Here is a 144,179-nt window from a genome sequence, read left to right on the forward strand (position 1 = left end):
ATAAATACCTCTTTAACCGAATGTATTTCAGAAGGCAAACAACACTTTATTTAAAGGGTGTTTTTCAAAAAATGTTCCGATATCGAATTTCACCAGATCTGGCAGATAAGCATGGTCGCGCGATAAATGATAAAGCATCAGGCCGTCACTATAGCACTATTTGTGTGATGAGCACAGATATTTGTTCTTGAGTCATGGATGTTTTCTATGTATATAAGTATGTATTTACCTATTTTAAGTATGTTTATCGTCGCTTAGCACCCATAGTACAAGCTTTGCTTAGTTTGGGGCTAAGTTGATCTGTGTAAGGTATCCCCAATATTTATTTATTTATTTATTTGTATGTCCGATAGTGACGACCTGGGGCCCGTTTCTCGAAAGGTACAAGCCTTGTATTACAAGTGCGCGAACTGTCAAATCGTATGGGTTGTCATGGAAACACACTTGTAATACAAGGCTTGTACCTTTCGAGAAACGGGCCACTGATGTTTTATCACCATGCTTGCCTGCCTGGACGTGTTTGGGCTCATTCTTCTCAGAATCACGAGCTGATTCGATCCCGACGATAAAAAAAGGTTTTGCCCAGCAGTGGGACGGTCTAGGCTCATCCATACTAATATTATAAATGGGAAAGTGTTTGTCCGTTTGTTTGTCCGTCCTTCACGGCAAAACGGAGCGACGAATTGTCGTGATTTTTTAAGTGGAGATAGTTGAAGGGATAAAGAGTGACATGGGCTACTTTTTGTCTCTTTCTAACGCGAGCGAAGCCGCGGGCAAAAGCTAGTATATAAATAAAATAAAATAAAAATCGATGTGAAGCAGAAGGAGGGGCCTTTTTGTATGGAAAGTCAAGATTATAGATGTGTTGGAGGCTAAATGTATTTAAATTTATTGAATCTCGTAGCGATTGGTTCACTTGTTAAAATTATACACTGCTTTGTTTGATGCATTTAAGTTTGGTTCCTTACTACGTAATACTCAAAAAGACAAAATCATGAATTGTGTATGATACAGAAGATTTTTCTAAAAATATGCTAGTTTTATTAAGCTGAGGATGTCATTCTACTTCAGGAGAAAACTCAGAATAAATAAAATATCAAAATTACATACAATTAAAAGTCACAATTATCTTATCTGTGGTTGTGCCCGCAAAGGGACCTCAAGTTTTACCAACCCTAATCATAGCTACGTGGCATAGCAATGCGAGCCATCGCCCGGTCGGTCGGGAGTATCCTGCCACTGATATAGGGTTGATTTAATTTGACCTGTGGAAAGGCTTTACTTAGTACAAACTGCAAAATCAGAGAAAAGTACCACCGTAAACCGTAAATGTAAAAATTCTCCCAGAAAACTTTTGTTGTATTTCCGTAAATTTGGCTGATTTGTGTTCAAAATGTAAATAGTTAGTATATAAAACTAGTTGTATGTGTATGATCAGAACGAAGAGAATAAATATTTGTTTATTGAAATATTTTGTTGGTTTTACTGATATTATCCACTTTAGTATAAATACGAAGACGTAGCTTTTTTCTTTAGGTAAACTTCAAATAATTAACTCTTAACTTTTATCTTGTTTTCAAATCTAATCAAGATCCTAGAATATTGGTAAAACAAGTAAATATAAAAATGAGGGAATCTAATAGTCAATAAAAATATTGTAATTTGTTTAAAACATTTAATTATAAATTAATATATAAAAGCATACAAGACATTACAATAACTTAAGCTAGGAAATGCACGAATTGGTACGTTCCTTATTGCTTCCTTATCTATATAAAATTTCATTCTGTAATACTATATTACTTGCACTTTCAAAATCGTCAATACATTGACGATTCAGTACTCAAATCTCGATTTCAAATCTAGGAAAAATACAGAAGTAACCTAACATTACGTTAGAATTCAAACATTTAAAAATGTAGTTTTATAAGTAAAATCTCTCATTGGTCAGTCGAGACGCTATTTTGATTTGCAAAGCCAATCAGCGACTGCGATACTAGCGCCGCAGTGTTACCAACTTCGCAAAATACTTGACGATTGAGTTAGTTCTTTCATTGGTCCGCGTTGGACTAAATGCGACTTAGCCTCTATTCGTTGGACATATAAAAAGTAAAGTATTTCGAGCGAGGATAGGTTTGATTCGTTTATAAGCTCTGTTTCCATGATTAGTAAATCATAAATATTTCATAGACAAACCGACAAAATAGTTCGAAATAGCCGCACTGATCATGGAGACAAGGCTTATCCTAAATACTAACTAAGAGTTTAATTGTGCTCGTCCTGAGCCAACTCCTCAAGGTCTTCCTGGTCGAACTCAGTGTCATCCTCCGCCGTCGCCTCCTGGTACTGCTGGTACTCCGACACCAGGTCGTTGACGTTGCTCTCAGCCTCATTGAACTCCATCTCGTCCATGCCCTCGCCGGTGTACCAATGCAAGAAAGCCTTGCGCCTGAACATAGCCGTGAACTGCTCCGAGATGCGCTTGAACAGCTCTTGAATCGCTGTCGTGTTACCGATGAAAGTGGAAGACATCTTCACGCCCTTGGGAGGAATATCACACACGGCCGTCTTCACGTTGTTAGGGATCCATTCCACGAAGAAGCTGCTGTTCTTATTCTGAATCGACAGCATCTGCTCGTCGACTTCCTTCATGGACATGCGACCGCGGAAGATGGCGGCCACGGTGAGGTAGCGGCCGTGGCGCGGGTCGCACGCCGCCATCATGTTCTTGGCGTCGAACATCTGCTGCGTCAGCTCGGGCACGGTCAGCGCGCGGTACTGCTGGCTGCCGCGGGACGTGAGCGGCGCGAACCCAGGCATGAAGAAGTGCAGACGCGGGAACGGCACCATATTTACCGCCAGCTTCCTGAGATCAGCGTTCAACTGTCCGGGGAATCTGAGACACGTCGTGACTCCAGACATTGTTAAAGACACTAGATGGTTCAAGTCTCCGTATGTAGGGTTGGGTACTTTAAGGGTTCTGTAGCAGATGTCGTAAAGTGCTTCGTTATCGATGCAATAAGTTTCATCTGTGTTTTCGACAAGTTGGTGAATGGAGAGGACGGCGTTATAGGGTTCTACGACAGTGTCTGAGACTTTAGGGGACGGTACGACGGAGTATGTGTTCATGATTCTGTCGGGGTACTCCTCTCTGATTTTGGAGATGAGGAGGGTGCCCATGCCGGAGCCGGTGCCGCCGCCGAGCGAGTGCGTGAGCTGGAAGCCCTGGAGACAGTCGCAGTTCTCGCACTCCTTGCGCACGACGTCTAGCACCGCGTCGACGAGCTCGGCGCCCTCGGTGTAGTGGCCCTTGGCCCAGTTGTTGCCGGCGCCCGACTGGCCGAAGACGAAGTTGTCGGGGCGGAACAGCTGGCCGTACGCGCCGGAGCGCACGGCGTCCATGGTGCCGGGCTCCAGGTCGAGCAGGATGGCGCGGGGGACGTACTTCCCGCCGTTCTCCGCGCACGCAACTGTGGAACAAACAACATTTTGAGGTTAGTATATTTTATTCTTATAGTTGAGTAGATGTTCTAATGATCATTCTGCATTTTCTGCAATTGCCCGTAGATTATTTTTGGGTTGGTTAGACTTGCGCTATACCTTACTAAGTCCAGGGGGCCGATTTTTGAGTCTCACTGTCACTAAAATACCGGTTGAAAACGGTGAATTGCCTATTATTTTCAGTGCCAATTTTCTGAATTCGAACGCCGTGAGACTCAAAATCGCCCCCCCACAGGCAGGCAATTATGGTCGCGCGATAAATGATAAAACATCTGGCCGTCCCTATCGCACTTACTAATAGTGCGATAGGGACGGCCTGATATTTTATCATCTATCGCGCGACCATGCTACCCGTGCAGTTGTATATATAGCTTTTGCCTGCGGTTTCGCTCGCGTTAGAAAGAGACAAAAAGTAGCCTATGCCACTCTCCATCCCTTCAACTATCTCCACCTAAAAATCACGTCAATTCGTCGCTCCGTTTTGCCGTGAAAGACGGACAAACAAACAGACACACACACTTTCCCATTTATAATATTTAGTAAGTATGGATTCTTAGTGAATTCTGAGTTCTACTTGATCTGAAACTTCTAAAACCTGTTTACACACAGTACTGTCTACTGACAGAGAAGAATCTACTAGGAACTTACTACTAAACAAAAGATGTACCTACTTCCCAAATTTTAAAACAAAACCTAGTACCTTTTGGTACCTAACATACATACATACAATCACGCCTGCATCCCATAAAGGGGCAGGCAGAACACATGAAACTACTAAAGCTTCAGTGCCACTCTTGGCAAATAAGGGGTTGAAAGAAAACGAAACTGTGACATTGCAGTGACAGGCCTCTCGCCTACGCCACAATTTAACCCATATCCCACAGTCGCCTTCTACGACACCCACGGGAAGAAAGGGGGTGGTGAAATTCTTAACCCATCACCACACAGGCAACATACACTTATTTTATTACCATCTCGTATTTCTAGCAAGATTTATCCATACCTAAAAGGAGACGCGTCTAATCATCACAAACGATTTTATGGCATTTTAACTGCTCTGACGAAACAGGGATTTAACCTCTTTTTAAATTAACCTAATTACCGTCTGGCCAACAAGTCCAACAACCCAGGAAACCCTCATTCTAGCTTTACGGCGATGAACTAGGCCGTGTAATTTAAAATGGTAATTATTAAGTATTTATGTATGTTTATGCGTTTACCCCGGTTCGAGAATAGGAGAGGGTTAGCGGGAGATATGTATTAGATAATTCTTAAGACCTATTAAATGTTTACATAATAATAATATAATTATGTAACTATCTTTCTATACACAGAAGTAGTAGTTACAATATAACACTATTGACACTAATTAAGTATTCACTTTCGGTCACCGGTCTGGCTCAGATTGTAGTGACCCTGCCTGCTAAGCCGCGGTTCAAATCCCGGTAAGGGCATTTATTTGTGTGATGAGCACAGATGTTCCTGAGTCATGGATGTTTTCTGTGTATATAAGTATGTATTTATCTATTTAAGTATGTATATCGTCGCTTAGCACTCATAGTACAAGCTTTGCTTAGTTTGAGGCTAAGTTGATCTGTGTAAGGTGTCCCCAATATTTATTTTTATTTTATTTATTTACTTATAAACTGAAATAGATACCATACACTAAAGAAAAAGCGATCAAGCCCACTGTTTGCAAAACCGGGAATCGAACCCGAGCCTCCAGTATTCACTTGTTAATCATGGCCTTAAATTATAGTTGTTATTTGTATAACGTACTTATTACATCATCATGAGGGGATACCGAAATCTAAGGGGTCCTTTTTTAATGTTAAATAACAGCCATAAATAATGAATCTAGAAAGCCAAGGAAATTCAATTCTATGAATTTTCAACAATTTTCCTCAATTTAAATACTGTTTAGGACAGTGGTGGGCACAGTAAGGCCCGGCCCTCCATCGGTCCTTCAAAATAGAGTGTGATATGGCCAGGCTCTGTAGTAAGAATGAATTTTAGGTGTAAAACTGGCCCTCCACTAAAATTCCTCCGGATTTTGGCCCACAAAACCATGTTCATCAGATAGGAAAACCACATTCTAGGTATAAAGTGAACGCAATAAGAAGCGATCTCTTTCAACAACCATTGCCGGAGACTTCTTATTCGACAGACAAGACGCCAGTAGGTCCGGGGTCATCGCCCTATAGTCTGGCAAGGGTAATTAAAGCAATTGGACAATTGTTCCGGGTTAGTCTGAGCTAGACTCGCAATTACTTGGCGGAGACGTGCAATTTGTGGGGAGGGTAGGTAATTGGAGTTATGGATTCTTTGCTGCGAGACCTGAATAGAGATTAGTAAGGGAGGCAGTACATAGTTCGGGATAATTGTCATGTTTCGATATGGGTATGTATGTATGTATGTACCTACAATACTAGCAAGTATAGATATTGCCTCCAAGCCCGGTCTTTAGAGATAAATAAAATAGGATTTTATATAGGTAGGATCTGCAGGCATAGCACACTTTTAAGTAGTTTGCTAAACATTATTGCATCGGTGCGTCCCTATCGCACTTACAAATAGTGCGAAAAGGATAGCCTGTATGACTGTATATCACTTATCACGCGACCGTGCTTGCCTTCCTGATGTTTCTAAAGGCCGTTCCAGATGCGATGACCAGATCTTCAGGAAAAGAATTGGCATTTAAAGCGCCTGATTTGATCAGACATTTCAACCAGATCAGATTACCAAGAAACTGCCATGCTTAAGCCAGTCCAGACTTTCTTCTGAGCTGGCAACTTGTCCAACTTTCTATAAAGAAGTATTAGTATGGTGGAAGGCTATAAGTCATATAGTAAGTCCAACGCGATGGTCGGACCAAATTAGCAAATCGCTTTCCGTCAAGGTCCATGATGCCTTAGAAGTCGCAAGGGACCGAAAGGCCTGGAAATCGGACATTCGGGGGCCATGAGATCCACGTTAGTGTGTTTTCACATTATCCGATCCGATATCGGAAGTCGGACCGATATCCCATACATTACAGGCGCCATCTTGGATTTTTTCTATTGAAATCCTTCCGACATCCGATATCAGATCGGATAATGTGAAAACGGCCTTAGGAGGTCACGACCCTCAGCATTGAGGAGAGCGAAGCGAGGAGGAGGATTGTATGTAATATTACGTACCAGAGGCCTCATTGTAGTAGACTGAGATCCGTTCAAGCTGCAGGTCGCTGGTTCCTTTGTAGACTCCCTGGGTGTCGATGCCGTGCTCTTCCGAAATGATCTCCCAGAACTGAGGACAAGACGGAATTTGGTTGATAAAACTGTTACATAAGCATTATACATATACGAATATTACGAATACATAGGCTCACGCCCGTGTGCCCAGTCCAGTTCCCAAAATGGGTAGGCAGACCACATAAAGCTGTCCATTTTTCAGTGCCCACCCTCCCCTCCATTTTATATGGAATTTGACAGTTGACAGCCCACTACCCCTAAGTGATTGGTGCAAGTGGGCCTTAGCAATTTAGGGTTTTGAGACTTTTGAGAGAAAACAAATTTTGATAAATACGATTTTTATGTTTCCTAGAATTCCGTAGAGTGACTAAAAATAATGTATACACTACAGACACGTCAATGCGCGCATTTTTATCAATAATTATAACAAAAATCGAAAACTATATGGCACATGAAGTATCCGGTCTTCCCTAATGGAAAACTAAATTTAATAGAAATAACGTTCCTAAGATTTTTGTTTATTATATTACACACAAAACTTCTGTCTACGCGCCTTTTAGTGTAGTTTCGCCATGTCTGTCCGTCCGTCCGCGGATAACCTCAGTGACCGTCAGCACCAGAAAGCTGAAATTTGGTACCAATATGTATGTCAATCACGCCGACAAAGTGGTAAAATAAAAAGTGGAAGAAATGTTTTCTCCCCCCCACACGTAAAGTGGGGACTGATTTATTTTTTTTCATTTCAACCCAAACGTCTGATATATTGTTGGATAGGTATTTAAAAATGAATAAGGGTTTTACTTAGTAAAAATAATTGTGTGTCACTATCATTTGAACCATAATGTGTAAAAAATATGAAAAAAATCACTAGAGTAAAACTTTATAAAGACTTTCTAGGAAAATTGTTTTTAGGTTTGAACCGTTTTTGAAAAAATACGGAAAAAACGGAACCCTACCATACACAGAGCGTGGCCCGACACGCTTTTGGCCGGTTTTATTGAAAAGTAAACGCTATTGTACGAATTGGCCGTTATTTTTTATCGTCTCTATTATGATCTTTGATCCCGACAACATGTGTGGTGTGATATTTAGCGAAGGGGAACTTGCGACATGTCCCAACATGTTTCACAGAGGGTAGAGTTATTTTTAACGAGATAACAATACAAATAGAGAAATATCTTCATGTTATATCAATGAGTCATAGGGCATAAAGTCCAGCAGTTCTCAAAAAGTTTGTACAAAAATTAAGCGAAAAGGTAAATTTGTTTTTTTTATTCCTATTTTTTACCAAGATTTTTTTGATGAATTGAGATTTTAGTAAGTTTTATTTCATCATTAAGGTTCGCTAGTATCTATATTTTCTTAATTATAACAATTATCCTGTATATGTATATCCTACGAAAGTCGACTTATAATGTTGGTAATAAAATAGGATCAATTAAAATTTGCTGACGTGGTTAATATGTACAAACTTTTTAAGAACTGCTGCATACCGGTTACAATAAATTGATTTTGGACTGGGAGTACCTAATGATATTTTCGGATGTGTTGACGACAGATTATTTAAATTGAAATATGTAAATACACAATTGCTTGTTGTTAACTTGCCTAAATCAAGGGTGAACAGGCATCTTCTGGGCGAGCTCACTCCATCGTAGGCCACGTCTTTGCCTTTGGCTAGTCTGTCGCCAAGAGTAACCCCATTTATAATAATTAAAAAAAAGTGGTGACAGTAGACAGTAGATCTCATCAAGTGTTATCGTAGCAATAACCATAAATAACTATCGGGAAGTTTGTAGCGGCCTGAATTATTATTGATTACTTTAACAAGGATTTTAGGGCGGAGGTGAACGACTTCCGAATTAGTTTTAAGAATTTGGGTTTAATATTTATATGTTTTGATGTAGGGTAGGGAACAAATGAAATTATTTTATTAAATATTTTTTGATTTGTTTTTTTTTAAGTAGTAACACTACCATATATAAATTATAAACTAAAAGCGATCAAGCCCACTGGTGGCGAAGCCGGGAATCGAACCCGGGTCTCCAGCTATCGCGGCTGACGTGTTCGACTGCTACACCACCCCGACCGCCGGGCGCTTCGCTTCTTCTTTAGTGTATGGTATCTATTTCAGTTTGTAATATATGTTTTGTTTTATGCGATAGGAGGTACCTACTCGTAAATGAGCAGACAGTTCGCCTGATAGTAAGCGATCACTGCCGCTTATGGACACCCGAAAGACCAGAAGGGTTGGAGGTGCGTTGCCGGCGTTTAAGGAGGTTGACGAGAACTAGGTACCCAATCTCAATGCTTAAGCCAATTCTAGGGAATATATTTGTCAAGTAGACTCCAGCCTTTAGGTATTCTAACGTCATCTGTGTCTGTCTGTTTTTTATAGATGCTTCGACCTAAATTGCACAAATATTACATGATGTCGGTCAGCCATTTAAAAATCGATGGTGCACCGTAGGTTTCGTATGTCTAACAGGCTTCCACGAACTGCCGTGGTAGCCCTAACTGCTAAGGTTGTCAACTTGTCAAGTTACAAAATTGACATTTCGCTAAAATGAAAACATAATTATTATCTTATACCTACACTAGGCTTGTATTTCGGTAATTTGCCGTAAAAATCGATCATGCACCGGGTTTCGTGTCAGTTTAACTTAACAAGCTTCCGCGAACCCGTGGGGCTAACCCTAGCTGCAGGGTTGTCACTTGTCGGACTTCGCTTCCAGGAAATTATAAATTGCGGGGCTTAATGGACATTGGACATAGCGGTAAAAGCTAAAATACATCCTTACTTTACAGCCTGTATGGAGTGTACTGTGTAGGTATTACAAGCGTACATTGCTTAGGGTAAACAGCGTTTAAAACAAAGATTATTTATACATAGGATTTACATACTTCATACTAAGAATGGTACCGCGATATTTTAGCGCCACCTATTAAATACTATTATAACTACACTGATGATCCCTACAATTTTTTTTAATGTGTATTGACGTGATATCATGATTTTAAAATAAAGAAATGTGTCATTTGTTCTTATAAAAAATAAGAATATGATTTTGGGCACTTTCAGGCTGCGAAACAGCGCCATCTAGTTTTAAGTCTAAAAGGCCCATACATTTCAGGGGTACGCTTTTTTGTGTGGGCTTTGTCAGTCCAGTAGGTATTAAATCGTTCTTGGTTTAAAAATTGAAAATACACAACTAGAGTAAGTACTGAAAGAGAATTTAAGTCATAATTTGTATATCAATAATTTTATTTTCTCCTCACTAGCTCGGAAACACGTGTTTTGTCCTTTAATACCAGCGGGTAAAAACGCATTTTATCCACTAGTGGGTAAAGTAATTTGACCTTGAATAAAGTCAAATTAACTGCTTTAAAATTGATAAAAGTAGGTGAATCTAGTAATAAAGATGATTTACCACCTGTGGAACTACTGGAAGCAGTGATAAACGCATTTTTTGCGTTGTAGTTTCCTCGCTATAGTGAGGGGAAAAGTTTTGTGTTACACTCGGGTGCAAATGTATTTTACTTCTCGTGTGTTAAAAAACTCGCAAGTTCAGGATTCTATTCTCGAACCACTCGCTTCGCTCGTGGTTCAACTATAGAATCCTTTCTCTTGCTCGTTTTTCAATTCCACACTCGGCGTTAAAATACAACTTTGCCCCCTTGTATAACAAATAACTATTAAGTCATAATTTGTATATCAATAATTTTATTTTTATCACTGCTTCCAGTAGTTCCACAGGTGGTAAATTATCTTTATTATTAGATTCACCTACTTTTATCAATTTTAAAGCAGTTAATTTGACTTTATTCAAGGTCAAATTACTTTACCCACTAGTGGATAAAATGCGTTTTTACCCGCTGGTATTAAAGGACAAAACACGTGTTTCCGAGCTAGTGAGGAGAAAATAACTATTACTTTAGTATTACACTATTACGGCAGTAACTTACTGTTGCACACTATTTCTACAAAAGTAGGTACATAAATATGTGGAGTGTATGGGCACCTTTACTGCGTTTTCACATTATCCGATCCGATATCGGAAGTATGATGGATTTAAAAGGCGAAAATCAAAGATTGCGCCTTTTATATACGGGATATCGCCATATCAGTTCTGGCGTTCTGGGTCTACATCAGGCAGGCAATCATGGTCGCGCGATAAATGATATAACATCAGGCCGTCCCTCTCGCACTATTTGTAAGTTCGATAGGGACGGCCTGATGTTTTATCATTTATCGCGCGACCATACTTCCACCACCAACCAATTACCAATTGTAAGTTTCTGTTTGGTCCAATGGTTGACTGGTAGAGAATGCCTTAAGGCATTAAGTTCGCCATTTGTACTTTATGTTGTGCAATAAAGGTTAAATAAATAAATACTTGGCTGCCAGATATCGGTTAGGATAATGTGAAAGCGCACTTAGGAGCAACAAGACGCAGGTACCAGGTACCATAGACCAAATAATCCATACTAATATTATAAATGGGAAAGTGTGTGTGTCTGTTTGTTTGTCCGGCTTTCACGGCAAAACGGAGCGACGAATTGACGTGATTTTTTAAGTGGAGATAGTTGAAGGGATGGAGAGTGACATAGGCTACTTTTTGTCTCTTTATAACGCGAGCGAGAAAACGCTAGTTTCAGATAAAATGTTCAGTCCACAGTGTGCTTAATGCCAAAGATTGCCAACGTATTTCCGGAACTAGAAAAAAAAATGGAAAGTCCATAGAAAAACAATGTAAACAGATGCCAGTGTTTATTGTCTCTTACAACATTTTACTTTCGCGCCTTTTTCTAATGATATAAGGCGCATTAGGGTAATTCCGAATTACAAAAATGCTCGGGTAATTCCGAAAGGGGAATCTTGATATGATGGAAATAATGGTGAATTTATGCGACTTTCGGAATCACCCTAATGCACCTTACTTGTTTGACAGACTATACATACATATACAGTTTAAGTGCTACAACAGGCTTAGCAGAGAAATTTAAATTGAAGCCCGTATAGATCAATGAGCACCAATGCTGACTTATTGTCAATCGATTATGTTCACAAGTCGTTTGCCTCCATACATGGAGCGTTGACCCTTATTTTGATGACTTAATAAACAATAGAATTTAGTTGTCTGTAATTTTTTATGTAATAAATGTAGTTTTAGTGACTAAGTGTTCCAGGCACAGTCCCTAGAAGAAATCGGGAAATGATCAAATGGTTACAGTATCTATTAGCCAAACCATCATAGACTGTAAGTTGCTAATTAATAAGTATATTTTTATTAAAAACAATTAAAGTCTGATGCTAATAAGTAGGTAATTACCTAATTTATAAAGCAATATGATATTCATTACAAATTATTAAGTAGGTACTATAGCCTGTCAACCATATTTTGGCAGTAGCAATGTACATCAAACTAAAGTATGGTATCCCTATGAAACGAACAAAAACCAGCAATGTACGTCAAACAGCCACAGATTTTTTTTTTCAAGGGGCTCCCTTCTTCCTTACGAATTAGATAATGTATTAAAAAGGGACGGATATGTGCTAGTCATTTCTCTTTTTGGTAGGTTGGAGATATCCACAGATAAGATACAAATGACACGCGAATTTCCACCGATTTTCAAAACTTATTAGTGTTGCTAGCCCGCGATTTTTCAAATTTGCCGCCTTTTTCTAGTGACAAGATTTGGTTGACGGTCTATAATAATTAAACCACATTCCTCAAGTCATCTGTAGTACAGTTACGCACAGACCGAGGCATTGGCATCGTAATTCTGCCAATCGGCTTAAAAATAATTGGAACGCGAATAATCAAAACGAATCACGTTCAAATTTCAAAATACAGTTACGAAAATATAATCGCAGTTGTTATATTAATCTTTGCAGATTAAAATTATACCGCTCCGTTGCAATGCGTAAATTAGTTTTTGCAATTCCGAGTAGGTACCTACTATACTTATTTCGCGAGGATAAGTAGAGAAAGTAGGAAAAGTGATCAATTTCATCTCGATTTACAAAAAGTCTATGGTCTCTCGCGTCACGTCGCAGACAGCGACGAATCAATCGATGGAGAAAGCCTTTCAATTTCGTTGTCATAATCTGTGACAGGCGGACAATAAGGAGAGTGTGAAATTGCCTTAATGCCTACGTACTGCCAACTTACGCCGCGTCTTGCGTGAGCGACGAACCCGCGACAGCGATGCGATGCGATGCGATGCGACGAAATCAAACCTTCTATCTCTATGGACTTGTCTTAGGTGGGCGACGGAACGCGACGGCGATGCGACGCGACGAACTAGCGATGAACATGCGAATGTTAAGCGACGCGATGCGACGCGATGCGATCAAACCGCTGTGTTCATATGGGAGTGTCTTGCGTAAGCGACGGCCCGCGACGGCCCGCGACGGCGATGCGACGCGATGCGATGGCGATGGGCGCGCGATCAAGCTATTTGATTTTTAGAAGCAAATTCAATACGTAGAGAGGTCGGACTAGAGAAATAACGATTGATTACTAGTCTCACATTTCATTCTTTATATTTTCTTATAATAAAAATTCAAAATATTCTAATTAACATAAGTTGACCAAAGGAGTAATGTGCCTAAAAAGTAAGGAAATTACAACTTTTGTAACTTGTATTGACAGCCTTTGATTATGTGCACGGTGATACGAGATTGTCTGCGTAAAATATTAAAATTTAAGTGTGAACTAAAAATATGAAACACTAGTGCGATGACCTTACGATATATGTACTAGCACTTGACTTTGGTGAATAGGATCACAAAATTAACTAGTTATTACAACGGGCTCGTAGCCTAGCGGTTTCGACGTCTGGACGCCGCGCCAGCGGTGTGAGTTCGAACCTCGGCTGAGGCGTGCTTTTGCAGTTTTATTTTTGTTTCTTTTATAAGTATTTTCTATTATTTGATTGTTTACTTTTTTCTTTCTGTAAGAATCTTCATTCTTATTTTTATTTTATTTTTAATAACTCCTGCTTTTATACTAACAAGGAAAGGTACCCATACAAAAAAAATATAATTAGATTACTCTTTAAGGGGCGTTCATTGTAATTCCTGCGATTCCTGCATTTATTGTAACTCTTAAATAATAATATTATCCTAAACCAGAACTTCTTGTTGCCATATAAAAAAAAATACATATAAGACATACCTTTGTGTCGATAGATATTTTTCAGTACAGATGGTGTTTTTTTTACGCACTAGTGCGAGAAGTGGTTCATTATATGCCAGGTCGAAACTTCGGAGGCTCATCTGTACTGAAAAACGTCGTACGATACACGTGCGAAAAGGAAATTCGTAACTCGTGTCGATTTAAAACACTCCCTTCGGTCGTGTTTTAATTTATCGCCACTCGTTTCGAACTTCCTTTTTTACGCACTTGTATCGTAATGTACTATTTTAAAGCACATAAAATTCGAATAAAATACACTGCTGACACGGGCCCGCTCACTGCTCAGGCCCCGTAGCCGAATGGCATTTCTCCGACGCCAAACGAAAGCGATACGCCGCTGGCTCTGTCGCGCCAATACGCAAGCGCGATAGAGATAGATATCTACTAGCGCTTCGTTTCGTGAGCGTTTCGTGAGCGATTGTGCCATTCGGCTAGCCACCCAGTTCAGTCTAGAGATGTGCCAAACCGAAAATATCGCAAACCGGGCTGAACGGTTTGATTTTCTACGTAAACCGGTTTCAACCCGGTTTGACCAAACCGAGTTGCTACGACGGTCCTTAGCGTATTAATGTAGCGGTTAGGTTTGGCCCGTGTGAAGCGATTCGTCAAAATTGAACACGAATCAAGTCGGTCGGGTTGAGTCGAGTCAAGTTATGCCCGAAACACATGATATATACGTGTGTTTTTTTATTTATTTAAAATTAAAGTTGTGTTTGAACGAGCTAAACTGAAACTAAATTAATGCAAATAAATATATTTCATTTCATCAAAATATTCGTAACGGAGACAGAATTCACAGAATATCGGTAAGGGCGGCAACGGCAGAATAGCGGGAGCATTTAATTACAGTTGTAAACTGTTATATTTCCCCATTTATTATTAGGAAAAAGAGCACCATCTGTTATAATTGATTTCAAACCAAAGCGAGCACGGTCGGGCGGACCGGTGGGAGTGTGTTTCAGATTCTGGCCGTGGCGCCACTTCCGCGCGAAAGTACAGCTATCCTGCTTGCACTCGCTGGCTTGCAGTTCCGATACCGATATTGCCGGTTTCGTTATCAACATTTTCGAGTTGAGTCATGTGTGAGGGGACCGATCGGTACGTTCGTTCGGCTGCGTTCCGTCTGCTCGTTGGAACCGGTTTGGTGAACTGTCAAACCGAGTCGGGCCGAGTTGAGCCTAACTCGGTTTGAACCGGGTTGACACATCTCTAGTTCAGTCTGCGCCCAGCGCTCATAGACAGTGGACCTACGTTCGATAGTCCGGCGCACCGTGCTCTCGTAAGCGTAAGCAGCTAGATAGTTCTGAGAAGTACTGTATAGGTACTGCGACTAAACAAATCTTGATCCTGTTGGTGGCAAACAGGCATACGGTCCGCCTGATTTTTACACATGCAATTTTATCCAAGAAATTTTACTTGAAATCTGATGAGAGTTTGAATTATTATTATATTTCGGGACCAGGGGACCGATTTTTGAGTCTCACGCGTTCGAATTCAGAAAATTGTCACTGAAAATACTAAGCAATTCACTGTTTTCAACCGGTATTTTAGTGACAAATCCCATATGTGAGATTCAAAAACCGGCCCCCAGGATGAGGTTCTGGTTTTCATGGTGGAGTCAGGATATGGTCAACAAAACTGCTATTTTACTCATAATAACTCCACTATGTTTGGGCTTATTACATTTGGGCTGATGAGCAGCGTCGATCTCGATGATGTCCAAGGTCACATGATCGAGTCAGGAAATGAATAACAGAACTGCTATTCTACTTATCGTAACTCGACCATGTTTGATCTCATTAGCCGGGCCAATAACACATGTAATTTTATGCACACAGCTCAGCTCTTTGAAACTGTTTATTTTAAGTTACTTACAATTAGTAGGTACCATATAATAATAATATATTCTTATCTCTTGTAAACTTTACAAAAAAGTTAACACATGAAACCAAAAGAATTGTTACTAGCAATTAAATTCAAAACTATCAAGATCATTCTTGCCTGTGTGTTGCATTACCGGTGGCTCGCGTACCGAGCACCAACGCCATCTATCAATGGCTATTTCACGAAATTGATGAACGCTCTAAGGAATAAGGGCTCTTAGTGTAGTGGTTATGCCAGTCGACACTAGATGGCAGCATTAAAAAACACTGGGTTACACTGTATGACATTTTTTCATTTCAACATTAAGTAAATAGCATTCCTTATAAGTAAATAGTATACGTTAATTCGTCGCTCAGTTTTGCCGTGAAGGACGGACAAATAAATAGACACACACACACTTTCCCGTTTATAATATTAGTATGGATTAAAATAAACATTAAGTTAATAAAAACAAAATGCAGTATTATTGTGTGCTACTTAAAACTTTCCTTGTTAGTATAAAACCCGGAGTTCTTAAAAAAAATAAGAAAGTAGAATCTTAGAGAAAGAAATAAGCAGGTAAACAAAATCAAATAATCCATACTGATTAAACTGGAAAGTGTGTGTGTGTCTGTTTGTTTGTCCGTCTTTCAAGAGAAGCCGCGGGCAAAAGCTAGTAGAACATAAAAGAAAAAAGTAAATAAAAATGCAAAAAGATTGCGTGAGCCGAGATTCGAACTCACGACACTCATGGCGCAAACGATTCCACCTAGAAGTCAAACCCGCTAGACCATTTGCACATTGTGAAAGACGGCGAATCTTGTGATTCTAATCACCAAAATGCTAGTGCCGAAGTTTCGCGCGATGGATACGCGATGACCTTGAGCCATCGCCGTCGCATCGCGTCGCATCGCGTCGCGTCGCGTCGCGTCGCCCGTCGCTCACGCAAGACGGAGCGTTAGAGAATCGATTTTTATTTCTTGAACAATGTAATTGTTAAAGAATGTAAATGGCCGTTATTAATGTAAATAGCTTCGCTTATTTGTGTTGGCGCTTGATTAAATATTTGTGAAGACCGTCTCCAACTACTTTAGAGAACTCCCGTTGTTTCAAATTTAGAACACCGCTGCGTTTCGAAATACGCGGCTATTTTACATAATTTCTTTTATTTCCCTTTCCTTCGTCCGCTGCGCCGCTGCAATTTGAAAATAGAAGCGACATTTTTTTTCTTATTGCATCGCGTGGTGGCCGTTGACATCCAGTGCGTCTTATTTTCGGCCAGTGCGGAGGGTATCCAGATATGGAATTGGACACTTGACACGATCGGATTTCTGTATCCTCAAGGATTAGCTCGCAGAGGATACAATCTGTCAACGACTCTGTGCTTGACGTAGGAATCCGTTAGTTTATGAAATTAAAATTACCGCCAGAAGCCGATGATGGAATAGAAACATGCGTTCTCAGAATAGAATAAGTAAACATTGACGTTGGTACTTAAAGGGAATAATAGTTTTTAGATTTCTTGTATATTTGAAGACTATATCAATGTTTTAAAAATATTATGACAGGGCAAGAGGTTTATTTTAAAACGTCAAGCCATAACATACGGCAAGAGATGTTGAAACAAGGACTGGTAGTGTAAACAGGCGCCGAGCACTTACGAGAGTGAAAAGGTTTAAAAAGAAACGGAAACGGGTGTTCCGTTTCTTCAATGTAGACTAACACAAGACGTAGTAATCCAATAGGCCTAACAAGCACTCTAAAGCGATTGTATGTATTGAAAGCAAAGAGGATTGAGTATTACGGAGTTACATATGTCTTTGATTGAAAGTACCTAATAGGTACATTGCGGTATTTGGACCAATTGAACTTGTTGCTCTTATATATAGTCAGCAAAATCTAAAATTGCCATGCAATATCTGTAGAAGTCACATATATCAACATACAAACACATAGTGGAAAATATATTGCACATGTTACATAAATAGGCAATAATTTAATTTAAGTGCCTATTAAGTGTTATAATTTCATACAGGTGTAAAAATAAGTACTTCTTATGTAGCATAAGCGATTAGGTCATAATATTTTATGACATAAATGATAATTATACGATAATTTTATACACATCGACCTAGACTCACAATAAACTCTACAAAGTGTATGCTGTAGGTCAAGTCAAGTCAAGTCTAAGTACAGTCAACCAATTGGAACCCTAGGCCACTAAAACCATGTCAAAATGACAAGCAGTAAGAGATTTCTTACAATAGTGACGTTATATATCAATATAACGTCACTATTACATAGTTCTACAGTGGCAATGTTCTAAGTAGGTACTGGGACTGCAGTCAACCAATTGGAACCCTAGGCTATAATGTTATATGTATTACAGTGTGTGACAGGGATAGCGCAACGGCATTGACATTAAACATAGAAATAAATAAGAGAGGAGACTAGACCATTAAGGGCCACTTGCACCAACGAAAATGGAGGGTTAACCCACCATTTTATATGGAAATTGACAGATGAGAGCCAACTAACCCTGAGTTAAGTGGTTGGTGCACGTGGGCCTTAGACCCCTTTGACCTAACGACCGATGATCAAGATAGCTTAAAAAACCGGCCAAGAGCGTGTCGGGCCACGCTCAGTGTAGGATTCCGTAGTTTTCCGTATTTTTCTCAAAAACTACTGAACCTATCAAGTTCAAAATAATTTTCCTAGAAAGTCTTTATAAAGTTCTACTTTTGTGATTTTTTTCATATTTTTTAAACATATGGTTCAAAAGTTAGAGGGGGAGGGGGGCCTTTTTTCCTTTAGGAGTGATTATTTCCAAAAATATTAATATTATCAAAAAACGATCTTAGTAAACCCTTATTCATTTTTAAATACCTATCCAACAATATATCACACGTTGGGGTTGGAATGAAAAAAAATATCAGCCCCCACTTTACATGTAGGGGGAGGTACCCTAATAAAACATTTTTTCCATTTTTTATTTTTGCACTTTGTTGGCGTGATTGATATACATATTGGTACCAAAGTTCAGCTTTCTAGTGCTAACGGTTACTGAGATTATCCGCGGACGGACGGACGGACGGACAGACAGACATGGCGAAACTATAAGGGTTCCTAGTTGACTACGGAACCCTAAAAACTCTATCAATTTGACAAAGTGTCAAAAGACTATAAAGTTAAAAGATAAGTGGAAAACAGAACAACACAAGAAATGTCATATCAATCAGAATCGTAAACTTTGTTTATGCACTCTTACATAAAGTGCATGCTTTCGACATATCCCTTAATACCAGCAGTAAACGTTATTCGCTGGCTTGTTTGAACAGGGCTCGTAAAAGGAAGTACCGACAGTAAAAATAATTTACACTAGCTTTAAATTACCTACTGACAAAGTGCTTCTTTGAACTGTGAGAGATTGTTGGCTTCCTGATAGAAAGTGAAATAATTTGTTGGTAGTGGCTTTGAAGCGGTATGTAGTTGTACCTATTTACCTACTATAAGTATACCTAATGCACTTTAACTTTTTTACCTACGCATCAGTTTTATAAGTTCAAATCTCGAGTGCCTAATTTCAATTTAGTTTATTTCGCACATATAAAATAAAAGTATGGAAACGGATTACATCGCGTATAATGAATTTATGATTCATCCCGACGTTTCGAACACTTTACAGCATTCCTGGTCAACGGGTGACTGAGGAAAAATTACAATGTGCAAAAGCTACCCACATTCAAGAAATATTAATGAACCATGACCAGAAATAATATAGATTATTAAGGCAGATTCACACACTGTTAATAAAGCTAGTTATACAATATTCAAAAAAATTGCAATTACTAGGTTATAAAACTAATAGCAGGGGGAAATTAGCTAAAATTACGGCATAATTAATGGAAGGTTTTTTTAAATTGAAATATGTACGTTATAGACCGAAGTTATATTTCATCAACCCTCCCCACTCCTCCCTCCTCTGCGTCACCCCTCTACCCTCCCTTAAAGTGCCGAAAATGCGGTTTTTCTCGATTTCTGACAAAACTGTTGAAGATACAGAAAAGGCGCGTAGGAACGAAGTAATCCTTAATAAATTTACTACAAATCATTCATTAACACTTTGGTTCTAGCACTTATAGTTTACGCGTGATCCGTCACGAAAGTTGGTCCTTTGCTGCAATCTTCTTTAGTGAATGTTAAGTTTTCGCCCAAAATGCATACGAAATCGTCGAAATTTGTTTGATATAACTAAAATATTGTAACTCATGACTAAAATAAAATTAAGGGGGAAAAATCACTACCATGGGTGGAATTTCCAATATGTCTTGGAATTCCAGTAATTATTTAAGACGTAATATTTTCACGGTAGTAGTCGCTAGGAGTACCAGTGATCTATATAGTGTATCTATGACTGGGGATGAGCTTTTGGTAGCTATTGGTAGAGCCCTGGAGTATCAATCCAGTAGCCGTGAGTTCAAGTCCCACCCATGGTAGTGATTTTTCCCCCTGAAATTCATTTTCAGTTTATAATATTTTAGTAATATCAAACAGATTTCGTAAGCAATTTGGGAGAAAACTTAACATTCACTAAAGAAAATTGCAGTAAAGGACCAACTTTCGTGATGGATCACGCGAAACCTATAAGTGCTAGAACCAAAGTGTCAATGAACGATTTGTAGTAAATTTATCAAGGATTACTTTTTTCCTACACGCTTTTTCTGTATCTACAACGGTTTTGTCAGAAATCGCGAAAAACCGCATTTTCGGCTATTTAAGGGGGGGAAGAGGGGTGACGCAGAGGGGGGAGGGATTGGGAGGGTTGATGAAAAATAACTTCGGCCTGTAATGTACATATCCCAATCAAAAAAAATCTTCCATTAATTATGCCAACATTTTCATACATAACTTTCCAGAAGCAACAGACTATAAGCTAAGTTAACAGTAAACACCAAGACACTTACACCGAGTTTGTCTGACCTAAGCTACCGTTTGAAATAATCTGAACGGATTAATGTGAGGAAAACATAATGTTGTTGGTTGACAATTTGTCATCGCAGCTGCCACGCAACTGCATTTGGTATCTATTTTAACGCCCATAATACTTATTACTTATTGTATGGAAAAAGTTCTATGGTGATAAAACTTTTAACACGCTAGCGAAATTGTTGATGTTTAAATTTTTTAAGTTAAATAAATTAGCAACCACTAATCTTTTATAACACCGAATATATACCATAGTGTATTTTAATGACTTATTTAACCCGAAGACAGGAAAATGCATTAAAAGAGTCATCGCACTGCAAAAACTTGCAGAAGTACCGACTCGAGTTGCTACCGGCTAAAGCTATGCTCACACTATCCGAAATAGCTTTCCTCGGGCCTCGGTTTTAAATTATGGTAGTTAAAATAATAGATATTTAATTAATTTTATCTATAATCTATAAGTACCTTTAGTAGGGCAAACACGTTAGCCAGTAAAATTAACAAATTTTGTAAGGAAACCTACAGGGTAATTTTTTTTCACTAGAAAAATCGCGAAATTTAAAATTTCCTGTGGAACGATAAATTAGCCTTTTATTTCTAGTGACGGAAACACCTTGACAGACTATATTTCTCCTGACGGAAATGGCTTTGACAGCCATTTTTTTTACTAAACTAAAGTCATAATTCACATTCAGCCAGGTTCGGTGGCGGTGTCGAATCGTGTGGACGCGCTCTAACGTCTGTCAGATCAGCAATTACGTCCGGTCGTCGACCCGGCCGCCATGAAAAATAACCGATTTTGAAATTAGAATGACGTGTTCGTTGCAGGTTTGGCGCATAATCGGCATTGTCAGTTAGGGTTCCGTGGTATATGAAGAAACCAGTATATTTCTACAATGTATAATTGTCAAAAAAAGCTGACAAAACTTTGTAGGTATTGTAACGGAAAACACTTTAAACTTTTTTTTGTTTATTTACATTTTCGCGAGTATTTATAACAACAAAAACAATTCGATAAACGTATAAAAGTTTATTAAGTGAATATTCAGACAGAGCTAAGCGAAAACGTTTAGGTTCAATCTAGAAATTAGCCAAACATGGCTGCTATTGTGAAATTGACTCAATTACCTCATCACATTAACCATTTTGGCAAATGGGTTCATGCCGTGACACTGTCTCAGACATGTTAAGTCACGAATGGTCAAAGTTCATCATGTAGCTATTCTATTTGGACTTCCTTAAATAACAAAAAATAAAAAAACTTGTATGATAAGTCTTTCAAGTCCAAATTTTGAACTGTCTAGCTGTCTGTTCGGGCTACCTAATGATTCTCCGACAATTTTTTAGCCGATTATTGATTCGCCGACAACGATTCGCCGAATGCCATTTAACCGAATAATCAAACTATCGCTGTCACTTTTGGTCGAATAACGTTACGTAGAATCTTGGTTCGCATACAGTTCAGTTCGCTTCTGTGCAAATTATCCGAACTATTATTGGACATTTTTCATTTAGCAAAGTAATATGTTCGTTTAGGCCACGTTTAGTCGAATAACGTTTCACATTTTATACATTGTTAAAATATTTTCGGACGAATAAATTATCGCTGTTGTAAAAAAATTACGCACTTAATAGACACTTTTTTTCTTACGTTACATACATACATATAATCACGCCTGTAGCCCATAAAGGGGTAGCTAGCATTAACTACTAAGTTTCAGTGCCACTCTTGGCAAAAAGTAGTTGAAAGAAGTCCAGATTGTGACATTGCAGTGGCAACGCCACAATTTAACCCATACCCCACACCCACAGTCGACTTCTACGACACCCACGGGAAGAAATGGGGGGGGGGGGGGGTCTTAAAGAATGTATAAAGTGAAATTCTTTTCGTTGCGGGAATAATTTACATATACTGGCAACATTATGTTCTTGAAAAAATTCTATGAGTTGAAAACAACAATACATAATTTACTACAATTAATCCTTAGAATCAGAACATGATGAGTAATATAAATAAGTAAATGAAATAAATGTGAATTAATCTTATAAACGATCTAACAACCAGATTTTTGAATCCGCAGAACACTTTGTACGCAAATTCCAGGCTCCAGTCAACTCACAAAAAAAAAATGATCACTCGACCTATTGTGTTTCGACCAATTTTATGTCGGCCAATTTTTACAATTACTAAATGATTATTCGTCGAAAAGTAAATCGGCGTATCAAATTTCTGCCTACCGACTCCGTTTACGAACGAATATTATGCGAAATGAGAATCTTCCAATCGTTATTCGGCCAAAACAGACGTCGGCGAATCGTTGTCGGCGTAACGAAAATCGGCGTATTTTATTTCGGAATATCAATCGGGCACCGTCTGTTCGGCCTACAGCCGTACCGCATAGACATAAATATTATTATCTCTAACGCTGAAAAAAGGTGATAAAATAAAATAGTGAAAGAGAAAACTCTGTCAGTTTTTATTGACAAAGACATAAATGTCAGTAAATATACCAAATATCAAATAAAATCGTCCATAACTTCCGGGCAGTTTAGTTTGGACAGTTTGGAGCGCTGCCAAAACCAGTATAGATACACACCCATATAAAAATCGTTTAATACTCTTTTATAAGACATTTACATTAATCGCTACCGTCCATAATTCATTTTATAGTCTGCTGTTGTATATTTAATAAATATTCATATATGTATTCATAAAATTAAAAAATTTACATTTGTATTTACGTAACTCAGGGCGTAAGAATATTGCAAACTCGAGTCTTTATCAATTTAACTTACTCTCGTTAGCGGTATTCATCTTCCACCCATTGCACAATGTTTATTGATAGATCGCAACGTTTGAAGATCCCCTTATTATAACTAAGCCACATTTACACGATTGTAGGATTCGTATCATTCATTCGTTCAAATCGTTCACCCCTTTGGCGCCGTACATATTTGGACAAGTCACTGATGCATAAAAAAATAAAAACTGTAATGTCTCTAATGGCCGCTGTACACACATGGCCAACAGTTCCACCAACCCCCTTGGCCATGTGTGTAGAGGGCTACTTGGCCGTAAGTTTGCAGTTGGCGCTTGCGCTTGCCGGCCAACCGATTCGTGTCGGTTTTTTGTCCACACATCAAAGGATCTTGGCGCCAATGGCCAACTGCGTTTACACGTTGGCGCTTCATTCAGTTGGTCGTCAGCCGTCAGAGAGGACAGTAGTGATATATTTACGAAAATAATAAGTTTATCTATGCCAATAATAGTGTAGATTTTAGGAAATAAAATAACCTTGCAAATGTTTAATGTATTTCCTAAAAAAGATAAATGTTCTTATCAGAATATTCAAAAAATTGTTAATATTGCAAATAATTTAATTTTACTACGGGGTTATTATTTTTTAATATTTTTTTTCTGACAACGTCTATGACCAAGAATTTCCTAGATTTTTTCATTACACGTCCATCTTTCATGAAGAGCCAATGCCAAGTGATTGGTTCGCCAATGATCTTGGCCAAGGGGTTTCACAAAGGGCTGGTGGAACCGTTGGCCATGTGTGTACAGGGGCCATAATGAATACCTACTTGTCCGCGGTAATCAATTTTCAGAAATATTTATGGCCGCTGTACACACATGGCCAACAGTTCCACCAACCCCCTTGGCCATGTGTGTAGAGGGCTACTTGGCCGTAAGTTTGCAGTTGGCGCTTGCGCTTGCCGGCCAACCGATTCGTGTCGGTTTTTTGTCCACACATCAAAGGATCTTGGCGCCAATGGCCAACTGCGTTTACACGTTGGCGCTTCATTCAGTTGGTCGTCAGCCGTCAGAGAGGACAGTAGTGATATATTTACGAAAATAATAAGTTTATCTATGCCAATAATAGTGTAGATTTTAGGAAATAAAATAACCTTGCAAATGTTTAATGTATTTCCTAAAAAAGATAAATGTTCTTATCAGAGTATTCAAAAAATTGTTAATATTGCAAATAATTTAATTTTACTACGGGGTTATTATTTTTTAATACTTTTTTTCTGACAACGTCTATGACCAAGAATTTCCTAGATTTTTTCATTACACGTCCATCTTTCATGAAGTGCCAATGCCAAGTGATTGGTTCGCCAATGTGTAAACAGCGGCTCTTATCTTGGCCAAGGGGTTTCACAAAGGGCTGGTGGAACCGTTGGCCATGTGTGTACAGGGGCCATTAGATATTAGTATGACTAAGTTTGTGTACAATACAATATTGTTCACAGTCTTCTAGGAAAGCAATCACGAGAGCCAGACAGTGAATCAAGGGAAATGGATTAAAAACATGATTCATTTTAGAAACTATTTGTCTCTACGTTTACTATTATTCATCCAGTTTATTTTTACAATTTCAGACTTAATTGACTGATGGCATTTTATAAAATCTTAAATCTTGAAATAATAAAATTATATTTGTTGGATTTAATATAATAGTTATGTTAATTATTTTATTTATACATAATAGGTATTATTTTATTTATTAAAAAAATATTACCAGTCTTTCCATGATATTTACTGCGTATGTCGACTATTTTTATTTTAATATTAGAAATGCAAAGTAAATCAAAATATTTTTGCGTGCGCCGCCATTCTCATTATCAACCCATGCATTAAATTCAATAGAACATAATATTCTGCCTATCAACAATACTGGCTTCAGGTACGATAGGACTCTTTATTATACTGTGCTTCAGGCCCAAAACGTCTCACTTTCTTTGTCAAGAACAAGTGTAAAAATCCTTCAACGGCCAGGAAATGTTCTTTATTCAAATTTTTAAAAGTGACAACGGAATTTACTTGGCAACAGACATGAGTCTATTTGGTTTTAAGAAGCCAAAGACCGTGGCAATGAATAATCAAGATTCGGTCTCGTGCATTGGCCGTGAAATGCCTTGCATTGATGATGAAAGGTCTTAAGTGCGTTTTAAACGGGTATATCATGTTGCAGTTTGTAAGTAAGGTGTAGTTGCACGATGACTGCACAACGTTCTCTTGCGATAAATGTTTGGTACGGGTTCTACTTGTTTGATATACTTAGGTACTCGTTGCAAATACCTATAGTAAGTTTAGATTATTATTAGGTACACTTTTTGATTAAAGAGCATGTTTTAATTAGTACAATTTACATAAACCATCTGTACTGAAAAATATGTAGCTAAAGTAACCAATGTTAAAAACTACCCTGTTCGTCGTTGTCAAAAATCCGAAGAGTTCATCAGAAAATTAAGAGAACCATTGAAATTATACTGTAACAGAATCTTTAAGGCCTTTTAGCAATATTAATTATGTGCAATATAAGGAAAACAAAACAATAGTTACCTGACTAAAGGATGACAAAGGTTCGAAGCAAAGCAGCGCCCAGTGCCGACTGAGCAGCTACAGGAAACCTAAATACATCGGTTTGGGCGAAACAGGCTGAGGAAATACAGCCACTTACGGCAATCGATTGGTTTTGAATGTCACGTACAATTGAAGGTACTAACTCGACTGTGTTGGGCTTTACAAGACTGAACTGCCCAGAACGGGCCAGAACTCATAAATCAATGATCGGTTGAAGAGGGAAGTACCTTGATTACTTAAAAAAATGGATTAAATCCTTGTTGACAGTAGGCACCTAACTACATATTAGACGGATCTAGTTGACAGTAAAAACAGTTATATTTTAATATATTTTTTGTATCTGTTGATTTTATCTCCATAATTGGTGGTATGTACATATACATAACAACCTCACAAAATTAACTGAGTACGAGTCCAAACATTGTAGGTACAATTGACAGTACTAAACCATTCTACATTTTGATATGTTTGGTATAAAATTAGATATTACTCTTTGCGCACACACTGTACTCACGCACATTACAAACGTAGGTACTGATTGTACTGAATATGTTCTTCAACAAACAAAACAAGACAATTTACCTAATTATGCTCTTTCGGCTGTTTAAAACCAAATCCGTGAAACCTCCAAGCCATCTCTGGCAGCCGTAACTCCTAATAAAGTGTCATGACGTTTGAATCTAGATTTCGCGCCAAACGTACAATTAGCGTCAAATGGCCGAAAAAGGACGACAATTGCAAATGGCCGGACGTTCTGACAATGGACGAGGCGGCGCGTACGCATGCCGAATGGAGATTAGGGTGAATCACGCACGAGGAAAGTTATTTGCTTGCTACACAAAGAACGTCTGGTCTGGTGTATGGTTAAAAAGAAGAGTAAAAAATTCACGCAAGAAATGAAAATGCCAAAAAATATTAATAATAATGGTATTGAATGGCTTCATAATGCATTAGGACTAAGTTTTAGTTTAGACTTGGTCTTAATTTCATAGTGAAGCAGTGTAATAGAAGATAACAATTACCGTCACTTGGTCATCATTTGATGAACTATAAGTTAGGTACTAATACAGACTTCAGAGTTATTAGTGAAAAGGTTTTTATTTGGTATTTATTTGGTGTCAGACAAATAAACGGATTCCATTCTAATATTTCAAATAAGTACCTACAGAATATAGTCATTTGCAATTCTGCATGCTACCAAAGGCATCAGTATGCAAAGTTGCATAGCTCACAATTCAGAGCAGAACGGAAAAAGACATTAATCTAATCGTACGGAAACACATAATAAAACAACTATTGATAAAAAAAATAGAAAATTACATCAATTACTAGTATACAGAGTGTAACAAAAATAGTGGTGATCCCTTTAAGGGCGTATTCAGTATCGTATTCTCATCAGGAAAAAGTAGAAGAAAATTTTTTTTTCGCGAAAAAATTTTTACCTTTGTATGGCGATTCGGCCGATTCTCGCGGCCCGGCCCATACAAAAATGAAAATTTTTTTCGCGAAAAAAAATTTTTCTTCTACTTTTTCCTGATCAGAATACGATACTGAATACGCCCTTAAACGGATCACCACCATTTTTGTTACACTCTGTAGATAAGATATGAATAGTGTATGAAATGAGTGTGTTTATAGTGAACGAATGATTACAACTGTCGAATGATAAGGTGAATAACTTCGGTAAACAACAGAGGTATCTATTTATTTATTATGACATGACTTACAATGTTACAATAGTGTAGGACTACAATATTGACTTTAAATATTGTATTAATTTTATAAAATAAACAATTTTAAAACAATAAGATTCAGCCGTGACAGTTTGTTATGGTTTTCCTTCCGTTATTCCGTTGTCTTTCATTTGATTTCCTTTAAATTAAAACTATAATAAGTTTTATTTTATAGGTAGATTTAGTTTAGTTATAGTTTAATTTAAATGTTCATAGTTCAGTTTTTTTGTTTAATATGTATTTTTAAGATAATTAATAATTATATAAGTGTTTTAATAAATTTAGGTATTATACGTGTAATAATCGTAGACGATAACTATAATACTGTACTGACTTATTTCATGCTAAGTATAAAACACTATGTTGACATTTGGTTTTTTATATCAGGAATTAATAAAGCTATTAAAGAACATAAACACGTGTAGGTATATGACCATAGCGTAGATAGACAATAGATTTATGGTAAACCTCCCAATTATTCCATTCATACGCTTTCCGCATACATAACTCACCGTAACCAAACTTCACACGTGTAATAAAAATTAAAAAAAAATAACTGCACGAGCGAGTCCCATTCGTTCAGTTCATTCATTACCGATTGTAATCGCGTATGGATTCCATATTTGAAAGTGTTCTGATGATAAAGTAACGGTCACTAACGGTCGGGTGACCACTTTTCTGTAATAATGGCCAGTAGTACCTAATGACAAGTAGAATTATTATCGTTAGGAACAATACAAAGATGTGCGTGCGCGCGGATAAATCTGGTACTAGCGTTAGTGTATAGAAATCTGAAGCTGGTTAGCGACACTAGCGCCGCTTTTGGTGGTATAGATAGAATTGTATTAGTACAATGCTGGAGAGGCAATTAGATATGAAATTATAGACGGCGGTGTCAGTTACAGATGTTCTGTCTCGGACACCAACAACGTGGCCACCACGAGATGTTAAATACTGTTCCTGATCCTGACATCATTATTTGTATCAATTCAAGACATGATCAAACTGCATATCTGTTTTTTAATGACAAAGATTTTATTTTTAGGTATTTTATTTTTATCTAAGTAAATGTACGTCGGTATGTAAGGATTCAATAACAAGTAATCAATTTTATTAAATAAACACAGTTACTGATATGTACAATCGTAAATTTAAAAAAAAATCAAATATCCATACTAATCCATACTTCCATACTAATATTATAAATGGGAAAGTGTGTGTGTGTGTTTGTTTGTCCGTCTTTCACGGCAAAACGGAGCGACGAATTGACGTGATTTTTTAAGTGGAGGTAGTTGAAGAGATGGAAAGTGACATAGGCTACTTTTTATCACGCGAGCGAAGCCGCGGGCAAAAGCTAGTAGGCTTATAAAAAAAGAAAGTATATTATTCGTACTTTTAAAAATATTTTAAATATATTTATAACAATTTTGAGTATTGTCATTTCACTCGAATCTTTTATCAGCTACATATTAGGTTATTCTCAAAAAATGCAGCCGAATTTTACAGCAAAAAAAACATTACATATACTTCAATGAAACAAAGGTAAATTTTCACTTTCACCAGAATCAGAGCATTATTAGGCCTGGTCGGTTAGGTTAGAGTGGTTATCGGTTACTTAACGAATTCTTAAACATCACCAAATTACCTTTTAATTCTCATCTGATTATGTTAAACAGTCTAAAACGATGCCAATTAGCAGTGTTATCATTATCACTTTGTTTCACAACTGTTATAGGTCAATAACCTCGTAGTTTTAATGATAGTTGTTCAAGGGAAAGTTGATGGTAATATTTTATGGCTTTTAAGATAATTCGTTTTATGAAGAAAACCGGCCAAGTGCGAGTCGGGCTCGCGCACAAAGGGTTCCGTAGCAGCAAATATAATAAACCAATAACTTAACCAAAATTACAGTTAAATCAACCTATCTCAAAAACTATAAGAGATACTTTGATCAAACCAAAAATCGTTGAAAGAGTTAATTAGCATGCATCACCTCTATTTTTTTTAGAATTTTATACCCCGTAGTTATAAAAATAGAGGGGGGGGGACATACTTTTTACGACTTTGAGAGCTGATATCTCAAAAACCGTTCACTTTAAGAAAAATGTTTTTTAGAAAACTTTATATCATTTTAAAAGACCTTTCCATTGATACCCCACACGGGTATGTACATCGAAAAAAAAATTTTCATCCCTCAGTTACATGTATGGGGGGCCCCACCCCCAATTCTTTTTTTTACTATTTAGTGTCATAATTTTGTAGCGGTTCATACAACACATATTCCCATCAAATTTCATCACTGTAGTACTTATAGTTTCCGAGTAAATCGGCTGTGACAGACGGACAGACGGACAGACGGACATGACGAAACTATAAGGGTTCCGTTTTTGCCATTTTGGCTACGGAACCCTAAAAAGCAAGTCGTAAAAGCAAGTAGTAGTAATATAGTTGTTAATTATGAATGTAGGTAAGTAATACATTATTAATTTAAAAAAATTTTGAATGTATCATATTAATAAGTAACCTGTCGCGATAGGTAATGCTATTATATATTTTTGTTTGTTAATTGTTATATCAATACACAGGTTTATGTCATTGCAATATTCATGTACCTAACCTAGTGATAGCATTAATTTAATGATAACCATTGAATTTATGTTATCTTAATCTTGGTATTAATATTTAAAAATGTAAACCCCAGACATATCTCACAAATCCTAAGTCAAAATCACTAATTTATACATTTCGCCTACCAACTGAAATTAGCGTGTACCTATTAAAATCATAGATTATTCTAGTTAGTTGTTATCGAAATATTCAAAATGACCAAATTTTACAACATACTGAAATATGCAAAGTAGGCTGGACCCGAGATTGACACACACAACCTGCTTTTTGCAACAATCATCAATTTTGAAGAGATTCTTTAACAATATTTTTTTTTTAACAGATTCTCTAGCTAAATGGCCAATAGCGACTTAAAATTGGGCATAATCCAGCGTATCTAGGCTAGGCTGGGGACTGGCATGTTAGAAAGCATATCGCCGTGCTCCAATAAAAGGTGAAAAAGCGGACGATCACGACCGTTACACTTAGGTACTGGGCGGAAAAGCATAGACAAGTTTTTTGAGCTAGCAATTTCCTTTTCGTTTGGACAGGATGAGATGACCTCAACTTTTTACTGTGCTTTTTATAAGATTATTATTATAATATTAATTACCTAGACAGCAATGTGTTTTAAGAACTATGATCAATCACGGTATTCACGGTTCATGAATCAGTTTATGAAAAATCATAACTTTTACCGTACCTTATTATTATTATGTATTTTAATTAGAGACCACAGCTCTAAGACAGCTGTAATTACTGTCTGTGGTCTTTGATAGATAGAAAACTGTATAAGATTATAGGTAAGTATACTGAATTCAGGTGCAATAACAACATACGTTGTTGTTGTTGCATATAAATATTGCATATAAATGTTACATGTAAGCGAATAATAAGTAATAACTCGTAGTTATACATAGATCTAAAGTACGTATGGTGTGTATGTGTACCTACTTAAATAATTTAGTCTTATAAGGCGTAGCGGAGTAGCCATGAACTTGACTGTATGACTAAAGGGGTCACCGAGGGTGAAACGAACAGATGTCCTCACAGTCTCAATGTTAATATTGTTAATAAGTACCAAGTTTTCATAAGGATAAATTATAAAATGAAATAAATTATTATTTCTACCCAGCTGTAGTTATCAACTATATAACCAATTATGTCCTCATTCCAGTTGGTATAATTATATGATATCTTTCAGGAAAGTAAGCTTATAAACCGCGCATAGTTGCTAGATTTTAAAATTGTAACTGTATCTGCTCTGCAGCGAGTGGTATAATAACAATTAATTTTTAACGGCTTTAAATTTTATGTAGCATGACTGAAACGTATTATTTTTTTGCATTGTAGATTTTTAATAGAAATTATAAACAGGAAGGTTACATTGTTAATCCTTATTCTGTATATATTAGATGGTTTTCAATACCTATTTCAAAATAATAACATGATGAACCCAATAACATGAGATGTGTCATTGCCGTCATTAGTTGCAGTATAAGTTACTGGAACATTGACTGACAGTTTAAGGAAGTGTTTGCAACCGCAGAAATTAAACAATACACTGGAAAAACAACGGGTATTCCATGATAGGTAACTGTAAATTAAGACCAGGCCCCGTAGCCGAATGGCATTTCTCCGACGCCAAACGAAAGCGATACGCCGCTGGCTCTGTCGCGCCAATACGCAAGCGCGATAGAGATAGATATCTACTAGCGCTTCGTTTCGTGAGCGTTTCGTGAGCGATTGTGCCATTCGGCTAGCCACCCTGATTTAGACGGCGTGCGAACTCGTATGCGATTTTAGTTACATTGCGGGATGTTGAGGGTACACACAATTTTGCACAGTAATCAAATACCGCAATGTAATAAAACTCGTATGCGAGTTCTCGTACCGTCTAAATGGGCCCTAAAACAGTCTCGATTACCTACCGGAAAGGCGGAAACCCAGGCTATTATACCGTATACTCTACTGTGACAATATTTTTAATTCCCATTGAGCTTTATTGTTGAATTACTCATTACTCGAACAAAAAATTATAATATGTTTAATAGTTAAGCACATGAAATATTTATAAAACAAAAGAAAAACAATTGACCTTCAAAAAACACTTTAAAACTCGAGCACACGTTTCGAACGCAACTGTCAAAATTCAAATTCGTTCCAAAATCAAATTTAAAAACTCACTTTTGCTCCGATCTGGTTCCCACACTGGCCGGCCTGAACATGCACAATTTCCCTCATGTTTATTTTTTAATTTGTTTTTTTAATCGGTTTGTCAAGATGCGGCCAGTGTGCGCTCCCTCAGCGACTGAACCGAACTGAACGAGCGGAATGAACGAAAGGAACGGGAAGGGTGAGTGTGTGGCCGGCTTATCTAAATGCCTTAATTTAACGTTAAATAAAATTTTCCCACGTTTTATGCGGTAATATTATTGAATTGTAAAGTAAAGAAGTAGTACTGAGTACCTACTGATTTAGCGTATTATAATTAGGTAGGTATATAATTAAATGCTGTAGTGCAATCAGCCATGTTAATATAACATTTTTCAAACATTTAGTTACTAATCTATTTGAATTTAAATAAGTAGTTATTAAATTGATATGGTTATTCTTAGGCAGGTAAATTGACATTGCTTTAAGACTTTATATTTTATAAAAATGTATCATCATAGCAATTTTGTAGGTTAGGTACCTATTGTTTAATTTAAAAAACACATTTTAGAAAAAGATAGTAAGTAGATGTAAAAACAGATTTTTCTTCAATCGCTAAAGTGCATACCTATACCTACTTATCTACTAAGTACCTATACCAGGGGGCCGATTTTTGAGTCTCACTGTCACTAAAATACCGGTTGAAAACGGTGACTTGCCTATTATTTTCAGTGACAATTTTCTGAATTCGAACGCGTGAGACTCAAAAATCGGCCCGCAGCTCTAGAAATAGGGGCATTCATAGGCTACGATAACCGCTTCCCGTTAACTCCCGTATAAAGAGTATTTTCTAGTAAATTCCCAACTATAGCATGGCAACACCGATGAATCATCAAGTTCAAGTGACAAAGGCACCATTAATTGGTAAACAGTGCAATTATCTGACGTCCAGCTCCAGCCACACTCGAGCCCTGGTTTATAGATATATCTGTGCAAAGAGAGGCCTAGAAGGAAATAATACACCAGAACTTTTATAAAGTAAATAAAATAGATATTATATTATAATAGGCCCAAGTAACATTTTAGTGCTATAATTTTGGTTTTCGACGCCAAAAGCTACTATAGATGTCGTATAAAGGTTTTCGGCGTGACCGCCTGTCGTATAAAAGCCTCCAGTAACACCTTTTAGCTCTATAAGCTTATACCGCTAAAAGGTGTTATTAGGAAGTGATGTAAACGTTTATATCGCCATTTTATAGAGCCGCTATAGGCCTGGTCTATAACAGGATCAAATATGACTACTATAGATCTATATTATTGTATAATAGTGTTAGGAATCACTGCTATGCAATCAATTTGCGCTATTAAGGTTCCCGACAAGCCGCTATAGTTGTTGCGTTATACAGCTAAAAGGTGTTATTAGGAAGTGATGTAAACGTTTATATCACCATTTTATAGAGCCGCTATAGGCCTGGTCTATAACAGGATCAAATATGACTACTATAGATCTATATTATTGTATAATAGTGTTAGGAATCACTGCTATGCAATCAATTTGCGCTATTAAGGTTCCCGACAAGCCGCTATAGTTGTTGCGTTATACAGCTAAAAGGTGTTATTAGGAAGTGATGTAAACGTTTATATCACCATTTTATAGAGCCGCTATAGGCCTGGTCTATAACAGGATCAAATATGACTACTATAGAACAATATTATTATATAATGGTGTTAGAAATCACTGTTATGCAATCAATTTGCGCTATTAAGGTTCCCGACAAGCCGCTATAGTTGTTGCGTTATACAGCTAAAAGGTGTTATTAGGAAGTGATGTAAACGTTTATATCACCATTTTATAGAGCCGCTATAGGCCTGGTGTATAACAGGATCAAATATGACTACTATATAACAATATTATTATATAATGGTGTTAGAAATCACTGTTATGCAATCAATTTGCGCTATTAAGGTTCCCGACAAGCCGCTATAGTTGTTGCGTTATACAGCTAAAAGGTGTTATTAGGAAGCGATGTAAACGTTTATATCACCATTTTATAGAGCCGCTATAGGCCTGGTGTATAACAGGATCAAATATGACTACTATAGAACAATATTGTTATATAATGGTGTTAGAAATCACTGTTATGCAATCAATTAGCGCTATTAAGGTTCCCGACAAGCCGCTATAGTTGTTGTGTTATACAGCTAAAAGGTGTTATTAGGAAGTGATGTAAACGTTTATATCACCATTTTATAGAGCTGCTATAGGCCTGGTCTATAACAGGATCAAATAACCTACTTAAGAACAATATTATTGTATAATAGTGTTAGGAATCACTGTTATGCTATCAATTTGCGCTATTAAGGTTCCCAACAAGCCACTTATAGTATTTTTAGTAGTCGTATTTTAACAGAAATTAAAACCTAACTATACCACTATTTTGGGATATAGTGGCTTTGGAAAACACTGCTACAGTATTTAACACTGTAGTAGTGATATGAATACCATTATAGAGCTATTTTGCTGTATAATGAAGTTTTCAGGATACGTTTATATAGCTTTGAAAAGCGTTAATAGTCGTTTTCTAATGCCTTTTATACCTCATCGCCGTATACGTCACAATGACTCTTTTATATCACAGAACTGTGGAATAATGGTTTCGGTATCTCTTTTAAAACACAATAGCGTTATAGCTGAGTTTACTATATGTTTTATAAAAAAAAAACTGTTTAGAAGATCTTTCTATAGTAAAACATTGAAAACAAGTATTGTTTTCTATATAAAGAACTTGTAAGTTAAACTGGATCATAGTTAAAGTCTCATGCAACCCTAATTGAATCCACAATGGCGGGCTTATGGCAGTGAATGCGTATGATAAGTGACATAGTCGAACTATAAAAGCGTATATTTTACTTCTTGGATCCATAGTAGAAACTATGGTGCCAATAATTTTATTGTATTAAATTATATTTATTTATTTTATTCAAAACAGGTATAAATCGAGGGCGCACTTAAAATACTCCATTAAACTAATATTCTTTTAACGGTAAAATTTCCATCGCATACCTTTTTGCAGTAATGATGGAATAATACGAAATCCAAGTTATTTTGATTGACACTAAACTTCACAAGTTCACACGCCACTTTTCATAAAGTTCCTCGTTTAGAACAGTTTTTGTTAAATATTACACACATTAAATTATTTTAGAAATTTCATTCATTCGCATTAAAAGGGACGGCAACTGCTATTACAGAACAAAAAACCTGTATAATGGAATCTCAAATGCTACTATAGCATAAATTGATACTATAATAGCGTTACTGTGTCCTCTATGTCAACAAATTAGCACAATAGTCATCATCACATCACCATTATAGACCTTAAACGTCACGGATGATACTGCTATAGCCCTATTATATCATTAAATGGCTGCATAATTGCGCCAAATCGGCTCTACAGTACCAATATAGACTATTTATAGGACCATTTAATGTGATTTAATTTGGTGCTCTCGACCACTATAGGACCAGAAATTGTTACTTGGGGGTAACTATAGTTAAATAAAATTTTAAGTTATCTCATATTGTCTTTGCCCAACAGTGAGACACTAAAACCAATAGGCAGGTAAATAAAACATAATCTAGATATAGGGCATAGGTATACATTAGGTAATATAATCTTACGACCGGTCTGGCCTAGCGCGCAGTGACCTGCCTGCTACGCCGCGGTCCCGGGTTCGAATCACGGTAAGGGCATTTATTTGTGTGATGAGCACAGATATTTGTTCCTGAGTCATGGATGTTTCTATGTATATAAGTATTTGTGTATTATATATATCGTTGTCTGAGTACCTGCAACACAAGCCTTCTTGAGCTTACCGTGGGACTCAGTCAATCTGTGTAAGAATAATGTCCTATAATATTTATTATTTAATATTATTTATTTATGTTATTCATTTATGTTATATTTCAGGAAACATGACATGTTGTACAAATTTTTATTACAAACGTGCTAGGTGCTATTAATTTCCCACCTAGCAGTCATAAAATGTCATAATCATAACAAACCTAACATACCAACATGTAATTAATCTAAAAATTCGAATGTGTCAAGTTGAGCACACAATACAATACAAATTAGATCAGAATACTTATTTCTTTTCCACCACAAATCACTTGACTGTCCATTTTTTATTCAGCGGTCAGTGCCACAATCACTTACCCTACTCGCGCCATAATTATCCCAAAACTGGGGTAAAGTCCCCGTTCGGTGACCGACGTAACCTCAAATGACCGACAAGTCATACCCTCGATGTTGGAAGCATTAAAAAATCATTATTACTACAAAGTATTGTATAGTATCCACCCAGATAATACTTAAAAAATGTCCCTATGTACCTATTTGAGGGGCTGAGGGGTGCCCCCAAAATTTAAATCCACCTTGTACATTTTGGCATAATATTCGCGTTTATGCATACCTATGCACCTATCATCATCCTCCTCCTTGCGTTGTCCCGGCATTTGCCACGGCTCATGGGAGCCTGGGGCCCGCTTTGACAACTAATCCCAAGATATGGCGTATGCACTAGTTTTTACGAAAGCGACTGCCATCTGACCTTCCAACCCGAAGGGTAACTAGGCCTTATTGGAATTATTCCGGTTTCCTCACGATGTTTTCCTTCACCGAATAGCGACTGGCAAATATCAAATGACATTTCGCACATAAGTTCAGAAAACTCATTGGTACGAGCCGGGGTTCGAACCCGCGACCTCCGGATCGAAAGTCGCACGCTCTTACCGCTAGGCCACCAGCGCATACGCACCTATATATTTTAAGAACTCGTACATTGAATATGTTCTAAGTATACCTATAGTGAATATTATAGTGCCAATATTGCTTCTTATTGAGCAAATCAAAACAAAGAATATCGATTCTACAGACTAATTCCTACTAAACTACAGATTCTATCGATTCTGACCCACGCATCAGAGAGTTAATTAAAACTTACAAAAAGACAAAGATGTATGTATGTGTGTCTGTCTGTGTGAGCTAACCTTGACCGGGAGTAAGTGCATCGAAAATATCACACATTTCGTATTCTCAGCCGCACTTAAGCCTTATACTCGGTCTCTCGAGGATTGGCTCACTTTCTAGAGAAAATGGATGAAAGTTTTAACCCTTTAGTTGATAGCGGGAATATATTTTTCTATCATAATTATAATGACTCTTTAAAAGGGTTCGAAATTTTATGACTTGAAAGAAAAGTGTGAGTAGATTCGATAACCGCATATAATGAACATTCCCTTTCTTAATTAGCGTGAAGTTGTTATGACCATTTCATGATCGGTTTTATGGGCCACAGCACAGAATATATAATAGTACAAGTACAGAAGGCCCACTGCTTTGATGTTCACGAAATGCCGCCTTTTAAATGCCTACAAAATTCTAACAAAGAAACGAGCCGCACGTGCGCAGCGTCGGACGATAGGGTTGCCTATGGATTAAAACGAATTAATACTCAGATGAAATGTTATGCTATTATATTCCAGTCTTGGGTACTTTCTAGGTATATATACAGTATTTATATATTTTTGTTCAAGTCCCAACATCACAAGCCTTATTGAACTTTTCCGTGGGACTTAATCAATAGTAGATCTGTGTAAGATTGTACTATTTTATTCATGATGTCTATTTAACTAAGCACCATTAGTCATTCATACGCGGACATCGCATAAAAAACTTTAAAAAAATCTCGCGACGTAAAGTAACAATAGAAAGTGCGAACGTGCGTTCCGTGAGAACGCGCGCCACCCCTGATTAGGCCGCGAACTCGCGGCCGCCAGCATGTACTTGTAGCGCGGCGATAGAATCGCGGAGTGAGCCGCCCCTGGCCACAGCGAGGATCAAGGTCATCAAGGAATCAAATCGCTAGTGTAATTGCTTGCAATAAGTAAACATTGATCTAAAGAAATAAAACAAACCTCAGTTCTCATTTGATTCGTGCCTACGCCAAATCTTGGGATTAGTTGTCAAAGCGGACCCCAGGCTAAAGACCACCTACCACAGAAAGAGTCACAGAGGAGTTTTAAGTAGTGCCATTAACCAATACAATGCGACGAGACTTCAGCAAACACCGTTAGCAGACGGCACGCGAGCAAAAAGTTCCCCAACTCGACGTTATCGCGGCTGTCATGTTGCGAGAGTCGAGTTCTCGTAGTTAGGTCATTCCAAATATTATCCGACAATAATACTTATATTTTCGTCCCTAAGAAGCGCACTATTAGTAGGTAAATATGTTCATCCATAAAAAGGCATCAAGAAAATGAGAATACTTACAATAGTTACAAAGAGTTAGTGTAGAAAACATAGTGATTCAATGCTCTTTGGAGCTCAACAAACATAAAAGTTAATCACGGTCTACATTCTGATCAATATAAGTAAGTCTAATCCAGAGAATATGCCTGAAATTTTCGAACTTCGTGGTTCGAGGTTTTCAAGGTGCCTAGACAAGAAGTGCTTAAAGTCTAGACAGCCAATGCCTATAATATCTTATCATAGGTATCTCTATGTATCTCTTTCGTATTTGTGTGACAGAGCTAGTTGTGTTTCGTTCGCCATTTTGTGAGTTTGGCTAAGCCGGCTGGTTTATCCGAGCGATCAACTCGTCATCCGGAAGCGATTATAATTACACGCCTGTCGCGATCGACGAGAAGATAGGTACAAGACAAGATACAAAGGTCTTTGTCCAGACACTATACTTACCACCAACATGACAGGAATTTTCTTTATGGGTCATACGTATCTTATTGGACGCTCTTGATCGAGGGACGTATTTTGCCAAGGCTCATGGGAGCCTGGGGTCCGCTTTGACTACTAATCCCAAGATTTGGCGTAGGCACTAGTTCTTACGAAAGCGACTGCCATCTGACCTGACCCCGAAGGGTAAACTAGACCTTATTGGAATTAGTCCGGTTTCCTCACGATGTTTTCCTTCACCGAAAAGCGACTGGCAAATATCAAATGACATTTCGCACATAAATGCTGAAAAACTCATTGGTGCGAGCCGGGGTTCGAACCCGCGACCTCCGGAACGAAAGTCGCACGTACTTACCGGGCTAATAAACTTGTCATGCTGCAATTAAATATGAAGCTCTCATAGGTATATCTCGGAGATTGGGGTAGCTTCGGAAATCACAAACTGTCTGCATGATCGCAATCTCCTGGCAGTCCTGACGCTTCAAATTAATCATAGATCTCATTCTACGAAACAAAGACTTGCCTTAGCATAAAGAATGCCCCAGAAAGTTTCACAGTTTAAATTCCACAGAAAAAACAGTTAACAGCAGATCACTCAGCGTGCAGATAAAGTTATCTTAATCTTTGTTTACGACGCGAAACACTCAGGCGGACGGACAAAATGGCATTCCAGACAATATTGATTTGAAAACGAGAAAGTTTATCACTTATCACTGAGAGGTTTGGAAAAAAATCTCCAATACAGCTCTGTGGGAACGCTGCGGTGAGACTCCGATCAACCAGCAGATCAAACGCCGCAAATGGAACTGGATTGGCCATACGCTCCGAAGGGACCCCGACCACATACCGAGGCAAGCCCTAGACTGGAATCCCCAAGGAAAGCGAAGACGTGCCCGCCCTAAGCAGTCCTGGCGGCGGACGATCACTGCAGAAGCGAAGGCGATAGGGATGACCTGGAGCGAAGTAAAGCGCGAAGCTCAAAACCGCTCGGGATGGCGACGCACTGTGGATGCCCTCTGCCCCATCTAGGGAACACAGGACATTAAGTCAAGTAAGTCAAGACTGAGAGGTTTGGCGCTGAGAGTGCTGAGTGCTGAGTAGTTTACCTGCTCTTTATTAACCTGCCTCTACCTGCCTCCTGGGGGAAAGGAAAAGTGGGCAGTCTGGAAAGCTCTCAAAAGACTCAGGACGGGAGTGGGTCCGGTCATGAGGGATTGGGCGACATGGGGACATAGCCAGCAGCGGCTGGTCCATACAAGCCGATTCCCACCGGCTTGCCTAAAATTGATTACTAGTAAAGTAAGTACCTAATGTTTAGGTAGGTTTCTTTTTGCTCAATCTTGCCTAGCAGAAATTTTCACCAGCCGCCACTGGGACATACTCTGCGATTGTGGCGTCCCCCAAACAACAACACATATGAGACAGTGTCCCCGGTGCTCAACAACGTGTACTGAAGAAGATCTCTTAAGGGCGACCCCTCTAGGGCTTCAAGTGGCTAAGCATTGGCAAACCAAAATTTAGTTTTACTTGATCCCTTTACACGAAGAAGAAGTTTACATTACTTACCTTTTGAAAGTACAGTCAACCGGGGTAAATGGGATGCCTGGGGCGAATAGGGACAAAATTGAAAATGTGATTATTCCTTTTAAATCTAAGCAAACTCCTATTATATTCAAATGTTAAACATTTACACGCCTATGGAAGAAGCTATAAGACCTAATAAGTTGTTATCAATTACCATATTCTAGCAAATAATTTATTTTTCCCCTCACTAGCTCGGAAACACGTGTTTTGTCCTTTAATACCAGCGGGTAAAAACGCATTTTATCCACTAGTGGGTAAAGTAATTTGACCTTGAATAAAGTCAAATTAACTACTTTAAAATTGATAAAAGTAGGTGAATCTAGTAATAAAGATGATTTACCACCTGTGGAACTACTGGAAGCAGTGATAAACGCATTTTTTTGCGTTGTAGTTTCCTCGCTATAGTGAGGGGAAAAGTTTTGTAGTACACTCGGGTGCAAATGTATTTTACTTCTCGTGTGTTAAAAAACTCGCAAGTTCAGGATTCTATTCTCGAACCACTCGCTTCGCTCGTGGTTCAACTATAGAATCCTTTCACTTGCTCGTTTTTCAATTCCACACTCGGCGTTAAAATACAACTTTGCCCCCTTGTATAACAAATAACTATAAGTATTTAATCGTATGGCTATAAACTGGTAAATATTATCAACTTAAGTTAAGAATTACAATTTTATATCTAGCTTAATCTTAGTCCAGAGAAAGGCCTGTGTATTTCCTCTTTGGCCAGTCATGAATTACGCCAGCAAATAATTGGTAGGTATGAAAGTTTAGGGCACCAAATAAAATCGTGGGTTAGGCAATTGATAATTATGAATATTGTAATTAATAGACTATATTCAGAATGCTCTAATATGTAAAAGCAATGGAAAAGATGCAGGAAAATAAACTTAGTAAATAAATATCGAAATTCCTATCTTCCTAGAACTGTGGGTTCTGTGGCATCTCACCTGGAAGTAGCGAGGTGTGGATGGATGTCGGCGCCGGAGTCAATGACTCGTGGCGGCGTGCCAACTCCGCCTTGCCTATGCGCTGTGCAGTTTTACTATACTTTGGCAAATCCACGTTGGCAAAAAAGTCGCTCTGATTAAAAAATAATAATTGGAAACCTAAAAGCTATAAGTAAACATGTGAAGATTTACTTCACAATGAAAAAGCGAAATGTAGGTGTGAATGTTAATCCTCCTATATAAAATTTGAACTTCGCGCCCATTTCGCGCCCTTTTGGAGTGACTAACTTGTTCGACCGTCTATGACTTCGTACTTCGTACCTTTGAAGCTTTAATCCACATTGTAAATCAAACAAACCAAAAATCTGCGATTTAGCGCTGCGGGCCAATTTTTGAGTCTCACGCGTTCGAATTCAGAAAATTGTCACTGAAAATAATAGGCAAGTCATCGTTTTCAACCGGTGTTTTAGTGAAAGTGAGATTCAAAAATCGGCCCCCTGAACTGGGGTTTTAAATGTTTTAAAGTGTCGAAGTCCGAAGATCTTCTTCACATCTTTTTAGTTTACTGAGCCAATTTCAATGTAAATACATAGGTACTTATGTAAACAAATAATAAAATTTACGTAAATTTTCCGCATTCCAAATCAAACTAGAACAACCTTCACCTTCGGTTAATTTAATTGCATGTAAATAGATATAAATACAATTCCATCCATCTTATGAGATAACACAATAATATAACCGGTACATTCGATAGAATATATTAATATGTTTACATTGCTGATTCATTGAGAGACTTCCAGACTGGTTGGATGTTTGTTACTCTCTTGTCCTTGTTTGGGTTTTAAACTTAAAAAGTAAAAACTTGCGGCCATTTTGAAAAGTTCGCGCGTTTTGTTTGTGGTGTTGTTTTTTTTTTGGTGAGCTGAGACGAAGGTAATGTAACTAGACGAGTGGAAGGTTTCTCGATAAAAGTGAATTTACTTCTCATGCTGTGCATATTGCATATATTTCTTGTTTATGAGTTCGTATTTTGGGAAGCCCTTACGCCAGCCCAAGGAAGCCCTTGCGTGGGCGACGGTCGCGCGATGGTCGCGCGACGGCGATGCGACGCATACGAAATCAAACCTTATCGATATGTAAGTAGACGATGCGATGAGACGCGACGGGGACGGTCTCGCGACCGTCGCCCACGCAAGACTAGAAACTAACGTAGGTAAGTGAGATGCGTGGAATCAAAAGTTTACCTAATATTTCTCACATTCGCATTTATAAAAGTAAAAGTGAGAAGCTATTGATCACAGTTGTCATTGCCAGTCATCGACAAGACTCAGAAAGAGTCGTGGTGTCTTGTCTGACCGAAACTAAATTTTTACCTAACCGAAAATTTTGGTCTTGCCCCAGTTACCAGTCATGCTTGTGACCGATATCACTGCCAAATATCGAATAAGTAGGTACTTACTTACCTTAGTAGCTCACTACCAAAAAGTTTATTCGTAGTCCATAAAACCTTATGGCTAATAAGTACCTAGCTTAGTGAGCAATCCGCTTGACATGCTGCTGGATAGCAGTGGGTACCTATAAAAATCTGGCAAAAAAATTGTATGTAAGTCCAGTAGCATTATTAGTAAATAGTAAGTTGATAATAGTTATGCATAATATTTACTTATTTATTGATAACAGTTTTTCCTCTTATTATTTCTAACTAAAGCACTACCTAATGGTATCAACTGTAAGTACCTACCTATCTTAACAGTCAATATTTACCTAAAGCTTTTTAATTCTCGGGCCGATTTTGGAATTTCGTATGTTTCTTCCAAAAATATATGTACCTACTATTATCATTCCACTGAAAGAGCGATAGAGTTGCGACTTTGCGTTGCGTACGGTCAACTGGGGTGAATATAAAACGCAGGGGCTACTTTGAAAATTTAGTTTTAAAGTCATACTGTAAGTAAATTCGGGATTTTCTATGGTACATTTACAAGAGTATTTATTGATCTAACTAGTTATATGAACAGTTTCAGTAAATAATGAATAATGTTAATTTTAAAGCCGTTCAAAGACCATCAAAGTAACCCCAAAATTTCCTAAAGTCACCCCGGTTGACGGTATCGCTAACGGAGCGGAGCGCTAGCGATTGGCCACTTGTCTAAGCGCCCTAGCCTGACCACGAAACTCCTTGTTTTCATTGTGCAATCATGGAATCTTTTATCACGACGAGTCTCATTATAATTCGGGCCTTTCTCGAATAAACGTGCCATAAACACGTAGAAATAAATTCCGTAAATGAATAAATTAATTAAAGAAACGATAAACAACTCGTTGCTATATAAATGCCAGTGCTATTAAATAGTTCAATAGTTCTTTATTTTTGCATAAGTACCATATAAATTAACCAATATTCAAATTATGCAGTGCATTTCATGTTTTAATTAAATAATACACTAATTTTTACAAAAACAAAAACCATGCGGATCTGCAATGTCATTGAGCGACCTGTCTTTAACCTTCTTAATTTGGTCGTGTAATGTCACGTAGATTTTGTTTAGCTTTATTTAAATAGGTAGGTACCTAAGTGCGTTTTCACATTATCCGATCCAATATCAGATGTCGGACAGATATCCCATACATTACGGGCGCCATCTTGGATTTTTTCTATTGAAATCCTTTCGACATCCGATATCGGATCGGATAATGTGAAAACGGCCTAAAGATACAGACCAATATACAAGTATTATTTAATCTACAGGATTTACATATTACTTCATACTAAGAATCGTACCTCGATTTTTTAGCGCCACCTGTCAAATACTATCATAACTAAACTGATAACAATTTTTTTTTTTTTCAAAATTAGTATTTACGTGATATCATGATTTTAAAATAAAGAAATACTTATGTCATTTGTTCTTATAAAAAATAAAACCATTCAAAAATATTTGAGGAAAATATGATTTTGGCCACTTTCAGGCTGCGAAACAGCGCCATCTAGTTTTAAGCCTAAAAGGCCCATACATTTCAGGGGTACACTTTTTTGTAATGGGCTTTGTCAGTAAAAATACAAGGTTTTTTAAACAGTGTAAACCTAAACAAACTGGTGCATTATCATTGCACAGCCATTAATGCCATTATACTTCAGTTCAAATACTTACGCCGTGGCTGGGCGTGGGCGTGGGCGACGGTCGCGCGATGGTCGCGCGACGGCGATGCGACGCATACGAAATCAAACCTTATCGATATGGAAGTAGACGATGCGATGAGACGCGGCGGCGACGGTCGCGCGACCGTCGCCCACGCAAGACACGGCGTTAACGGCATCTTTTTTTTCAGATGTGGTCTCTTGAGCAGCTAGCAGTGAAACTGTTCGACGCTGGTGCAGTGCGTTTAGGCGACATCGAGGCCAAGGAGGGCCGACGGACACCCATCTATTTCGACTTGAGGATCATAGTGTCACACCCTACCATCATGGTAACATCATCTTTTGCTTATCTTAGTCCTTGGGCCCTTTATAATCCAAATCCCTTGGATTGTTTCCATAGAAATCCTTCCGACATCCGATATCGGATCGGATAATGTGAAAACGGACTAATTCGGAAGGGACTGTAAAGTAGGGCTGACGGACATAAAAGCTACTGTCCTTTTAAATGGTGTCATGATGAAATGTGCAGTATAGGAAGTAAACAACATTTCGTAGGTATGACAAACGTTTCCTGTGCCAATAAAAAACTTCCTATTTGTCCTAAAATAACCCCAGGTCTCAAAGATTCTGATTGGCCAGAACCAGAACTCTTATAACATCGAATTGTTAGTACAAGAGGTCATCATAAACTAGTTCATCGAGAAATACCTATTCATAAGTAGGTGATACCGTCATGTCTTCCTTCTCAATATCCGAGAGCAAAAAACGTTAAAATAAACTAGATTTTGCAGCAGAATCGTTGCCAAATTACGCAAATAAGACCTGAATCTATTGGCTAGGTATTTCGTTCTAAATGAGTTTTATTGGGTTTTTGCCCGATGCCCGTTAGTGTTTTTTATGGATCCCCGAGCGTCTGAAACGTAATCGTAACGTAAACGTAAGTGTATTGATTATCTTTAGCAACTTTGGTCTCATAATTTTAGTTCTCAGTTTAGTGCTAATTATGTTAAAATTTCCATCCTAAATAAGTTTCCGCATCTTCGACTTTCTGATAAAATGGAAATCACATTTCGAAATCTTGTGAATTAATCTTGTTTAAAAGTCCCATGGAGACGATACAGAGTTACAGACCATTAGTTACATGCAGACTGGCCAACTGACACAAAAGATTAGATCGTCACAACTTGGTCACAACAATTCAACCACTTTCAGCCACTCTCCGTTGTTTAAAAAAAAAAGCTGCGTTCTAAAATAGCAAGCAACATCAAGATGCGTTCAAAATAAAATAGTTATCCTCAAACAAACTTAAATTTTACGGCAGTTTAGCTACAATATTTTAATACTGGACTTTGTTATAACGGATTAAGTTTCAAACCAAAATAATTTTAGATATTCGAAATGTTTTATAATTTTATTATAAGTTGGTATTGTGTAAGAATTTGTACGTTTCCCGCCGCCGTCTATTCGCATCGAATGCAGACGACAAAATGATCTGCAGCAGTTGCAGCCGAAATAGTTCTTTAAAAGTTTTAGGAATTCCTTCCGCGTTGCTATTAAAGTAAAAGCACAGTATAATAAAGAGTATTATCATACAGTATGGCCACTCCCGCTCCCCGCTGAAAGTGCCGCCCACCCCCTCTCGGTTACCTCACAGTTACCGCCTGTCAAAAACGCGAACAGTCGACCTGTCATATGTCACTCATACAAGCATAGTACGCGTTCACCTACACGAGCTTAGACTGTGTGCTAGGAACGCGCCTCTTTCATATATTTAATCGCCAGTGGCCGAGGTGTGGTAAAAGTATGATATTTGTATTCGTCAGTCGAGTGTGCATATTGAAATCAATTTAACATAAAATATAATACATCCTTATAAACCAAAAATACCACGGCATGTTAATAAAATAAATGGTCCAGTTTTAACGAAGGGCTTTAGTTGACCTACTTGCTGCCTTGAATTTCAAGGCTTTTAAACGAAATCAATCAATCGATGTATAATTTGACTGGTAAACTCTGTAGTTTATGTAGGTTATCCTAGTATACCTACCTACCTATCCTATCAGAGACAAATTCATATAAGGACTGTAAAGACTGTTAATCTCTACTACTTAAAAGATAATAAGGACTTCCCATCAGTTTCTTATTGTGGTAGGTAGTAAAGTAGTGTTCAACTGGCACCTTTTTGGTACGGAACTTGTATATGTAGCGATAATATTTTTGTAAACCAGCAGCGACATCTTTTAAAATAGCTCACACCCACATTTTTAACTTTCCTTTCCCTACACAGATGGCGGTAGCAATACATCTCCAAAACCTGGCAGCCGAAATAAATCACGACATCCTATGCGGGGTGCCATACGCCGCCCTCCCGATCACCGCTGTCATGGCCGTCAATTCTGGAACACCCATGATCATGAAAAGAAAGGAAACTAAACTCTACGCCACCAGGAAAATCCTCGAAGGGATCTTCCAACCGAAACAAAAATGTCTCGTTATAGAAGACGTAGTGACATCTGGCGGCAGTTTACTAGAAACTGTAAGCACGCTACGCACCGAGGGCTTGAGCGTCACCGACGCCGTAGTGGTTCTCGACCGCGAACAAGGTGGCGCTGCTGTGCTGAACACGAATGGCGTCACTGCTCACTCGCTTTTCACAATGAGCGAGTTAGTGAAAATTCTCAAAGACGCCGGGCGCATAACAGATGAAACTGTAGAAATGGTGTCCGATCATATAAAAGTATGTCAGTTCGGTATTGGCGATAATTTAGAAATAGCTGAGCGCGTTTAGGCCATTTATCATTAGTAAATTCTCTAACATACGATACAACACAGCCGGCAGATATAATGGCACGACTTCGTATCGATTTTCCTACATCACCTATAAGCACGTAGATGTTCGTACGTGACAGAATATATAATACATATTATTGTTTGTGAATCAAGTTCAACAGCCGGCCTGTTAGTTTTGGAGGCGGACGGCTTTACTATATCGGGTGGGAGGATGAATAACTTGGGTGAATCACACCGATGCGATGAGTAGGTCTATCCGCGCCTATTTCTAACTTTTATCAAGCTTTATAAGGATTTCACATTTAAAAGCTTTCATATGAAATTTATCTACTTATAACATTCAAAGTGTCTAGTCTAGCTACATTTAAATTATACCTCTTGGCGGACTGGGCCCGGCGGCCAAAAAGTTTAAAATAGTACATTACGATACAAGTGCGTAAAAAAGAAAGTTCGGAACGAGTGGCGATAAATTAAAACACGACCGAAGGGAGTGTTTTAAATCGACACAAGTTACGAATTTCCTTTTCGCTCGTGTATCGTACGACGTTTTTCAGTACAGATGAGCCTCCAAAGTTTCGACCTAGCATATAATGAACCACTTCTCGCACTAGTGCGTAAAAAAAACACCATCTGTACTGAAAAATATATATCAATCAGTTCTATCAATGAACCAAATCCAGCATCTATTCTAGTCATACCTAAAGGATACCTAAATACTTCATGTGCAATAAAATAAATGCTGAGAAAGCTCAGGAACTCTTGAACAAGTATTTTGTTACTTGGTTTAGAATTTGTATAGATACTTCGATAAAATACAGACTGCTATAATTCATATGGGAATACAAGTTGCCTATTTATCGGCCCTACGATAATGAAGAGTATATCAAAGTCCAAGTACCTAGGATAATGTACTGTTAATCCTAAAGTAATTAACTAGCGCGGGCCGGCTAGCTATTGTACTAGTTACGTGATATGTGGCCTGTCAGACTCCCGTTATCTAGCCAAGGAAATGTGGGACCCGGTGCCCATGCAAATGCATTCGATATGCATACCAGTCGGCTAGCTTTTACTTAGGTACCCTAGATTTTACTGCACTGACACTTTCTTTTACATAGAAAATTAGGGACTTCGTAAGTTGGCGTGACGCCAAATCTTGGATTATGTTGAGACATCAATAATATCATAATCAGGTACTTATCTACATGTAATACAGGATACAGGTAAGGTATCATTGTCATATCTAGCGGACATAAAGGTGTATCCGTAATATGAGTAAGCTTGAGAAGTACGATTTGTCCTTGCTTTATTTTATTTAGCTACCTACTCGATAGGAACTAATATAATCAATGTCAACAAAATAGAATTGACTAAATAAATCTACGATCGTACCTAAATGTATGTCTAAATTATGAACTTGTTCAAGACTTGGCATCTTTGTTTAAATAAAACCATGAAATAAATTCAATGTATTTTTATTATTCACCAGCTGGAATATAATAATTAAAAACTTTGATCGACTTCGAAAAATTGTACGACAATTAGCTTTTTAGTAAAAAAGCCAATAAAAATCACACTGGTTACAAAACAAAGAATTAATAATTAACTTAGGTATTAAAAACTCAAGTTCAGCCTTATCAAAAAGATCTTTTCCTTTCGTGTCGCGTATTCAGCACCATACGATGGTAGGGAAGGGGCCACGTCATTTCGGAAACTGTTTATTCGATAATAAACATTAGAGAGAGCCGCCCTTCGGCAAGGAAAACAACCGGGAATGTAACCGCTATTCATACATCGCAACATCAATGTGTACTCCCTAGAGGTGGGGAACTAAAATGTCAAAAATATTGTAAAAAAAGTACTCAGTAAAAATACTATCGAAGCAAAAAAATGCAGTCATCACGCGACGCGGTTCGCGGGAGACGGGACTGGGTAGTGTGAGTAGAGGGACTTGGGACGAGAGTCGAGAGGACGCCTAGTTGTCCTCGATCTCCTGCTCCTGCTCCTCGTCGAACTCGGCGTCCTCGTCGGCGGTGGCCTCCTGGTACTGCTGGTACTCCGACACCAGGTCGTTCATGTTGCTCTCCGCCTCTGTGAACTCCATCTCGTCCATGCCCTCGCCGGTGTACCAATGCAAGAAAGCCTTGCGCCTGAACATAGCCGTGAACTGCTCCGAGATGCGCTTGAACAGCTCCTGGATGGCGGTGGAGTTGCCGATGAAGGTGGCGGCCATCTTGAGACCGCGGGGAGGGATGTCGCACACGGCGGTCTTCACGTTGTTGGGGATCCATTCCACGAAGTAGGATGAGTTCTTGTTCTGGATGTTGAGCATCTGCTCGTCGACTTCCTTCATTGACATGCGACCGCGGAAGATGGCGGCCACGGTGAGGTAGCGGCCGTGGCGCGGGTCGCACGCCGCCATCATGTTCTTGGCGTCGAACATCTGCTGCGTCAGCTCGGGCACGGTCAGCGCGCGGTACTGCTGGCTGCCGCGGGACGTGAGCGGCGCGAACCCGGGCATGAAGAAGTGCAGACGCGGGAAGGGAACCATGTTCACGGCCAGTTTGCGAAGGTCGGCGTTCAGTTGACCGGGGAACCGCAGACACGTGGTGACGCCGGACATGGTGAGCGACACGAGGTGGTTAAGGTCGCCGTACGTGGGGGTGGACAGTTTGAGCGTGCGGAAGCAGATGTCGTAGAGAGCCTCGTTGTCAATGCAGTAGGTTTCGTCTGTGTTTTCGACTAGCTGGTGGACTGAGAGTGTGGCATTGTAAGGTTCTACTACTGTATCTGACACCTTGGGCGAAGGTACAACTGAGTATGTGTTCATTATTCTGTCGGGGTACTCTTCTCTGATTTTTGAAATGAGGAGTGTGCCCATACCGGATCCGGTGCCGCCGCCGAGCGAGTGTGTGAGCTGGAAACCTTGGAGGCAGTCGCAGGATTCTGATTCTTTTCGTACGACATCTAAAACTGAATCTACGAGCTCGGCGCCCTCAGTGTAGTGACCCTTAGCCCAGTTGTTGCCGGCGCCAGACTGTCCGAACACGAAGTTGTCGGGGCGGAAGATCTGTCCGAAAGGTCCAGAGCGGACGGAGTCCATGGTGCCGGGCTCCAAGTCCACCAGGATGGCGCGGGGACGTACTTGCCGCCGGAGGCTTCATTGTAGTAAACGTTGATGCGCTCCAACTGCAGGTCTGAGTCGCCATGGTAGGCGCCAGTGGGGTCGATGCCGTGCTCGTCTGAGATGATCTCCCAGAACTGTAACAAAAGAAACAAAAGGTCAGTAAAATTCGATTGACAAATTCAGTGCGTGTTTTGTTTACCAGAAAGTAGAGATAACCGCAGACTGGTACCTACGGTGCGTGTGGGCTCGGATGAGTCACCGGTCGCCTAGGCAACTACGCTCGAAACAAACGAAAAGCCTGTCCCCATTAGCATATTTCCGAGGGCGTAATACTTTTGCGTAACATTATCGATCCTACAGATGCATTACATTAGCCGTATAAGGTTCAATGTAAACGGTATGAATCAGTAGTTGCGCAAATTGCTGCAAAAAACTGGCCATAAGCGCGATGACCGCCCACTTTCGTGGCTTTATGTAACGGCACCATATAAGTGGAGAGCGCGGAGCAAGTTTCTTATTTTGGAGCTTCGCCTTGTCAGTCTGTCAAGCTGTAAATCAGAGGGCGCCGGGTCGCGGCGCCGGCTCCGCTCAGTGGGACGAAATAAGCATAAGTTACTCTCCATACTGCACTGTACAATACTCTCACATTAACATGAAATTGCGCGCAGATGTTATCTCTCGCCTTTCTACTGGACCGTGAGCGCGAGTGCTTCTTGCGATAAGATCAGCATTATTAATAAAGAGTATGATCGATCAGATAGTGAAGAATGATTTGTTCGTGAACGGAATGCAGGCAAAACAAATAGGTCTATTGTTCATTCAATATACCGAACTGTACGATGACACATCTAATCAAATTAGGCATGAAAGAATAGAAGGGGCTTATTTAGGGACAATTTAATTAATGCGTTACCTAGAATAGTCAAGACTAAAATAAGTTAGCAGCTAAATAGAATAGCTTGTGAAGCTTTAATTCAAACTTCTATGAAATTGTTTTACATCCGTGGAAGTGTTAACTCTAGTGGCTTAATTAACATAGCTAAGATTAACGGGTTATTGTATTCTAACGACTTCCTGTTGATTTAACTCAAATATCACACATGTTAGAAGTATTTCCTAAAAATATACGGATTCTTAAGGCAAACATGTGATATCGATCTGGCAACACGCCAATGTGCTGGAAAAAATACTTTTTTCCGGGATATTGGAGTTTGGCGAGTTGGACGGTAGTCAAGTTTTTACGCATTTTCCTAAATAATTTATAATAAGTTATTGTTATTATAGCTAACTTTACGGCAAAACTTTACCGCTTTGCTTTCAGTCAATTTATTTTCCTTGCGTTATGAGCTTATGAGTTATGGCCATGGGCAAATACAATTTATTTTCAGTTCTAATCTACTTGATGCATTTTGGATAATCCAGTGGAAATGTCGAAACGAAAATTATAAATACTGAATTGAAAACTTTTTACACTAGCTGACAAGAACTTTTATGCATGTTAATAAAAAATATATACAAATAACGAATACCTACCGATTATTTCTTTCATAACAAAAAGTTTATCCAATACACAGTACCAATACCTAACTACTTAAGACCTCAGTGTAGCTTTTAATAGATACTAAGAAACGCCATCAAGTCCCTGCATGGAAAGCTTTCTCTAACAAGTTTCTAGGCACGAAGTTAGCAACTAAAGTTACATTTTACTGCCCACTCGACTCATTGTACATTTTCTAGTGGAGCTCATTGTTTTCCACTCGAGCAGACTAATTGGCGATTTTTATCCAATTAAGGCGGAGATTAAACTAGATTTGGTACGTAGGCGTTACTAGGTAAGGAACGTGACTACGTGTTGGCAATGCTTACTTGTAATAACTAAGTACTGTCTTTAGCTGAGCAGTGATGATTTTTCAATTTATTAATTAATTTATTTATTATGAAACAAACATCGTAAAACTAGTGCCTACGCCAAATCTTGGGATTAGTTCCGTCAAAGCAGACCCCAGGCTCCCACGAGCCGTGACAAATGCCGGGATAACAAGGAGGATGATTATGAAACAATCCTGCAAAAAATTATGGTTACAACAATAATCAAGACCAACAACAGTATCCAGCTATCCAGTTCAAAACAATTTACTTGATTATAATTTAAGTGAAATAATTAACAGACCTAACAGATTGATCTCTTTTTACAATTTTGTAATGAATGTCTAGTAAGTTTGAGAAAATACTAACTGCACTTGCTTGTTAGTAAATAAGCTGTTACATTGCTGTATTTTTTAGAAACATCCTTTGACTTCAAATATCTTGTATTATTGTGAATGTGATGATCATATTGATCATATTCCTCGATATATTTAGTTTAGGAATGTATTATACATACTAATAATGTCAATACCTAACCTAGTCCTAATCCGGTCTGAAAAATAAAACCGGTGTTGTTAAACATAAGGTTGACTTCCCCATCCCGATTACCCTTCTCTGTGTAGGTAATTAACATGTTTAGCTACTTGTGGTTTTCCTATTATGTTTCTATTTCCAAGAAGAAGCTTATGGCGATTGCAACGTCGCTTTACACTTAAAGAATTCAATTTCAATACATGATGAAAAGTTCTCATAACATTGAATGATATGATAACTATTATTATTACATTATCTACTCGTACGAACTAGAAGGCCTATCTACCTCCTGCCGTGCCGTTCCTAAAAAGAGCAGACTTTTAATACATTTTTCCCCTCACTAATCGGAAACACGTGTTTTGTCCTTTAATAACAGCGGGTAAAAACGCATTTTATCCACTAGTGGGTAAAGTAATTTGACCTTGAATAAAGTCAAATTAACTACTTTAAAATTAATTAAAGTAGGTGAATCTAGTAATAAAGATGATTTACCACCTGTGGAACTATACTGGAAGCAGTGATAAACGCATTTTTTGTGTTGTAGTTTCCTCGCTATAGTGAGGGGAAAAGTTTTGTGTTACACTCGGGTGCAAATGTATTTTAATTCTCGTGTGTTAAAAAACTCGCCAGTTCAGGATTCTATTCTCGAACCACTCGCTTCGCTCGTGGTTCAACTATAGAATCCTTTCCCTTGCTCGTTTTTCAATTCCACACTCGGCGTTAAAATACAACTTTGCACCCTTGTAAAACAAATAACTATTAATTTTGCCCGAGCCGCACAATTTTAAAGTACAGTTCCGACAGAACCTAGTATTTTACTATCGCTATTTTGGCCATTGCACCCATAAAATGAAACCTTTGTTTGTCGTAAACTGTTTCCGCGCTATTTTAACACGCGGAAGTTCGTCGACCCCTGCACGAGAATTCATTTCGTTAGCTCTTCCTCGTTTTAACTACGATATTATGCAAATTTCGTTAATTGGTAACATTTTTTTCGCTGAAATTAGTGCGCTTTGTAAGCAATTAAATTGTCTGCATTTTCATACCGATCAATGACATTTTGTGAAGTGTGTATGTGTATACAATACATAATATATTATACTGTACGTGCGTACCTAAGTAGGTACTAAGTTTCGGTAAGTAGCCACCATAGCCATGTACTAATGGGAAATTAACAAAAAGGTTATTTTATTGTCAACGTTTTTTTACTTTACCTACAATTTTAATAATATCAGCATTCGATACCTACTTAGGTAAAAAACATCACATTGTGGCAAAAAATAAGTAAGGCTAGATTACCTAACCAATAAGCAGATACTCTTCTAATAAAGTACCTACCTAAACAATATCACAAAAGACTTGTACCAATTCTGATAAGAAATAACAATAACTAATAGCTGAAATTAAACACCATGCCTGCCGCATCTGTCGTAACGGTTTTTTCTCTAGGTACAATTAAAATTCGAACGTTACGAACGGCGGCCTGTGATTGGTCGTCCCTTATCTACGGGACGCCTAAATAACCTTGAGGGGTTCATAACAAGCGCGTGCCCTTTTAACGGATTTTTCGTGGCGGGAAACGGGGGATTATGGACTTAAGATACGCTCCAAATATAAATATTACAGAGCAATAAATTATTAAAGTTATCTTTAGAACTCGATTCATGCAATATCTCTAGATAACGATTTATTGGTGTACTCGAAACAAACATTTGATATGCACTATTGATAAGATGGGTACCGAAAAGCCGGCCGGTCACGTAAGCGAAATTTCTCGGAAATTGATCTCCGAATCAGAATGGCGAAGCGAGACACGTGGAAGGCCTAGTAACCGCTACTTTGAGACCGATCGATAGAGGTGTGGTAGGTATAATATCAAATCCGACGAAATCACGCTAAGTCGAATTCTAAAGTGCACTAAACGTGGCATTTAAGACATTAGATAGCTTCAAGTTATAATTTGTAAGAAATTATTACTGTCACTCGTGCATTACACGACCACACCCACTCTCGTACGAGAGAAATCATTTAAGTATTAATTTACCAACAATTACGACAAAATTAACGCCCCAGCAGCCAACAAGAATGATGTCATTTTCTCTTGTGGCCAATTTCACGTACCGGTCACAAAATGCCGGCCGGAGGTTCGAAATCTAAATGACTTTTATCCGTTAATCGTAACAAAAGAATGTGTTATTTACCTTAGCGCCGATCTGGTTGCCGCACTGTCCAGCTTGAATGTGCACGATTTCCCTCATTTTGTTGAATGTGAACTATTAAATTACTTAACACTATAATATTTTTTGCTCCGCACGCACCACGTACTTTCGTGGTAGCTAGTTGAAGAATACGCCGAAATTCGTTTCGCGCAAGCAATGTAGCGGAGCGGTAGCCCTAGTGATGTGGACACACGATTCGGTATCGATAAAAAATGACGCAATGCGACACACCTACATAGGTTTTATTTACCTTGATGCTCTTTTACTTCTTTTAATTTTAGGAATTCCACTAAAGTGTTGGTAATTTAACATTTTTAAACCTTATTACCTTTTATAAGCTAAATTAACAAGGGAATAGTCAATGAGATGTCTTATTTATTTAAGAATGTAATTCCGTTGTTCTGTTCCTACTAATTAAAAAAAAAAATAGTTTATTGATACAGTGAAACTTATGATTAGACATGTTATATTACAATATTACTTAATTAAAACATGATTCACTATCTGTCGTTTTGTCGATATCGATAAGATGTACCTTTTCGTTTTGTCGCACAATTTATTTTCCAAAGTTATTCGAGATTTTTTAGTGCTTAATAATCAATGTTGCATAACAACAACATTCTAGGTAAGTTGTAAGAGACGGTATTATCTATAAAATGCTAAGTAGAAAGTACGGGAGTTTGGTCGCGGTGGGTGGAAGTGGGTGGCTGTGGGTGGCGAAAATGTTAAAAAAATATATATCTGTCCTTCTTCTGTACTGCACATCTGTACTTCTGAATCACGCAATATAATTTTAAATGTGTCACGCAATATAAAACATGTGGGTAAGTACATCTGTACTTATACATCTGTACTTCTGGAAAGTTCTAAAAATTTCTGGAATGATCTAGAAAAGTCCAGAATTTGTGTAAATGTTTCAATCGATCTGGAATGTACTAGAAAGTTCTAGAAACTTCTGGAAAGTTCTGATATTTTCTAGAATGATCTAAAACGTTCCAAAATGTGTAAAACTTAATGTTTTTTTATATAGAATGTTCTAGAACGTTCCAAAATGTGTAAAACTGAATGTAGTTGATATAGAATGTTCCGGAAAGTTCTAATATTTTCTAGAATGATCTAGAACGTTCCAAAATGTGCAAAACTGAATGTAATTGATATAGAATGTTCTGGAAAGTTCTGATATTTTCTAGAATGATCTAGAACGTTCCAAAATGTGCAAAACTGAATGTAGTTGATATAGAATGTTCTGGAAAGTTCTGATATTTTCTAGAATTATCTAGAACAAGAGTTTTGAATGATTCACGGTTATTTTCATTAGACTTATATTGACCGGGATATAGACCGTGATTACCTTTTTGATCAAAAAGGTAATCACGGTCTATATCCCGGTCAATATAAGTCTAATTATCTAGAACGTTCCAAAATGTGTAAAACTGAATGCAGTAGATTTGGAATGTTCTAGAACGTTCCAAAATGTGTTAAACTTAATGTAGTTGATATAGAATGTTCTGGAAAGTTCTAATATTTTCTAGAATGTTCTAGAACGTTCCAAAATGTGTTAAACTTAATGAGTTTTACATATTACCACAGTATAAGGAATATTCAGTAGTTAATCTCCGGCAGGTAGATGCGGGCGGTCTCTACTGCGCAAGGTCACGCAGGGTTGAACAAAATTACTATAAAGTTAATCAATCAACTTCGTATAAAGTAAGTAGTTGTTATCTAATAGGTACTATTAGGTAACTGTAAGTATTAGTATAACAATACCACACCAGTCAATATTGAATACACAAAAAAATATTATTCATATATTAGTCTCATAAGCGCAATACTAGATTGTGTCACGAGGGAGCAAAATGAGATATTCGCGGGGACGGCTTTTCACATCACGTATGTGGTAATTTATATGTTATACTTAGATATTATTTAAAACAAAAACGCACTTTCTACTACGTACCATTCAAGTAGGTACGTGTTTTTTTCTTAAATACTGACGAAATAGTATTTACATAAAATGTCTGAATAGATGGTTCCACAATATTTAAGTAGGTACCAAACTTCCAAGATAAGATAGATCTCATCATCTACCTAAATAAAAAAACAAGTATTTGGTTGCAAAGTAATTAATGTCGTTACAGGTAAATCCTTATTGATTTTAATGCATCACTATATCTCACTTTTACCTAACGCTGCAAACATTTAAGTATAAAAACCACTTACTTTTCTGGAAGTCTAGGAATTGTGAAGAATGTTATATCCGGATTTTTAGAACTGTTCTCCATACATCCATAAACACTACAGCACTACAGTAACGAAATGACCTCGGCACTGACGTCATTTTCACACACACATCGAAACAGCGCGCAAACGCGGCCCCGACTGTCCAGCCCAATAATTACCAGTTTCGCATGTTTTCGCTGCATGCGAGGGTACTTTTTCGACACACCGCGCGGCGTGAAGTTTGTAAGAAGAGTTATTACTGGTTTATACTGTGATATTACAGAAATTTCTACATTATTCCAGAAGTTTTCAGAGCTTTCTAGAACATTCCATATCGATTAAAACATTTACACACATCCTGGACTTTTCTAGATCATTTCAGAAATTTTTAGAACATTCTAATTAACAACATTAAGTTTTACACGTTTTGGGACGTTCTAGAACATTCTAGAAAATATAAGAACTTTCCCGAACATTCTAAATCAAAATATATAAAAGAAGAAACTGACTGACTGACTGACTGACATATCAACGCACAGCCGAAACCGCTGGTCCTAGAGATTTCAAATTTGGCACGTAGGTTCCTTATATAATGTAGAGGAGCACTAAGAAAGGAGTTTTCAAAATTCACCTCCTAAGGGGGTGAAATGGGGGTTCAAAGTTTGTATGGGGAAACAAGATTAGTTTGACTGTTTTATTCGAAACTTCACAGGAGGATTCCTAAAGACATATGACTAAATACATGTTTCAGGTTTTTTGAAAATTTTACCCCTAAAAGGGTGAAAAGGGGGCGATAAAGTCAAAAAACAATATGGGTAGGTATCGTTTTTATGGTTTTTTGGGTTGCTGATCACGATAATGACAACGCTTTTAAAATCTAACCAGGCGGAAGTGAAATACCTTTTCCTTTGTTGTGGTGCAATGGGGTTTAAATATCAAAAATAGCCATATGGATTTCTTTTTTATGTTTACTTTTTACAGGGACAGGGACAGGGACAGGGACAGGGACAGGGACAGCGACAGCGACAGCGACAGCGACAGCGACAGCGACAGCGACAGCGACAGCGACAGCGACAGCGACAGCGACAGCGACAGCGACAGGGACAGGGATAGGGATAATATGGGTATCGTTAGAGGGATATGGATAATCGGTCGGCAATCGGTATCTAGGCAGTGTAAAAAGCAGGCGGCTCAGTGGGAAGCTGGGAAGGGATCGTTGTTGTAAGGGATAATTCAAGAAAGTACTTTTTACCCACCGACCATTAGTGTCGAAATACGGGCTATGTAGGTTGTTTATAAAGGTTTCCCCAGCGTATATAGAATACATACCTACTCATACCTACTACCTACGCTGTGGTTGATGTGTAACATTTGTACAATCATTGCAAGCATTTCTTTAAAAACAATAGTATTATGTGTAATCGAAATAATCGCAGACAAATGTACCTACAGAGAAACCTACGGATCCAAATGAAAATCTTAATTTTTATATACGTTTGAATAAGAATACTTTTAGTACGCGGGCGAAGCCGCGGGTAAAAGCTAGTTTAATTTAAAGCAGGAAATAATTAATTTAATGGCGGAAAGACATGGACTCATTTTGTAGCGATTGGCGGGAGCATGCACAAAGCCGTGACGAGTGGCGGAAAACAGGAGGCCTTTGCACATTTTATACGCGTTTTAATAGGACACAATCGCGATACTTTCTCCTCGACGACTGAATCAATTTAAATGTAAGAAATGCGGACGTTCATGTCGCTTCCGGATAGGTCTATATAGTCACGAGAGGATTTGTATCTCGCATTCAGACGCTGTTTAAACCATCAGTCAAGATGTACGAGGCCTTATAATGATAATGTGTCCCACTGCTGTTTTTCAAAAAAGAACACGTTTAGGTATTTTAGGTGAGTATGAGAATATTTATAATAAACTTGCATACCTTTTAGGAAAACGTAACAATGTCACATTCAGTTTCTAGTATTCTAGTATTTACTTGTAAAGTAGCGAGAAAAAATGTGTACCAGGTTTGAATATTCAGTCAGCCTATTTCTGAGAATAAATAATATTGTACCCTAATTTTGGTCTGAAATGTCCCTCCACTTTTATAAAAAACAGATACGCAAATCGCGAATTGTGCGTGACGGTAAAAAACACAATGTATGTAATTGATTAAAAATAAACTGAAATACCTATGTATTTCAGTATATTTTTCATATTTTCTCTTTCAGAATATAAAACGAAACGCATGAAATACTGAATAATTAAATAAAATATTTGTATAATGAGTAAGTACAAAGTTTGGAATTGAAAACACCAACATTAATAAAATTAATAAATAAGAAACGTTTTAGAACAGAACATTCATGAACATTGTATTGCATCTTTTGTTCTTATAGTTGTTTTTCGACGTTTTATTATACATGGTTGCATGCAATGCATTCTGTTGTTGTGCAACATAAGTAATCAATAAGCACATTATCGACATCGATAGAGGTGTACTAAACGCATTACGCACAACTCTAGTCTGACGAGCTCTTTTCCTATTGGTCGAGCGAGTAACGCTATCGGCCATTTTCTGCTCAAGCTCGCCAACATCACGGGTGAAATGATTGTTTCTTTTTATTCCTCTTTATTTTCATAACACAATATAATTGCTGTTACATAATACAATAATATAAAGTACATAATTTTACATTCAAATAAAGTAAAATAGATATTGTAATTTTTATTTTATCGTTGTTATGAACAGATTTTTGTCACAGGTGTTTCAACTATTATGTTGGTATACTGTAACCGGCTGCCGGCCGGCCTACTAACGTATAGCTACATAGAGTACATAGATTCATTTATAACGTCTATCGAACTAGGTACCTATAAGTATAAAGGGGCCTATACACGTGTACCTGCCTTTTTTTACCACGCAAACTGTCAAGCGGGTGAAATGAAGACAGCAATGCAGTCTTTTGCAGAAACTAAGTACTTAGTAATGATTGGTCGGAATTATTTAACTTTACAAGTTTTCAGTTTTCACCATACCAACTGCTCTCTGGACTATTCGAAATAAAATAAAACGAATAGCAAAATTGCATTTTATCCACAAGAGTGCAAAGTAGTTGTACTTTAAATAGAATGGGCGTTTAAATGATGATTAAATAAGTTAGTACTTAACTTTACTAGTAATCTGTGACCGGGACGACCGGGTATCAATACCCGAGCAATCCAATAATAAAACTGGAATGTTGAGCGGTGCGAGGGTTTTAAGGGACGAAGGTTAAACATACTTTGCCACCGAGAGAAACACAAACTTTTTCACCACACCAACACGAACAAAATACTAACTATAAAACATGTATAAAACATCAAACTAAATCAAATCCATCACTATATTCAATATTTAGACATCAAGTTAAAATTTGTATGAAATTACTTTGCACTCTTGGGGACAAAATAAAATGCAATTAGTTGGTATGGATGGTGAACTTATTGCTAGCTACCATGTGACTAGTATTGCTTTACTTAACCTCGCGCCTGTTTTCCTTACAGGGTAGGCAGAGCACATGAAACTGATCAAGTTTCAGTGCCACTTTCAGCAATTAAGATGTTGAAAGAAACTGAAATTGAAATACTAACATTAATATTGCATTGACAATGACAGCCTATTCTTTAGCTTTAGTTGATTAAACAAAGTAAGAAAAGCCAAGTCATTAAAATTTAGTTTAGTTTCTTACCACTGTGGCGCTAGTAGTCGTCAAAACAAATATGGCGTCAAAAGTCCAACTTGTAAAATTTCATTTCTAATTCTTGTGTGCAATTTTAAGTGAAAACAACAAGAGTTATTGCTGAAAAATATGAAATGATGGAGGTGCCAAATGAGACTACGTCTTCTCAAAGTTTTTTCGAAAGATTCGAGTCCGAATTGACTGAATACGAAATACAACATCAAGGTTTGTTTGTTGTTGTTATTATTTAATGTTTATATTTACTGTATTTTGCATTGTTATGATAATTATGTACCTACAATAATTTTGTGTTATTTCTTTTAGGAGCTCAAAAAAAGCCATGGACTGCCGAAAAAGTTTCCGAGGTTATGAACAATATCCGAAAAGCTAGGGCCACTATAAGAGCTAATCAACCCAGGGCTTCTATGGACTATTACTGGTTATCAAAGTACGACATAATGAAAGTAGGAGATGAGGAGTTTTTAATATTTAAACGGAAAACTTTGAACGATCCGATTATACGAATTATACCAAGAAACGAGTATTTTAGCTACTTAGATGAAATCCATAAGTCTTGCAACCATGGCGGGAGGGATAAAATGACACAAGTTATTAAATCTAAATATTATATAACGAAAAAGGCGATTGAAATATATATTGCTCATTGTCCTACATGCACCACGAAGAAGCAGCTTAGGAAAGGAATTGTGTCTCAAAATTATGATATAAGCGGGCAGGTGGATGTGATGGAGTTCCAATCCTGTCATGATACTGACGGCGAGTACAAGTGTATGCAAGGCCCTATTTCCAAGTTTGACACTCTGCAGGATGAATATGTAAGTTTACTTGACATTTTTAACGTAGTACAAAATACCCCCGAGGATATTTGAATCTTAGTTAAGTAGAATTGAGTTGCTTTTGTTTCGTTCGATTTTCAAACAAAAAATTTAGCCTTGTTTTCTAATAATACCATTGATTCAAAGATTGGCAAATTTCCTTGTATGATGGGTCGCTAGAGATATACTTTTTCATAATTACATCCTTGGAAGTTTGGAATACCAAGTTCTGGGCGCAAGCAAGCTAATGTAAATAATGTGCTTACTTGAAAGTGCAAAGATATATTTACTTTTACTTTGTTAGCTCGGGTTTATCTGTTCTCTTGTATGTGATGATGATGTATGATGTTTTCAGAAATTTAAGTACACTATTTATTTCAGACCGACGACGATACAAGTTCAAGAATCTCGCCAGATCGTCAGCCATCGTCCACCAGTAACCCACTCTTTGTAGTCCCGAATAATATCCTAGATTCAGAAGACACTGAAGCCCCATCGGTAACTACACATACAACTTACAAAAAACAAATATATAGTCGCAAACGGAAGCTAAAAAGTCAGGAAACACAAGCGTCTACTACACATGAGGCATTTGGCCACTATGTTGCGGAAAAGTTACAAAATCTACCGCATATGCAAAGAATTTTTGCGGAGAAATTAATAAATGATGCCATTTTTGAGGCTGAGCTCGGGAATTTGAGTAGAGACTGTTACGTTTGTGTGCCAGCACAGATGAAAACATCAGGTTTGGAGTGATCATTTGTTGAAATTAGTTATATTATAGCATCAAAAAATATGTGTTTACCTGGTTCCACACAGAGCGAGGTATGTCTCGTGGCAATGTCTTGACGTGCCATAGGCACACACTACATCAGCCGAGACACGTCTACATAACATGTTTGCCTCGCGACATCATACCTCGCTCTGTGTGGACCTGGCTACTGGTAATTTTTTTTTTAAAGTAGCTCTGGGACCTGTGATCATAATAAATATGAATTATGATTATTTTTGTTAAATTGTGTGTGCGTGTGGATTGAGTGAGCACCTTCCGAAAATAAAAATAAATATGCTGATCATTTAGTAAAAGTTCTAAAACAATTGTAAAACTAACAAAGTTAAGGGCTGTTCATACTCGCAATTTAGTAAATAATTGAACACTTTATTTATTAAGTAAGATATTTTTATAGATATCGTGAATACTTAGCTACACTAAGTCACTAAAAAGTGACCATGTTAACCGGTGTAAAAGTTGGGGTCGAACCTGGGTCTTATCTTAAACTTACACGGCTAACGTCATTACCACCACCCAACTGCCAACCACACTTCCCTTCGACACGGTCACGTTTTTTTAGGCGTGGCGTTATATCCATGCACGCTGTAGCCCGGGTTCGATTCCCGACTCGGCTACTGGTGAACTTGTCGCTTTTTTTAGTGTATGATTATGTATTTCAGTTTGTGGGTACCTAAGGTACCCAGAAGTAACTAATATAAATAGGTAAAAATGGTAAAATATATATTACGTTTACATGAACCATGGTATTGATATAAGTATGTTGTTTTTTAAGCTTGACGATTGACTGATTGTGTAATAATTATTTAATTGGTATTTTGTTACTTTTTTATATTATATTGCCATGCTGTTATTAAAAAATATTTTATTTCTCGCTTATTTGTAGTAGGTACCTAGAGCAATACATGTACAATTTTAGGTATTAAATGAGAGATCTGGTGGGGGGGGGGGGGGGGGGACCGGAGCCTAGGTTGGCCATACAAATCAGACCACGTGATGGAAAATATAACACGGTGTAAATAAGACAGGGTTGTAGAGTGGCATAGGATTCAAATTGGTTGCCCGTACGTACTTAAACTACTTAACAATCCATAGGTACTTATATTATAAATGGGAAAGTGTGTGTGTCTGTTTGTTTGCCCGTCTTTCACGGCAAAACGGAGCGACGAATTGACGTGTTTTTTTAGGTGGAGATAGTTGAAGGGATGGAGAGTGACATAGGCTACTTTATGTCTCTTTCTAACGCGAGCGAAGCCGCGGGCAAAAGCTAGTGTTATATAATTCGGCACTTTTATGGCACAACAATTTTACCTCGTTACATTACATTGTTCTTAACGTGTAGGTAGAACATTTTGCAAGTCGTCAAGGCCTAGAGACGGTTCCTACAACCTACATTCAGTTCATGTAGGCGTTCAATAATTAGACTTACAGATAACTCGTAAAATTGAGACCGATTTTATTGCAAAATTAATTAGGTACGATTTATGGCGGTGGTAAATTTTGAACACACTTTCTAACGTTTTCTAAGCGTCTTTTCGCGTGGTAGCACAGAATATATAATAGTACAAGTACAGAAGGCTCTGCACTCCCTTGATATTCACAAAATGTCGCCATTCTAAATTCTTACTTACATACATTAACAAACGGACCGCCCGCGAGCAGCCGACATTGAATTCTATTGCGCCGCGCGAAGGTCCATCACCAATGAATGGGCCGCGAACTCGCGGCCCCCGTCATGTACCTACTTGTAGCGCAGCGACAGAATCGCGGAGTGAGCCGCCGTTGGTTTGGTAGGTATTTAAACCTAGCGACGACGTAGCGACATCGACAACCAAAATTGCCGAATATTGGGTTCCTATGTAGATAAGACCACAAATAGGTCCACTTATTCTTATTACAATGCATGCAGTAAAGAGAAAAAGTGGATACCAATCTTTGTAGTTACTGAGAGATAGATTTGAGCAAGCGAAAGATTCCAATATTGAACCGCGAGCGTAGCGAGTGGATCAGAATGTGGAATCTTGAGCGTTGCGAGGGTTTTAAGGCACGTAGATTAAACAAATTTTGCCACCGAGTGAAACACAAAACTTTTCACCACACCAACACTATGAAAATATTAACTGTAAAACATCAAACCAAAGCAAATCGATCTATTTATCTAACATTGTAAAAAAAATATATAATCCAAAATCATTATTTATGCACGAAACCTAATAGTCAGTTTTGGGCATCAAGTTACAATTTGTATGAAATTACTTTGCACTCTTGAGGATAAAACGCAAATTTTGCTTCCGTTTTCGAATAGCAAAGAGAGCCTTTACCTACCAGTTGGTGTGGTGAAAAAGTTTTTTAATACTCAGTTGCTCAAAAAGTGCTAGTTTTTTTGGCTGTTTAAGTACCTACATAAGGTGCTGTTTCCCGCATTAGTGCGCAAAATAGTGCATCTCTGGACACGTCGAAATTTCAGAGAGCCATATATATATGTAGGTTGCAGGTAGGTGCCTACTCTAAAACGTCGTACAATTCACACTTATGGTTTAAGAACTTTATTCTCATAAAGAATTTACAAAATTCACTTACATGAGAACACACTAACGTGCAGACAATGCATAGTAAAAATAACAAACATTTATACTACTGTTCAACAATAGTTTACAATACATAATACTCTCTTCGGTCGTGTTTGCCACTCGTTTCGCACTTCCCTCTTTTCCTCAGTTGTATCGTAAATATCGTAATAGTACTAAATTACCACTAACTTATTTATAGTATACCCATAGTATACCTTACATTACCTACCTATCCTCAATTTTTGGGATTAAGGCCAGCCCACACGTGATGACCACAACTCCCGATTTGGCAATATCATTCAATATATAGAAAACCAACTTAGGTTTTAACGTAGTTTTAACTTACTGCATCACGCCGCAGTCTAGTGAAAAGTCCGCATTTTCCGGGCGTGTCTGTCGAGTAGCTATTCTACCGGTCAACACTCCAGCCATCAGTCGATATGCCCCGCCTTTTAAAACTACATAAGTACCAAGTAAGGTACCTACCATACATACTTATTATACTAAACTTAGCGGTAGGTATACTAAAACACACCCAATTTGTCAGTAGAAAAAAGGCGTGAAATGAAATTGAAAATGGGAAGAGGACTTTCCGCGCCAATTTTTTTTTTTAATTCGTTTCCTCCCCTTCTGGATCTTACAAAACAGCCACAACCACAACATTAGCAGCTCAATCCATCTTACAGCAACATGACATGACATACGCAAAATATGATGATCTTTATTTACATGAACATATTTACATAATTATATAAGAAACTAAGACTAAACTTAAAAGCTAGCTAATGTCTAAAATAGGCCCTTGAGGCATTGTACCAAGGATACTGGCGACATTTCCTCGCTGTATCGCAATGCTGATACGTTGTGCGAGGAAGTCGCCAGCTCTTCGGTCACCAGTTACCTCAACCAGACGCTTCGCGATTTCTGTGAACAACTTGTTCGCGCTGGGGCCCCATGGACCTAGAGTTTCTACACCAAAGGGTACAAAAAGGTATTCTTTGCAAAATATTAACATGAGAATTTATGAAATGAAATGAAAAATGAAAAATGAAAAATATCTTTATTTAAATAATAACATATGCTTATACAATTTGCTGGGACTTCTCTTTAGGCTTACAGCGCCTGTGTTGAGACGACCCGCTCATCCAACGCCTGATTACGAAAGTAGTACAGCATGTATTTAATATATATCTAAGGTACACGTATATATTTAGAACCCTTACCTACAGAATAGGAGAATACAGAAGATGTCAGATTTCAGATTACAGTTAAAGGTGTAAGATACCATATACAAGTGTGCGTATCTTCGCACGCGGTGTGTGTGTGTGTGTGTGTGTGTGTGTGTGTGTGTGTGTGTGTGTGTGTGTGTGTGTGTGTGTGTGTGTGTGTGTGTTATATTATTAGCGCTAAACTTGTACCTCAGGCTTGCACATTAAAATACCTAACGGTATCCAAAAAGTTACATTGTCGTTGGATAAAAACTTTTTAATTTTATGACGGCAATTCAAATTTTAATTGACATCTTAGATTTACTTTTAAGCTATAAGTATTTTTAAATTTAAGTAAAAGTCTTACCTGGCAACGACGAAAGTTTTCAATGAAATTTGTAAGTGTTTTATTTATTTCTGAACATGGTGCATGGTTACATTGGTTACGTATTTAATATTCTTGAGGAAAAAATAAAGGGCTTATGCTTAATAAGTTCGAATGATGTATGGAGATTTGACAGCACGGCACTAGTGAAGTGACATTTAAAAAAATAGAAAGGGTTGTCACAAGCTTGAACAATCTTTATAGAGAGATGTCGTGATTAGTGGATTTTCTTTCAATTTATTTAATTATTCGATGTTTTTGTAACTCGGCTGATTTTCAGTACCGAAGTAGAAACAGCATTTTTGATATGTGCCTGTTACCTAGAGCGCAGGGACTGACTGTGAAGCTTACCTCAGCAATTCCCGAATAGTTTGTACATTTGGATCACTTCTCCGATTTTGATAAAAATTGGTAGGCTGATAGAGTCCATGATGCTGAGCAAGATCCACTAGGTTTCCCAAAATGTCCTAGGTTGTTTGTATGAAACTTTCCTTTTTTGTTACCGAAAATGTATAGAAATCTGGTAACAAAAAAGGAAGGTTTCATACAAACAACCTAGGACATTTTGGGAAACCTAGTGGATCTTGCTCAGCATCATGGACTCTATCAGCCTACCAATTTTTATCGAAATCGGAGACGTGATCCAAATGTACAAACTATTCGGGAATTGCTCACCTACCGAGATTTGAGAAAGAATTTAACAAAATAAAAATGTCCTGATCTTTTATCTAAATTTATTAAAAGTGTCTATTATCTTATTAGATGCACCGTGCACACAACCATAATTTTTGTATCTAACTCATTTCAAAGTAGGTACATAAGTATTCATTTGTTTTGTTAAACAGGTTTTCCTGTGCCTACCTAAGTATTACACTGTACGTCTACGTAGTAAGTATGACTACATTATTCTTATCTGTACCTACATTTACCGGTAGGTGACTGATGGACAAGGTGAATAGGTTTCTCAGATTATGTCTAGGATACTTCTTTATTATCACTTTAGTTAAACAAACAACAATTATTCATCATACTTTTAGATATGTATAGCCAATGCATTGATTGAGGCTTACCTATTTATAGCTAACTAACGAACAAGGACAAATGCTGATTCATTTTTTATTCGCGCAATTTCATTATTTTATGCTCATAAATACAACTCTGACAGCTGTCACTTGTTTACCTATTAAACAAGGTGACCTAATTGTAATATAATGTAGCCTACACAGTCCTGCGTGCTGTCATCAATATGTTTGGACAATGTCGGACGAGATGACATAAAGCCAGTTGTTTACCGGCGACTTCTGACATCACAGGAAAACTGTATCACCGGTCAACATAGACCCTTCTAGCCTCTCGCCGATGATTAAATTGCTAAGAACGCTGAGGTCACGCATTGCGTCCGGGGATCTATCATAGCTGGTCGCTTCTTATAAGTGCATTTCTATATTTAGAGTCAAGGTAAGTGATGTCAGGCTGATTGGTACGGTACGTTGAAATAAGAACCATTTTATCGACATGCGAATTTCGTCGAATCGTTTTATTCCACTTTATGCATGTAAACAGTTGGATTTACTTCCTTATATAGCCATGACATACTTTCAAGAGTCGACGCAGGTACTACATATATGTATAATATTATATTATCATATATGTTTCCAAGCCTAGTAGGTAGTTGAGTGTCGCCTTCTGAAGGCTTGCGTATGTAGGTATAACTTGTATGACCAGTCTATCGGATGATTTATATTTATAGATTTAATTTATATTAATAAGGTATTAATTGTGACTTCCAAAGGTCAAGAAAACAAGCCAGTAAATAAATAAAAATCTTTATTATATACATTAAATTATTGATCAAACTAATTTTAATCATAAAACTTCTGTTATTGAAGCCGTCATTCATCACGTTTGAAAAGCGCCCGAGGACGCAGTCCAAACTAATACATAAAGATGTCCACAGGAAGGAATAGATCAGCCTTTACTAGTTTCAGATCTCAATGGTAAAGTCAGGAATGTATTGTACCAATACAGATATCGCAAACATTCACGCATGTCATGACCGGGATTTGTTAACACGTGCATTCTGTTAAAAGTTAGAAAGCAGGTCTTTCAATAGATAGGAATCATTAATGTTACACAAAAAGTAACTCGAGATATAATGGCATGTACTTTGTCGCGAGGCAACTTGTCCCTGTACAGGACGTCTAGTGGTGGTCGTCGATCTCCTGCTCCTGCTCCTCGTCGAACTCGGCGTCCTCGTCGGCGGTGGCCTCCTGGTACTGCTGGTACTCCGACACGAGGTCGTTCATGTTGCTCTCCGCCTCCGTGAACTCCATCTCGTCCATGCCCTCGCCGGTGTACCAATGCAAGAAAGCCTTGCGCCTGAACATAGCCGTAAACTGCTCCGAGATGCGCTTGAACAGCTCCTGGATGGCGGTGGAGTTGCCGATGAAGGTGGCGGCCATCTTGAGACCGCGGGGAGGGATGTCGCACACGGCGGTCTTCACGTTGTTGGGGATCCATTCCACGAAGTAGGACGAGTTCTTGTTCTGGATGTTGAGCATCTGCTCGTCGACTTCCTTCATGGACATGCGACCGCGGAAGATGGCGGCCACGGTGAGGTAGCGGCCGTGGCGCGGGTCGCACGCCGCCATCATGTTCTTGGCGTCGAACATCTGCTGCGTCAGCTCGGGCACGGTCAGGGCGCGGTATTGTCTGCTTCCACGGGAGGTGAGGGGAGCGAAGCCGGGCATGAAGAAGTGGAGACGAGGGAAAGGAACCATGTTGACAGCCAACTTTCTGAGATCAGCGTTCAGTTGACCGGGGAATCTGAGGCAGGTGGTGACACCGGACATTGTGAGGGATACCAAGTGGTTGAGATCACCATATGTGGGGGTGGACAGTTTGAGCGTGCGGAAGCAGATGTCGTAGAGGGCCTCGTTGTCGATGCAGTAGGTTTCGTCTGTGTTTTCTACGAGCTGGTGGACTGAGAGAGTCGCGTTGTAGGGTTCTACGACCGTGTCTGATACTTTTGGCGAGGGGACGACGGAGTATGTGTTCATGATTCTGTCGGGGTACTCCTCACGAATTTTGGAGATGAGGAGTGTACCCATACCGGATCCGGTACCGCCACCGAGGGAGTGTGTGAGCTGGAAGCCCTGTAGGCAATCGCAAGATTCTGATTCTTTGCGTACTACGTCAAGAACTGAGTCGACGAGTTCAGCTCCCTCAGTGTAGTGACCCTTGGCCCAGTTGTTGCCGGCGCCAGACTGTCCGAACACGAAGTTGTCGGGGCGGAAGATCTGTCCGAAAGGTCCAGAGCGGACGGAGTCCATAGTGCCGGGCTCCAAGTCCACCAGGATGGCGCGGGGGACGTACTTGCCACCGGAGGCCTCATTGTAGTAAACGTTGATGCGCTCCAACTGCAGGTCTGAGTCGCCATGGTAGGCGCCGGTGGGGTCGATTCCATGCTCGTCCGAGATGATCTCCCAGAACTGTAAAAGAGAGAGATTATCTGTTAGTTGCGGAATAGGGCGCCACACGGAATGCAGTCGATTAAAATGCCTTCACGAAAGCTCTGCGCCATCGCGGGGCATCGTAAGTGCGTCTCGGCTCATTGCTACTTTCGAACCGGTTGCGTTGCGTGTCGAGTAAGCGATACCTCGGGAGAGCTAGTACTCGCAGTAAGTACTCGTAACCTCCGTTGTTGTTTAAGTTTCATTCAGTATGAAAGTGGAAGTGAGACAATACATAACTCAGAGGTTGTCAGCTACAATAAAGCTCAATGAACCGCGTAAATGGCGGGCAGGATACATCTTTAATGACTTCAGTACTGACGATTACGCAAGACAATGGCCTGAGTTATTGCGCGCGTCGCCTTGCCGTCGGGCGACGCCCACGATTCCTCCGTATTGGGCTTATCCCTCCATATAAGTAGAGAATGTCTTGCCTCGTTCAGCTCATTAGCATTCGAATACTAGTTTTCGATTCCTTTAAGACCGTGGCCTGATTTCAGACCATATGTTCGCTCTGACTTGAAAAAACAACAGTAACGCGCGAAAATTACTATGGAAAACAATTGTCAAAACAAGTGAAAAGAGTGACGTAAAAGTCATGAAGTCTCTTTGTTGGCTTACGTAATGCGCAGACAGATATTGTAGAAATCCTTGACAGATAAGTACAGCCTAGGTTTTAAGTCTCGCGTCGGAACATAGCAACTGTTCGAAGAGCATTAACATTCATCGGGCCGATGGCTATGATGTCATCCTGTAGGTGTGCGCTAAGGCGAGCGACTCGGCTCTGACAACTCCTTATAAGGAAAACTGACTAATGCGGAGGCTGACTTTTTGGTTCAGGGCTATAATTCGATGAATAAATAAGATTTAAATTGCCATTTAACTGAGAAATGAAACGTCATCTTTTAAAATCCTTAGACAGTTATAATGTTCCTTTTAAGAATCCATTAGTCGATTTCGTCGTCTGAAATTACGGTAATTACAGCGACATGTAAAAATATTGACTTTCAAAACATGACTGATGATTTTTAATAACAACAAAAAGTGAAAGGCTGGTCGATAGCGCGAAAGGCTGCTTTCTTAGTCGTAACTAGATAAGAGAAGGTATGATGAAAGCGGCATGTGAACGGCGCGCCACTTGCGAGGGAAACCGCGGCTCAGACTAGTGCACAATAGGTGTTTTGTGCCACCTGCTGCCACAATGGAACCGCTAAATATGAAACTGAATAATTCATGCCCCAATTGAATGCAGGGTAGCTCTCGAGACAAAAATACTAAGCACGTAAGTGCATTTGAAGTGTACTCTGCGTTATGGCTATTTATACGCTGGTCATTGGCCTGGACGGCCTGGAGTTCAACGCCCGTTGCTATCTAGCCTTAACTTGCGTCTAAACCGGATAGCTGATAAGACGCGGATTCGCGTGAGAAAACATCTTCTGAAGACGGACTGTTTAATGAAACTATACTCAGATTGTTACGTAAAATCAGGACGAGTCTACAGTCATGCCAGGATAAGCCGACAAAGATTTTGACAGGGCAGACTTTTCAGTTGCATGTGTGCAACTTGTTTTAAAATAAGTCTTCCTCTGTCTGAGCGTCAAAATTATTGGCAATTAGCTTGGTCTGACACAGAAATTAGTCAGACATGAAATCAAAATGGTTCTATAAATCAGCGTCAAATACTGTGCTCAGCGGTGTAGAAAAGCCGCTTGGATCGCCATAGTGATGGTGAACCACTATTGTTTCCAACGGCAATCATGCCCTCAAATTGCCCGTGACCTCATACGCAGCTTTGTTCTTTGTATTAAAATCGCTGAAATCTCAACGCACTGTGACTAATACTCGTTTTGTTTAGGTTTTTTTTTTAAACTAGAGTTAGACTTTTTTTCATATAGGGAACTACGTTTTGTAGGTTAATGTTTTCGGACTTTTTTGGCACCTACTGGAAGACATTTTTTTTTATTTGGAGATGTAACAAGTAGCAACTAAACAATAAAAATCTCATAAAAACCCATCCCATCAGTTACTTTTTGAATTGAGTCCAACCAAAAGCGAAACTGAAGCATTGATTGTCATACAGATCATCATAGACTGTTTCACACAAGTTGATACAAAAACTAGGCACTCAAACAAGGCCTTACTCATATTACTATTACGTAAACAGAATGAAAAGTATTGACACAGCTTGTACTGTAGGTGTTAATTGAATGCAACCATCTTTCTGCGAAGAGATTCCAAGGTGCTTCATGATTACTGATTCACGTTCTTAGACTTCTTAGTAAAGTGAACGCATATAGACGCAAGGAATACTTATGGGAAAGTTTTCTTTAATTTTATTCATTATTCATACGACTTTGAAAACAATGAAGTTCAGACTATTGTCATTTTATCTTTCACACAGACGTTGCTGATGTTGTCAGAGTTGTGAAAAAAGAAAAGTGGTTACTTTTACATAGATAACAATATTTATCGATATCGAGGGTTTACTGGTGAAACCCGATAAATCGAGATAATTTGTCTGTGTTTTGAGAAAAAAAAATTAAAAAAAAACTAATTTGTCCTTGAAATAACAACATTGTGAAAATGGCAAAAAACGAATTTCAAAAACTATTTTGCTCAACTTATCGGGTTTCACCAGTAAACTCTCGTTATATGAAGATCCTTAGTACCTACTCAAATTTCTTCTTTCTAGCGTTATCTCGATAACTTTGCCACGGTCCATGAGAGTCTGGTGTCCGCTTTAGCAACAACTCCTAGAATTTGGCGTAGATACTAGTTTTTACGAAAGTGACTGCCATTTAACCTTGAGGATAAACTAGGTCCTATTGGACCATCGGAATTAGTCCAACCATATTGTTTTATTTAAGTTGGTATGGTATTGTCTTAATTTTATATTATATAGATTTAGCTGCAATGTTTCAAGTTTCAACTCATCGAGCATAAATTCAGAAGAATTGATGCCAGCATTAAATGCAACATCAAAGCAAAAACAGCCGTTCAATTAAGGGCAATAAATTTGAATCCATCATTGTACCGCAACGAAATACAAATGCGGATAACATTCCGTACCAGCTTATTGATTGACCCGTTACCATTCAAAGACGGTTTCTCTTTTATCATGTTACATTACTACGTGTAGAATGACTTTGTAAATTCCATTGAAACATACCTACATAAAAATCCAACGTAAGTTTGGAGCAATTTTGACTAGCTTTGAAAGCCTGTGCAAATGTTATTACGTGAAACTTCGCTGAAATTATGAATATTACTTAAACCGAAGGCGGGACTATCAAAGTCGTTGCAAACTTAGCTTGACTTTACCTTATGTCTTCCTTATTTGAATTTGAAAGTTAAAATTTCTTGCCTTCTAGACAAGTAAATAGAAAACGCAAATAGTTTAACCATTCTTAAGTGTTGTTGAAAACAGTGAGTTGCGATTTTTCGATAATGCAAAAAGATACTAAACATTCGGTCCGAAATATCATATTCAGATTAACTTTTTTATCATATCTTATTCCGATATAGAATCCGTCTAAGTGCATTTTCACGTTATCCGATCCGATATCGGATGTCGGACCGATATCCCATACATCACAGGCGCCAACTTGAATTTTTTCTAATGAAATCCTTCAAGAAAAGAGCGCACACCCATCTTAAAGGCCGGCAACGCACCTCCAATACTTCTGGTGTTTCGGGTGTCCATGGGCGGCAGTGATCACTTACCATCAGGCGACCTGTCTGCTCGTTTGCCTTCTATCCCATAACTTTAACTTTAGGCCACTTTATTTCCACATTTAGTACAACTTCCCGTTTCAGACGCTTTATTTGCTGAATCGTCTTAAGCGTAAAACTATAAGATAACCTATAAGTAGTTATTTGGATTACATCTGTTGATTCTGTTGTAAAAAAAAAAAAGTTTCGTTTTCTTTCAACCCCTTATTTTGCTAAGAGTGGCACTGAAGCTTTAGTAGTTTCATGTGCTCTGCCTACCCCTTTAAGGGATACAGGCGTGATTGTATGTATGTATGTATGTATCTGTTGTCAAATACAATCTCTGCCGACTACAGACATAAATTACAATGCCCTTAAGAGCCAATTAAGCTAAAGTGGTTTGATATTCTTGCGAAAGAGTGGGAAGGGCTCGTAAAGAAAATTTAATAAATCGTTATAAAGCCGACCTCAATTGAAATTGATTACGCTTAGTGTTTCTGATGTGATAAATCAACTTAATGCGCATTGTCTCTTTAATATGCTTAGGTTGAAATAAAGTTACTTGTAAGAGTTGTACGTGATAATGCTGACGCATTAGGAATGCAGCAAAATGCAAATCGGACAATAATATTAGATAGGCGCTAATTAAAAATACGTGATTGAAAGCAATACAATTAATTGCTACCAGACTTTGAGTTAACAATAAAAGCCAATTTATAGAGCGAGCTCCACCGGAAATGTAGCAAAAAGAAGAGTGTTTTACTATGTCATCATTTCAAACTTTTTGTTGAAAAGTTCTTTCATTCTTATTAATGCAAATCGTAATAGTAGATTTTGATTGAGCAAAAACTTACAATACTTGTAATTTAGGTTTAGAATCCGTCTAAACTAAGGCTACGCCGACTATGACGTGAAAATGTGTAATCAGAAATTTCATTACTTCAACGTTTTGGGTGACGATTCTACAATGCGTCCGTGCAAAGTCTGTTAAAAATCAGCTTGATCTTCTAACGTTGTTACTTCGGATAATAATACGCTCTAAGAATCACCGATCCAATTTCCCACCAATTAATCTTTCGTAAAAAGAGAAAATAAATTAACAGATCGATATCAGCCAATGGCCGGTAAGCAAATCGCGGTTCCGCCGTTTCACGCAGCCAAGAAAGCCGATAATTGTGTGCTATTCAAACAATTAACACTGCATGTGACCTATATTGCAGATACAATGTGCAGAATGCAGCGACGGAGCATCTTTCGTTTACAAACAATCCGGATTTTAGGAGGCATATTGGTTTTTGTTTTGATTTGAGAAGTGTCGAACTGTTTAGTTAGTTACGTATCTGAATCTTCGGAAACAGAATGCCGGTGGGATTCGAGTACCGTGGCTAACTAAATAAAGCCGTAAAAATTAATTTCTTAGTAGGATTCTATACCTACCTACTCCAAAATGTGACATTGCATAAAAGGTGATAGTTAGTCGAAATAGTCAGTGTTTGCTATGCTAATGCTCCCGAAATTTTAGAGAAAAACTTCGATTGTTGATTAAAACAATCTTCTCAATTTTGCCAAACTTTTTTTTTTACTAATAATTACCTACTTAATTGCGATAGTTGCACGGTTAAAAGAAAAGTCACAAGCACTGTCAATCTGAATTCTAGACTGCAAACTTCAACTAAGTTATTCTCTTTCAAGCAAATAAAAAACAAACTAGCGGCTTAAATAAACAGAGTAGAAACAGTGCCGTTTGTGAAATTATAATGACGATTTAGTCTAATGGCCGCACTTGAGCTCATTTCCATGCCATTTTCTTAAGCACCGGCGCTTTGCTTCTAATTACCTATTCAGAGGGAAAAATTCTATAAACACTGCTGAAATTACTTTCAAATGTAGCGTTATATCTTACTCGTAACTATTATTATATGTATGATAGAACCATAACTATTTAGATCAATATAACGAAGCGTTCAAGATTCCTTTTTTTGAAACACTCGCTGAGCTCATGGTTTCAATAGGAATCTTCTGATTTTTGGGGTAACTTGAAAATAAGTTAAACAATTTACCCTCGTTACAATCAACTATGTTTAATGCTAGAGAGAAGAACAATAATAACATGAGAGTTTTATTCGTATAAAACCTTCAGTTCTAATACTTAGTTGCAAAATGATCGAATCCAGGCTTCCCGGAGGGAATAATCATACAGCCTGTCTGATTGTACGCGGTACTTTAAGCTTATTGACTTCTGCATTTTTAACAATATCAGTACTTGTAGTTACTTTAAATTTACATCAACAACTTTCTTACAATTAAATAAATACGGTACAATATAGGCACTTAAATTCAAGACATTATTGGTTCGAGATTCTCAAAACTGGAGGGCGATTTTTGAATCTCGCATACGGGATTTTGTCACTAAATAAAATACCGGTTGAAAACGGTGACTTGCTTATTATTTTTAACCGACTTCAAAAAAGGAGGAGGTTCTCAATTCGACTGATTTTTTTTTTTCAGTGACAATTTTCTGAATTCGAATGCGTGACACAAAAATCGGCCTGCTGGTTTACCTTTACGACTATGTTATGTCATTAAATTAAATGTGTTATCTCAATCCGCCGCGTATAGTTGTTTTTTATTCTAGCGCGATAAAGAACACGTCAACCGTTGAGTCATTGCCCGTTTTGGAATTATTTATAATCGAAGTTTCGCTGTGTTAGTCATATTATTAATTCTTAGTACCTTCTTTATGTAGGTGTACAAAAAATATAGCTGCTACCTACTCAGAAAGTAATAATAACAACTTTACTTTTTAGACTTAATGTTCCGATCTTCCGATTCGATAAATAAAGTAAGAATTACATGTAACTTTATAAAATAAGTAGTAAATGTTAATAAAATTTGGCTTTCCATATTTATACTAAAGCTGTAAACTAAAACATCCACAACATAATTAAAAAAAAAACACTGACTGAAAGAGAAAAAAACATATTGCATGCGCGAGAGGGTGTGACAACCCTAGCCGCGCGTGCGTATACGCGAAAATTCAAATTTCGAACAGTCCCGATTTGACACCTCACTCCAACGGAACTTTGCAAGAGTTCCCACAATTTCCACACATAACCTTTTCGCTTTCACATGAGAACTACAAGTACTTAGGTACTAAGTAACTTAGAATTTTAATTGTATGTAAATCCAAGCTCCGTTACGGACGTAAATTAGAAAAGATGAATTACCTTAGCTCCGATCTGGTTGCCGCATTGGCCGGCTTGGATATGCACGATTTCCCTCATATTTAATGTTTAAAAATGGAATAAATTAACTAACACTAGACGCGACTCTCGCGGCGCACTGCTCGAAGATTTGATCAGTCGACAGGCTCAGTGGGGATTTTTGAGGCCAGCTTCGCCTCCGCGCCGCGTCTGAACGGCGCGCTGTGATTGGCTGGTTCCGCGGCCATCTTAGCTTCGTTGCTAACTTCATGGTACTTAGCCAGCTGGTAGCCGAAATGCAGAGATTCTGCTTTTCTATATATGGATATGATTGTTCCGTTTGTTTTATTGGGATACAGTTAAGTAGCTGGTATTGTGGTCGAGTGTGACATTGAGCGTTTAGGTTTTTGCTTGGTTCTTTTTGGATGGGATCATCCGTGTATATTTAGTTGGATCATTAGTCTTGATTCTCTCGGAGGCCGTCCACCCTCAAATTGAATTACGAGGTACTCCAGCTCGAGTGAGTATTAACGAAGAGAATGAAGGGAATTCAGGGAATGCTGGACTAATCTAATAAATATGAAGCTATTATTAAATTAGAATTTACAAAAGCTACAATTACGTAGGTAGGTATTTTAATAGGTAAAGGATCTTAAGGAAGGTAGCTTTTTTGTCATCGATATCCCTACCTTCCTAATGGTAGTTTTGATGACCGCATGTTTTGTTATATCGGCTCAAAGTTTTCTCGAAGAAGCACAAATTTTCTCAAAAATATGTCTCCCAGCATAACTCCCGTCCCCACACTTTTATGCGGAAAATCGCCATCATCATCAGAAATTTAAGAGCTGTGCGCGAGTAAAGAAATCTCCAGACATGTCTCTTTGCCCTTATCCTTGACAGCCTGATAGTCCTGATTCGACAGGATGCTAATTTTTTCTTTCACTTACCTATCTTTCTTGGCTTCTATGAAGTTATTGATGAATCTGGGGGCACGGTAGTGCCCCCGCCAAGACGAGCCAAGCGAAGCGCAAGGGCACTAACCTACTTTTTCTGGAAGTCATTCGTCGTTTTTTTGAACCCTCATTCATATTTTCATGTTTTACTTTCGGCGGTCATCGAAAGGCACTATCATCATATATATTTGGCATATTCAGCCCTTTATCGTCCACTTTTGAGCACTAAGGTATACGACATTGTCAAAATGTCTGTTTGTATCCGTTCCGCCAACGTCAGTCAAAACACTCAAAACCGGAGACAGTTAAAGACACGACGGCCGTGAAATTGGTTGAATCATAAATTCATATTGTTGCCAATGTCAATACAACACGTATGTGTAGGCATATCTCTTGAATAACATTATTTGTTGGCAATGTGTGAAATACCTTACGTGGTGACGGAAATATAGACTGAAAAAAATCGTAGGATGACAAAGATAAGTTGACAGCGTTTTGGATAGAATACTGCAAATGAAGTCTTTAAACTTCAAACTTCTAAGAAATAAATGACGATTAACACCCAAAGAGGATCGAGTATTATAGAGAGTTACTGTCAAAGTAAAATGTGAAATCGCAGCTCGCAGTGTATAGACTGCCATCTCTCGACACAGGCTTAAAACTTTTGAACCTCAGTTTTGACAATTTGGCCCATAAGTATTCTTAACCTGATATGTGTTAGAATGCCAAATATGAATATTAGCGCCATCTAGCCGAGCGTCCGTCCCCCAAAGGTGTAACGCCATCTAGGTCAACGTACCTTTTTCTGTATGGTTCTGAGGTACGTTTTTTTCTTAGACTTTATCTGTCTTTTTGGAGGTACATAATATGTCTTTGACTTGGCCGAAAGAAATTGCCACGTTACCGTTGCCAAGTTAAAGTTGTTGGCGAGAAACAGACGCATATGGAGGGACCTAGTCTGCAACAATATGACATCATGTCACGATCCTCCTGAGGGAACGACTAAAGAGGAAGAAAGAAGTTGCCACAATTCGGCTGGGGGCCGATTTTTGAGTCTCACTGTCACTAAAATACCGGTTGAAAACGGTGAATTGCCTATTATTTTCAGTGACAATTTTCTGATTTCGAACGCGTGAGACTCAAAAATCGGCCCGCAGGGGGGCGATTTTTGAATCTCGCATACGGGATTTTGTCACTAAAATACCGGTTGAAAACAGTGACTTGCTTATTATTTTCAGTGACAATTTTCTGAATACGAATAGGGTGAATTAGCCGGTTGTCGGCCAGTTTAGCAAAACTACGCATTCAAATGGATTTTCTGTACAACATATTCGACAAAATTTTGTCATTGTATGATTTTTAGGCAAAGAATTTAATACAGTTTCCTTTTGGTATAAAAAATTATGACTAACTAACTTAGTTTTCTTTATATAGCTCCGAATATGAAAAAGTAGCAATTTAGCCGGTTGTCGACCACTTCTTTTGGTTCTCGGCCGCTTGTTTAGTTAGTTGTCGGCCACTGTTATTAGGGTTTTAAAATGAATCTTATGTCAGAACTAACAGGATTTATTTTGGAATAAAACAAGTAATAATCAATGTCACAATGTATTTTTAGTAATATTTTACATTTATTGAGGTTTATAATGGTCCGTAACGTCCATTTGACACGCTGAATTTGCTGGCATCCTTAGGCTACGGCTCATGTCAATAGTTTGTATGGAACAAATATAGGAAATACTTATTATTACATAATAATATATTTTTTGTCGACAAAAAATTTCGTTAAGACAGGAGTCGACGTAAAAAAGGGGAGGTCAGACAGCAGTAACTTTCGTAAAAACAAGACTCATAAGCCGTCCCGTCGACTGAAAATATTAAAATAACGAAAATTTTTCTTCACTGCTACTCAGGGCGCAATTACGAGAAAAGAAACTAACAACAACAACAAACACAACACAATTTAACAAAATTTGCTAAAGTAAATGAAAATGAAAATGAAATATTTATTTTTCAAGTAGGCATATTACAATGCGCATATGAACGTCAAATAAAGCTACGCCGGCTCTAACCCTACGCCTCAGCCTCGAGAAGATTTCAGTCCCCCCTCAGTTGGGAGGGGGTATCCACTATGGGACCGGCAAGAAACTCGGCGGGCAACTTCTTTTCAAAACATTACATCTTATAACTAACATGCATTAAATAACAAGATACAATTTAACATGCAAAAGTATTCATCAAAGAATATGAACAGACTAGGTACTCTATGGAAATTAATTTCAATAAATTATATTATTGCTTAATAATACGTCGTTCTTCTTCAGAGAAAACATATCAAATTGTCACAGAAGAAAAAGATAATATGAATCTCAATATCATTAAATATGTAATTTACCTACACAACATAAAATATTTGATGTGCTTTCTTATCTGAACTGTGTCCTCTATACATAATACAATTATTTTAATTGCTATTCGTTTTTTGTAGTTTCTGGTTCGGGCCATGCATCTTTGTCTGTCAAATAGTCCTCGACTCTGTAATAAGCCTTTAACATCAATGATTTTTTTAAGTAGTTCTTAAGAGCTGGGAGGGGTAATCTCAAAGCAGTGTCAAAATATTATATGCAGGTAGGTACATAATGATGATGTATTAGACTGTATAAAACCTGGTGTAATCCTTAAAAAAATACTTGTAGCAAAAATGTATAGTATAATAATTACCTAAGAACAAGTTGTGTTGCTATTGGATATTATTGTATTTATTAATAAATAAATGCATTTTTTTTTTAAATAATCCTTACAAACAACGCAACTAATTGACCCCCAAAGACAAATTATTTTGAATCTGGGTCGAAAATATATTGCAGGGCCGACAACTAAATTAAAATTATTTGTTTCTCGGCCGTCATAAATTGGCTAGGCCGACAATCAACTTTAAAAATGCCTGTTCTCGGCCGCCAAATATTTCAAAAAATAAATCAGATTTTAACCAATTATTTCCAAAAAAGCATGTGGCCGGCTGTTAAATGCAATATCAATTTTGTTCAAAATAAGTGTTTTTTGAAGTATTTATTTTATTTTCTCTAATAATATAGGAAAGATAATCGATTAAAAATGACGTCCTTCAAGTCCGTTCTCGGCCGGGGGGCCGACAACTAAATATCTTTGTAAAATTACATTTAGATACCCGACCACCCAATTTAATTTAATTATATTACATATTTTGAACATTTAAATTGAAATAACATGAGTTCAACTTATTCACAATCTACTTTAACCTCAACAATGGTCTCAAAGCCACGAAAACAATATGTTTATATACCTCGAAAAAATGTTGTATCCTAATTTTTTTTATAAAATTTGTCCACCATTCACACTGCTCAAATTGCTTCCGTACACTGACGAGCGAATCAATACGTCACCAAGAAAATAAATGTAGGACATGTCAATATCAAGTGACTTTATGTATCTACCCTCATTTTTTGAAGAAATACTATATAGTTGTCATGTTATTGTAGATTAACTGCGTGGTGGCCGACAACCAGAGGTGGTCGGATAACCGGCTAAACCACCCTACGAACGCGTGACGTGACGCCGCGTCTTGCGTGAGCGACGAACCCGCGACAGCGATGCGATGCGATGCGATGCGACGAAATCAAACCTTCTATCTCTATGGACTTGTCTTAGGTGGGCGACGGAACGCGACGGCGATGCGACGCGACGAACTAGCGATGAACATGCGAATGTTAAGCGACGCGATGCGACGCGATGCGATCAAACCGCTGTGTTCATATGGGAGTGTCTTGCGTAAGCGACGGCCCGCGACGGCCCGCGACGGCGATGCGACGCGATGCGATGGCGATGGGCGCGCGATCAAGCTATTTGATTTTTAGAAGCAAATTCAATACGTAGAGAGGTCGGACTAGAGAAATAACGATTGATTACTAGTCTCACATTTCATTCTTTATATTTTCTTATAATAAAAATTCAAAATATTCTAATTAACATAAGTTGACCAAAGGAGTAATGTGCCTAAAAAGTAAGGAAATTACAACTTTTGTAACTTGTATTGACAGCCTTTGATTATGTGCACGGTGATACGAGATTGTCTGCGTAAAATATTAAAATTTAAGTGTGAACTAAAAATATGAAACACTAGTGCGATGACCTTACGATATATGTACTAGCACTTGACTTTGGTGAATAGGATCACAAAATTAACTAGTTATTACAACGGGCTCGTAGCCTAGCGGTTTCGACGTCTGGACGCCGCGCCAGCGGTGTGAGTTCGAACCTCGGCTGAGGCGTGCTTTTGCAGTTTTATTTTTGTTTCTTTTATAAGTATTTTCTATTATTTGATTGTTTACTTTTTTCTTTCTGTAAGAATCTTCATTCTTATTTTTATTTTATTTTTAATAACTCCTGCTTTTATACTAACAAGGAAAGGTACCCATACAAAAAAAATATAATTAGATTACTCTTTAAGGGGCGTTCATTGTAATTCCTGCGATTCCTGCATTTATTGTAACTCTTAAATAATAATATTATCCTAAACCAGAACTTCTTGTTGCCATATAAAAAAAAATACATATAAGACATACCTTTGTGTCGATAGATATTTTTCAGTACAGATGGTGTTTTTTTTACGCACTAGTGCGAGAAGTGGTTCATTATATGCCAGGTCGAAACTTCGGAGGCTCATCTGTACTGAAAAACGTCGTACGATACACGTGCGAAAAGGAAATTCGTAACTCGTGTCGATTTAAAACACTCCCTTCGGTCGTGTTTTAATTTATCGCCACTCGTTTCGAACTTCCTTTTTACGCACTTGTATCGTAATGTACTATTTTAAAGCACATAAAATTCGAATAAAATACACTGCTGACACGGGCCCGCTCACTGCTCAGGCCCCGTAGCCGAATGGCATTTCTCCGACGCCAAACGAAAGCGATACGCCGCTGGCTCTGTCGCGCCAATACGCAAGCGCGATAGAGATAGATATCTACTAGCGCTTCGTTTCGTGAGCGTTTCGTGAGCGATTGTGCCATTCGGCTAGCCACCCAGTTCAGTCTAGAGATGTGCCAAACCGAAAATATCGCAAACCGGGCTGAACGGTTTGATTTTCTACGTAAACCGGTTTCAACCCGGTTTGACCAAACCGAGTTGCTACGACGGTCCTTAGCGTATTAATGTAGCGGTTAGGTTTGGCCCGTGTGAAGCGATTCGTCAAAATTGAACACGAATCAAGTCGGTCGGGTTGAGTCGAGTCAAGTTATGCCCGAAACACATGATATATACGTGTGTTTTTTTATTTATTTAAAATTAAAGTTGTGTTTGAACGAGCTAAACTGAAACTAAATTAATGCAAATAAATATATTTCATTTCATCAAAATATTCGTAACGGAGACAGAATTCACAGAATATCGGTAAGGGCGGCAACGGCAGAATAGCGGGAGCATTTAATTACAGTTGTAAACTGTTATATTTCCCCATTTATTATTAGGAAAAAGAGCACCATCTGTTATAATTGATTTCAAACCAAAGCGAGCACGGTCGGGCGGACCGGTGGGAGTGTGTTTCAGATTCTGGCCGTGGCGCCACTTCCGCGCGAAAGTACAGCTATCCTGCTTGCACTCGCTGGCTTGCAGTTCCGATACCGATATTGCCGGTTTCGTTATCAACATTTTCGAGTTGAGTCATGTGTGAGGGGACCGATCGGTACGTTCGTTCGGCTGCGTTCCGTCTGCTCGTTGGAACCGGTTTGGTGAACTGTCAAACCGAGTCGGGCCGAGTTGAGCCTAACTCGGTTTGAACCGGGTTGACACATCTCTAGTTCAGTCTGCGCCCAGCGCTCATAGACAGTGGACCTACGTTCGATAGTCCGGCGCACCGTGCTCTCGTAAGCGTAAGCAGCTAGATAGTTCTGAGAAGTACTGTATAGGTACTGCGACTAAACAAATCTTGATCCTGTTGGTGGCAAACAGGCATACGGTCCGCCTGATTTTTACACATGCAATTTTATCCAAGAAATTTTACTTGAAATCTGATGAGAGTTTGAATTATTATTATATTTCGGGACCAGGGGACCGATTTTTGAGTCTCACGCGTTCGAATTCAGAAAATTGTCACTGAAAATACTAAGCAATTCACTGTTTTCAACCGGTATTTTAGTGACAAATCCCATATGTGAGATTCAAAAACCGGCCCCCAGGATGAGGTTCTGGTTTTCATGGTGGAGTCAGGATATGGTCAACAAAACTGCTATTTTACTCATAATAACTCCACTATGTTTGGGCTTATTACATTTGGGCTGATGAGCAGCGTCGATCTCGATGATGTCCAAGGTCACATGATCGAGTCAGGAAATGAATAACAGAACTGCTATTCTACTTATCGTAACTCGACCATGTTTGATCTCATTAGCCGGGCCAATAACACATGTAATTTTATGCACACAGCTCAGCTCTTTGAAACTGTTTATTTTAAGTTACTTACAATTAGTAGGTACCATATAATAATAATATATTCTTATCTCTTGTAAACTTTACAAAAAAGTTAACACATGAAACCAAAAGAATTGTTACTAGCAATTAAATTCAAAACTATCAAGATCATTCTTGCCTGTGTGTTGCATTACCGGTGGCTCGCGTACCGAGCACCAACGCCATCTATCAATGGCTATTTCACGAAATTGATGAACGCTCTAAGGAATAAGGGCTCTTAGTGTAGTGGTTATGCCAGTCGACACTAGATGGCAGCATTAAAAAACACTGGGTTACACTGTATGACATTTTTTCATTTCAACATTAAGTAAATAGCATTCCTTATAAGTAAATAGTATACGTTAATTCGTCGCTCAGTTTTGCCGTGAAGGACGGACAAATAAATAGACACACACACACTTTCCCGTTTATAATATTAGTATGGATTAAAATAAACATTAAGTTAATAAAAACAAAATGCAGTATTATTGTGTGCTACTTAAAACTTTCCTTGTTAGTATAAAACCCGGAGTTCTTAAAAAAAAATAAGAAAGTAGAATCTTAGAGAAAGAAATAAGCAGGTAAACAAAATCAAATAATCCATACTGATTAAACTGGAAAGTGTGTGTGTGTCTGTTTGTTTGTCCGTCTTTCAAGAGAAGCCGCGGGCAAAAGCTAGTAGAACATAAAAGAAAAAAGTAAATAAAAATGCAAAAAGATTGCGTGAGCCGAGATTCGAACTCACGACACTCATGGCGCAAACGATTCCACCTAGAAGTCAAACCCGCTAGACCATTTGCACATTGTGAAAGACGGCGAATCTTGTGATTCTAATCACCAAAATGCTAGTGCCGAAGTTTCGCGCGATGGATACGCGATGACCTTGAGCCATCGCCGTCGCATCGCGTCGCATCGCGTCGCGTCGCGTCGCGTCGCCCGTCGCTCACGCAAGACGGAGCGTGACACTCAAAAATCGGCCCGCTGGACGCGATCTCTAATTTGATGAGAATGTAGAGGCAGTTGGATGTTTAAGGTTGAATATGTGTATATTTAGGTATTTTATGAATAAATAGTTGCTGAAAAGCCATCTCTAGCTACTTCTCAAGAAGATGTGATCAAAGAATGCTCTCCCTTCGTTGGGAATACTGCATCACGGTATTACAATCCGTACTACCTAATATTATAAATGGGAAAGTGTGTGTGTCTGTTTGTTTGTCCGTCTTTCACGGTTCACGGCAAAACGGAGCGACGATTTGACGATGACATGATTTTTTATATGGAGATAGTTGAAGGGATGGAGAGTGACATAGGCTACTTTTTGTCTCTTTCTAATGTCCTATAATATTAATATTATATTATTAAACAAGTAGTTAATATTAATAATGACTAAACCGAGGAAAATGAAGCCAATTATGTCAAGGTTCATATTCGCAGAAACAAGTAGCTATGCCCATAAGTCCATATATAACTTGTGCTACTTATCGTTCTGACGAACTACTTTACTCATTAATGAAACTTTGTAAACAACTTGGAAAAGTGAGTTAATACCTGTGGCATCGTAGCTCCTGAACCGTTTTAGATTTAGTTTTTTTTAGGGTTCCGTACCTCAAAAGGAAAAAACGGAACCCTTATAGGATCACTTTGTTGTCCGTCTGTCCGTCCGTCCGTCCGTCTGTCAAGACCCTTTTTCTCAGGAACGCGTGGAGGTATGAAGCTGAAATTTATATCAATTACTCAGGTCTACTGTCCCTTGAAGCTGTGAAAAAATCAAACTTCTAAGCCAACGCAATCAAAAGATACAGCCGTTTATGCCGCAAATTTTCGACACTTGCAAGGGAATCAAAAATTCAAAACCTACAGGGTGCTTCCCGTGAACTCAGAATCTTGAAATTTGGTACGAAGCAACGTCTTATAGCATAGATAAAGGAAAAATTACGAAAACCATAAATTTTTAGTTACATCACATAATATATTTTTTTTTAATAATTTTAACCTTACTACCCATTTCCTCATAAACGCGTAGAGGTATTAAATTGAAATTCATACCAAATACTCAGGTCTATAATACCTTTAAGCTGTAACAAAATCAAACTTCTATGTCAACGAAATCAAAAGAAACAGCAATTTAAGCTGCATATTTTGAAACTCGCAAGTACTCGCAAGGGAATCAAAACCTAAAGGGTACTTCCAGTCGACCTAGAATCTTGAAATTTGGCATGAAGCAACGTTTTATAGCACACATAAAGGAAAAATTCCGAAAACCTTAAATTTTTAGTTACATTACAAAATATTCTTAAATTTATGCTCCTCCATCTTTCCCCATTGTAATGTTATGAATTTCATTTTGCAATAAAAATACCATAGTTATGACTCGATTGTCGTAATGAACGAACTTTGTAAACCTTGCAGGTTTGTACGGAACCCTCGGTGCGCGAGTCCGACTCGCACTTGGCCGGTTTTTAGGGTTCCGTAGCCAAAATGGCAAAAACGGAACCCTTATAGTTTCGTCATGTCCGTCTGTCCGTCTGTCCGTCTGTCCGTCTGTCACAGCCGATTTACTCGGAAACTATAAGTACTACAGTGATGAAATTTGATGGGAATATGTGTTGTATGAACCGCTACAAAATTATGACACTAAATAGTAAAAAAAAAGAATTGGGGGTGGGGCCCCCATACATGTAACTGAGGGATGAAAATTTTTTTTTCGATGTACATACCCGTGTGGGGTATCAATGGAAAGGTCTTTTAAAATGATATAAAGTTTTCTAAAAAACATTTTTCTTAAAGTGAACGGTTTTTGAGATATCAGCTCTCAAAGTCGTAAAAAGTATGTCCCCCCCCCTCTATTTTTATAACTACGGGGTATAAAATTCTAAAAAAAATAGAGGTGATGCATGCTAATTAACTCTTTCAACGATTTTTGGTTTGATCAAAGTATCTCTTATAGTTTTTGAGATAGGTTGATTTAACTGTAATTTTGGTTAAGTTATTGGTTTATTATATTTGCTGCTACGGAACCCTTTGTGCGCGAGCCCGACTCGCACTTGGCCGGTTTTTTGTTTGAAAGCTGAGTTAGTCGGGAGCTATGATCGTGGGTTTTTTCAAAATTTTAGTTTTGTGGTTAGGTTATTTAATAAAGAAAACATTGTAAAACATGGAAAAAAGCGATCAGTTTCATTTGCCCCTAGTTGGTATTTGCCCCACTGTACATTACACTAAACCCTAATAGGTAATTAGGTACTTATATTAAATTTTCCAATATATTTACTGCACTAATTATGATATTTTGTTGCAAATTATAAACTTTGTAGGTATATAAAACTGTAGTTCACATGAATAATCCATCGACCATCACATTATTTCCTACGCTACGGTGGAATCTGTAGACAAATATGTGTTTCTGTTTGTTTGGCTGACTCAGGTGTGATGTCATTCTGCCACAGTTAATTATAGTGTTTTCCATAATCAAATGAATAACAAAAGTTTTACTTATAGACTCAATTTAAATACAGTTTCAGGGTTTTCAGCGTTTAGCCGTAATTACTGTTGTTCTTTTTTTTTACTTAGGTACATCTATCTTACTTTTCTGGTGCCGTAGTCGAATGGCATTTCTGCGACGCAAAACGAAAACGAAACGCTGCTGCGAAAGCTAGTCTGGCTCTATCGCGCCAATACGCAAGAGATAGATATCTACGAGCGTTTCGTTTCGTGAGCGTTTGTGCCATTTGGCTACGTATCCTGTAAGGACAAGTACCTACCCTACCTATATCAGTACCTACTCGTTTTCTAAACTGACAGTTTGGTTCGGATTATTGAGGTATCCATTTTTAGGGTTCCGTAGTCAACTAGGAACCCTTATAGTTTCGCCATGTCTGTCTGTCCGTCCGTCCGTCCGTCCGTCCGTCCGCGGATAATCTCAGTAATCGTAAGCACTAGAAAACTGAAATTTGGTACCAATATGTATATCAATTACGCCAACAAAGTACAAAAATAAAAAATGGAAAAAAATGTTTTATTAGGGTACCCCCCCTACATGTAAAGTGGGGGCTGAAATTTTTTTTCATTCCAACCCGAACGTGTGATATATTGTTGGATAGGTATTTAAAAATGAATAAGGGTTTACTAAGATGGTTTTTTGATAATATTAATATTTTCGGAAATAATCGCTCCTAAAGAAAAAAAAAGTGCGTCCCCCCCCCTCTAACTTTTGAACCGTATGTCTAAAAAATATGAAAAAAATCACAAAAGTAGAACTTTATAAAGACTTTCTAGGAAAATTATTTTGAACTTGATAGGTTCAATAGTTTTTGAGAAAAATACGGAAAACTACGGAACCCTACACTGAGCGTGGCCCGACACGCTCTTGGCCGGTTTTTTGTATCCTTCCTGTGAATCTAGGATATACTTAGTATCAATTCTATAGTACCTAATACCTATGGATTACGATTGTTTGAGATGAGAACCAAGAACCTACTTTCGCAGAAATAAATGTGTAATCATTTGGTTTCACCTTTACGTATTATCAAAGACATATGTAACTCTGTATAGACGGATAAAGTCTAAGAAAAAAACGTACCTCAAAGCCCTAGAGAAAAAGGTACGGTGGCTTCGATGGCGTTACACCTTTGGGGAACGCTCGGCTAGATGGCGCTAATATGAATATTTGACATTTTAACACACATCACCCATATAACCATAATCGGTCGCCGTTCCTACGCAAATCCTCCTATTTTGTGTACACACAGGTCTTCGGGTCTCAATGCTTAGTCGCAGTACGGTCGACGTTTAGTCGCGGCGACCCAAATGGGGACGATTGGTAACAGGCACAAATGGTCACAGAAGTGTGCACTACGCGTGCACACATTGTTACCGTTTGGCGACTACTTTTCCAAAATCATTCGTTCATTTCATTCTTTTCAAATGGCGACTGTCAGAGACGTGAGAGACGTCAAAGTAAAAATGAAATTAAATCATTTGACATTAAAATGTAATGGCGTAAGAATTTGTTAAAGATAAATATTGTTTGCATTTGTAATATAATGTGGGCTAATTACCATGGCCAATTAAATTGCTCAAGTGATTTCATAAAATAAGTCTAAATTTATCAACGCGCCATCAATTTACCTCAGTTTAACCAGTAATAATATTATTGACTACTCGGTGTTTGCGTGTTATGTATATTGATTGGTGAAGTTTTAGTGCTCCGGTGCATATACTATACTGAAATAATAAAAATAATGCCTAGAAAACCAATAAAGTTGTTAAAATATGGATTAAGACGGTAATATTCCATGTAAAAAACAGTCGCCAAACGGTCACCAAACGGTCGACAAACGGTCGCAAAATGGTCGCAGCGTACACGCGTGACCGAAGGCAGTGAATGCTTCTTGTATTAATTTTTTCCAGGTATCCTCAAACTTTATAAACAATTAAATATGCCGTCGTACTCAGTTGCCCTCACTAAAGAAGATTAAAAAAAATTGTAACGTGCGTACCGAGCTGCTGGGTTGTAAAGGATCGGGGATCATATTATTATGGTCTTCTATAGAGCAACTAGTATTTTGCGGCATTTCACAATTGACACTTGTTGAAGTAGTCGTCATTAATATTACTATCAACATTAATTTCAGCGATCTGTACTTCTTTTGTCAATATTTTTGTATAGATAAGTATCTACAAATTTGTAATGTTAAAGAGACATAAATAAAACGTAGTAGAGTAAATAATGTGTTTTTTTTGTAACCCAAACAAAATACTTGTAGATACGAGTGCGGAAAAGAGGAAAATCGATACGAGTAGCGATGTATTAATACACGAACGAAGGGAGTGTTTTAAATCGACACGAGTTGTGAATGTCCTTTTCGCACGTGTATCGTACGACGATTTTCAGTACCTAAATCTAAGCTAAGAGTTTCGACCAGACAAGAAATGAATCATTGCTTGATTTGCTCGCACTACTGCGTTAAAAAAGCAGCATCTGTACTGAAAAAAACTATCATTGCGCAACAGAAATTCTATTAATATCACAGTAAATACTCTATTTCATTTGATTCCTACTTTTATTGTGTAAAGCAACACTACACTTAATTTTTATGAATAAGAATTAAAAATTATATATTTAATACATTAAGTATATAACTATAAAGTGCTTATCTATTTGTATTATCATTCTGCACTTTTCTTAACTTTCCCACATTTCTATAAAATGTCGAAGAGTGCTTAAATGGTCGTCGTCGTTTATATTATTTAATTCGCTCATATTTAAATGATTCAAAGCAACCAGTCCACAACTCCACAAGACAGTTTGAGAAACCTTCGTATTTCAGATTGTCATTTGCGGATACAGTGGTTTAGGAGCAGTTCGGTAATCAGACCTACACATGTGTGTACAAATTCTGTCAATGTCACTGTCAGAAACCGTTCTGACAGTGACAATGACAGCCACAAATTCGTCCACATGTTGTTACCGTTATGTGTGCAAACGTCGACTAATAAAGTGTCGTTAAAAGTCATTCTGACAGTGACATTGACAGCCACAAATTCGTACACATTTTGTTACCGTAACGAGTGCACACGACGACTACATTTTGTTATTGTATCAATACGGTCGCATTGTTTGCACGACGTTACCACGCGTTATGTCACATTTGACAGTTAGTTACTGATTTGAAGATTTTGCGACTGAAATGGTTGTATGGGCAAGCTAACAATATGTGACCAGATTGTCAAAACTGAGGTTCAAAAGTTTTAAGCTTGTGTCGAGAGATGGCAGTCTATGCACTGTGATTACACATTTTACTTTGACAGTAACTCTCTATAATACTCGATCCTCTTTGGTAGGTATTATTGATAGGTGTTAGGTAGGTACGTACATATATCATCAGGTAAATGTGATAGAAAACAATGGTTATTACCTACATTGCGAACTTCCAAATCTAAAATCTAATAGGTAACTAGATAGATAGATAGATAGATAAATTCTTTATTCAACCACAAACTTACATGCTTTGCAACACAAAACAAAATAAAGAAAGACGAAATACTAAAAAGACTTGACATAACATTATACAATAATTAGCACACTTATTATTTTAACTGAAGTATTGGTTGTGGAATGTGAGTTGTGGTATAGAATAGGCGCTGACTCAGCATACATGCTACGGAAGCCGCAGCGCTGATGATCTTCCGTCATAACCTTACAAACTTAATACTAAGGGAACGACCTAGTGCAGCGCAAGTCGATATAAACTTAAACTTCAGATTCATTCATCAGTTTCATCCATAACAAAACCAACAGCCTGAGTTTGACCTTGTATAAAATTTATTCAGACATCTTCATTACTTGTGATTCCACGAACTTCACAGTCTGGAGACTCTTCATGCCACTTCGCAATTGGACATTTGTGTCATAGATTTATACCTACTCTGATTTAGGTTTTTAATTTAATGCTATGTTTTGAGCTCAATTTACTCGGTATTGGATCATTTGAAGCGAGTTTTTATTTATAAGAGATAATTAACTATAAAAATGTACCTAGATGTAAAAAACTTGGATTGTTTCAACCGCTTTTTGCCAAGAGTGGCTCTGAAACTTAGTAGTTCATGTGCTCTGCCTACCCCTTTGTGGGATACGGGCGTGATTGTATGTATTGTATGTATGTATGTATGTAAAAAACTTACGGTTACTTTACCTATGTTCTTAAATACCATGTAAAGTATGGCCCGATTCTTAAGGGCGTTCCCTACGCCAATGACCTTCGTTTTGAAGCCATTGATATTATGATAGTTTGTAAAGCCTATCAATATTAACAGCATCGCCTTTAAACAAAACAGTATCTCATAATTACTTCACAGCTCATAGTTTCTGTGATATTTGGCATCAAAGTTGAACAATTTTAGGGTCAAAAAATGGTTTTTACGGTATAACTTTTGTTTCCATTAGTTTAAAATTAAAATTTCTCTCTTGAATTTTTAGAAAAGTTGACGGTAAATCCAAACATGTCAATTTCATGCATGAAATGACCATGTTTACAAAATTAATCCGCACCGGTACCTTAGGTACCAGATAAGCTAGACACCTTCATGTCTAAAATCGATGCTAAGCCAAATACTTAGGTGCCCTATCTTAAATCTATTCAAAAGTTGCCAAATTGGCAACTACGTCTGCTGAAGATTTATCACTCACTGGCTACTCTATTCTACACTACTCTACAGAGAGAATCCACTAGGCGCCTTCCTCAAAAAGGTCGTTAACTTCGTTACCAGTAATGTCGATACTATCGCACCCTTGTAAGTTGTTTTGTAATCATGGGGAAGCAAGATCTACCGCAATGGGTGTGGTTGAGTAAGATATATGAGTAGGTACTTAGCTTCAGCGTAAATTTTTCTATGAGGGCCTACTGTAAAAAGTCGAAAATTAGGTTACTATTTGTTCTTTGATCGACACTCAAGTTATAAGGGATTGTAGAGATTTCCTTCAAATCACCTGACACTCGCCAAATAAAAGCAAACAATCCTAATCTTGTCAAGAGGACCAAAAACCTTTACAAGTCAGGGAAAACGTATTATGACAAGTTGTTTTATCGCGCAATTATTTTAATATTTTATATCGTAATATAAAAATTAAGGTGCACTGGCAGATCCTACAGGTTTCTTAATATAGCCCATTTGCTTTTATCGCTCCTAAGCAAGATAGATAATATTACAGAGGTAATCCTAGTAACGGGTAAGTATACAAATGACAGCAACCATCCCACTATCCCACAACGATCGAAACCCTGAAACACGTAAATTGAGACGGACGTCCATTAAATGTCACTTAGTCTATCTCTCAGCCATTCCCAAGCCATCCTAACCCGTATCTTAGAGCCACAAGGTAGAAAGATCGGGTAGGAACTGATATTACTCCCACAACTGCCCACGTAGATGTAGATAGTAAGTCCTTGGATATCGTCACTACTTTTAAAAAATCTCGTATCTCACACTGCTTCTCAAAGTTAAAACGCAGTAAGTCTATATGCATTCCATACACACTTACTACAATTTTCTTTTCATTGACAGACGAAGATACAAGTTTTTTAGGGTTCCGTAGTCAACTAGGAACCCTTATAGTTTCGCCATGTCTGTCTGTCCGTCCGTCCGTCCGTCCGTCCGTCCGTCCGTCCGTCCGTCCGTCCGTCCGCGGATAATCTCAGTAACCGTTAGCACTAGAAAGCTGAAATTTGGTACCAATATGTATATCAATCACGCCAACAAAGTGCAAAAATAAAAAATGGAAAAAAATGTTTTATTAGGGTACCCCCCCTACATGTAAAGTGGGGGCTGATATTTTTTTCATTCCAACCCCAACGTGTGATATATTGTTGGATAGGTATTAAAAAATGAATAAGGGTTTACTAAGATCGCTTTTTGATAATATTAATATTTGCGTAAATAATCGCTCCTAAAGGAAAAAAATGTGCGTCCCCCCCCCTCTAACTTTTGAACCATATGTTTAAAAAATATGAAAAAAATGACAAAAGTAGAACTTTATAAATACTTTCTAGGAAAATTGTTTTGAACTTGATAGGTTCAGTAGTTTTTGAGAAAAATATAGAAAACTACGGAACCCTACACTGAGCGTGGCCCGACACGCTCTTGGCCGGTTTTTTAAAAGTAGTGACGATATGGGTCAATTGAAATGTTGTTGTTGTTGTCAACCTGGGCCGATTCGACTTATTTGTGACATAGAGAACATGTAATTGGTAATCAATTTGACTCTCCTTTATTGAAAATGAATTAGGGTCAACTGAATTTAATTTTAATTGTGTCTGCACGGGAAGCATGGTCGCGCGATAGACGATAAAATAGCAGGCCGTCCCTATCGCACTTACAAATAGTGGCGTAAATGCATTTTTATAAGATAATTATTACTCGTATATATTTTCAACTGAATATCATCATCATTTGCCACGGCTCATGGGTCGGCTTTTACGGATGTGACTATACTATCTGACCTTCCAACCCGGAGGTTTGTCTAGAACTCTAGACCTTAATGGGATTAGTTTCCTCACAATGTTTTAAAATTTTGTGACATTTCGTACCTACCTGAAAAATGTAATTATTTTACATGACATCAGTCAATTTTAAAATAAAGTAAAGGCTAGTCTATGAAGTATGAACAGATAATTAATTCAGATCAGTCATAGCTCTCAGGCTCAGCTTTAATAATAATAATGAATAATCGAGAAAGGCCATCGTAATGACTAGATTCTGGCTAGCCAAATATTGTTGACAGATATTTCCTTGTGGTATCACCAATTGTCTATGGTTTAAAAAAAAGGCTAAAAGTCTGCTGTCAATTTATGTCACTTATTCAAATTGTTCGCGGGTTATTAAGGGTAAATCTTAAATATTATAACAATGACGATACCAAGCGAGGTCCGCAATTTGCTGTTTAAGCTAATAAATAATTACAACCAAGAGCGAAGTCGACGTGAAGCGGCATATAATGAAAAACTGCAATGTTTACAAGTCGTAAACAATATCAGTAGGTTGGTGCTCTATTAATATTTTGATACTTTAATTACTAGTTCTAACATTTGCCTATAACTTTGATTAAGTATGTGAATATCATAAAACTTAAATCTCATAAACAGGAAAAGAGTGTAAAGACAAGGAGAAACTCGAAGCTCTGGAAAACATTAATAAAATAAAAATATTGGAACGTAACGACTTACTTACGAAAAACCAAAATTTAGAAGAAATCAGTGAAGTGACTGGTCAGTAGTAATTTGATATAAAAATATAAAAAATAAAATAAATAATATAATTTAGCCTATATACGTTCCACTGCTGGGCACAGGCCTCCTCTCATGTCTGAGAGGGCTCGGGCTATATAGTCTCCACGCTAGCCCAATGCGGGTTGGAGACTTCACATAAATCTTTGAATTTCTTCGCTGATGTATGCAGGTTTCCTCACGATGTTTTCCTTCACCGTAAAGCTAGTGGTATATATTAAATGATATTTCGTACGTAAGTTCCGAAAAACTCATTGGTACGAGCCAGGATTTGAACCCGCGACCTCCGGATTGAAAGTCGGGCGTCATATCATTAATACGTCAAATGCTAACAGATTTTGTCAAATTTCTGTACATATATTAGCAATTTCTATTGATTTTCAATATAAGTGTGCACAGAAATCAAAAATATTTTCTAGTATCAAAACTATATCTCCTACTATACCAAGTGTGACCAGCCCTAGATTTTTTGAATTTCCCGCCAAAGGTTGGGGCAATATTTCATTAGCCACACTCTAACGGTTATATAAAACTGTGTAATAGTGAACGTATGATCATAGGGTTCCGTATTATTAACATCTATAGATTTAATACTTACTGGATTTTGTGCGATTACGGTGTTTATTCAAAAACTCTTAAATTGGGGAAAAAATAATTTTCCCCGCACTAGCTCAGAAACACGTGTCACGTGTTATATCTTTTAGTACCAGCAGATAAAAACGCATTTTATCCACTAGTGGATAAAGTAATTCGACCTTGAATATAGTCCAATTTTGTGCTTTAAAATTCACGAAAGTGGGTGAATCTAATGATGAAGAGGATTTACCACCTGTGGAACTACTGGAAGCAGTGATAAACGCGTTTTATCTATCAGAAAAAAACTTTACCTACCCAATTGTATCGATCGGGATTAGTCCCATCCCATAATAAAAGTTGATCAACCTGTTGATATGGGGCACAGACTACTAAAAAGTGATATGGGGATTATGGGGTGTCTTAGTTTTTCAGTGGCTGGTGTAACACCCTGTATTATAGGTACTTAATATATGTAGAGAGACGACGAGAGAGATGATGAGGGTGCGTAGCTGAATGGCACAAACGCTCACGAAACGAAACGCTCGTAGATATCTACTCGTATCTCTATCACTTTTGCGTACTGGCGCGACAGAGCCAGTTACTGTGATAGGCCAGTAGACATTTCTACACGTTGATCACGTAGACAACGTACTAGTGATTGAATACAGATAAACCACCTCTCCATACGATAAGAGATTGCCTCTCAGCACGTAGGTTAACTATATATAACCCACAAGCACAATGTATCTGGAGAGTGTTAGGTTGGAGATATTATACCTATGGACCACAACTGACCACAGTGTTTACTTCAACCACCTCCCAGGCACTCTGCCTATTTCACTACCGCGGCGTTTCGTTTTCGTTTCGCGTTGTAGAAATGCCATTCGGCTACGGGGCCAGCTTAGTCGAACCCGTTTCCACCAGCGCCACAGAGAACCTCCTATAGAGTGCCAATATTGTAAATTTTGTGCGCGCTACATATCACTAGCGCTTGGGGCGCGAGGAGCGGGAGGGGAATGTGTTTAGCGCGCTGCGATTGGTCGTTTCAAGGACGGCGGGCAGTCGCGTCAGATGAAAAGGGAGTCGCGTAAGTAGCCAGTGTAAGTTGACCTATGCCGGCTCTGAATAAATTATAAATATGACTTATTTGTGGAATGTAATACCATCTGTTTTTAAATCTTTGATCTTCTTGTTACCTTTACACACCATTTCACACTACAGGTGGACATCTTTAAGGCATCAAAATACCCTTTTTCAATTTTTTTATTGCGAAAAACACGAGCTGCTTTCGGGTCGGTTACTTGGTCGTTACTGATCGGGCACGGCGAGCGCCCGCGCTTATATCATGGCAAATACAAGTAAGGCTGGTGACCGCGAGTCGTCTTGTAATGGATGTCTATAGGGGTTGGTCTGTGACCAGCGCTGTGTAATGTAGAACAACGAACATGATTGGTGGATATCAAACACATCCACGTAGACATCTCTGGTGGAAAGGCAGCTGCTGCCGGCTACATTCAACATCTGATCATCACCTTTACAATTTCCCTGCGGAACTAATTTCTGCACCACACAATTTGTCTTACCTCAGCATATCCTGCGCGTTGGCGAACCTGTTCCCACATAACTAAAACTACTACCAAAACGCTCTAAGTCACATTATTCACCAACGTACATACACCCTTTTAGAACAAGGTAAGCAGTACACACAGTTCCATGTTAAAAAGGTCTTAAGTTATAAGAAATTGGTATAATGATGGGACGTTTTGTGTTGCAGATGGTGCGTGGGAGTCCCTCGGCTAAAATTACAACATAAGGAAATAAACGAGGGTCGATAAATAGTTGTCGCCATTTGGTAAGGCGAGACACGAATACACGATGATAAACAGCTGGAACAGTAAGGAACTGCTGTCAAAAGAGTTTTGGTTCTCTTTTCGTTTGTTTGCAGTCTGAGATGATTTGAGTTAATGATACGCCAATTTAAGGGCCTTATCACACTTGCGATTTGCGGGCGATTTGAAAGCGAAGCGAACGCGCAGCGAGTTCGCCGCGAGTGCGCAGCGTGTTCGTCGCGATATACATTGCAACAGTATTTGAATCTTCCGACGGTGCCATTATTGTTGGTTGTCTATCTGTCCACATTCGTAGATAAAAAACTACTACAAATATCGACTTAAGAACTAAAGTGGATAGAAATTCATTTTGCTGATGAATACAGCATGAGGTCTCGACTCTAGAAGCGGCGAACTCGCTGCGCGTTCGTTTCGCTTTCAAATCGCCCGCAAATCGCAAGTGTGATAAGGCCCTTAGTAGGATATATTTTAGAGGAAAAACTTACACCACCACGCCAGTGTATCGTCTCCGCTGGCTTGGCCATCTCGTAAGGATGGGTGAGGATCGGGCAGTCAAGAGGGCCTATCTGGGTTGTCCAACTGAACGCCGTCCTGCTGGCCATCCTAAATAAATATCGTTGGGCAGATAGAGTGGAGGCAGATCTCCGTGAACTCGGCGTCAACGAGGGCTGGCGAGAAGTCGCTCTGGACCGCGTAAAGTGGCGTGCTCTTGTGTTGGAGGCCAAGACTCACTTTGGGTCGTCGCGCCAACAAAGTAAGTAAGTAAGTATCACGACGCGATGTTGGCAAACAAGCACACGGCCCGAGGCCCGCCTAAACTCGTGATAAGCCTGCCTGCTAAACCGCGGTCCCGGGTTCGAATCCCGGTAAGGGCATTTATTTGTGTGATGAGCACAGATATTTGTTACTGAGTCATGGATGTTTTCTATGTATATAAGTATTTGTATATTAATTATATATATCGTTGTCTGAGTACCCACAACACAAGCCTTCTTGAGCTTACCGTGGGACTCTGTCAATCTGTGTTAGAATGTCCTATAATATTTATTATTTATTTAAGTATTTTTATTTTATAAGCGACCACGAGTGGTGGTCGTGGTTTGTTCTGATATCTGTGTAAGACCCTCTGTCCCTAAAGTGCTTAATTTGCTAATACCACAATACAACGGTGGCAAACAAGCACACGGGCCGGCCTATTTTTGGTGTTGATTTGTTCAAATCTGTGTAAGACCCGTGTCCCCAAAGTGCTTATTTAGCAATCCAGTCCCGTGGTGGGAGGACCGGTGATTCAGCCGTGAAGTCATCGTGTGGGCGCCAGTTGTTGACAAGGATTTGTTTATAACCTTAACCACAATACAATAACATGGGGAAAAAATTGAGAACTAACATTAGTTAGGTAATATTGCCAGTTTACAAGAATGACGCTAAAGGAGCGAAAATGCTAAAATGGAAAGGAGACCCCCTTTTAATTTGGGAATTCTAGTTTATTATACAAGTGTTATTAAACTAGATTTATCGAAAAAAAAATTGTCAACAACTCAGTTATAAGATATTGCGAAAAATGTTTAAAATCGAGGTTCCGCTCTCGACTGTTTCCTCCTTCAAAACTTAATCAGTCGTAACGAAATAAGAGAATCTGAATAACAATTAAATAATCTGTGTCGGGCCGTTTAGTTTTTTTGGCTAGGTAATTGTCACCAATTTTGAATACCATGCCTTTTTTCACGCCATAATCAATAACGCCGTTTTTGGAAATTTTTGATGGACTCTAGCGTTTTTAAAAATAAGAATATCAAAAAAATCAAAAAGGTCCGACACCAATCCGACACAGGTAAAAATACAAATAATCTGTGTTGAAAAAAATCATTGCTCTGGAGCTCTGGACCTGTTGTGGATCCGCTCTCGGTGTGTCCAACTGGCGTGAAGTGCATGCATGGCTCAGGATTAGTAATGTAGAAATTGCAGAACATTCCCAAAAAGCGGAAACATTCTTGAGAATGTTCGCAGAACATTCCCGCAACATGCAATTTATTATTTAAACAAGAGAATATACTTGAAATATTGTTTAAATGGGCATAATATAAAACTATATGTTATTATAGGTATAATATTGTCTATTACAGTTAGCTATTTTGTTGATAAGTGATAAGTTACCTAAATTCTCACTATAAGTTGCTTAAATTCTCACTATTCTTCTCTGAGTCCGGATAGATTAGAGTGGCGATCTCTTGTGTCGGAGGCCAAGATCCTTTTTGGGTCACTGAGCCAGTGAAATAAGTATTAAGTATTATTTAAGAACATTATCGTGACAGTGGTATATGTATAATCGAAATACGAAGTCGTGAGCCGCCCTTCTGCGGCGCTGACGTCAGCGGGAGGCACAGATCAATACAACAAGATGGCCCTTACAGGGCGACTCGCGGTCACCAAGCATACGACAAATCAGGTTTATAAAAGTTTGAACGCGTGCGACACCGATCAGTAGCGCCCAAGTATACGACCCGCTAACAGTGTCCGTGTCCGCTCGGGAAAAAATCTTAAATAATCAATTTTGGTTGCAAACAATGGTCTCTTACAGCATAAAGTGGTGTGGCAAGTCTTCTAACACTTCTACATGTAAAAAAGATGGAACAACATTCCACTGTTAAGTCCTTTGAGTAATTATGTTAACTAGAGAGGGCACCTCAACTTGATTTTGTGTAACAACACTTAGAGCCGATCGGCACAAACGCGCTTAGTCTGTGCCGAACGGCTGTGGTAGATTAACGTATCGCAATGAAAAATATTTCGTCGAAATAATGCCGTCATGTGTAGTGAGGTACCGTACAAACTGCTCAGGAAAATCTAACAAAAGCCAAGGAGTGACTTTTCATACGTAGGTGTACTGCATTTTTGTTTAAACACGCTTACTTTAAAAAAAAATGTATCAATATAAACTCATGCCGAAGCGCCATGTTGCGGCGGCCATGTTTCGTTGAAACCAAAGAGTAAAAAATGCAACAAAAGCAGACGTGACAATATCGCATGTTAGTTCAAGTTTCCTATCATACATTAAATTATATATATTTATCGACGCAAAAAAGGTTATTTATTTATTATTGTCAGAATTACACAGTTTTCCGACATGTCGGTCTATAACAGATTCTCAATACGCGTGTCGAATTTCATGTGAGTATGTAAATGTAAGTGCAGTACCTAACCTGCCTGAATGAATTTGGGTAGGTAGACGGTCAAGCAAATTATGAGAGTATAAAAACGCGCGAAATTCAAATTTTCTATGGGACGATAAACCCGCGCCCATACATACATGGATGTAGATAAAGTTATGTATGCGACTATACATAATTAGGCATTAAAACACTCATGTTATCTTATTAACACAACAAAAACAACACTCATGCTTCAATGCCTACCATTATGCAAATGTCACATAAATAACTAATATCCAGTTGCGGCTACGTGTACACATGTACGCTCAGTCCGTATGCAGCTTTATATGTGGGCATTTAAAAAAATTGGGACTCGCAGAGTTGTTAAAAAAAGTTAAATCGCTGTCAGTTTGTCAGTTTTGCAACGATAATTAAGCATGGAATTTCAATAAAAACATCGTTTTTGACTTAATTATGTAAATTATACTAAGCTATAATCTAAATTCAGAACGTGAAAAAAGTTTAGTTTTAAATACAGATTTCAAGCTTGATTGTCGTTACAAAACTAACAGCGATTTATGTTTTTTGTTAACAACTCACGCTAATTGAGTCATAAATTAAAAAAAATGCCCATGTAAACCCATGTCACTTCTATACTACGACTTCTAATCTATGCACTCTATGCAGGGCTCATCATCGCGACCGAAAGGTCGTAAGCGCCGAGTAAAATCGTAGCGCTTGCGACGTTACGGAAGCAGGCCATTGGTTCACACCCCGCCCCCTCGCCCCGCCTTCAGCTTACAGGCTGTGACACGTTCGTTGATTGCTATAGCTCCTCTATACGAAGTAATAATTACTCAATGGTTAAGTCAAATTAATTATTTTGTTGAATATTGTTTATTGTCCGCGGAGTTCATTTATACTGGTCAATATGGTTGTGCTGAGCGGCGCCGAGGCGCGTCCATCCCTCTTTACCGAGTTAACAATGTGATATGCTATCCCTTTCACGTAAACGACTAGGCATGGGGCCATGTTAGTTTATGTCTGTTGCGGGAACTTCGTACTGCCGTTCGTACCATGTGCTACCATTTTATGAAATATAAAAGAAAGCAGATTTGTAATAGTGAATAATTATCTAGAATCTGTAGAGTCTGTAGTGGTATTTAGTTCATTGATTAGTTTAGAATATTTAGTTGGTTATTTAACTTAGTAAACGTAAGTAAAAATGCACAGTTTAGTTATTAGTTACTAGAATGATTTTTATTGAGATGCTATCACAATTATCATCCTCCTTGCGTTATCCCGGCATCGGCATTCGCCACGGCTCATGGGAGCCTGGGGTCCGCTTTGGAAACTACTACCAAGATTTGGCGTAGGCACTAGTTTTATGAAAGCGACTGCCATCTGACCTTCCAACCCGAAGGGTAACTAGGCCTTATTATAATTTAATTATAATATTATAATTTGTTGCAAAACAAATTCACCACAGTACTGGTACCGGTACCATTGTCTATAATAGACATGTCCCATTCCCATCCCTACTGCTAATAATAAAGGCGCGCCATTATTTGAAACGACCAATGGCAGCACCGCGCGCGCCCGCCTCACCCCGCAAGGATTGGTGATTTGCGTCTCGAACAATATCGCTTGCATTTGGCTTCTAGTGGGGTGTTCTGTGGCGGGAGGGTAAGTACTGGGTAACATGATAGGGGCGTGGTGCGCCAGACGCCTAAATTAAATTAGGTTTAGTCAGGTGACTACCTGACGCTGCTGGCTTAATTAACTTGTATACCTAATTAACTTTTATACTTGTTGTTGTACTTTAGGTTGTATTTATATGTGGCGTTACACGCCTGAAGGGTCTTGCTTCACATGTGCTTTTTAGGGTTCCGTAGTCAACTAGGAACCCTTATAGTTTCGCCATGTCTGTCTGTCTGTCCGTCTGTCCGTCCGCGGATAATCTCAGCGACCATTGGCACTAGAAAGCTGAAATTTGGTACCAATATGTATATCAATCATGCCGACAAAGTGGTAAAATGAAAAGTAGAAAAAAATGTTTCGTTAGGGTACCCCCTCTACATGTAAAGTGGGGACTGTTTTTTTTTTTCATTTCAACCCCAACGTGTGGTATATTGTTGGATAGGTATTTAAAAAATAATAAGGGTTTACTACAATCGTTTTTTGATAATATTAATATTTTCGGAAATAATCGCTCCTAAAGGAAAAAAAAGTGACCCCCTCTAACTTTTGATGAACCATATGTTTAAAAAATATGAAAAAAATCACAAAAGTAGAACTTTATAAAAACTTTCTAGGAAAATTGTTTTGAACTTGATAGGTTTAGCAGATTTGAGAAAAATACGAAACCCTACACTGAGCGTGGCCCGACACGCTCTTGGCCGGTTTTACCAGTATTCCTTTCCTAGAATTTTAGATGCAATGCGCCTTCATCATCATATCAGCCCTTTATCGCCCACTGCTGAGCAAAGGCCTCTCTTCTAGTACGTTAGTCCGTTTTCACACTATCCGATCCGATATCGGATGTCGGAAGGATTTCAATGGAAAAAATCCAAGATGGCGCCTGCAATGTATGGGATATCGGTCCGACATCCGATATCGGATCGGATAATGTAAAAACGCACTTATTACGCTTACGCCACTTCTCCCGGTCCTGGGCTAGTCTCATCTAGCTGTGACCCGCAATTTTCCGGATGTCGTCGACCGGAGCCAACGGATGATGCCGGCGTAGAGATGGGTAGTGAGTAAATACTCAAGAGTAAATATCGAGTAAATACTCAGTATTTACTCAAAATACCCGTATTTACTCGTTTTTACTCAAATTGATGGGTATAAACTATTTCGCGTGCTGAAATGGAAATACAAATTAGAAATATTGGTGTATTTTGTTATCGACTACTAAGTTAAGTAATCAAATTTATATTAATTTTATTTTAAAGACGTGCTCTCCATACATGTAACTATTTTTCACAAAAATAAAATTCAGAAATTACCAGTGTGTTATACATCATCTGATAGGTCTTTAAAAATTAATTGAATGTTTCTAAAAAGTTTTTTAATAATATGAACAGTTTTGGAATAAAACGATAATTAAGGCCGAAATAATGTTTATACCTTTATAACTTTCGAATTCGTTGTTGGAAAAATATCCAGAAACCGTCAAATTATTGGCCATATAATACAAAACACAAAACTAGTACTTTAAACGTCACCAGCTGAGCTATTTTTGAGTTTTCTTTAGAAAACCCTTAATAAAAGGTCGTAAGTGCCACATTAACAATCACTTCCGAACGTCATGCCGTTATCTAGAACATCAATTTCATTGAAGTCTCATACTTTTACTGTAAATACCTGCTTTCTTAAAACAAAACTGCTAACTAAACATTATCACTATTTTTTTCTCACAAAGATTACCTTTTTTTCGACAAACTAAGACTCCCATAAGCTTCTAATAATATAAATCTCATTTAAACATGTCCACACAGTTAAAATAAACACGACTAAGTACTTAAATCTCATTTTTTAAATTATTTTTAGGTAACAGTTTATACTCACCCAAATGAGTAAATACGAGTATTTACTCGGTGCTTTGAGTAAATTACGGGTAAATACTCAGTATTTACTCACCCCTACCCATCTCTATGCCGGCGGCGTAAATATATGGGATACCGGTCTTACATCCGATATCGGATCGGATAATGTGAAAGCGCACTTACCTGCAAGTAGAGGTACCTAAGTGTTCTACATGGCTTTAGCTTTTTATATGGATGAAGTTTTATAAGTTGGTACTAAGTAATGATTATAAAAAGGCTGTAACCCTTAAACAATGGGCCTTGACTGCCGTGAGTAAGAGGGGTTGGTTTCGTGTGTGACCTTCATGTCAAGGTTAACATATGTAAGTACAGACATCATAAATGTAATATTACACGTGTGTCACGGTACCCAGGTTTTATGGCTCGGCAACTGCATTTCGTCACTACTTTGAAAAAAAACTTGTATCTTCTTCTGTCAATGACAAGAAAAATGTAATAAGTGTGTAGGGAATGCATATAGACTTACTGCGTTTTAACTTTGAGGGGCAGCGTTAGACACGAGATTTTTTCAAAGTAGTGACGATTTTTTACTCGCGCTTTCGTTTTGGTTGTATGCAGTTTGGACCAATGAGTGTCAATTTGAAGTTGTTTCTACACCGTAGACGAAATTTTTTATAATGTATAGTAGGTAGGTATCTAGATTTAGCATTTTTATCGTACCATCATATATAGTTTTAAGGTTTCAAACACAATACCTGTATTGTTTCTTGAATAAATGTATGAGTATGAGTATGAGTATGAGTGGTCCTATCAGGTAACAAAAGGCAATAGTTATTTGTTATACAAGGGGGCAAAATTGTATTTTACCGCCGAGTGTGGAATTGAAAAACGAGCAAGTGATCGGATTCTATAGTTGAACTACGAGCGAAGCGAGTGGTTCGAGAATAGAATCCTGAACTTGCGAGTTTTTTAACACACGAGAAGTAAAATACATTTGCACCCGAGTGTAACACAAAACTTTTCCCCTCACTATAGCGAGGAAACTACAACGCAAAAAATGCGTTTATTACTGCTTCCAGTAGTTCCACAGGTGGTAAATCATTTTTATTACTAGATTCACCTACTTTTATCAATTTTAAAGCAGTTGATTTGACTTTATTCAAGGTCAAATTACTTTACCCACTAGTGGATAAAATGCGTTTTTACCCGCTGGTATTAAAGGACAAAACACGTGTTTCCGAGCTAGTGAGGGGAAAACATTATTAATAAGCCCTTTTGTTATTAAGTTTCAAGTGCTATTAGATCATTCAACCATTCACGTTTGAAATGGAGCCTCATTAGGGCTAGAGAGCGAAAATTTGGCATTCTAGATTTAAAGTCAATCGTGCTGGTAAAGTTTTATCATTTTCTACCTAAGTAGGTACTTGTATTTAAATGAAAATTACTATAATACTAGCTTTTGCCCGCGGCTTCGCTCGCGTTAAGTTCGAAAATTGCGGAATGCTCCATACAAACTTCCACCCCCCATTTTAGGGAAGTGGGGGGTTAGACAGAGACAAAAAGTAGCCTATGTCACTCTCCATCTCTTCAACTATCTTCACTTAAAAATTCACGTCAATTCGTCGCTTCGTTTTGCCGCGAAAGAGGCACAGACAAACAGACACACCCATTCCATTCCCATTTAATAATATTAATTAGTATGGATAATTACAATATATAACCTGACCACAAAATTAAAATTTTGAAAAAACCCCCGACCGCGACACCGATTTTCATGAAACATGGCTATTGAACACTCCCGACTAACTCAGCTTTCAGACAAAAAAAAAACTAAATCTAAATCGGTTCATCTTTTCAGCAGCTACGATGCCACAGACAGACACACATACAGACAGACAGACAAACAGACAGACAGACACAGACATACACGTCACACTTATAACACCCCGTCATTTTTGCGTCGGGGTATAAAAATGATTCAACTAAACGCTACTTATTTTAAGGACTACCTATAGTCTTTATTTAGAGGTACTTATTTTTATTTATTTTATTTTTATTTTATTTATAAGGCACACAAAACAGACAACATTCAATACATTATTATAGCAGCTACAAGTTACAGGTTTAAAATAAGAATGCCGTCCAAAACATGTATGCACAGCAAGAAAAAATATAAATGAGTATTAAAACCTATCCTAAAATTACAAATTACATTTTTTTTATCACTTTAAATTATATTAAAATTAATAAATAAATTAAACAAATTAAACAATTCATAATTAAATCATCAATTCTAGTTATGTTGTTGTTGTGGTGTACGATGGCCAAGAACCTTGACAACTTGCCTCCTGAATACGGCTAACCGTGAGTTGAAGATATCGACATCATTATATTTTGAGACCAAATCATTATACTGACGACACAATCTAACCATCGGATTATAGAAAGAGGTATTATTCTTGTAGACCTGAAGGGCAAAAATCTTAGGAGCACGGGTTCTAAAACGAGGAGTATTGAAAGTAATTAGGGATAAGAGCGTACACCCATCTTAAAGATGTAGCAGTTTATGTAAGAATAAAAAGTCATGTAGACGGCGACGAGATTCAAGGGAGAGGAGGTTGAGTGACTGTAGTCTCTGTTCATAACTCAGACCTGTAAGGTCTATCTATTATTAAATTATCTATTATTATCTATCTATTAAAAACATCTAGATATTTTTTCACCACACCCGCAAACTAAATGTGCTATTGCACGCAGGCGGAGCGTGAGTTATAGAAAAATCGTTCTCCCAAGGGAATAATGAAATTTCTAGTACCGTAATTAATTTTTTTACATATATTTACATATTTTTTATATTGCGAGTGTGATGAAAAACATTGTGTGTAACTCGGGGAGTATGAATATTACTAACGAGAGTTAGTTAAATAAATATTCAACTTCCTCCCCTTGTTGCACAATGTACTATTATGCGTTTCACAATATTTAGTAAATACTGTAAGTATGAGTCATTCCGTAGCCGGGGTTCACAACACCTCAACCCCTGTGAGTCACTTAGGGAGGGGGAGTGACGTCATCTCGGAACGGGTGTCATATTAGATTTACGGGAAAGTATGACAAAGATACGGACTTGTGAGGTATATGTTATCATATCCCAGACCCAAGTTGTAAGGGTTTAAAAAAATTACTTCGAGAAAGAGTAAGTAGTGCCCTGCCCTTGCGCTTCGCTTGGCTCGTCTTGGCGGGGGCACTAGTCATAGTCATAGTCATAGTACCTACTTTATTTCATAAACAATATAACATTGTGTCTGAACATATTCTAAACATATAAAAAAGTACTTACATGACAGATAAGACAACAAAATCTTACAAATCTTAGATATAACTACCTATACAAAAGTGCCCCCAGACTTATATTATAATTAAGGACATTTTAAGAATGTAGAGTATATTGAAGTGGGGTGTTTTGGGATAAGTTCAAAAGGGGGATTAATATTTAAAACTGGTAATATTGAATTACTATAAAATGTAGTATACATATGCCTAAAAGTTTAATAAATAGAAAACGGGATCTGATATTTGATTATTGAAAACTTCAAGAAAGGACCGTACTTCGATCTTAAAGGATGTTCATGGGCTCGGTGATCGCTTACATTCAGGCAATAAAATAAAAACTTAAGAAACGGAACTTTCGTGAGACACACGATATTTATATAATTTTTCATATGAATTTGTGTACTTAACACTGTTCCTCTATCAAGGCGATATCTTTAAGGATAATAGGTATGTATCTCTCACAGCAATATAATGTAGTGATTTCGCATTCCGTAATGTGTGTCGTCCATCTGGCCGACGATTTCATCTCCTTATAAGCCAACTGGACTCTGCCAAAATTCAACTGACTTGGAACCCTGCCACACTAAGCTCAGACAACTTACGTGGCGTTTTCAAGAGGATTGGAGAGTGGCGTAGTGCGACAAAGTTGTCCAGCTTGATTGGGCTTTATCTCTTTAAAGAGGTTTTTCTTATTAAATGGCGATTGCATGAGATGCATTCGATATGTTACGAGGTAGAATGTAGGTCCTGCGACTTCGAAAGTTTGATGATCGATAAAATTGATGGCGTCTTAACGAAATAGAACCGAAATAACGAGATAAACCTTTTTGTGGGACACGTGTTGCTGTATTACCTTTTTCTGATAATACAATAAATAAATTACGCTACAAGTGCGGAAAAGGGAAAATTCGAAAATAGTGGTGATATAAATTTAAAACACCAAAGTGTTTAAATCGACACGAGTTGATTCTTAACTGTACCTAAGCTGTTTACAGTAGGGTACAATCCTGACCTCATCTTCGTCGGCGAAAGCATTAGCTCGCAGTGCTCCAAAACTGTCTGCACTCCAATCCCCAGAACGCAACACAGACCCATAATGTGCCGGATCCAAGCAGTTGTGAAGCCCATCAAAGTCCTGTTCCGACGGCGTTTTAATTTTGCGAAAGCCGATTGGCCTAAATACACTGCGAACATAGACAAAATGCTACGCCCTCCCGTAGCCGCTAATTATGAGGAATTCGTCAGGATTGTACACTCCGTATCACGTCAATCGATACCCAGAGGTTGCCGGTCAAGCTATATTCCAGGTCTCAACCCAACGACGTCAAAACTGCTGCAGTCCTATGAAGCCCTATACACAAATGACCCTTTCTCTGCCGAAACCATAGAAAAAGGTGCAGAGTTAATGGTTGAACTGGCTAAGTCTCGCAGAGAAAAATGGGCAGAGATCGTTTGTAATATTGACCTGACACATAACAGCAAAAAAGCCTGGTCTACTCTCCACAAGCTCACTGGTGAACCGCCCCCGAGCTCGCGCCCAGGCATGATCACGGCTAACCAGATTGCAAGTCAACTGTTACTCAATGGCAAGACACCTCACCGTACACCTAGACCCCGATTAACGGACCCGGTATTTCAGGAAAACACTAACCATAGCGTTAGCAGACCATTTACCGTCAGCGAACTCACAACTGCTATTAAAAACATGAAAACTGGAAAAGCGTCAGGCCTGGATGATCTCACAGTGGAACAACTCAAACATCTGGGACCTGTGGCGACGTCCTGGCTGCTGGCCCTCTTTAACGACAGTTTGGTGACACTCAACATACCCAAAGTGTGGCGTAAGTCAAAAATAGTCGCGCTGTTGAAGCCTGGAAAACTCCCTGAGGACGCCAAAAGCTACCGCCCTATTTCCTTACTATGCCACACCTACAAGCTGTTCGAGCGCCTACTGCTTAACCGGCTGACACAAGTAAGTAGTAGATCCAATCCTCATCGATGAACAAGCGGGCTTTCGCCCTGGAAAGTCATGTACGAGCCAGACACTAAAACTGACGCAACACATCGAGGACGGTTTCGAGCTTGGCATGGTCACGGGCGTGGCGTTTGTCGATCTATCAGCAGCCTACGACACCGTGAACATTAAAACCTTACTCGCTAAAGTTGCAAACGTCACCCAGGACGAAGGCTTCGTTCGTGTACTCGGAGAGCTACTACGGAACCGCTGTTTCCAGGTCCATCTAAACGCAGGAAAAAGCCGCTGGCGGCGCCAGAAGAACGGGCTTCCCCAAGGCAGCGTGCTAGCGCCAATCCTGTTCAACATATACACGAACGACCAGCCAAGCCCAGCAGGCACCCAACGTTTCCTCTACGCGGACGATCTAGCGCTAGCAGCTCAGAGTCGTTCCTTTGAGGATGTAGAAAAAACCTTAACCGTGGCATTAGAACAACTTGGCACTTACTACAGGGCTAACTGCCTCCGGCCCAACCCAAGTAAAACTCAGACTTGTGCGTTCCACCTGCGCAACCACCATGCAAATAGGCCTCTACATATCAAATGGGACGGAGCGACGCTTGAGCACTGCCCGCACCCGCGATATCTGGGAATAACGCTGGACAGAGCGTTAACCTACAAGGCACACTGTACTAACACTCGCATGAAAGTTAGCGCGCGGAATAACTTGCTACGTAGGCTAACCTCAACAAGCTGGGGCGCATCTGCACATACTTTACGTACCACCGGCCTGGCTCTGTGCTTCTCTGCGGGCGAATTTGCATGTCCAGTCTGGCACCGATCCCCACATGCTAGCCTCGTTACCACCGCACTTAACGACACCTGCCGTGCCATCACAGGCTGTCTCAAACCGACCCCGCTCAACAAGCTGTATCCGCTAGCTGGTGTGGCACCTCCCGATGTCCGTAGAGAGGTGTCCTGCGCCGTCGAAAAACACAAACAGGAGAACGACCAGCGCCACCCCTTATATGGATATATCCCGCCTGCTGCCCGTCTTAAAAGCCGCAGAAGCTTCATGCAGAACACCAGCCCCTTGCGGGGCGAGCCGTCTGATGTGCGCCGCTCGCTGTGGCAGACCCGTTGCCCTCCACCAGACGTATACGTGCAAGCCTCTGAGCAACTACCGCCTGGCCATAAAGAACCTTGGCCAACTTGGAAGTCCTTAAACAGGCTCAGGTCCCAAGTTGGTCGCTGTAAGCAAAACATGGCCAAATGGGGATTGCTCCGCAGCCCTTCGACCCAATGCACCTGCGACACAGCGCCGCAAACCATGGCGCACCTACTGGCTTGCCCCGCGTGCCCGCATCACTGCTCGGAGCTCGACCTGAGAGACGCTACACCCAGGGCTGTTGATGCTGCTGCCTATTGGGCATCTACTGTATAAGAAAGGAACCTCGACACGATAAGAAGAAGAAGAAGAAGTAGGGTACATTGGGGTAATTTCGAAAGTCACATAAAAATCACCATTATTTCCATCCAATTTCCATCACATCAAGATTCCTATTTCGAAATTACCCGAGCGTTTCTGTCCGGGTACCTCAATTAGCCCATCTGCAAGTACAGCGGGGCAAACCTCTACTGGGGGGCAATTGTAACTTGTAACTGATCCATTTTTCCATTATTAGGTACATGTAGAACTCAACATCATAGTGTATATGATGTTGAGTTCTACATGTATCCACTGAACGTGACTGAACACGCCTACCATACCTATAATAACCAGTGGACACTCTATTTAATAATGCAAACATGGAAAAAATGGACCAGTTACATTTGTCCCCCCCCCCCCCCCCCTCTAGATTTGCCCTCATGTAAATATGTATCTAGGTATACTTACTTTCCTTTTTCTGTATGATCTGTATCTTGAAATACTTTAACATTTAAAATATATCTGTCTCCATCTAAATACATAAATCTATTATCTCATGCTTGCAGCAAACGTGAAGTATGTTGGCAATTATAATTCCTACATACGCAATACCGAGGCCCGGGGAGCGATCAATAGCCTGGATTCAGCCTGGGCCGGTTAAACAGACGCTAACTGAGGCTTAATCGTTGTATTCGTAGTCTAACTGTAGTGTAGATACGAATTGAATAAGATATTTATCTAAGTAGGTACATATGTCCTTTATGGCAATTTTAGAATTTTACAATATGTATTTTCCAAAAACTGGATTGACAAAAAAATGGCTAATCATTGGCACTGGTTACAAATTTTCATGAGAATCGCTTGATATAACTGCGTTTGGGGGCCGATTTTTGAATCTTGGCCATTCGATTTCATGAAATTCGTTCAATAATATCTCCACTACTAGCGCTTTAAATTCTATTAACAGAATTGAAAACGAGTGGTCATTACCACTAGTTTTAAAATTACTAGCTGTCCTTTTTCAAAAATAGCATTCCGTCATTTTCCACAGACATTCGAAAGGCGAATTCGTGCGTTCAAAATTCAAAAATCGATCCCCTGTAGAGGACACACAAATACAAATCGAGCTAAACTGTAGCGTAGACCGTAGATCTATGCTAAGGCTGCGGTCAATCACTAAAGTAGAACAACATAATATGCACCAAAATAAATAAATAAACCCTTTTAATCTTGATGTAGATTGATGGTATCGCAGAAGCCACTTTAGCTTCCAATCCAAAGGTCTCTGGCCTTCCAATTTATTCAGACGTGGGCGAACCTTATGGAGAAATCAATTTAAGGTTGTTGGACACAATTTTAAGAAGTTTAACTAATTAAAGAAATAGTGTTAGGTTCGGTTTTAAGAATAGGTTGTGTAAAAGATCGCTCTTCAGCGATGAGGCCGCCTGCTATTTATACCTCTATAATGATTTTAATTGTAATGTGTGTCAGTGTGTTCCTATCAACATTTTTGAGGATTTGCAATAAAGTGATTTTGGATTGTATTGTAGGTATAGATAATAATAATTTAAATCTATTAAGCTAATGCCTAAGTACTCGACATTACTTAATTCGAGCGTCTTCTAAACAATACTTAACTAATAAATCTAAAGTAAGTACCTAAGTAGATTTTCAAATAATAGTCACTGTATTTTTCGTATTTAAGTAAACAATTTCGTATTATTGATTATTTTTTTCATTTTAAATAAATACTACTTCGTCAAGCGTAGATAAACTATCAATTAATTAGGTAATGTAAAATACCCTATAATGGACGGCCATGCCATTATGGACAAAAAACACAAATCCTTAAAAATAAGTATCTAAAATTAGTTTCTAAAAACTGACGGCAATGTACCATAAACTAGTCATAGAGCTGCTTAATTTTGAAGTTTCATTTAATTCGGTTATTTCTGAAGGATTTGGCGGCAAGATAAAAATGATTAATTTTTAAAATTGGCACAGAAGCTGCAACAGTTTCATGTGATCTGCCTACCCCTTTTATGAATACAGGCGTGTTTAACTGATGGTAAGCGCTCGTTAACCCCACGGTTTACCGCGGCCAGGCTAGGTCCCCCGTTGCCATGGCGACGGCTAGATCTACGCAGCACTGGGTAACGATTTTCACAACACGATACGATCAGCCAACATCTCTGAACCTATTTATAGACTGGGCTTTATAGATAACTAGCATTTGCCCGCGGCTTCGCACGCGCTAGAAAGAGAAAAATAGCCTATGTCACTCTCCATCCCTTCAACTATCTCCATTTAAAAAATCACGTCAATTCGTCGCTCCGTTTTGCCGTGAAAGACGGACAAACAGACACACACACTTTCCCATTTATAATATTAGTATGGATAAGTAAAAGGGTAAAAAAAATAAAAAAACCGGCCAAGAGCGTGTCGGGCCACGCTCAGTGTAGGGTTCCGTAGTTTTTCGTATTTTTCTCAAAAACTACTGAACCTATCAAGTTCAAAACAATTTTCCTAGAAAGTCTTTATAATGTTCTACTTTGGTGATTTTTTTCATATTTTTTAAACATATGTTTCAAAAGTTAGAGGGGGGGGACGCACTTTTTTTCCTTTAGGAGCGATTATTTCCGAAAATATTAATATTATCAAAAAACGATCTTAGTAAACCCTTACTCATTTTTAAATACCTATCCAACAATATATCACACGTTGGGGTTGGAATGAAAAAAAATATCAGCCCCCACTTTACATGTAGGGGGGGTACCCTAATAAAACATGTTTTTCCGTTTTTTATTTTTGCACTTTGTTGGCGTGATTGATATACATATTGGTACCAAATTTCAGCTTTCTAGTGCTTACGGTTACTGAGATTATCCGCGGACGGACGGACGGACGGACGGACGGACGGACGGACGGACGGACAGACAGACATGGCGAAACTATAAGGGTTCCTAGTTGACTACGGAACCCTAAAAAAACCTCTAGACGAATTGATACCCTAGCTCCTCTCTTGAGATTTGGAAGGGGGTTATAATGGTTTCTAAGATCATCATCATCCTCCTTGCGTTATCCCGGCATTCGCCACGGCTCATGGGAGCCTGGGGTCCGCTTTGACAACTAATCTCAAGGTTTGGTACTTATAGGCACTAGTTTTACGAAAGCGACTGCCATTTGCTACATGAGCACAGATATTTGTTCCTGAGTCATGGATGTTTTCTATGTATATATTGTATATATGTTATGTATTTATCTATTTAAGTATGTATATCGTCTCTTAGCACCCATAGTACAAGCTTTGCTTAGTTTGGGGCTAAGTTGATCTGTGTAAGGTGTCCCCAATATTTATTTATTTACTTCACCTTTCTTATCGGGAGGTCGGTTTCATCACGATGTTTTCTTTTTTCAAAAAGCGACTAGCAAATATCAAGACACTTCGCTCATAAGTTCCGAAATAGTTATTGGTACGAGCCGGGATTCGAACCCGCGACCTCCGGATTGAAAGTCGTAGGCTATGATGTCGTATCGTTCTGGTGCCGTAGCCGAATGGCATTTCTGCGACGCGAAACGAAAACGAAACGCCACGAAAGGTAGCCTGGCTCTGTCGCGCCAAAACGCAAGAGCGATAGAGATAGATATATCTACGAGCGTTTCGTTGCGTGAGCGTTTGTGCCATTCGGCTACGCACCCTGTACAGTCAGAGTACAGAGCGTAAAAAAATGCATCTTGGCTACGCAGCATCTCATTTCAATTTTAAAATCAGAGCGTCTTTTGAGTGTACGGTTCTTTGTGTGACATTCAATGAATTCACTATAATATAATTTCATTGACAATCCCCATAGTACCCATCAAGGCCAACACGGGAAGCATGGTCGCGCGATAGACGATAAAATAGCAGGCCGTCCCTATCGCACTATTTGTAAGTGCGATAGGGACGGCCTGATATTTTATCGTCTATCGCGCGACCATGCTTCCCGTGCAAGCCAAGACATAAATCGAACCATAGATCACCGATTGTCTATGGCCAATGGAGTGTGGCGCCGGGCAGAGACAAGAGGTTATTTTTATACGACATTCGGGACCGGGCAATAGGTATTTTATAGTGCGTTCGAGGAAAGAATGTGCATGAGTTGGTCTAACAAACGGTAATCGTGAAATGAAATGAAATGAAATGAAATGAAATGATTTATTGTCAGACCACAGGTAAAAAATATAAAAGATGTCAAAAATAATAATAATCGTATCTTTTCCGCAGTCTACCATTTCTGGTGTACAATATTTTGGGGCATGCAAAGCATGCAATAAAAACTATTTACAATATTTACACAGTCACAAAAAGCTAAGCAAACAATATGAAAAATAGGTACCTACTTCAGAATATGTCGTGTTTTTTTTTATACCACATGGCGGCAAACAAGCTTATGGCTCGCCTGCTGGTAAGCATCAGTCAATATAGCTTCTGGACTGGACGCTTGCAACTTCAGAGGTGCTGCTTGAGCGTTGCCGACACCTTAGAAATTAGACCTATCAGGGCAAAACCCTGAAACTATTAATTACTATAAAAATAGTACCTATACTCTGTCAGTAAATAAGAACAAAGAACAGTATATGCGTCCTTTTCTTTAGGGTGCTAGAGAAAAGGATAGCTATAGTTTTCTTTGTTCTTATTTACTGACAGACTTGTTTGACAGAATATACCAAATATTTGTTACTTGGATAGCTACACTAGGTACTCTTATGTAACTTTTTGAAGAACTCGAACCTCGCCAAATCTTGGCAGGTTGAAGATTGTCCAAAAATTGCTTTCAGGGTCGGCAGAAAAAACCTTTAAGTATTCGCTCCGAACTAAATTGGTACCGATTTTGGAATCACAGGACTTGGCCTGACTAATTAGCTGCTTCATCCGAAAAAAACTTATCTAGCGATTAATGTAAATATTGTGGTGTTGCAACATTTGCAACCATTGTTCAAATACAGAATAGCACACACTATTTCAGTGTGTGACCTGTAAGCTCGTTAGGCAGCGTTCTAATTAAATAATAGTGTTTGACAATAAGACGATTCGGCGATTTGAACGCCGTGACCTCTGACCTATGTACTTTACTAATCAAATAGTCGGAGCGAGCTCTTGCACAATGTGTTTGTCTCTGCTAAAGGAACATCCCACTTGTTTCTGATAATAAAGTCAGCCCACGATAAGTTTGCAACGATTTTGATAGCCCTGCATGTGCGGGTCCAGGGTGCCGGTCATGGGGGGTCATACAAATTGACCACGTGACTCCCCGCCCCTGGGTACGAAGACTACTAAGCCGGATCCGCCCCTGCCTCTGTAGGTGAGGGAAAAGTAAACGTCATCATTTCATCGAAGTTTAAAATAACAGTTGAACTGGTGAGGATGTCAAATTTGTTGCAAACTTATCGTGGGTTGACCAAAGAGTATTGTAATATAAATGAAAGGGTTGACTCTAGGTAGTGAATAGCTATTAGGGACCGGCCACATCTAAGAGACGCATGTCTTGAGGTGCGGAACGGACGTCCGCGCCACGCCGCCTGAATGTAATTCAAAAAAACATGCGACGCTTAAGTGGGAACGCTGCCCTAGATGCACCGGTGCTGCCCTCATTTTATGGGCTTTTACGTCTTTTATGGAGTCAAATTAGTTCCAGCAGCCGCCGCTAGGATTATGTCTGAAATTAAGAGTTTCACCAAACCATACCAAACCTATTGACGCGGAATCGGCACCGTCCGACCAAAAAACGCTAGTTAGTATGAAACGCTTACGCGTTGTCTGCGCTGTGCGTAGCCGAATGTACAAACGTTCACGAAACGCTCACGATAATATCTCTTTCGGAGCTACCTATCCCTATCTAATATATTCGCCTAACTCTTGCGTATAGGCGCGACAGAGCCAGACTACATTTCTACGGCGTTTCGCATCGCAGAAATGCCATTCGGCTACGGGGCCTGTGTGCGTAGCCGAATACACAAACGCTCACGATAATATCTCTCTCGCAGCTATCTATCTCTATCGCTCTTTCGTATTGGCGCGACAGAGCCAGACTACATTTCTTCGGCGTTTCGTGTCGCAGAAATGCCATTCGGCTAGGGGCCTTAACTTAACTCATACGCATGTTCATACTAACGACCGAGTTTTGGTTGTCGAAAGCAGGAGGGCGATTTTTGAATCTCGCATACGGGATTTTGTCACTAAAATACCTACCAGTTGAAAACGGTGACTTGCTTATTGTTTTCAGTGACAATTATCTGAATTCGAACGCGTGAGACTCAAAAATCGGCCCGCAGATTCCGCGTCGATATATGTTCTCCCCAAACATATTTAACTTTAATCCGCAATACTGTCGTGGCAATATGCAGTCATCAACAAGTAGACGAATTACGGGTTTGACAAAAAATATAAAGTTTTATTGTGTTTCTGAAACTGAGTTAACTCAGTTTCAGAAACACAATAAAACTTTATATTTTTTGCAAAACGGATAATTCAAGACAGTTAAGCTAGGAACACACTACGCGGACGTCCGTCGTAAATCGACCGCGGACGGGAATCTGGACAATGAAATTACACATAACCGTGCAAACTATCGGTCGACGGACGTGGACATGGCCTTGAGCGCACGGACGTCCGATCGAAATCTGGCTCTCTGGATGTTTTGTTCCGTGCACACTGATAGGTCGCGGTCGCGGTCGTTTTACGACGGACGTCCGCGTAGTATGTTCCTAGCTTTATACGCAACAAATTACGACAATGTTCGTCGAACACGCAACATTTGTCACGCGAACGCGAAATATGGACTATTTGACCACCATCATAACAGGGATGGGTTTTGTAGGCATTATTACCGATTTAATGGAGGGTGTAAATGTTTTAGGTTTTAAAAAGTAGAAAAGGAAGGAATCTCTCGCTTCTGTAGTACCGCCAGGAAGAGCGATTAGACGTTTCAAACGATAACAGGTTCGAATATTGCCGAAAATCTTGTTCAAAATCCTCGCAACGCTCAAGATTTCACATACTGAACTAGCTATATACGCTCGCAGTTCAATATTAGAATCATCCGCTCGCTCGGGTATCAGTAGGTAGGTGCGATTAAACAACTTCGCCCCCTTGTAAAATAATTATTTTCATAGAGAACTCCTTTTGAAGAGACATTCCTCATTTAGTCAACAATAAAGAATATTTGTATTGTATGTCACGACCAAATCAACTCCATCATATCGCGACATTTCACAACGTTTCACAGGAAATTGAAACACAAATACCAACCCACTGAACCAAATATTACCCTCAGCACTTAAATATACCACCAGAAACATTTTAACCTAATGATATTAATCTAAGAGTTTGTTTTTCATTGGCTTGTGTTTTTTCGTTAGCGATAATTGCAGGAGCCATTAAGTTTAGGATAAAGTAACCTAGATTAATCAAGGTATTGCATGTTTACAGATGGACCAGAGAAAAATAAATAATAAAGAATAGTTAGTTATCTTAATAAGAACGTTTTCACATTATCCGATCCAATATCGGATGTAGGACGGAGATTCCATACATTTAAGCCGCTATCTTTGATTTTTGCCTTTGAAATCCTTCCGACATCGGACCGGATAATGTGAAAACGCACTAACTTAAAGACACTTTCTTTAAAAGCGTGTTAACGTAACAGATCCTTCACTTGCCCGCAAAACGACAAATGCCTACGATTTATTTAACTAATATTAATAAGTTACTTCTGGGTTACTACGTAAAACTCAGAAGAATAGTAGGTACATGCCACGCGACTACAAAGGCGGGCGCGTGGCGCCTCTCGGCCACTTGTTACCTCGAGGAAACTGCTAGCGGGTAGGTATAGTATGAATTTTCTCAGATGAATTTTTGGGTTTTGCCTTAATCTGTTTGCCTAAAGCCTTTGTTTCTATTATTCACAGCGGCTAGCTCCCGTTTCCACTGCACGCGCTAAAGTCTCAGTGTAGTTAAAAAGCAACTATCATGATAACAATAAGGTTCAAATTTATGAAACAGTTTACAGTATGCAGGTAACTTTTTTTGTAGATGACAAAACGTGTTATCTCCGAAAGGGCTTTTTATGGATTTGAACCTTATTACTATCATGATAGTTGCTTTTTAACTACACTGAGGCTTTAGCACGTGCAGTGGAAACGGGAGCTAGCCGCTGTGAATAATAGAAACAAAGGCTTTTGTTTAACAGATTACGGTACAACCCAAAAATTCATCTCAGAAAATTCATACTATACTTAACACGCGACCGCGAGCAAGTGACGTAGGCCTGGTAAGGTACCCATGGACCAAAATTATAATTCTGGGACGGTTTTCTTTGGAGATGTGATGTAAATGCATTATTATAAATTTATTTTTATTGTTCATCCATGAAATCAGCTAGACTAAGTACAGCCTTCAATAATCACAATCAAGTTCAATTAACATTATTAATATTAAGATTCATTGTATATCTTACAACTAAATTAAACATAAGACTTTTAGACCCGAGTAGGTTATATTCTTATCACGAAATAACATTTCCATACAATAATAATTTTGTTCCCAGAAAAATATTCAATTTTTTTTTACTTAGTGTTTCATACTTTTTTATGCTGATCCTTATATAATACTTTTTTTAAAATGTATTTAAAGTGAGTTCAGTATTTTTTCTGAGAACACAACATGGCTTCACTTTGTGAAGTTAAATTCTATTCTAGTAATTTAGCCAACAATGAATAATCTTTTTAACACATCAAATGTAGTAAAAATATCAAAACAAAAACCTTATCTTAAATTTACGGTGTGGAGTCAGACCAAGCTAAATTCACAGCCATTTTAAGGCAACTATTATTTTAAAAGTCTAAAAATAATAGGGGCGATATAAAGATTAAAAAATAATAGTGGCGCCACCGTCTATGTAAACCGTTTTGACACTTTTCTACGAGAACAGTTAAGTGTTGCTATGATAAAAAAAAATCCTTGGCCTGACGCCATTTTGATTCTGACCATAGAGGAATAAGTAAGGAAAGAATTGTAACTCCATACATCAGTAAATGCGAGTTATTTGTAGTGCCATCTAGCGACAAACACACGTCAAATAGCGTAAATTATCAGCACCACTACTCGACACTAGGCAACAGTGTCTCGTCTACCAAAAATGTAATATTAAAACAGTTTACAACTTATATTACAAGCAGAAGGAATTAAAAACAGAATACTGATTAATACTAATGTTAGCTAAAAATTGTTGATCATTAGACTTTTCGTTCGTCGCGACATCTATTGACAAGTAGCAGTACTGATAATTTACGGTATTTGACGCGTGATTGACGATAGATGTCACTATAACTCGCATTTACTGATGTATGAAGTTACAACTCTTTCCTTATTTATTCCTCTATGCTGACACACACAAATAAACAGGAATGAATTCTTTCTAGAAATATAGAGAGCACACAGCTTCATAAAACAGGTAGCTTTTATCCATCGAGTACATATCCCATATACACACATATTCCATACATATTCCATCGAGTACAGTACAATTCCATATTTGGGGTATGTCCTCGATGCTTTTAACAAACTTCTTTTTTTTGTACCACGGCGGTGCAAATCTTTTTAACGGGATCTATAAGATTTAATAATCTGAAACCTCCTCCTTGCTACCATCCAACCATTCTTCCAAATTCTTAATTCTATACTTGTCCAACGACGCATCTGAATCTACAGTCGTGAACTGTTGATACAACTCGACAATCTTCTCTCTGTCTTTCTTGCCGAAAGGCGTCGGCACCCGCAGCGCGAAGTATTTCCCGATCACAGCTCGCACCAGGTGAATGTGATGCATAGGCCTGTGTTTAGATATTTTTGGACCTCTAGACCAGGGGAATTTCGAGGCTAGACGGCGGAGCACCCACGCCTTAAGACGTAAAAGAGACCCTTTCAAACGGAGCGCTCGCTCGCACTCCCAACAGATCCTAAACATTTCCTCGCTTGGCAAGCATAACGCGTAAATCCATGAGAGAGTAATGTGCTTGTGAAACCAGAGTTTATTATCGCTAAAAACCAAGTTTATGCAGTCTTCACATTTCAAGCATTTTGCGAATTTAGCGGCGATCCAGCCCGCTAGGAAACCGACCATGTTCTTTTTCACCGATAAGTCTATTTCTGCGTCCATCGCTTTGGACAAATCTCGGACACATTTATCTGACTTTTCATCATCAGTCTTTTTCATCTTTTTAAGCCTGTATTGTCCGGAGTAGACATCATCATAAGACCGCTTGCCTGAAGTCATCTTGATGGTCACCATTGGAGAAAAATTGTTTGTCAACGGCCAGTGTTCTAACGGGACAGTTTTGTCAGAAAACTGCGGATTTTTCTCAATATATCCAAATAAATTCTTATAGAATCTTCGGAAATCATCTCCGGATAAGGAGTCAGGATCTGCCCAGGTATATGCTCTTAGATTGTTCACCAAATTTTCCGCTTGCACTTTGCACAGTCGCTGAGGATCTAGGCCGGTGATTCTTTTCTCTTTTTTAATCAAAGTGGAGTATAAGTGCTTGAAACTCTTTATACAGATCAGGAACCCGATGAACCCGCAGATCGGTTCTCCTTTGAGAAAGTACCGGTAGCCTTGTCGGCGTGGTAGCCACGCGAGATTCTCTCTATCCAAAGGCGTCAGTTCATTTTCTTCATTAAAAAATATATGCAGCAGGTAGTTTTTTGCAGATTGTAATTTCACAGCAATATCGCGCATCCTAACAGTCACCTTCGTGTTAAGTATATCATACAACAAATTGATGAACGCGATGTATCTCCGCGTCGGTTCAACATCCGTGAAGTCATCCGGAAGCAACTTTTCAGCGAGACTCAAAGCTGTAACCAAACTCTCACTGAAAGTCTTCACCGTGAGGTCGATCTTCGCGATATGATTTTTTAGTTCGTAAAACTCCGGGTCTTCCATATCAATGAAATGATCTGTAGGCATTCGCTGCAGTTTTCTTATTAAGTTCCATCGAATTTTTTTGCCCTCATGATCTTTTAAAACACCTTTGACTTTTAGTGTTTGACGAGCGCTCTTGAGAGCCAAGCAGGGGTCTATCCAAACAGCCACTTCTCGATCACAAGATGGGTGCCTAAACGTAGTCTTTAAATTTCTGATATTATTAAAGGAGCATCCTAGGAACTCTGCCGGGGTAGGATTTTCTAATGTGACGGCTACAACATCCGCTCCGGCTTCGTGGCAATGTGTTAAACAGATCCGGATATACTCTGCTTGCGTCTCAGCCGGTATATTCCGAGCGAAAATGTACCCGATCGGCATCTTCCAGTCTTCATCCACGCTTACTAACACAAATACATAAGCGAGCACGGCTTTGTCTTCACAGTCAACATTCTCCCCTTGACCATAATCAACTTGGTCACAATATTCGCCTTCGTTCTTCAAATATACATCTATAAGCATCAAGGTGCAAGTCAGCTTTTTCACTGAAGATTTTTCCTTTAAAATCTTAAAGGCTTGCTTTGTCAGACCTGGATAGTAATCATCTTTCAAATACCATGAGTATAATACTTTTGAATCTGGCAGTGGAGTATTATAGGTTTCCAAGATATGTTTATAAGATGACGGCGAATAGAAGTTTAGAAAGACGGCAAATTCTCTAAGATTTATATCTTCTTCGTATTCATCATCAGATAATTCTATATTTGTATTGTTTTTATAGTATGTATCTAAAGAATTCGTGAACGATAGCAAATGATCTCCATAATCTTCTCCATATGCGTCATTAATGCGATCTTCGTCTTCTCTCGGGATGCGATTTTCTCTTATTAACTTCTTTAGGATATACTTGAAACTTTTTGTTAATTTGCCAGTCGAATTCGATTCTGTCTGACAATTTTTATTTTCTATTTTGGATTTTTCAGATTTTTTTGCTAAGTCAAGATCATTTGTGCTTTGATTATCATTATTACTTGTCTCTTTACTTTTGTGCTCGACTGATTCTAAAGTACTTTCTTTTGGAAGACTGTTAGTTTCATTTTCGTCTTTAGAGTTCTGATCTGCATCTTTGGCTTTTGCTTTTGTTTTTAATAAGTGTTCATTTTCGTCCTTGATTGAATTATTATTATCTCCACGCAACAAATTGAGTTCTTGCAAAAGAATAGTCTCGAGGCTTATTCTTTTTTCGACTTCAGAATTGTGACCCTCTTTGGTTTCTTCTGGTTTTGATGAGACAACTTGGTTGCCTAGGTCTTTGGGCGCATTGAGGTTTGGCTCTGTTATTTTGTTATCTACTGGTACTAAGTTATGTTCTAGTTTATTCTTCATCTCTACGATGCTATTTTCAACCTGCTTCTGACTATCATTATCATTATTCATAGATTTTAAATTAATACTTTCTGACATAGTATCTCTGTTTGTGTCTTGAATTGCACTGTCTGCATTTAGTTCGCAAGTTAGTTTTGGAACAATTGGTATTTTTTCTTCTACTTCACATTTCGTTTGGTTATCGCTTACACTTCCTTTTTGCTTATCTAATAAAATCTCTTCACAATTGAGATCATTGTTTACATCTAAAGCAATATTTGAATCATTTTTAACCGAATCAGAATCACCTTCTATGATATTTTCATTTCCTACGTTTTCAACAGATCTAATATCTTTTGTTATATCTTTATCACATTCAACCTCATTTTTATTACTAGTTTCTACAGCATCATTTTCATCTTCGTCATTAGAATCATCAGCTTCATATGAAGACCTTCGTGATCTTGGAACATAAGGAATCAAGGATCTAAAGTTTCTATCACATTTTTCAGCTTTCTCAGCATATTTTTCTTCCGTTATAGCCCCTTTGTCTTTGAGCATGAGTAGGAGGACCATGTCAGGGGTAACTCTGTGTGCGCTGGCTGATTCTCCATCGGATTCCGACTCTGTTCTCATGTTTACACTGGACTCGCTGTAGGAGGATTCAGAATCTGATCCGTAGGTATCATCTTCATCTTCACTCATAGCATTGTCATCATTTTCCTGGAATTTAAGATTTACAGTTTATAAATAAGGTACAGCGGGACAATTACGACTGGGGGGCAATTTTTAACTGATCTAATTTTTTGACACTATTAACTTTTTACTTATTTAAGCGAAATATTAGGTACTTAGAAGACTTTATTCCATTGATGCGCCACAAGATTACCCTCTGTCATTTTGACCAAAACTTCAGTATCTTAATAAGTATTATATAAAAGTTTCGTTTTCAACCGAAACTACAGTCAAAACCGAACCTTCGTCAGTTGGTCGAACGGGGACTACAAAAAAGTCATTCCACAAGACTGTCCCTTAGGTAATGTTTTTGCTGTAGAGCAGTTACTTTAATCTAGCATGCATGGCTACCGAATATATAATAGTGGGGTACTACCTCCGCCTTACAGAAGACCGCAGCCAAATAGCACTAGACCCTACTCATAGTGTTGTGTTCCTGCTGGTGAGTAAGGCTGATGACGGGAGGACTTACGGAACTGACTTATTCCGTCTATTGTCCTTTGAGTCGTCGGCAACCCGAACCCTCCTTGGAACTTGTACACTCCTTTTTACTGTGTATTTAACACAGCAAAAGGGAATGTACAAGTTTCTAATGGGGTGGCAACGCGCATGACACTCTTTGAGTTGCAGGCGACCATAGGTTACGGTGACCGCTTTCCATCAGGCGGGCCGTACGCTTGTTTGCCACCGACGTAGTATAAAAAAAATATACTGACAGAAACTGCTTTTTTATTTTCAGAAGCATTAGGAAAATCACTTTTCATAATGAACATTTTCGTTGAATGCCCATAAACATATTGACGTGAATAAAGTCTTACTTCTTCGGCTTCATTGTTCAGTTGATTTTCTTCTGCAATCTGCTTGCACTCCGGGGCTGGGCGCTTGCACATGGTGGCTCTAATATCCCTGGAATTTGTAACAAACAATAGTTAATATATGAAAAACTTGCTTTAGGTTAATAAATAAATATTATAGGACATTTTTACACAGATTTAAATCCCATAGTAAGCTCAAGAATATCTTGACCGTGAAGAGATGTCATTTGATATTTGCCAGTCGCTTTCCGGTGAAGAAAAACATTGTGAGGAAACCAAATTAATCTCAATACCGCCTAGTTACCCTTCAGGTTATAAGGTCAGATGGCAGTTGCTTTCGTAAAACTAGTTCCTATGGCATATAATTATTTACTTATGATTTAAAATTTATTAGCGGTCAATTTATTTGATGAATATTTAATTAAATGAGGATATTGACACAACACAGTATAAGTCCGTTTTCACATTATCTGATCCGATGTCAGATGTCAGATGGATTTTAATGGAAAAAATCCAAGATGGCGCCTGTAATGCATGGGATATCGGTCCGACATCGGATCGGATAATGTGAAAACGCACTAAGGATGACTGTGGCATTGAACCCCAAAAAAAAGAATAAAGTACCCTAACTCAAGAGACTACTGAAACTCCATTTTTTATCTCTTTAATATTTTTGTCTGTTTACTCCTTCTAAATACCTGGTACTGTTATATGTACATACATACATACAATCACGCCTGTATCCCATAAAGGGGTAGGCAGAGCACATGAAACTACTAAAGCTTCAGGGCCACTCTTGGCAAATAAGGGGTTAAAAGAAAACGAAACTGTGGCATTGCAGTGACAGGTTGCCAGCCTCTCGCCTACACCACAATCTAACCCACTGTTATATGTGTATTTATTTATATATTTGTGCATATAGTTATCTTTATGTATGTATGTTTATGTATTTTATATAGTCTATATTGTGCGATAAGTTTATTTCTTCGAATTTGCTGACACCTACTGACGTAATATAAATTTATCAATTTCCGCTACCTTAAGGTTGTCTGAAAGAAATCGCTGTTTAGCGATAAGACCGCCTGTTGTTTACATTTGTGTTGCTTCCTTGTTTTGTATTGTTGTATTTTATCAAGGTGTGCAATAAAGAGTATTTGTATTGTATTGTAAGTACAGTACCTATGTTGTTTCACTGATGGGAATCATTGTGCTAGTTTGCATCCACTTGGCCTATAGACCCTATAGTCCACTAATGTTTATCATAGAAATATGATCATATGTCTGTATGCCTCCCTTTTTCTCCAATGTGAAGAAAGAGGATGGCATGTTGCCTATGATCATATTTCTATGATAAAAATATGGTAGTGGACTATGGATATGCAAAGCATTCAATCAAATCCTTAATATGGTGTCTGTGACATTATTTTTAAAATAGTTACATTTATTGTTAAGGGAATAAGGATTGCGATAACTGTGGTGTCTGTGGTACAGATTTCATTCAAATTTCGTCAAATGGCCAAAAACTTGGAACAGGCCGGAAACAAACATATAATAAATATGAACATTTCAGATTCATTAAAATGTTTGTTATGTAGATGTAGTTGTAAATTCGTCCATGCACATACTTACTGTAAAATGAAAAGTATTTTACTTACGATTTCAGCGTTATACCTCAGATATATAATACCAGTAACTCTTGTGGTGCTTCGGTTATCATTGCTTATGGAGTTCACTGTTTATACAAAGTGTTTTAGCAAATTGCAAAACTTTTATTCAGTAAACCGGCAAATACATAGCAAGGCAGGAAACGAAATGTCAAAACTCAAAATAAAAATAACTCTTGGACCCACAGAATTTAACAGTTAAACCAGAATGAGTAGTTAGGTCAAAAAGTGTGTCCACATGAGAGGGCATTGTTTGGGCTGGTGTCCCTCTCGCACTTACTGACAATGTCAACATTATTCAGTGACGTCATCACTGTCATAAATTGGGGATACCAGTGAATTTTCAAAGTCACTACCAAATCTACTAATACCACAGACTAATACTCAATTGAAGGTGTTTTTTAATTATACAAATCTTTGATTTATTGGCATCAAAATAATTACATTATAATTATTTGCCAATTCTTTAAAATATACCGAAACCCTAGTTTGAATATAACACTAAAATAATATAAGAAGTTATAAAGTCAGGTAATATACAGATAAAAATACTACTACTATGGTAACCTCATTAACCCTGGCCACACGTGCGAGAGGGACACCAGCCCAAACAATGCCCTTTCATGTGGACCGTTTTCGCTAGTCTGATACGATCACCTTTCTGTCTCAGTGATAAGGTTCAATTTCGTATGGTAAAACATGTGATTCCGCTGTCCCCTGTAAAGGTCTTTGATAGTATCACACTAAGGGCCCGCGCACACGGATGCAACAGTTGCACGGCGACATTTTTTGTCTCTGTAGTCACTCCTTCGACGCACGACAGAGACAAAAAATGTCGTCGTGCAACTGTTGCATCCGTGTGCGCGGAGCGTAAATATTGACGCCCATTTTTGATATTTAAATAAAAGTAGATCCATAATTTTGCATAATTTACTCTCTAATACATCAAGAACTTACATCAAAATTAAATGTATGATTCAAAGAGTTCTGTTCTTGTATCCCTTCCGGTAGCCGCTTTCTTCTAAGGGTGCTGAAAATATCCTGGAGTATGCCGGTGGACTCCATCATGCAGATACAAAATATTGAACAGTTTCAGTCGGTTATTATTAAAAGGAGATGCCTGTGTAGGCCTGGCAGTGGGTTACCTATTGGTGTACAATAAAACAAGGAAATACTTTCAGCACGCAGTATATTGAATAGCACTGATTAAAAAACAATTTAGCCAATTACTATTTGTGACTGGATGCCGTAAATTTTTATAAATATAATTAATTACACAGAGAGACAAAATATGGCTGCTTACAGTTCAGTTTTCAAAAGGGAAGAGGGCTGTTGCCAGCATGCAAAAACATACATGTCAAATTATGAGCATACCAATAATACCATATGTAAAAATTAACACTTCCCCATATGCTTATAATGTTATGACATGCTTAGGTATACAATAACAAACATAGGTATCACTTGAAAGCACTTAAACCTATACAATATGCATACATTCCAAGCAAACAAAGCAAACAGGCGACATACATTATAAATTAACATTTTACAATATTACACTGCTTTATAAACTTGTTGTGTTTAATGGAACCTAAAGCTTTAGTAAAAACATCTGCTATCATCATATCGGTTTGCAAATACTTAACAGTTATAGAATTATTCTTTACCAAGTCTTTAACATAGTGGTATCGGAGATCGATATGTTTAGTACGCTTGTGACAATACTCTTTTACTTCTAACAGCTTTTGGGCACTGAGGTTATCATTATATAAAGTTATATTTAAATTTACATTTTCACAGATTTCGGATATAAAGTTCTTAATGAAACAAATATCTTTACAAACATCAGACATCGCTAAGTATTCCGATTCTGTAGATGAAAGTGCAATACACCTCTGCTTTCTAGCCTCCCAGTGAGTAGTATCATTACCAAATTTAATAATAAAACCTGTATAAGACCTCCTATCTAATTGGTCGTTAGCCCAATCTGCATCGGCATATGCATCTAAATTACAATTGTCATTTTTTGTAAATAACAAACAATAATCAATTGTCCCTGCTAAATACCGAAGTATGCGTTTAGCTGCTAACCAGTGAGTTAGGTCAAAGCCATTATTAAACTGACACAATTGGCTACACGCAAAAGCTATATCTGGCCTTGTGCAAACACATAGGTACATCAATGAGCCCATTAATTGCCTATAAGGATAAACATTTTCATCTAGACTTTTTTCAGCTTTATGAAACTTACTGTTAGGCAACATGGGTGTGCACACGGCCTTACAATTTTGCATACCGAATTTAATTAACAATTTGCGTATATATTCAGTTTGATCAAGTTTTAACAATCCTTTTGATCTGTCACGTGTGACATTAATACCTAAACAGCTTTTGAGACTCCCCAAGTTTTTTACATTAAAGTTACATTCCAAAAGCTGTAACAAATGTTCATAAATGGCACTATTTTTGCTATAAAAGACATAAAAATCGTCCACATATAAAGCTATTATGACCAAATCATTCTGTGACCTACTGATATATACACAGGGTTCACATTTACTCTGTGTGAAACTATTGGAAGAAAGCAAGTCATGAACTTTATCATTCCAAATTTTGCTAGCTTGCTTTAATCCATAAATTCCTTTTAATAACAAACAAACTTTGCTTCGATCATTATTATCAAAGCCCGGAGGCTGATCCATATATATGGTTTCCTCAAGTTTCCCATTCAAAAATGCTGTAGCAACATCAATATGATCTATATTTAAATCTAATTTATTTGCTAAGGAAAACAATATTCTCATGCTACTGTGCCTAACAACAGGTGAATATGTTTCTGAATAATCTACCCCATGAACTTGTGTAAAGCCTCTGGCAACTAAACGGGCTTTGTATTTGTCAAAATTCCCTGAAGCATCATGTTTAGTCTTATAGACCCATTTACACTTTATGACATTAGCTCCTGAAGGGCGATCTACTAATTTCCAAACATTATTAGATAACATAGAATTATATTCATCCTGCATAGCGGCCTGCCACTCATGGCAGTTAGGGCCAGAGACGGCTTCCGCATAAGATTGTGGCTCAGAGAGAGATATACATTCAGCTATGAGAGAATAATCCATCTCATAGTCTTGGTACCTGGTAGGTAGCTTGGAGCGTGTGCTGCGTGTAGGGCGAGTATCGGTAGGTACGGGCGGCAGGGGGCTACTCGCATCTTCCCCACCAACTGGCGACTGGTACGAAGATGTCAGACGCTCGAGGCGCGCATCCGGCACCGGTGACTCAGCGGAACCTGACTCGTCCTCGCTGCCCGTGCAGTATTCATCTGCTCCTGAAATTTGAGAAACATTTATGTTAGAATTGTTTAAAGTGATTTCATCACTGGGACTTATCCTATTTTCATGACTAGAATTTAATTGCCTAATATCACTATTCACTTCAGCATTGCTTGAAGAATTATTATTAGATTCATTTAAATTCGTTAAATTATTAAAATTGTCATTACATGACCATTCATAAAATATAAATTCATCATTAAATAAATCATTATTTTTATTTCTAATGTCAACATTATTTAAAAAAGTATTTTCTAAAAATGCTACATTTCTTGAAAGAATAACTTTCTTTGGATTAAGGGGATCTGCCAATCTGAATCCTTTAGTAGTTTCACTGTATCCTACAAAAACAAACTTTTTGCTCTTAGGATCCAGTTTTCGGCGACATTCACTTGGCACAAGAGAATAAGCAATGCAGCCAAAGACATGAAGATGACTAAGGTCTGGCCTTGACCCGGTCCATACTTCCTCTGGTGTCAGTCCTGACAACGCAGATGTGGGGCTCCTATTTTTAAGATAGATAGCAGTCATCATGGACTCACCCCAATATCTGTGGCAGAGACCTGCACCTTGCAGCATACACCTTGCTTTCTCAGCCAAAATTCTGTTGAGCCGTTCTGCCACGCCAAGTTGCTGGTGACAGTAGGGTATTATCTTTTGGTGGATTATACCCTGCTTTTGCAAATAGGTAGCAAACTCAGAACTGCAATACTCACCACCCCCATCCGTACGTAGGCATAGTATTGGCAAACCAGACTGCTTTTCGACTAGGGCCTTATATAAAAGAAAACTTGACATTACCTCGGATTTTTGTCTTATTATATATCCATGTGTTCTCCGAGAATAGTCATCAGTGAACGTGACGAGGTATCTCCCACCTCCCCAGCTGTCCTCATGCATCGGACCCATCACATCCGAGTGTACCAGTTCCAGGGGCTTAGAAGCGCGCGAAGCCTGTCCCACTGGATAAGGCAGCGCACACATCTTTCCTTTTAGGCAGGATTCACACTGGAGTTCCTGAATATTTTCCTGAAACATGACACCAGAAACACAACTTTTTAAGGTTTTTAAGCCACTGAGGCTTAGATGTCCGGTTCTCCGATGCCAAAGATCTATAGGCACCGATGAGGCAGCAACATTTGCACTCTGCTGCTCTTGTCTAGTCAGTTTGTGACACAAGGGCATTGAAGAATGCTTCTTTTGAGAGTTACCTGTCATAGTACACATATTATCTTTATCTAAAACATACAGACCACTATTTTTACTAGCCGTTGCCACTATATTGCCAGAAACTTGACATTTATCATAAATAAAACAACCCTTTTTATCAAAGAAAACTGAAAACCCCTTATTCACCAGGCAACTAACAGACAGAAGGTTCACAGAAAGATCAGGGACATATAAAACATTATCAATTTTGCTTACCAAATTGTTGTTTGACAACACAATGTCACCTTGACCATGGCATTCTAACTTATGATTATTGGCAACTGATATGACACTCTTACAGTCTTTAAAATGTTCCATATTATCATCATTGTTTGTCATATGTTGTGAAGCACCCGAGTCCACAATCCAGTCTTCTTTCTTCGCCAAAAAGGCAGAGGCGACAAAACTTTCTCCATTCTTGTTTGTATTTTTCTTGTCACGCTTCAATTTAAAACATTTAGATTTGATGTGTCCTCTCCTCTTACAGTAATTACACAACAAATTTGTGTTCTTGACGTTTGAAAGAAAAGCAGTGTTCAGGGTACTGTTGCCATTGGATGCCCTCCGGAACTCTTCCTGCAGCAGTCTCGCACGCACTAGTTCACTAGACAGTGTTGAAGTTATACATACTGTTTCCAAATTAGACACAAGGGAGTCGTATTCCGTTGGTAGACCACTTAACAGTAATTCGGCGACCTCGGCGTCATCTATTACTTTGCCGATGTCCGCAAGCTGTTGAACCAGGGTCATGATTTCCTCGATGTACTCGCCCATTGTCGTAAATGAAGTTTTATGTAACTTGCGTAACAGTAACACACGTCTATATAGTCCACGGTCTTCAAAAACTTTAGCGAGGTTATCCCACGCCACTTTTGCAGTTTGAGCATCGCGAACATACTGGTAGCACGTCGATTTGACTGCTAAACAGATTCTTGCTAAAGCGCGTTGATCACGAGACCTGCTGTCATCGTTACCTTCGATACAGGCCCACAGGCCTTCAAGGGTTAAAACCATTTTCATGGAAAATTTCCAATTATTGTAATCTTGTAGTCCAGTTAGTTTATCAATCGATAAATTTACGCTCTGTGTCGGCGTGTTAGAAAACATCGGAGCTGGCGCTCGTACAGGCGAAGGCTGGAGCACTGGCGCCGGTGCGGCCACATGGCCGGGCGCGGGCGCTGGCCGACGATTTTCATTGTTTTCACGTGCTGTCTCGTCGTCACTCATTTTCGCTTGTTTAATTTATTGCACACCATAGCCTATTAAAAGGAGATGCCTGTGTAGGCCTGGCAGTGGGTTACCTATTGGTGTACAATAAAACAAGGAAATACTTTCAGCACGCAGTATATTGAATAGCACTGATTAAAAAACAATTTAGCCAATTACTATTTGTGACTGGATGCCGTAAATTTTTATAAATATAATTAATTACACAGAGAGACAAAATATGGCTGCTTACAGTTCAGTTTTCAAAAGGGAAGAGGGCTGTTGCCAGCATGCAAAAACATACATGTCAAATTATGAGCATACCAATAATACCATATGTAAAAATTAACAGTTATATCTGGAATGTTTTAATGGCTCACCGGTGAAACGACAAATTATTGTTGTTCTTTATATCTTTGGTTTTTTGGAAACTTGATTTCGGTTTTTACAACCCCGGACCACACATGCCTTTCCTCTTGAAATTAATTTACCACTTTTCGACTATTTTTAACCCCCGACGCAAAAACGGAGGGGTGTTATAAGTTTGACGTGTCTGTCTGTCTGTGGCATCGTAGCTCCCGAACGGATGAACCGATTTAGATTTAGTTTTTTTTTTGTCTGAAAGCTGAGTCAGTCGGGAGTGTTCTTAGCCATGTTTCATGAAAATCGGTCAACTGTGTCGCAGTCGGGGGTTTTTTCAAAAAAATTTAAACACAAGGTCGAAAAGTGGTAAACCACTTTTTTGACTGACTGTACACCGACAACTCTTGTGATGGCTAATGTACTCATTTGTTCCATCCGTGGCTTTGTACATGAGCCGAGCCGGGGACAAAATAGGAATATACAGAGCACCAAGGTAAATGAGCATTTCTTTTTTTTTGCCACTTATGAAGTGTAATATTTTTGAAAAAAAAAAATCTATTTCTACTTAGAATTACTAGCTTTTTCAATCCTAGTAGTTAAAAAAAATGTCCCATACGATTTTTTTCTTATTTTGTTACCATTTCCCGTACATGTTGTATGAGGTAACAAAAGAGGAAATTAACAAAAATGTATGGAAATTCTGGGACACTTGTCTCCCAGTGAGATCGAAAGTACTCGTGATTCTGAGTACAATTGACCTAAAATTCCCTAAATCAAACAACATTTTTTTATTGGCAAAAAAAAAAGAAATGCTCAAATAATTATGGACTGATACTAATGAAACGCGTAATTTATAATCAGCTTTTATTCATAAGTAACAAATTGAATCTTACTCTAAGAACAGCCTAAATAATCACAATCAACAGTCTTAATGGCATCTTCGTAAACTTATGTTCCAATAATAACACAGCAGTTACACGTGAGCAGTTATCATGCGGCACTATTTTAATTATCTTACTTGCAGCTTAAACGAACAAGATTCACAGAAAAAAAATAATTCTCAAAAAAAAATTTCTAGCAATTTCGATGAAGCATGGTGGCAAAAAAAGTTTATACAAACATTTGTACTTTGTAGGTACCTAAATCATTAATTAAGATTCATATTAATATATTAACCCTAATTAACTTCAAAGCTTGTTCGGGCAATTCTGCACCGAAATTGCTAGAAAATTTAAGATGTCCGAAGCTTGCTTCTAAGCGATAACTCTACCGTATGGCATAATAATGGTCGTCACTTCCTTTGTGGCCCAGAAAACAGATGAAATGGCGATTATGCTCCATCATGAGCTATTGTAATCCATTAAGCGATCAAGATAGGAACCATCTGCAATTACCCATCATGGCCAATGGTGTATGTATATATGTACAGTCAAGTGCAAAAATACGTATCGATTTTATCCGCTCAAAAATATGTACCGAGACCTTATTCCGCCGACATAAAGTGCTATGGGACATATTTTTGATAAGTTGTGAGCAAAATCAGCAAAAGGGAGTGTACAAGTTTCTAATGGGGTGGCAACGCGCATGTGACACTGTTTGAGTTGCAGGCGTCCATAGGTTACGGTGACCGCTTTACATCAGGCGGACCGTATACTTGTTTGCCACCGACGTTGTATAAAAAAAAAAGTTGTACGCACCCATATTTTTACACTTGACTGTACTAGAGTTAACCCCTCATATGCGGCCTGTCAATTTTGTTCATTGAAATAGTGACATTTAAAACAATAGATTAAAATTCCCATGCAAGGAACCGTGTCTTGCATACGAGGGGTTAATGGGGTTTAGGGGGTGCTGATTCCAAAATTAATGACCAATGTGGAATCTGACATTGCTGACTGTCACTTTGACACAAAAGTCGTCATGGGTGTCGTAAAATAGGTTTTAGGGGGTGCTGATTCCAAAATTAATGACCAATGTTCAATCTGACGTTGCTGACTGTCACTCTGACACAAAAGTCGTCATGGGTGTCGTAAAATAGGTTTTAGGGTGTGCTGATTCCAAAATTAATGACCAATTTGGAATCTGACATTGCTGACTGTCACTTTGACACAAAAGTCGTCATGGGTGTCGTAAAATAGGTTTTAGGGGTGCTGATTCCAAAATTAATGACCAATGTGGAATCTGACATTGCTGACTGTCACTTTGACACAAAAGTCGTCATGGGTGTCGTAAAATAGGTTTTAGGGGTGCTGATTCCAAAATTAATGACCAATGTTCAATCTGACGTTGCTGACTGTCACTCTGACACAAAAGTCGTCATGGGTGTCGTAAAATAGGTTTTAGGGGTGCTGATTCCAAAATTAATGACCAATTTGGAATCTGACATTGCTGACTGTCACTTTGACACAAAAGTCGTCATGGGTGTCGTAAAAAAGGTTTTAGGGGGTGCTGATTCCAAAATTAATGACCAATGTGGAATCTGACATTGCTGACTGTCACTTTGACACAAAAGTTGTCATGGGTGTCGTAAAATAGGTTTTCATGGGTACTGATCTCAATATTAATGATCAATTTGGAATCTGATATTGCTGACTGTCACTTTGACATAAAAGTCGTTATGGGTGTTGTCAAATAGGTTTCCAGGGGTACTGTGCAATGTCAGGTTCCAAATCGGTCATGACTTTTTAAATCATTTCATTAATTTTGGAATCAGTACCCCCTAAAACTATTTGACTACACCCATGATTCCTTTTGTGTCAAAATGACAATTAGCACTGTGAGATTCCAAAATAGTTATTAATTTTGGAATCAGCACCCCCGGAAACCTTTTTGACGACACCTATGACGACTTTTGTGTCAAAGTGACAGTCAGCAATGTCAAGATTCCAAATCGGTCATTAATTTTCAAATCAGCACCTCCGGAAACCTATTTGACGACACCCATGACGACTTTTGTGTCAAAGTGACAGTCAGCAATGTTAGATTCCACATTGGTCATTATTTTTGGAATCAGCACTCCCTAAAACCTATTTTACGACACGCATGATGACTTTTGTGTCAAAGTGGCAGTCGGCAATGTTAGATTCCATATTGGTCATTAATTTTGGAATCAGCACCCCCTAAAACCTATTTTACGACACCCATGACGACTTTTGTGTCAAAGTGACAGTCAGCAATGTCAGATTCCAAATCGGTCATTAATTTTTAAATCAGCACACCCGAAAACCTATACTCGTGGTATATGCACTTGAAATGTGAAAGTGAAAATGCTAGAATGACATGTAAACCAAAAACAATTTGAGTGACATAAAGAAGTAAAGTAATAAGCCTGGAATCGAAGTAAAGTGGAATTCAGATTACTTAAGTACTTGATTACCGAGGAATCCATATTACAGGAATCTATATTATACCGATTCCAAAGGAATGGATTACAGAGGTAATCATAATACAGCATTACAGTAATTTTCATATAACAAAAGCAAATATTTGGGATGGGATCTACTTTTATAATTAATTTTTTAAATAAATTTTAACATAATTGATATTATTTTGCGCTACATTCTAGTATTTTCGTACAAAATAATGTTTATTAGAAATCAAAAGTTTATATCGAGATAGTAGATTGTGGTTGTTATCAAAATTCCATAGAAAGGATCAAGATTGTTTTGTCCATTATTGTAGTGCGAGCGAGTGATAAGACGTGCTAGAAAGGGTCGGCATATTGGGCTCGCGCGGCGGGTAAAATACCTAATTTCGCCCGACGCCGAAATGTTATAACGCTCTTAAGACATTTCGGTACGGTAATCTCCTTTGTAACTGGTTTTTCATTGACAGTTTCATTTATTACATTTTGAGATGTCTCTTGCTGTTTTTCTTTACCTTTAGATTCCTTTTCATTACTTTCTAAAGATTTCTGTACTTCTTGCACATTATTCTCTACCTTTTCAATGTTCTCTTGTGATTCTTCTTTTTGCTTTGTTGTAACTTCACCATTAGCTGCTTTATCATCAGTTGCTTTATTTTCTTCACTTACATTATTTCCACTATTTGCAGCTGCATCTTTGGTATCTTTCGTTTCATTTTGACTTCTATTCGCGTTAGCTTCTTTCTTCTCTTTCATCCGCGCAATATTCTCCAAGAACGCCTTCAGCAAATCGGAGAGTTCTGAAGATGAAAGCGAGGGAGAGCGCTTTCATCTTCAGAACTCTCCGATTCTGCCTTAGGAAATTTAGGTATCAAAGATTTGATATCATCTTCGCAGATCTCAGCTTTCTCGTTATACCTTTCCTGTGTGATTATGCCCTGTTCCTTAAGCATCAGCCACACGATCATGTCCGGGGTGACTCGGTTGCCGGTGGCGGATTCCGCGTCGGATTCGGAGGCGCCCTCGTCGGAACTGCTCTCTGAGTAGTAGTCGTCGGAATCGGTGTCCATTTGGTCTTCGTCACTGACCAGGATGTCCTGGAAAATTATAAATGAAGTTTAATCACATGACATTAGTTAGTAGGTTCTCACAAGGAGGCGAAACGATATATTTACGGAAAGAACGCACCACACTGAAGATGGTACGCAGCAAAGGATTCAATGAACGAAGCCTATTTTGAGGCGCCTAAGCTAAAAACGCCGCCTGAAAAAGGCATCGTATAAACACTTACGCTGCCATTTTTGGCGGCAAAATACAAAATACAAAATCATTTATTCAGCAAATAGGCCACGGGGGCACTTTTACATGTCAACATTACAGAGTATTCATTAAAGTTAAACAAATGAAATTAATAGAAATATTAACTAAAAATATTAATCATAAGCAAAGTAGCTATACACTGATATAGAATTAGAGATGTATAAAGTCTCTAAATGTCATATTATTACTAACTATAATCAATACATAAAGAAAGTGCAAACAGATACAAAGATAAAAGAAATCTATAATACTTCAATAGTTGTAAAAGACTGAATATTACAAGTAAAAATATTATACTTAATCAAATAATCCATGGAGATGTATAGCGTCTCCAAGAGTCAAATTTTATAAAATTAAAATATTTAAAAGTAAAAACCTTTGTCAAATAATACAAAAAAAAATACAGAAAATGAACAGCTAAATTACACATTTCAAGAGATGTACAAGTCTCTAGTTGTCAATCATTAAAGAACAAATCAAGTTTACAAATAAGGGCCAATCAAGGTTACAAATTAAGTTTAAAAATATAATCAAAATCTCAGAGATGTATAAGGTCTCTAAGTGTCCAAAAAACTAACATTAACTTAATCAAACGACAACAAGGTCATTAAAGTAAGGAATCTATTTTAAAATAAAATATAATCAAAATCTCAGAGATGTATAAAGTCTCTAAGTGTCCAAAAGCTAAAATTAACTAAATTAAACGACAACGTGATGGTCTCTAGTGTCATCCTTAAGACATTACTTACTTAAGTTTAATTCTTACAAGAACCGAATGTAGTGTCTCGCAATCCGCTCAAAAGTAAAGTTAAATAATCTAACAGCTTTACTGGATACTAGTACGGTTGTATTACAAACTTCTGCTACCATAATCAAGCTACTGGCTTAAAGGCATTTTTATCATCTATAAAATCATTTACCGTATAGTAAGCTTTACCTAGCAAACAGCGCTTAACATGTGACTTAAATTTGCCGAGTGGCAAGTTCACTACATCAATGGGGATTTTGTTATAAAAACGTGTACAGTTCCCAACGAAAGACGTACTAACCTTACGGAGACGGTGGAAGGGCACGGCAAGTTTATGTTTGTTTCTAGTGTTATAGTTATGGATATCACTGTTAAGCTTGTATTCATGGATGTTTTTCCTAGCATACATAATATTCTCAAGTATGTACTGAGAGGCAACGGTAAGAATGTTCACCTCTTTGAATTTCTCTCTTAGGGAAGCTCGAGCGCCCAGTCCATATATGGAACGTACAGCTCGCTTTTGCAGCACAAATATCGTCTGAATATCTGCGGCTTTACCCCATAACAGAATTCCATACGACATAACACTATGGAAGTAACCAAAGTATACCAGCCTGGCCGTCTCTACGTTTGTTAGCTGTCTGATTCTCCTTACTGCGTAGGCAGCTGAACTAAGTTTGTTAGCTAAAGTAGCAATATGTGCGTGCCATTGCAGTTTTGAGTCTAAAGTGACTCCCAGGAAAACAGTTTGGTCTTCAAACTCCAGCGTATCACCTTTTATTTGGATTTTGCTGTTATTTATCTGCTTGACGTTAGGTAACGCAAACTTGATGCATTTGGTTTTCTTGGCGTTCAAAAGTAGATTGTTTGTCGTAAACCAGTTAACTATAGTTGATAGGGCATCATTAATACTGTCGAAGCTATTTTCCTTCCTGTTCACTTTGAATATAAGAGAAGTGTCATCCGCAAATAACACTATATCATGTCTGCCTTTAACAAGAGTGGGTAGGTCATTAATATATACTAAAAAGAGGAAGGGACCAAGAATTGAACCTTGAGGCACTCCGAGGGCTACCGGGGACCCCGCCGAATGAGATCCATTAATAACTACTCTCTGAGTCCTATCCGACAGATATGATGAGACTAAGTCGAGGGCACCGGCTTTTATCCCGTAGTGGCTTAATTTTCGTTTTAAATTTTCGTGATCTACGCAATCAAATGCCTTGGACAGATCACAGAAAATTCCAACAGCATCTTGAGCTTTTTCCCAAGCGTCAAAGATGTGCTTTAGGAGTACCGCACCAGCGTCAGTGGTTGATCGACCTTTGGTAAAACCAAATTGATTGCTATCAAGCAGTTTATTTCTGTTGAAATGCGACAGCAGTTGATTTAAAATAAGTTTCTCAAACACTTTGCTTAATGCAGGTAGTATTGAAATCGGCCTAAAGTTCGTAGGATCTGTCTTCGTTCCTGATTTAAACAACGGGATAATTTTGCTATGTTTCATAATATCTGGAAAAGTGCCAACATCAATGCATCTGTTGAAAATCTCAGCTAAATATGGTGCAATAGATTCAATAATGGAATGCAAAACTTTGACTGACAGGCCCCATAGATCTTCAGTTTTCTTTAAATTCAGTGATCTAAAAGTCTTAAGAACTATGTTCGGAGTGATATACGAAAATTTGAAGAATTCTGTACATTCCGCTACATTTCTCTTCAAAATTTCTTCAGCGACATCTGGCGACGAATTAAGAGACTTTGTTGTTTCTACCGGTATATTCGAGAAAAACTGCTCAAAATGATCTGCCACTTCACGGTCGGAACTTACTAAAGCGTCACCAATTCGTAGCTTGTAGTGCGGATCCTTCATTTTACGTTTCCCAGTTTCATTGCCGATCACCTGCCAGGCAGTTTTAACCTTATCACTAGAATTTAGGATCTTTTTAGACAAGTGATTAGCTTTCGCGGCGACACACATCATCTTAAAAGATTTTGAAAAATTCCGAACATGCTCCAGAAATTCCGGCCTTTTATCAGTGGCTTTTAAATCGTATAAGTCGTAGAGTTGGCGTCTTGTCTTATGAATATCCGGCGTAGCCCAGTCGCTAAATTTAGTCTTGGTCCTGCTTTTTACTTTCTTTTTAGTGAAACAGACATCAAATTCATTTTTAATGCAGTTAAATAAATCAGAACTCAAACAATTGGGGTTTTCTTGCGTACATGAAAGACAACATAATCGTTTGGTAACATTACGATTAAATAAATCTAGGAGCCTTTGAGAGATTGGCCTACATAAAGTATCTTGCGGAATTTCTTCTGTTTTCTCATTGAAAGAAGCTTTTAGACCACAGTGATCAGAACTTAGGTTGTTAATAACAGATTTACTAATCGCATCCTTGTTACTAAAAATGTTATCTATACATGTAGCACTGGTTGCTGTGATTCGAGTGGGTTCGCAGAATAAGTTAACCAAGTTAAATGATTTGAAGGTGTTTAATAACCTTCCACATAATGGCGAATGTTCAAGTATGTTGACATTAAAATCGCCACACACAATTATACTTTTTTGGGTTCTAAAAACACTACTAAGTACGTCATCTATTACTGATTCAAATACATTATAGTCCGCCGAAGGGGGCCTGTACACGCATATAATGATAAATTGGTCCATCTCAACACAAGAAAGTTCAATATGGCGTTCTACAGACATGTCAACAATGTCTCTGCGCTCTTTACTTTTTAAGTTATGCTTAACCATTATTAATGACCCGCCACGGTTACTAGATTTCCTAAAAAAAGAACTAATTATACTATGATTCTTAAAATTAAACATAAATTCATGTTCTTTAAGCCAGTGCTCAGTAATACAGAGTATGTCAATATTCGACGACTGCAAATACAAATCAATTTCAAGTTCCTTACAAGTAAATCCTTGGATATTTTGGTGAACCAGGTTCAATAAATTGGTTTTACCTATCATACTAGCATCGCAGTGATCAATAAAAATGGAGCCGGCTGGTGCACTCGTTGTCGGAGCTGTTAGTTTAAATTCAAATCACCAGATGGCTTCATCTCGAAACCCTCGCTACCGGGGCATGAAAAATTACCCCGTTTCATATTATTATTAAACGCCGTGCTAGCCACGTCGGGGCCTTTAATGTTATACGCTAACAGGTCAGCACATTCTACTAAACATCTCCTCGGTAGGTAGGTTTTCTTATAAGGCATAACAAACTCATCTATAAATTTATTCGTATCAAAATACGAAATCGTACTACTGTACAACGCCAAATTATATAATAAAGAGTTGTAGTGAAACACCCTCTTGTTGACTTTGCTAGACATTCTGTACGGGAGCGCACAAATAATGATCTTCGCAACCTCTTCTCGGTCGACCTTCGACAGAGTAGCGGATAGTTTTAAAATATCTCGCTTAGTACAGTCGACACTGTTCCCTATGAAAACTACGAGCGTGGAGTCGCAGTCAAACTCGCCTGCAGAGATACATTCGATCAGTCGATCGACGGTGGCCCCCGGGTGACAGTCGTTGATGACTCGTAGTCTAGAGCCAATTTGGCCACAAGTCGTCTCCTTCACGATTTTCGTCGACATCTCTTCTAAATACCTAAAACAGGTATGGATATGTTCCTCGTTCTCTCCAGATTACGAATTGACCTGTTTTAGTTTAAGGAGGGGGGGACGGGTCGAGAAAAAGGGGGGGAAAGATGGCGACCGACCATCATAGATATTTATTCACATCTTGAGTCCTATGGCACCAATCTGTTCGTGCAAGGTGTCATTTGAAAGCTTATTAAACCTACTTTAATTGTTTTTAAATAACTATACTCATAAAAGTAACCGTTTACGAAATATTTGAAAATATGTGCTTTTTTTTCGCGCATGAATTGCACAAGTACTAGTAAAAAATGCGTCTAACTCAATAAACAATAACTTTACCTCAATTGATGTTATTATAAAATTTTCGCGTCTATTCATGCTCTTTCTAAAAATATAAGTTTCATTGGTATATGATAATATATAACCATGTAATTAAGAATTTTGTTTGGCAGGGGTTATCCTCCAGGTCGCATAAACGGGCGCTGACCGTAGTAAAGTATTCAATATTTTTGAGGTCTTATTTTACGGATCCATATGTGAGAGGTATCGTTTGAAAGATAATTAAACCTACTATAATTGTTTACACATAACTATAGTCATAAAGGTAGCTGTTTACAAAATATTTGAAAATATGTGTTTTTTATCGAGCAGGAATCGCACAAGTACTGGTAAAAAATGCTTCTAAGTCAATAAACAATAACGTTACCGCAATTGATGTTATTATAAAATTTACGCGACTATTCATGAGCTTTCTAAGAATATAAGTTTTATTGGTAAGTGATAATATAACCATGAAATTACGAATTTTGTTTCGTAGTGGTCACTCTGCCGGTCGCATAAATGAGCGCTGACCGTAGTAAAGTATTCAATATTTTTAAGTTCCTATTTTACGGATCCATATGTAAGAGGTATCATTTGAAAGCAAATTAAACCTTCTATAATTATTTTTGAATAACTATAGTTATAAAGGTAGCTGTTTACAAAATATTTGAAAACATGAGTTTTTGTTTCGAGCATGAGTTGCACATATACAGATAAAAAATGCTTCTAACTTAATAAACCATAACTTTACCGCAATTAATGTTATTATAAAATTTACGCGAAATTTCATGCGCTTTCTAAAAATGTAAGTTTTATTGATGTATGATAATATATGACCAAGTAATACGAATTTGGTTTAGCAGGGGTCACTGCGGCCTGTCACGATATTGGGTGCTGACTGACCGTCGCCAAATTTTCTACATTACTCAGATCCTATTTTATTTACTGATAAATTTGTGAGAGGTATCATTTGAAAGCATATTATGCGTAGGTACTATCTTTATTTCTAATACTTCAAGTCGAGACTGTAGAAGTTTACAAAATATTTGATTAGTAATATGTGTATTTTACTGTGCAAAAATAGCATTGGCATTGATAAGACACGCTTCTAGGTCAAAAAATTATAGTTTTCCGCAATTGATATAATAACAAAATAAACGGAAAATTACTTACACAAAAAATAAGTTTGGTTTGTATTGCATAAACAATTAATTTTAATTTGTTCAGCTCACCTACTGCGCACCATCATATAAATGGATGTCCACCGTCGTTACCTTTTTTCATGATTTTTCAGACTTTATTTCACTGATCTATATTCACAATAA

At 38.3% G+C, this 144,179-nt stretch overlaps 6 protein-coding genes across 15 annotated transcripts; 2 read left to right on the plus strand and 4 right to left on the minus strand.

The window, feature by feature from the left end:
* Positions 1-1,661: 1,661 nt before the first annotated feature.
* LOC125237789 (tubulin beta chain-like) lies at positions 1,662-32,826 on the minus strand. 2 transcript variants are annotated; one of them, XM_048144972.1, is made up of 3 exons: positions 32,687-32,826; positions 6,681-6,789; positions 1,662-3,470 (listed from the first exon to the last, which is right to left on the minus strand). In XM_048144972.1, the coding sequence occupies exons 1-3, from the start codon at positions 32,741-32,743 to the stop codon at positions 2,266-2,268; spliced, it is 1,371 nt and encodes a 456-aa protein (XP_048000929.1). In that variant the 5' UTR covers positions 32,744-32,826; the 3' UTR covers positions 1,662-2,265. The 2 variants fall into 2 exon arrangements, with proteins under 2 accessions (XP_048000929.1, XP_048000930.1); XM_048144973.1 differs by lacking the exon at positions 32,687-32,826 and adding an exon at positions 26,139-26,157.
* A 9,891-nt stretch (positions 32,827-42,717) lies between these two features.
* Positions 42,718-48,404, plus strand: LOC125238010 (uridine 5'-monophosphate synthase). 6 transcript variants are annotated; one of them, XM_048145284.1, is made up of 3 exons: positions 42,718-42,875; positions 45,273-45,410; positions 47,369-48,404. In XM_048145284.1, the coding sequence occupies exons 2-3, from the start codon at positions 45,273-45,275 to the stop codon at positions 47,867-47,869; spliced, it is 639 nt and encodes a 212-aa protein (XP_048001241.1). In that variant the 5' UTR covers positions 42,718-42,875; the 3' UTR covers positions 47,870-48,404. The 6 variants fall into 6 exon arrangements, with proteins under 6 accessions (XP_048001241.1, XP_048001240.1, XP_048001243.1 ...); XM_048145283.1 differs by lacking the exon at positions 42,718-42,875 and adding an exon at positions 42,900-43,078; XM_048145286.1 differs by lacking the exon at positions 42,718-42,875 and adding an exon at positions 43,095-43,155.
* A 923-nt stretch (positions 48,405-49,327) lies between these two features.
* LOC125238009 (tubulin beta-1 chain-like) lies at positions 49,328-55,744 on the minus strand. The gene is given in 3 exon segments (XM_048145281.1): positions 49,328-51,009; positions 51,012-51,129; positions 55,597-55,744. Coding segments are annotated over 3 exon segments (1,341 nt in total). The 5' UTR covers positions 55,654-55,744; the 3' UTR covers positions 49,328-49,843.
* Positions 55,745-60,732: 4,988 nt separating this feature from the next.
* LOC125237817 lies at positions 60,733-63,394 on the plus strand. Of its 3 annotated transcripts, none has more exons than XM_048145012.1 (4): positions 60,733-60,810; positions 61,653-61,778; positions 61,878-62,389; positions 62,771-63,394. In XM_048145012.1, coding segments are annotated over exons 1-4 (1,014 nt in total). In that variant the 5' UTR covers positions 60,733-60,809; the 3' UTR covers positions 63,146-63,394. The 3 variants fall into 3 exon arrangements, with proteins under 3 accessions (XP_048000969.1, XP_048000970.1, XP_048000971.1); XM_048145013.1 differs by having other exon boundaries at positions 60,757-60,817; XM_048145014.1 differs by lacking the exon at positions 60,733-60,810 and having other exon boundaries at positions 61,521-61,778.
* A 5,758-nt stretch (positions 63,395-69,152) lies between these two features.
* Positions 69,153-77,949, minus strand: LOC125238049 (tubulin beta-1 chain-like). The gene is made up of 2 exons (XM_048145337.1): positions 77,793-77,949; positions 69,153-70,833 (listed from the first exon to the last, which is right to left on the minus strand). The coding sequence occupies exons 1-2, from the start codon at positions 77,847-77,849 to the stop codon at positions 69,544-69,546; spliced, it is 1,347 nt and encodes a 448-aa protein (XP_048001294.1). The 5' UTR covers positions 77,850-77,949; the 3' UTR covers positions 69,153-69,543.
* Positions 77,950-121,122: 43,173 nt separating this feature from the next.
* Positions 121,123-127,514, minus strand: LOC125238026. Of its 2 annotated transcripts, none has more exons than XM_048145307.1 (3): positions 127,372-127,514; positions 125,704-125,791; positions 121,123-124,873 (listed from the first exon to the last, which is right to left on the minus strand). In XM_048145307.1, the coding sequence occupies exons 2-3, from the start codon at positions 125,773-125,775 to the stop codon at positions 121,478-121,480; spliced, it is 3,468 nt and encodes a 1,155-aa protein (XP_048001264.1). In that variant the 5' UTR covers positions 125,776-125,791; positions 127,372-127,514; the 3' UTR covers positions 121,123-121,477. The 2 variants fall into 2 exon arrangements, with proteins under 2 accessions (XP_048001264.1, XP_048001263.1); XM_048145306.1 differs by having other exon boundaries at positions 127,356-127,514.
* Positions 127,515-144,179: the final 16,665 nt, after the last annotated feature.

This window comes from Leguminivora glycinivorella, chromosome 22 (assembly GCF_023078275.1).
Source record: "Leguminivora glycinivorella isolate SPB_JAAS2020 chromosome 22, LegGlyc_1.1, whole genome shotgun sequence".
In the NCBI taxonomy this organism is placed as follows: domain Eukaryota; kingdom Metazoa; phylum Arthropoda; class Insecta; order Lepidoptera; family Tortricidae; genus Leguminivora; species Leguminivora glycinivorella.

Bases quoted from the DNA above. Each gene is read 5' to 3' on its own strand.
- LOC125237789 (XM_048144972.1), bottom strand. From the start codon at position 32,743: ATGAGGGAAATTGTGCATGTTCAGGCCGGCCAGTGTGGGAACCAGATC. The intron at 6,790-32,686 runs GTGAGTTTTTAA...TCTTGTCCTCAG, and splicing joins GGAACCAGATCGGAGCAAAA to TTCTGGGAGATCATTTCGGA. The intron at 3,471-6,680 runs GTACGTAATATT...TTTGTTCCACAG, and splicing joins CTACTACAATGAGGCCTCTG to TTGCGTGCGCGGAGAACGGC.
- LOC125238010 (XM_048145283.1), top strand. From the start codon at position 42,929: ATGCTGTGCATATTGCATATATTTCTTGTTTATGAGTTCGTATTTTGG. The intron at 43,079-45,272 runs GTAAGTAGACGA...CTTTTTTTTCAG, and splicing joins AAATCAAACCTTATCGATAT to ATGTGGTCTCTTGAGCAGCT. The intron at 45,411-47,368 runs GTAACATCATCT...TTCCCTACACAG, and splicing joins TGTCACACCCTACCATCATG to ATGGCGGTAGCAATACATCT.
- LOC125237817 (XM_048145012.1), top strand. The intron at 61,779-61,877 runs GTTTGTTTGTTG...TATTTCTTTTAG, and splicing joins ATACGAAATACAACATCAAG to GAGCTCAAAAAAAGCCATGG. The intron at 62,390-62,770 runs GTAAGTTTACTT...TATTTATTTCAG, and splicing joins ACACTCTGCAGGATGAATAT to ACCGACGACGATACAAGTTC.
- LOC125238049 (XM_048145337.1), bottom strand. From the start codon at position 77,849: ATGAGGGAAATCGTGCATATCCAAGCCGGCCAATGCGGCAACCAGATC. The intron at 70,834-77,792 runs GTAATTCATCTT...TCTCTTTTACAG, and splicing joins GCAACCAGATCGGAGCTAAG to TTCTGGGAGATCATCTCGGA.
- LOC125238026 (XM_048145307.1), bottom strand. From the start codon at position 125,775: ATGTGCAAGCGCCCAGCCCCGGAGTGCAAGCAGATTGCAGAAGAAAAT. The intron at 124,874-125,703 runs GTAAGACTTTAT...CTTAAATTCCAG, and splicing joins TGAACAATGAAGCCGAAGAA to GAAAATGATGACAATGCTAT.